The sequence below is a fragment of the Ochotona princeps genome, chromosome 12 (genome assembly GCF_030435755.1).
Source record: "Ochotona princeps isolate mOchPri1 chromosome 12, mOchPri1.hap1, whole genome shotgun sequence".
Lineage (NCBI taxonomy): Eukaryota > Metazoa > Chordata > Mammalia > Lagomorpha > Ochotonidae > Ochotona > Ochotona princeps.
The window spans coordinates 54,467,324-54,611,502 of NC_080843.1; the positions used below are offsets into that span (position 1 = coordinate 54,467,324).

At 42.4% G+C, this 144,179-nt stretch overlaps 3 protein-coding genes and 1 pseudogene across 15 annotated transcripts; 2 read left to right on the plus strand and 2 right to left on the minus strand.

The window, feature by feature from the left end:
- The first annotated feature begins 14,315 nt into the window (after positions 1–14,315).
- SUPT20H (SPT20 homolog, SAGA complex component) lies at positions 14,316–57,800 on the plus strand. Of its 12 annotated transcripts, none has more exons than XM_058670840.1 (25): positions 14,316–14,427; positions 17,119–17,154; positions 17,817–17,875; positions 18,165–18,231; positions 21,396–21,525; positions 22,456–22,559; positions 25,399–25,515; positions 25,635–25,688; positions 31,281–31,420; positions 33,527–33,683; positions 33,776–33,832; positions 35,852–35,923; positions 37,137–37,294; positions 38,699–38,725; positions 39,248–39,280; positions 39,826–39,943; positions 40,351–40,453; positions 40,544–40,705; positions 42,390–42,696; positions 43,125–43,279; positions 46,055–46,110; positions 48,332–48,445; positions 55,242–55,347; positions 56,685–56,786; positions 57,512–57,798. In XM_058670840.1, the coding sequence occupies exons 1-25, from the start codon at positions 14,425–14,427 to the stop codon at positions 57,616–57,618; spliced, it is 2,544 nt and encodes an 847-aa protein (XP_058526823.1). In that variant the 5' UTR covers positions 14,316–14,424; the 3' UTR covers positions 57,619–57,798. The 12 variants fall into 12 exon arrangements, with proteins under 12 accessions (XP_058526823.1, XP_058526824.1, XP_058526829.1 ...); XM_058670841.1 differs by having other exon boundaries at positions 21,399–21,525; positions 57,512–57,797; XM_058670846.1 differs by having other exon boundaries at positions 42,627–42,696; positions 57,512–57,796.
- A 99-nt stretch (positions 57,801–57,899) lies between these two features.
- Positions 57,900–69,937, minus strand: EXOSC8 (exosome component 8). Of its 2 annotated transcripts, none has more exons than XM_058670852.1 (11): positions 69,793–69,937; positions 68,467–68,503; positions 68,021–68,084; positions 67,564–67,637; positions 65,715–65,760; positions 61,893–62,025; positions 61,758–61,803; positions 60,777–60,873; positions 59,266–59,386; positions 58,694–58,800; positions 57,900–58,117 (listed from the first exon to the last, which is right to left on the minus strand). In XM_058670852.1, exons 1-11 carry the CDS (start codon positions 69,807–69,809, stop codon positions 58,002–58,004), a joined length of 858 nt encoding a protein of 285 aa, XP_058526835.1. In that variant the 5' UTR covers positions 69,810–69,937; the 3' UTR covers positions 57,900–58,001. The 2 variants fall into 2 exon arrangements, with proteins under 2 accessions (XP_058526835.1, XP_004577581.2); XM_004577524.4 differs by having other exon boundaries at positions 61,893–61,998; positions 69,793–69,892.
- A 22-nt stretch (positions 69,938–69,959) lies between these two features.
- Positions 69,960–112,865, plus strand: ALG5 (ALG5 dolichyl-phosphate beta-glucosyltransferase). The gene is made up of 10 exons (XM_004577525.4): positions 69,960–70,073; positions 73,311–73,482; positions 73,848–73,894; positions 76,294–76,362; positions 78,567–78,659; positions 81,840–81,953; positions 97,300–97,359; positions 104,405–104,556; positions 110,844–110,929; positions 112,656–112,865. Exons 1-10 carry the CDS (start codon positions 70,008–70,010, stop codon positions 112,769–112,771), a joined length of 975 nt encoding a protein of 324 aa, XP_004577582.2. The 5' UTR covers positions 69,960–70,007; the 3' UTR covers positions 112,772–112,865.
- LOC118758023 (U6 spliceosomal RNA) lies at positions 80,357–80,457 on the minus strand (annotated as a pseudogene).
- Positions 112,866–144,179: the final 31,314 nt, after the last annotated feature.

Consider the following 144,179-nt stretch of genomic DNA (forward strand, 5'->3'; position numbering starts at 1 on the left):
ATTTACAACGCTATGGAGTTAATTGACATGGTATTGAGTAACCAATATGTTAGAAAATGCAAGTTCTGAACCACAGCCTGTGACTGCTTCACTGACATTTCAATTTTAGTTTATACACAACCAGCTGCTATACACCTTAAAATGGCTATAGGGTACTATTCAGCTGTCTCGTGACTATTTTCATGTTAGTACTTAGCAGTTTATAGTGTTGAAGCATAATTTTTACTGAACTTGGCAGATTTTAGGATAGTCCAAACTGGCTTATAACTCTAACAAGGCATATGTCAACAGTTGAGGTGTAGAACAATTTTAGGAGGGGTGTGCAGAGAAATCTCCAATACCTTAGTGAGGAGTAACTAATCTTTGTGTCCTACCTAGTAAGGTATGTGTAAATCCACCCTGACCGTTTCCTGTCTGGTTCTAAGCTTTCCTTGTTGTTCTCTGTCTACCTATTCTAATTTATTTTAGTTAGTTAGTTAGTTTGTTAGTTAGTTTTATTTTGGGGGGGTGGGGCTCCAGGGCGACCCTGACGGTCCTTGCAGGAGAGGGTGGGGTCCCAAAGTTGGAGCTAAATAAGGACCAGAGAAAGCTCCTCTCCCTAGTCCCAAAGGAAGTTGACTGTTCTTCTGTTCCTGAGGACCTGGCTGTTGTTCTGATGACCTTGGATCCTGTAAGGAAGGACTTGGGCTTCTTGCATCCCATGTGGTAGATCCAAATGGGGGTGGGTGACCTCAGAGTTCTCGGCCTCCGAAGCAATAGGCCGATGTTTTAAATAAAAGTTAACATGACAGTTCGATCAGTTTTCCTGAGAAAAGGGGAAAAAGGAGGGGGCGGTGGGAGAGGCAGAATGGAAATCTGCATTGCGGACCCCTACAGATGTAGAGTTGAATTTTTTTTTTAAGATTTACTTCTTTTTATTGGTAACTCAAATATACAGAGAAGAGGCGGTGGCGGGGAAGATGCTCTGTCTGCCGATTCACTCCCCAAGTGGCTGCAGCAGCCGGGGCTGTGCTAATATGAAGCCAGGAGCCTCTTCTGGGTCTCCCACACGGGTGCAGGGTCCCAAGGCTTTGGGCCGTTCTCCACTGCTTTCCCAGGCCACAAGCAGGGAGCTGGATGGAAACAAGGCCACCGGGATTAGAACCAAAGCCCATATGGGATCCCTGTTGGTGCAAGGCAAGAACTTTAACCTCTAGGCTACTGTGCTGGGCCCGTTTTGTTTGCTTGTTTGTTTGTTTATTTGTTTTTTAACACAAGAATAAAACCTTGTCGATTACAGCAACAAGGATGGTGATTGAAAACATCATGCAAAATGAAATAAGCCAAGCATGGAACGGCACATCACTCACATTCTCTTTCATTTGTGGAAGAAAAAAAAATCAGTCTCATAGAAGAATAAAATGAAATCATGATCGTGAGCTCCTGGGAAGGCCAGCGGGTGGAGGAATACGGAAAGAGTGTAACAGGTACTGAACACAGTTAGAAAATAATTCCAGTTCTGAGGCATGGTATGGTAGCTATAGTCTACAACAATTTACATTCCAAAATAAGTAATTAAAAGAGTCCAGAACTTTCTAATAAATGGAAATGATCAATATTTAAGGAAACAGAGATACTAATTATCTTGATTTGATTATCACATTTTTACGCATGTATTGTACTTTCTCCAGTAACTGTAAAAAGATTGTGTATTTTTCATTTAAAAAATGTTGAATACCAAACCAACCAAGTTTTGCTTTGAATACCTCATGAAAACAATAATCCACTAGTTGGCAATTCATTAATTAGGATATTTTTAAACCGCTCTATAAAAGAAGCTCAAAAACTAGGTAAATGTCATACATTCCAGAAAAATGTTTTTCAAACCTCAAGGCACTTGAGAGTTCCCCAAAAAATGTTAGAAAAAGAGACTTTTTTAAAACTGGAACTAAATTTACTTTTCTGATGGATAAATTTATATTAAAGCCTTTAGAGACCTAGATTTTATAATTTCAATAGACTGGGTATCCACTAAAGCACCAACAACTTCAAATCTTTTTTCAGGCTCTGAGTCTTCCCTCATGGAGGAGCAATACAAAAGTGTTTTTCAGGGTTCTTGGGGTGCCCTTGGTCCTTTACAGCCTTCCCACACTTCCTCGGCTCTGCTTCAGCGTCATCTTCATGTCCGTTACGAACAAGTCAATAATGGGGAGCATCTGACTTGGTAGAGGCTGTGCTGACCCAGTCACAAACTGCATCATTAAGCAGTGCCATTCACGTGTCCCCTGCTGATGGCGGCAATTCTTACTTTAGGCAAACTTGAAAGAACATAGGCAGAACCCGGATCTCTAAAAAGAGAACTATTTGAGGCTGGAATCATACGCAGTGGGATAAACCTCCACCTGCCCCACTGGCATCCCACATGGGCACCGGTTCAAGCCCTGGTCGCTCTGCTTCTGCTCCAGCCCCCTAATGCTGCACGTGGGAAAGCAGCAGGCGGCCCAAGCCGCAGGGAGCCTGCACCCACACAAGGAGCCTAGAGGTGGAGTTCCAGGCTCCAGGCTTCAGCCTAGTCCCTCCCGTTGTGGCCATTTGGGAATGACAGCTTCTCTCTGGTTCTCTCTCTGTCTCACTCTGCCATTTGGATGTATAAATAACCTTAAAAAGAGAGAGCTATTTGTTCAAAGAAAATGCCAAATACAAGATCAATGGATATATAGGTAAATAGGTATATGCATATATTCACCTAGAGGAACTCCATATTGGAGACTAGCATACCAAGAAGTTAAGATACATCGCAGTTTGCATCTCTAATCCTGAATAAAATATGAGCTCCCAATGAAACTTATGTATATCTTGACAATGAAATGCCGGACTTTCTATCCACAATGTCATGATACACTTAAACAGCGGAATGATGGACTTGTGGTTGTTGTTGAAGGACGATACTGTTGTAGTAGCATAGGGGGGAGTGGAAGTGGGTAATGGAAGGATGAATTGGGGACTCTCTGAGCCTAATAAAATATATTATATAAAAAAATAATTTAAAGAAAAAAAGACAAATGTTAATATATTTTGACTATTCCACTTACTGCCACAAGGTGGCAGCATTATACAAGTAAATACTCATGATACGGTAGGCCCCATTATAATTGGTCTCAATCTTTTTTGAGGTCCTGGTTTATGAAGACACCCAGTTACACGTTTTGGACAAATATGAAAACAACTTCATTTTCAACATCAAGAGGCTTCAAAGTTCACTGAGAAGCAGATATATGCTCAAATAGCTTAAGACATAGTGTGCTCAAAACAATGAGAAAAGCACTCACAAACAGAAATTGCCTCAAAGTTAAATGAGCAGGACTGCATACACCACCAGGCTTGACGCCTGGGTTTGATGTGACATGCTGGGTTAAAGCACTGAAGGATATGCTGTTGACAGGTGGGGCTGAAACAGGGCCAGGCCATTTCCCTTTCTCTTGGGACATTGCATTCCCAGTCCAGTCTATAGTTATTCTTGATAACCAGACCAAAAAAGGGAGGGGGGGAACTTGGTGAGCCCAAAGTGACCCAGAGAAATGTCCTGTGATAAATGAATATTCATTACTATGAAAATGACTTAAAAGTTAATGGTATACAATAATTTGTGGGTCTGACGTGCTAACCTAGTGGCTAAAGTCTCACCTTGCATGCACCAGGATCCCATATGCGTGCCAGTTCTAATTCTGGTGGGCCCGCTTCGCATCCAGCTCCCTGCTTGTGTCCTGGGAAAGCAGTCCAGGACAGCCCAAAGCTTTGGGATCCTGGACCCACATGGGAGACCCAGAAGAATCTCCTGGCTCCTGGCTTTGGATCAGCTCAGCTCTAGCGCTTGCGGCCAGTTAAGGAATGAATCAGCAAATGGAAAACCTTTCTGTCTCTTCCCCTGTAAATCTGACTTTCCAATAAAAAAAAACAAATGTATCTTTGTGTATGTATGCTAAATGATTTAAGAAGTATTTAATATATGTGTGCATTTCTAATTGTATAAATTTGAGACTAGAATCTTCAAAATAGTGTTTAATGTTTCTGTAACTAGGTTATTGGTAGTAACTTCAGTGTTTTTATTCTGAGATTGTGTCAAATGCTATATGACATAGGGCAAGTGTCATTTTGGCGCCACTGGGTGTCAGGATTTTCAGAATGCAAGAAAAATCACACAGATGTAAGGCCAGGATTTATAAAAATCCTAAAGTACTGAGTTTGAATGATCATAGCTATATAAGGTTTATGAAGCATGTTATTGTCTGTGTTTTACGTTTATTTACACAGCCACGTGTCATTTAACCACATGCATACATTCTGACAAATGCATCATTATGCAAACTTACCATTGTAGGGCTATCAGAGTACACTTGCACAACCCTAAATAGTGTAAGTCAGTGAGTGACTCAATGTGGCCTCTTGACGTGATCAAGAGAGGCAGTTAACACAAGTATACTGTAGGAGGCGCTGCCAGTGTTTAGCAATACAATATACGTGGGAGTGAATTATCAATTAACAGACAGCACAATACAGTAAACACAGACGCCAGTACCACAACCACTCCACTGCCAGTATCAAGTACTAGGCACTGGGCACAACTGCATAGGCTCCACCATTCAATGACTGGCACAACAGGTGTTTTGTCACCAACATCACTACCACACTGAGTAACAAACTACAAGGTGACGTTACAACAGCCACAACAGGCACTGGGAATTCCCCCACTCCATTATAATGCTATGCGACCCGTCATCTGCTGTTGGCACACATGCAATCTGCATTGGGCACGATGCCCTTGTACAGTGTTGGCTATACTTACGTTTGCATCGATTTCCTAACTGTTCACTGAAAATTCCCAAGAACAATGACCAGTGTCCATGTTGTAGTCTACCTTCCCACTGAAATGAACCAGGGCTTAGTCATCTGTCCTGACAGGTGTGGCGCACATCTGTGTGTGTAACAAGCTGTGTTACAGATCCTCATTCCACGTACAGTGCAATTCCTCGCGTATGCAGCCGCTTCATGTCTTACATGTCTTATTCAAATCACCTGCTCATGGAAATTTAGTCTTTTCTAGATTTAAAGTATTATAAGTCATATTACCATGATAAACTTGCTTCTATTGCTCTATATTTTCATTCATGCAGTATTTTTTTTAAAAAATCACTTTTTTTAAAAAAGCATGACTTCTGCAACAATCTCAAGGAAATTAAGAGTGGGAGGTACTGGCTGAGAGAGGAGGCAGGAAGTGCATGTGGCAGGACACTCAGTCATCCAGGTGAGGAGGAGGGAGGCGGAGCAGGAGCCAGGGGCCAGCCTGAGCGGCCCAGCCTGCGTGGGTTCCACAGGCAGGGAAAGGGGGCTCAGAGAGATCTCTGCACCAGACTCCCGTCTGTGGGAAGCTCACAGTTGCCAAAAAGGGAACACAGATACCTGAACAAAAGGAATTTACTGTGAACACTTCACATGTGGAAGGCCTTTGGGGCATCCAGTTAAAAAAAATGTCAAATTCCTAGAAATGGATAAGTCAACCTGCCTCAAAGTTCCTAGCATGAGGCAGTAGATAAATCCATGAGGGTAGATGCAAAACAGAGAGGGAAATCATGTTTGGCATGCGTCAATATATGCTGTGTGTGTGTGTGTGTGTGTGTGTGTGTACTGTCTATTGCACAGATTTTCATGTACAAAGTAAAGATATAGCAAGTCTCGGAAGCCTCTTACTCCAGTTCCAGTACTTACTAACAGGGGCAATGGTTTGCTCCAGTGATGAAGACACCTGCATCCTATAGCCCAGGGTACCTGAGTTCAAGCCGTGGCTCCAGCCTCTGATGTCAGTTTTCTGCCAGTGTCAACTCTGGTGGGCAACAGATGGTGACTCAAGTGATTACTGGTTCTGTGCCGCCACTGTCTGGCGGCAGCCAGTCGGGTCCTCGGCATTACAGGCATTTAGCTGAGCAAACCAGCAGACGGAAACTTCGACGATCTCTCTGCCTCTCTATTGGTTTTCTTTCTCTGCCTGGTGCATAAACCATCATTACCAACAATTTACTATTCTTATTTTATATTGAATCCCCTTATTTTTTCTCTTAGTGGTTTTATTGATGTTGCTCCCTCTCATGTATTAAGTTCCTGGGTAGCCAAAATGCATACTTTTAAAAAATTTGAGTAATTCAGTAAACTGCTAAGTACTAAAGTGAAAATAGTCACGAGACAGCTGAATAGTACCCTATAGCCATTTTAAGGTGTATAGCAGCTGGTTGTGTATAAACTAAAATTGAAATGTCAGTGAAGCAGTCACAGGCTGTGGTTCAGAACTTGCATTATCTAACATACTGGTCACTCAATATCATGTCAATTAACTCCATGATGTTGTAAATTGTTGTTGATGTTATGTTGTGACTTTTCACTGGACAGGACAATATTCAGCCAGCTCTGCTTTCAGACCAGAGATGGTCTCCCCAAGAAACCATTAAATGTATCTGGACAATAAGATGCTGGACTGTATACATGGTACATGCTCGCAGTGAAGGAACCTTGACGGGATTTGAACTGTAATACTGCAACAAGGTGGAGGAATCCACCATGGGGGGAGGGCACGGGGAGGGGCTCGAGGAATCCCAGAGCCTATGAAACTGTGTCACAAAATGAATTGAAATTTAAAAAGAATTAAAATCAAATCAAATCAAATAAATTTTACAGGCCCATGTGAACCACTGATTAAAATGGGGAGAGTCAAGGTATGGGGAAAGTGGATGAGACAATTGTTTTCGATTTTTTTTCCCTTCTGTATCTGCAGTAGGGAAGGGCAGGGGGCCACTCCCAGCAGCCAACCCATATTGGTACTAGGGGATGGGGAGATGGCTGTTGAACGTCATCCTAGGATCCTCAGTGTGGAGATTGCTCTGAGAGTTATTGCTTAGGTGGTCTCAATAGTTCTGAGATACTGTCAGTTCCCTTGCTCCAAGGCTGAGGATATCTTTCCAAGATTTGTGGCTGACACAGTCCACAATCGAGTATCCATTTGCCCAGATACTTGTTGTCAAAGATTGGCCAGTAAATTTGTCCTGTTTAACAAGTTGCCTTGCGTTCTCTTACATGGTACTTGGTGTCCTCTGTAATGGAAAACTCCAAGAGCTGGCTGTCATGTCCCTCATGTGCATGTGGGCATGCTCTCCTCTGTACAGACATCACCAACCAAGAAGGCCCAGTCCCGATACATGCATTCCAAGGTCAGACCATAAATCTTGTGATTTTTGCGTGACCAGGGTTTTGATCCCAGTGGGCTGGCTGGAGTGGTCTCCCAGAAATCTCATCTGAGTTGACTCCAGACCTGACTGCTGTGTGTGCCCCCAGTGCGGGTTCTGGCTCAGTCCATCATCTGTATCAGCCAATAAACATACTGGCGGTTGCCGATTCCCAGACAGTTCTGTCTCCAGCCCTATCTCATACACAAACCAATAGATGCTGTGGCCCAGCTCCACCCCTAGCCCTGTGCATGCTGGTGTGTGCAACAGCAGACTGGTCCAGTCCATCCCAATGCCATCCAACTCTCTTGTACGCATCCATGGGTGTTGTAGCCTAGCTCAGTCCAACTGACCCCACTATCCAGTCCATATGTACATGGTAGGTGCTGCCACATTACCCAGTCATGCCAGCCCCAGCCCTGGTTCTAAAACTCACTGATGGGAGTTGCAACCCATTATATGGGTGCCCACAGTTTCTCTTCAAGGCTCACTCCCAGCCCAGGATCTTACACTTTCCAAGGGGTACTGTGGTCCAGTCTGACACAACTTGCCCCCAGTCCCGGCACTTGCCAGTGCATGCTGTAGTAAAGCCTATTCAGCCTGCACTTATTCAGGTTCATGCAGGAGCCAGTGGATATGGTGTCTTAGCCCAGCCCAGCTCTCATGCAGGATGACAGGAGCTGTAGCACTACCCAGCCTGGTTTGCCCAGTTTCAGCTCTGTTACTCACCCATGTTAGCAGTGGCCTAGCAGGAGTGCCCCCATAGCCGCCCTACCAGGCTCACCCCCAGCCTGGGGTTTTGCGTGTCCAGTGGATGGGTGCTGCAACCAAATCTGGCGTGGCCTGCCTCTCCTCCATGTTCACTGGTGGGTGACAGGTTCTGCAGCCTGGCTCCACCCAGCCTGGCCCTTGTTCCAGCTCTTGCTGGCAGGTGCTGCACCATAGTCCGGCCCAGCCAGCACCCAGTCCCAGCCATAACTTGATTTGGCTGGTGTTATGGCCCATCACGGGTTGTCCTGCACCTTATCCGGTATCTCACACCCGCCAGTGTATGCTGTGAATGGACTCAGCCCAGCCCAAGGTCTGACCCACCCTCAGAGCTAATTCACATGTACGCCAACAGGAACTGTAACCTGGCTTGGTCTTGTGGCTTTTGATGGTGGCTGCTATAGCCCAGCTTTGGTCGGTCCACCCCCAGATGTGGCTCTCAGGTGGGTCAGTGGGTACCATGACCTAGCTCAGCCTGTCTGACATTCACTCTCATGAGTATCAGTGGTGCTGCAGCCTAGCTCAGTCTGACACAGCCCCAGACGCAGCCCACATACATGCTGAAGGATGCTGCAGCCATGTCCAGCCCAGTCTGCCACTCTCATTTCGGCTCTTGCATTCGCCAGTAGGAACCGCAGCCCAGCAATAGAGCCCTTGGCTCCCCTACCTCACCCACTCCCAGCCACAGATCCTGTTCCTGCTGGTGGTTGCTTCGACCCAGCCTAGCATGGCCCACACCCCCATCTTGGTCCTTGCCATTAGATGTTACAACCTGGCTTGGCCCTACCCACCCCCAGTCCCAATTCTTGCTGGTGGGTGCTGCAGCCTAACCCTGTCCAGCTTATCCTATCCCTGACTCTCATGCAAACAGACAGGTACAGAAACACAGCATGGCCCACACCCCATTCTGGCTCCCATCCATGCCAGTATGTACTAACATTGGGCCCCACCTTGCCCACTCTACCCACCTCTCCCCCAGAGCCAGTCCACAGACCTGCTAACAAGTAGAGCAGCCTTGCCTTGCCTGGCCTGGCCTATTTCCAGCCCAAACTGTTGTGCTCATCAGCAGGAGCTACAGCCTAGTAGCGGAGTTCCCCAAGTCCCCCTGGAAACAGGTCCACTCCTGGACCCAGATCTTACACATGCCAGAGGTGCCCCCCACCACTGAGTTCCCCTATGTTATTACTATAGTACAGTTCTCCATAAAAGTCATATGTCCATGATTGCAGGCATGGACAATGGCAGAGAGTCCAGCATCCTATTGTCGAGACATAGTAAACAGTTTCAATGGGAGTCCATCTGTGTCTGGAAGTAAAGATGCATACTACATTGTATCCTCACATCTGGGTATGTTAGTCTCCATTACACAGTTACTGTACATTCCCTTAAATGAAAAACTACAATACAAAATCAACACCAGGAAGAAAAATAGAAATTTACAAAATCATGAAGTTAAATAACATGCTGCTAGATGTGATAGTCTCCATTACACAGTTACTATACATCCCCTTAAATGAAAACCTACAAAGCAAAATCAACAACAGGAAGAAAAACAGAAAGTAACAACACCATGAAATTAAATAACATGGTACTGAATGCCTAATGTGTCGCTGAAGAAATGTAAAAGAAAATCGAGAACCTTCTTGAAGAAAATGATGCTACTGTATGATCTATGAGTCATTGAAGAATTTAATCAGAAGAAAGTGCTTTGAAGAGATGAAATTAACAAAAAAAATCCAAATCCATGAGATATAGTTTCCGTTGATCTTTGTTGGTGAAATTTGTCTCCTGTAGACAACAAACAAATGGGTTTTACTTTTTAATCCTGTCTACTAATCTATGATGTTTGATTGATGAGTTTAAGCCAATTATATTCAGGGTTAATATGAATGGGTGTTAATTTGGTCCTATCATTTTAGCAATGGGCTGTTCATTGATTTAGTCTTCTGTTATTATTTTACTGGGATATTCTTCACATTTGCCTTTGGTTTTGATGGGTGCTATTCCTTTACTCTGTCAAGAGAACATCTTAAGGTATCATTTGTAGGGCAGGTTTAGAAGAGGCATATTCTTTTAATTTTTCTTGGCTGTGGAAGAATTTTATGTCACTAGGCTACCACGCTGGGCCCTATTCTGCTTTTCAAATAAGCCATCTTAAAAAGAATTGAAAACAATGACTGAAACCAGTAGTGGTGCTCTTCACAATAGCTTCAAGGTGCAAACAAATCAGATGTCCACCAACAGATGTGAGGACACAAATATGCAAATATGTATCATATATACATACAAGAAAATCAAACCTGTCATATATGAGTACAAGGAAATGTTAGGCATAAAAAGGAATGAAGTACAGCTACACATTCCAAGTGCACACAATACCACATAGTGTATGTGATGAGCCTGCAATGCCTTATGCCAAGTGGCAGAAGATAGATCACCTACCCCATTTCTGTGAAGCAGCCGCAATCCAATGCCTGAATGCTGGCATGTGCCAGGGGTAGACACAGGAGCAATAGGAAGTAACTGCTTCATGGGGTTCAGGTTTTACTTGGAGAATATGAACATGTTTTGGAAATAGTTGCAGATTGCATAACCTTATGCATGTAAATGTCAATGAGCTGTGTAGTTTTAAAAGCTACTTACTTATCAGAAAGAATGAGAGAAGTGAAAGAGAGCTTCCACTAGCTCTGACCCCATCAGTCTGAATCCCGGATCCAGGAAGCTCAGCGCACGCTTCCCACGTGGGTCCCAGGGACCCAAGCACGTTAGCCATTGCCTTCACGAGCAAAATCGGCTCGGAAGCAAGCATGAGGACGCACGACTCTGGAATGAAGGTCACGTCCCAAGGGCTGGCCTACATGCCCATCCCCACCTACACATGAAGATGGTTTGACGTTCTGTTACTTCCACCTGCATTAAGACATTTTTTAAAAAGAATTATTTATTTAAAAGGCAGAGTTACAAAGAGAGAGACAGATCTTCCACACACTGGCCCACTCCCAAAGGGGCCCCAATGAAGTCAGGAGCCCCATCCCGGCACTCCATGTGGGTGCAGCGGTCCAAGTACTTGGGTGGTTTCCCCTGCCTTCGCATAAAGTGCAGCACCCAGGACCCCACACCCATTTGAGATGCCAGATGGCCGGCCTTGCCCCTACTGGCTGTACCACAATGATGTTTCCAATGGAAACGTTTTTGCCCTCAAGCAAAAATGTGTTTTTAGGTGCTGAATTATTATCAGACATTACACTGCAGTGTCTGAATTTTTAGAAGTTGCCTCTGGGTCTCTGATCTTTTTCTTTGGAAGGCAGAGTTAACAGGGAGCAGAGACCGTCCACCCACTCGTTCACTCCCCAAATAGCTGCAAATGGCTGATCAGGAGCCAGGAGCCTCCTCCTGGTCTCTCACAAGAGTTTAGGGAACCAGAAACCATAATCAGAGAGCTGGATGGGAAGTGGGGCGTTCAGAACTTGAACTGGTACCACATGGGATGCTGGCTCAGCAGGCTGAGGTTTAGCCTACTACACCACAGCGCCAGCCGTTGAAAGTTTCGTTTGTAAACATTAACTCTATTGACATCTGACGTCGTATATGACTGTAGTGCCTGCAGCAGCATATTGCAGCAATGCTGTGGCTCCTTTTCCATTTGGATGAGGCAGGCAGACAGAAGGCCAGTCCCAACTTTCTAGAAATCCAGCAGGATCTCCTGCTCTGGCGGGTAACAGTTACAACTACCCGTTCACCGTGTAGACACGGAGCCGGGCTTGGCGACGACCCGCCAACGCCCCAGCAGCTGGTCCAGCCGGCGCCTACACAGGCCTAAGCCGCCGGGAGCGGCCGCCTCCCGCGTCACTCCAGCCCGTCAGCCCCGCCCCTTCGGGCCAAACCCCACCTCTTCCGCCATCTGGCCCCGCCCCGAAACCCAGCCCGCCAATCGGAAGGGCGGCCGCCGCCGGAACAGGCTTTTGGCGTCGCCCGACGGGCGAGTGGGGCGTTGAGGCGCGGAGCTGGGGATCCGGCCGAGGCCGGGCGAGTCTGGGTCCGCACAGGTGGGATGGGACTCCGTAGGTGGGCCCGGCGGGTCTGGGTCCGCACAGGTGGGCTGTCCGAGGCACGGGGGTCCGCACCGGCGGGCCGGGGGTCCGCACCGGTGGGATGGGAATCCGTAGGTGGGCCCGGCGGGTCTGGGTCCGCACAGGTGGGCTGTCCGAGGCACGGGGGTCCGCACCGGTGGGACGGGAGTCCGTAGGTGGGCCCGGCGGGCGGGGGTCCGCTCAGGTGGGCTGTCCGAGGCACGGGGGTCCGCTCAGGTGGGCCTGGCCTGCAGGCGCGCGAGGTTCGGCGGGCGTCCGAGCAAGCGGTGTCTGTCCTCAGGGGAGCCCTGGGGGGAGCCCGGGACCCTCGGCCGGGCGGGCTGGTTTGTTGCCTGCGGAGTTCCAGCTGTCTTCAACTCACAGGAACGTTGGGTGGCGCTTGTGAGTGGGGCGGTTTCCATGTCGCCCCAGTGGGGAGTTAGTTGACAGCTGACCCAGGGGGAGCCAGGGCAGGGGTTGATGGTTACACTCGCCTTCGATCCTGGCCAGGAAACCATCGGTGCCCGGCGCCCAGAAGTGGACTTGGAAGCAGTATCCCTGGAGGCCGTCTCCCTTGGACTGCCCCTTCTCGGCTTCCCTTGAAAAGCCAAAATTCAGGAGGAAAACGGTGTTAGTCTCTGAGGAGAACCAGGCCTTTGTCTTAAAAATGCTTCGTTTAAGATAAATAAAACTGGTGCTGGTATGAGTGATGGGCAGGTTGTTGTCTGGGCACCGAAGGTTGGGACGAGGGGTCAGTTGCAGTCAAGGTCTGTTCATTGTTGGTGAAGTCGCTGGGCATTGAGCAGGGCCTTATTCTGCAAAGTCAAGGTTGATGACAATGATGACCATGTATTTCTCCTAAGCTCGAGACAATTTAGTAGGCGGAACATTGTGTCAGATGCACAGTTGGTTTTTACCTGTAGACCTTATGAAATTTAAATTTACTTAACCCTGTCTTCTGTTTAGTGACCCCCTTCTTCCCTCTCCCTCCCCCTCCAAAAGAAAACCCCGATAATTTTTGAAGTTGTTACATTTTGTCTGTGGGTAGTGCTGAACCTTCATCTTTAGGTTGGGCGTTCGAAATTTTTTTTCTTCCCTACTATCCCTCAGTCCTGAGAAATTGTTTCACCTAGATGTCATTGAAGTTTGCAGCTTCTGTGAGGGAAGGATTAACTTCGTTAAAACTTTTTTCTTTAAATTTATTGAAGAGGCAGTCCTTCAGTTCCTAACTGCCTGGCAACAGGCAGACATGAGGCGGACCACCTCCTGGAGGAGGAACTGAAATCCAGGGTTCCCATGGAGTTGCAGGGCCAGAACTCTTCGGGTGATTTGCACCAGGAAGTTGGAATCTGACACTGAGTGGAGGCTTTAGACCTAGAACACTCCAGGATGAGGTGCCAGCATCCCGCCTGGCTTCTAATCTGCGCCCAGTCACGGCCTGCCCGCCTCCCCAGATCATGTCTTCTCTTGTTTTCCCTGTGGGCCCAGAACCTGTGCAGTGCCTATGAAGTCCTTAGGTTGTCAAATTTAATCTTGCTGTTGAAACGCAAACTGGCAAAAATCTAAGCGGACTCTCAGAGTAAACATATGCCGTCTCCATGCTAACGATGCAGTGCACATCAACGATGGCCAGGGGTTTGAGTCACCTGGGATCTTCGGCTCGTGTTTCCTGAGCTCTGAGCCAGAGCAGTTAGTTGGCATTTCTGGGAGGTGGCACGTGGGCATCCCACTACTCAGAGCTCTATAGATTGCTCTTAGAGGCTCAGGATGAGGCCCTTGTGCTGGAGGAAAGTTCTGAAACGTGTCTAGTTTCCTTAAGGTGCAGGCACTCCACGACTGGGAAGGAGCTGCATCTGAGAATTGCTAATTCAAGCATTTGGGGAAATGTCGTTAAAGAGGATTGTGTTTTTCAGAATCAGCGTTGAATGCATGTTGATTTAGGCCAGTGGGTCTAGTAGGAAAACCTAAAGCGAGAATGAGAGTGGTAGCAGTGATGGTGGAGATTGTGACACACTTGGCTTGCCTGGAATGCTAAATATTTTTGGAGTAAGAAAAATCAGATTTTATTTGCTTATTAGTTTGCCTTACCTGGTTGAAACTACTTTCAACAATAATGAACAGGCTGTGGTACTTTGCTTTTATTGTTGTAATTATTAAAAAGATACATGAAAAATGTTTGATAATTGCTAGATCATGTGTTTTTTGATAGCCTCATGCTAATGTGAAAGTTTTATTGTTTTTGCTCTTGCAATACTTTTTATCAGATTGAGATGGTCCTCACCGTGTCTCCTCAGTGTCCATAAGTTTCTCTTCTTTTTGGACTCGTAATTTACGCCACAATGGTAAGCTGCAGTTCACCATGTTCAATTATGTTTTGGAATATTGTCTTCATTCATCTCCAGAAAAACTGATAGTATGGATAAAGAGGTAACTCTTGTAAACTGTGAAAGTTACCCTGAGAAATTACTTTGCAGTAAAATAGGTGAGTCATCTCAATTCAGTGTTACAATGATCACATCTAATTTATGCAGTTAATCCATCTATCAGTTCTTACATTTACAGAGTATTGAAAAGACTTTTCTACTGGCAAGAGGATGGGTATAAATGGCGCTCCTTTTTAGGAGCAGAAGTTCCTCATTTTAAGGCTCCTTTCCATTTAGTTATTTCTAGCTGAAAGGCAGGGATCGCCTGTATTGCTGCATGTGTTTTGAGTAGCATTGGTGCTAGCCTTCCAGGAACACATCTCTGTTATTTGACTTATCAGTCAGTCCCTGAGCAGCTTTTGTCATATGCATTTAAGGAACACCATCTTCTATTGTTTTAAAGAAGCAGCAACATTTGACAGAATTAGTACTGACCACCGTATTGAGTAGTACCAGTTAGGTAGACTCATGCTGTAACACAAACCTCAGAAAATCTTCCTTCTCCTTTGAGGATGTGTCCTGTCTGTGCCTTGCCCTATGGAGAAAAGTGGCACTGTCTCCGTAGCCTTCTGACCTCACCTGTTTTTCACCTAGTATAGATAAATTTCCCTCTTAAGTATCTGAAAGGAGTAGGGAGTGGGCGCCCTGCAGGTATTTGTGTACCTTGCTGAGTCCTGGGAATGGATTTCAGGGGGAATCTGTTCCTACTAATATTTTTTTTTTTAAAGTCAATTGTTATAAATTTCTTGTAACTGAACCTTTGGAAGTCACAGAGGCTCCAGGCTTTTCATTTACCACATTGAGATGTTGATACTGTCTGTTGTTTTTGATTGCAGTCTAAAAAAAGGGTCGGTTTCTCTTGTAGTTAGGAATTGTCCGTCTAAAAGCTAGTGTAGACGGTCACTAGGAACTGATTGCGTGGTCTGCTCTTACCCTGCTGGGATTTTGGTAGGTGCTGGTAGTTGTTACTACGTGCAGTGCAGGTTAGATGATTGAAATGTTCTGAATAAAGCACAAAATTAGGTCCTGTTTGTACATAGAAAGTATGCCTCTGAATAAAATTTTAAAAAGACTTTCACTGTGAATTAAAAACCTATAAATTAGCGTGCTCTTACCTCAAAAAAAAAAAACTGTTGGTAGGTATATTAACATTGTTTAGAACCTAGTAATTATTATTTGGTTGTCCTTAGAAAGGAAGTTTCGGGCCCAGCGCTATAGCCTAGCATCCGAAGTCCTCGATTTGAACACACTGGGATCACCTACGGGTGCTGGATCTAATCCTCGCAGCCCTGCTTCCTGTCCAGCTCCCTGCCTTGTGGCTTGGGAAAACAGCCTAGGACGGCCCAAAGCCTTGGGACCCTGCACCCACACGGGAGACCTGGAAGAGGCTCCTGGCTGCTGACTTCAGATTGGCTCAGCTCCAGCCATTGTGGCCGCTTGGGGAGTGAACCATTGGACGGGAGATCATCCTCTCTGTCTTTCTTCCTTTCTGTATATCTGCCTTTCCAATATAAATAAATAAATCTTTTTTAAAAAAAAGTAAGAAAAGGAAGTCTCAGAATTGAGGAAAACGTAGTTTCTTCATATTTCTCCTTCTTGCCTTAAAATAAGTCTGAGAAATGGATGAAGGATGGAGATTTACTAATAGATGTTAAACTTTATATGTTGTAATAATACTGTATTTCATCAGTTATAAAATGCAGTTTCTTTTTATATTTTAATATTAACAACTGAATGATAAGTATGCAGTGACAGTTTAAAATGATCCAGTGTAACCTAGAATACTACTGCCTGCTTGACAGGTGTGTTGTACCTTGTCCGTCATGCTTAAGACCAGAAGTATAATGAGATATATTGGGGATAAGACCCAACTTTAAACTCAGAATTCCTTTATATTTCACACATTTTGTACTCAGCAGTTTGATGATAATTGACTTATTTTTGACAATTTTATACATGCAAGGGTTTTTCGGTACAAAGTTTCTGCCATTTAGGGTAGCGTGTCAGTGCTCAGAACATTTCAGATTTTTAGATTAGTCATCCTGTAACTGTTGGCCTCAGCAGTCCATTGAAACGTGGTAAAGATAGTCCTCCCTAATTGTGTTTCTACCAGACAATGAGTTGGAGATATTGTGAACTACTTTTATTAATGGGCATTTCTCATAGATAAAGTGTCACCACAACCCTACGCTCAGCCCACAGGATTCCTAGTAGATTAGGAGTGTTTAGTTTTTGCTTCACTTCTATTACATATGTATACGTATTTTTCTGAATGGTGCTCTCAGAGTGTTGGAGTGAAGTTGATGTTTGTGAAGTGGTGGTAGCTACTATATCCAGCCCTCACCTAAACTGTGCTCACAAGCACCTGCTGTAGACCCTATTCTGTCAGTTCCTGTCTAGTTTATCGTCATAATCAGAGGTGAAGACTGCTGTATTTTTTTTTTTGTTAAGTGTGTTGATCATAAAATGGGGTGAAGGAGACGAAACTACATCAAACCTGTTCTAGAAAATGAAACACATTTAAACATTTAATTAGAAGTGTGAAATGGTATTAAGTCATCTTTTATGAAAATATTTAACACTACTAAATGCACTGTTTACTTTTTACAGCAGCAAGCTTTGGAACAAGCTTTGGATCGTGCAGAGGTGAGGTGTGACTAGTTACATGTTAAAATAGTGTTATCTTTAGTTGATGAAAGTTACGTTTTGCAGTATTTGGTGTGTAATCTTAAGAGAAGAATTTTAATATTAGGGAAACTATACAAATAATTTTTTTGTGCTTTTGTACAAGTACCTGGTGATGTTTGGATCATCAGTTACTTAGCATCATCAAAAATATTAATGATGTTATTGAGTAAAAATTACTTAAAGAAGGACGTAGAATTTTAAAAAGTGTGTTTTCCAATTTGATAAGTTTTCTGATTACATAATTAATGGGGAAATAGTGAATATGTGTATGTGTATATATTGTCCTTGAAATTAGGTGTACCATTTCAGTCATTATGCATATCTGGTTAATCGTAAAACATATTGAAGAATATTTCTGCTCATGAAATCAGTTGTGAAACTGCTTATATAATAACAATGAAAATACCATGCAAAATCTCAGTTGAGTTGGAATTTCACTTGTTTGTAACATGCAACAGATGTTGCATTATATCTTCCAACAAATTATGATTTTACATGTTTCACAGACATGAGTAACAGAATAGCATGTTTAACCTTGCAGACCTTTTAAATAAGCAGTATTTAAGAGTATTTCATACCCAAGCAAAAAGCAAGCTGTTTTCATAAACTTTTTTTTTCAGTATGTCATTGAAAGTGCCCGACAGAGACCTCCTAAAAGGAAATACCTGTCTAGTGGAAGGTATGAACACTTGATTGGTGACAAACTGGGACTCATTGAAATACAGTGATAGCCATCATTTGCTGTGTGCCTACTAGGCAGTGAGCTATACATGTTATAGGTTCTGTGTATTGAAGAAATTCTAAGTTGGTGTTAGATAGCTACAACTCCACCCACCCAGGTTTGGGGCAATTGAAGAAAACATGGGAAAACTTAAAGGAGGGAAAGTTAACATTTGTTTCATAATGATTACTATATAATTATTACAGTTTTTATCTTTGTATCATCTGTATTTTATTTTTGTTTTTAGAAAATCTATATTTCAAAAGCTTTATGATTTGTATGTTGAAGAATGTGAGAAAGAGCCTGAGGTTAAGGTAAATATACATTTTTTATGGTATTGTAGCCTTTGAAATGTGGAAGAGGGATATTCAGAAGAGTTATTTTGAAATAGTTAATGATTTATGTTTTGGAGAGGAAGCTAATAACTTTTCCAACTAGAATATAGTCACTTCTGCACTGACCGGGATCCTCTGATTATTTTTGCCCTAGACAGGAGTCAGGTGCTAAATAGAGGTAAAGAAACAGTTGTTGTTGAATAACATTGTCTCAGTGAGAGGGTTGAGTAAAACCATTGTGTGTCTTATCTCCTTTCTTCATGAGAAGTCATTTATGAACTTAGGATAGGAGGAAAGTAACCTATTTCTTTGTGATGATTTGTACTGAGAAGTCAAAGCTGGACATATAATAAATTCCATTGTGATAAGAAAGGATGGATTTGGTCACAAAATATGTTCATGGCTAGTTGAGTTTAAAGATATGTTCATTTTTATTTGGAAGGAAGATTTTTACCAAGAGAGAAGGAGAGACAGAGAGAAGGTCTTAGATCTGCTGGTTCACTCCCCAAATCAGAGCTGAGCTGATTGGAAACTGGGAGCCAGGAACCCTTTCTAAGTCTCCCACATGGATGCAGGATCCAAAGGAACTGAGCTATCCTCTGCTGCTTTCCCAGGCCGCAAGCAGAGAGCTGGAAGGGAAGTTGAAAAGCTAGGAGACGAATCAGTGCCCCATTTGGGATACTGGCGCCACAGGGTAGAGGATTAGTATGTAGTGCCACTGTGCCAGCCCCAAAGTTCTAACTTTAAATTTATTCATCTTAAACACAAAGCTATGGGCAGAAATGTGATAGAAATTGATTTCTTGATATCTTCTGAACACTCTTTGGAAGGCCCTTAAAGGACTGCCAGCTTTTCTGTCTTTAATTTTAAAATGTACACCATATTTTTGGGCAGACAGCAATGGAAGTCTCATGGTGTCTACCTTTAAAATCTAAAAATTGGGAAAAAATGTTTGGTAAACTTGTACATAAATCATATGGTATTTATTCTGTAAGTTTTACTCAGGTACATTTAACATAAGGTAAATTATACAAACTTAAAATATGCGTTCTTTTTTTTTTTTTTTAAAGATTTTATTATTATTAGAAAGCCAGATATACAGAGAGGAGGAGAGACAGAGAGGAAGATCTTCCATCGGATGTTTCACTCCCTAAGTGAGCCGCAACGGGCCGGTACACGCCGATCCGATGCTGGGAACCTGGAACCTCTTCCGGGTCTCCCACGCGGGTGCAGGGTCCCAAAGCTTTGGGCCGTTTCCCAGGCCACAAGCAGGGAGCTGGATGGGAAGTGGAGCTACCGGGACTAGAACCAGCGCCCATATGGGATCCCGGGGCTTTCAAGGCGAGGACTTTAGCAGCTAGGCCACGCCGCCGGGCCCAAAATATGCATCCTTTAAGTTTTGTTGCATGCCATGTATGTACCTAGGAAATAATTACCACATTCAACATAATATATGTTGTATCACCTCTGAGACACAGGTGAGATAGGAGAGACACATACATAAAAATTCTAAGCTGTGGTTAGTAAGCTCCTGTACACAAAATATGACCAACTGCATGATTTTGTAAATGAATTTGTATTGAACCCTGCCACACTGGTTTGTCTAGGCCTTTGAGGTACAAAGGTAGAGTTTGTGTAGTTCAGACACAGACCATGTGATCCACAAACGCAGACACTATCTGAAATTTGAAGAAATTTTCAACCTTTTGTTTAGGTTAGATTGGCTTAGTATTAACTTGTTTTCTTGGGGAGGTATACATAAACTGTTAGAATTATTTAATTCTGTCTCAAGTCAAATTATGAGAGTTTTTCTCTGTAATTGAAAAGATTTTCAAGTGTTTGCTCTTGTGTTTTCTTTGTAATGGTTAAAAGTTGTTTGCCATTTTTTTTTTTTTACCATTTTTAAATCGCACAGGGTTTGATATGATTCTAGATCAAGAATTTATAATTCCTCTTTGCAAATACATGTGCATGTGTGTATGTTCAAGTATATGTAAAATATGCAAAGCCGATTTGGTTTTCAGGATGTTGGGATAGTAAGTATTCTGTTGAACCAGATATCTTTCATAAGTAAGATTTTATGGAAAGAATTTCTGTGTCTGTTCAGTGGGTTTGTTTTAAATCATGCATTTCTAGAACCATGGATTTTGTTGTATGTACATTGTTGTTTTTCTGATGTCTTTTTAAACAAAACTGAACTTCTTTTTAAGATGTTTAATTGGATTTACAGAGAATTGTCTACTTTTCTTACTACTTCTTATGAAAGATATTTTTCAATTTAACATGTTCCTGGTTAGAGCTATTAAACTTTTTTGGATCTAATTTAGGTTACTAAATATTTAAGAAATTTGCATTTGCTCCCATACAACCAAAACTGGTGTTCCAAATTCATTTATGTTAGATTTATATGTAGTAGAAAACAATATTTTATCATCTGTGTTTTTGTCTATATCTAATAATTTTAGTGTTTTATATATTTGTATTTTCTAGATAATTAAAAGCATATATTTTAAATCTTAAGAATTATTTTGAAGATCACTAAGTTTTCTGCTTAATGTGAACTAATATGTATAAAACTTAGTAATAGCTCAAAATTAAGTTTATGTGTTACATGCCTAGTGGCTAGTTTTGTATGTATCTGATAATAAAGAGCACCAATTTTATTTATTTTTGTGGTGACATTTTAAATTTACATTGTATTCATATACTTCTTCTGGGTCTCCCACGCGGTTGCAGGGTCCCAAAGCTTTGGGCCATCCTCGACTGCTTTCCCAGGCCACAGGCAGGGAGCTGGATGGGAAGTGGAGCTGCCAGGTGCCGGGATTAGAACCAAGTCCCATATGGGATCCCGGCGCGTTCAAGGCGAGGACTTTAGCCGCTAGACCACGCCGCCGGGCCCTGTATTCATATACTTAATGCTTCTCTAAATCTGGAGTTTGAGCAGGAAAATAGGCAAGGGTATAAATAATTGTCAGATGAAAAGATAGCTCTGTAATGATGGTTTTGTAGATTTTCCCTGTGTATTCAGCATTACAATGTGGCATACAAATTAAAGCTTAATGTAGGTATGATTTTATTCAATCATAGTAGTACTTTTTAAGGTTATACTGGATTGTTTTCATGAGCTTTGCCTCTTTTTAAAGCAGAAAATAAGAAGAAATGTGAACTTGTTGGAGAAGCTTGTTATGCAAGAATCCTTGTCATGCTTAGTGGTCAATCTGTACCCAGGAAACGAAGGATATTCTCTGATGCTCAGGGGAAAAAATGGATCAGGTGAGACCCTCAGGACAAGGCTGCCATAGAAGACTGCCAGGGAGGGCCGTGTGCTGTGGTTTGATTCTTAGCTTTCAACGGATTTTGTCTCTTAAAACAGGGATGACTGAATGATATAAGATTTTGATCTAAAATTTATCTCCTGATGTATTTTTGTGAGAAGATTTAGAAGGCATCTTAACTATGCATGGTTAACTTTACAGAATATGCATTTGAAAGTGTTCTTGTCAATTTGCCTTTGAAATCAAGTTAGAAAATACATATTTTTTTTTTGAATGTTTGCCAAAACTTTTGTTACATTGCTGTTTGTATTTTAAAACAGTCTTAGCTGTTTATGGTATGATTCTTACTTTTGCATTTTAAATATACTGAGCCTGAAACCTTCAAATTTAAGCAGACTCTGCATTTTGACTAATTTCTTTGTACTAAAATAAAGCTATTGTGAATATGAAAGTAGTTTTAAATATAAACATTCCTAGATTTTACTAAGGAGATATTTTGATAGCAATATGAGTTCTACAAAGAGTTTACCTAGTTAAATTTTTCTTGTTAATTAGTTGTGAAACTGATATCAAGCTAGATGAGGAACTAAAGTACCATTAATTTCCAGATTAGGTTGATAAGTGTATTTCCATTTAACTTGGACAGTGGAACTTTCTGATTATTGACTGATTGAGATTGTAACATTATAGGAGGTATTTTTCTACAGTGTACTAGGCATTTTTTTCACTTACTGCTCTTACCATCTTACACAATAATAAACAAGTCTTTAGACATACATAATGTGATTGATTTGTAAGGCTTAAAGAAGGACATCAGAACTTTTTGGCTTTTTGTTGTTTTTAATGAAAGGTCATTTAAAGTTTGTATGTAAGTTTTACAGTTATCCTCGTCATTTTCTGAAATTTTATTTTGTGTTTTAAAATTAAGATTCTGAGACCATTCGACTACCTTATGAAGAAGGGGACTTGCTTGAATACTTGGATGCAGAGGAATTACCTCCCATCTTGGTTGATCTGCTAGAAAAATCTCAGGTACAAAATGTTTGTCTAGAGTGTCCTTTTATTTGTTTCATGTACGTATAGATAAATGTGTTATAGCTATGTAGAGATACGTGCACATAAATGGCTGTCATGTTTTGTGAGAAATGCTGTTTAATCTTACCAGTTTTCCCAACAGTGCTTAGAACATGAAATGAGTATTATACATGGTTATATGGAAAATGGTTTATGGAGGATATTTAACTTTGTACAGCACTAAAATACGTAGAATTAAGTCAGTTCTAAAATGGGTATAATCATTAGTTCACCAGTTGTAACTCTTTATAATGATAACAAAGAAATTATGAAATAAGTTATTTATGAAAATTTTCACTTGACTGTCAGAAACTGGTCTTTACATTTGTATTTTTTTCATGGCCAGTTGAAGTAGTTACTCCCTTGCCCTCTTCTGCTTTTTTACTGCTTTGACTTAGCCACAGCCTTTCTGGGTCCTTCATACAGGAAACAGCCATCAGCTGAGAACTTCTGTTTGCTTCTAGCACCATTTACCCAGCATCACCTTTACCTCACTGCACTTTCTGCTTGCCTTCTTGTTAACAGGAATGGAGTATGGCATTCCTGGGGCATCCTCCAGTTGCTTTCTGGATGGTCCTCTTCTTTCTTAAGGACCTGCAACTGAACATCTCCTATATATATATATATTTTTTTTTTCTATCACCACAAGATACAGAATAAAAGAATACTGTACTGTCTCTTAATTTAAAAAGTAAAATCTCCTGCCTCTGGCACTATGATGAAGCAGGTTAAGCTGTGGCCTGTGACAGTAGTATGCTTTTGGGCACCATGAAGTGCCTGAGCTGCTCCACTGCCACTACAGTTGCCTGCTAACTCCAAGGATGATGCAGAAGATGGCCCAAGATTGCTTGCCCCCTGCCACCCACATGCGAGACCCGGATGAAGCTTCTGGGTTTGGGCTGGCACAGCATCAACTGTTGTGGTCATTTGAAAAGTGACCTAGCTAATAAAAGATTGTCTGCCACTTTGTACTTCAGCTTTTCAGGTAAACACAAAAGAAAATCGTCCCTAACCAATGGTCCTTCTCAGCATCTTCTGTTCCTAATAACGAAACTGTTTGGAAAATTCTCTAATCTTCATCTCCTTTTTTCTTCCATCCACCTCATTTGTCAGTATGACATCCGTTCTACAAAGGCTGCTTCTTCCAGAAGTCATTAGGAATCTCCATGGCACTTTTCTGGTCTGACCCTAATTGTTCTGTTGGAAAACGTCATTGTATGTGGATACTTCCTCCTTGAAGTAACTCTGTTTGGATTCTGAGATATCACATTCCTGGGTTTCTTCTTCCTTCTCTCTCTTTTTTCAGTTTTTTCTGTCATCTCCAGGTTGCTGAATTTCAGGAAGCTGTTCTAGACCCCAAACAAGCAAAGTAACCAAAATGACATTCTTTCTCTGAATAAGATTAACCAATTTTCTGGGGTTTTAGAGTTACATAATCCCTTAGCTTTCTCCAAGCTCCCAATTTACTTACGGAGATATATGCTAGTTTCCTCAAAATTAACATGGAAAAAATAAAACTTTTTCTTTATCTCCCAAATCATTTCCATCACCAGTCATTTCAGTGTTACAGATGATTCTACTTTTAACTTCTACATTCATTACATCAACAAATGTCACCTCCCTTATGTATAGTCATGATATACCATAGTTACCTTGCTGAACTCTCCACTTGCATTCTAGAATCCCACAAATCAGTTCTTATGCAGCCAGCTTAAGTTTATGAAACAAAAATGGAAAAACACAGCAAGCAAACATCCCTGCTTTAAGTTATCCGGTGCCCTCCTAACAGGACAGAGACCCCTGCTTTCCTGTTTGTCTTCTCCTTACCACTTGCGTCCTCAGCCACTGCACCTTCCCTTACTGAAACTCCCCAACTTAAATCCTACTATAAGGTCTTGCATTTGCTCTTTCTCCTATCTAGAATCATTTGTCCAAGATTCCTGGTCCTTTCTTGTGATTCAGGTGTCAGTGGAAACTTAGCATCTCATCTAAATTAGCCTTGTTAGTTTACTTTCTTTAAAGTGTCATAGAAATAATCTTGTGTTGCTTTCATGCTTATTGCCTGTTTACCGCACTGAGTACAAGTGTTGTCTTATTGCTGGGTCTGTGGAGTTTATTGAATGGTACTGGGTGCATGGTACCCATTGTGATTACTCAGTAACTTTTCTGCTGATTGGAAGAGTGTGTACAATGACTGCTAACATGGAGATCACCCTGTGCACTAGAAGTTCTGAATGAGTGAAAAACATGGTAACATCAGTGACTGTGGCAAGTAGTAATTAGCAAGACCTGAATGATACAGTTCCTTGTATTTGGATAAAGGACTAGGAAACATTTTCAATTTGAATTTGTTTCTAGCTTTTATCCTATTAGTAATAAAGGCTTACATTTTATTTTTGGGTATATCAGCATTGCAGACAGAGAGCTTATTTCAGGAAACAGAATCTCTGGCAAGATTGATTGGCAATTTATAACAATGACAAATTTGATAGCAGTGAACCCACTAGCTTCAGAGCCACAGTGATTCCCAGGATCTGTCAAAAGTAATCTACTGACTTTGTAGTGATAATATTGGTCAGTAATTAAAAAAACACTAGTTAGTTTTAAACTGATTCTTGAGTGATAGTGATGGACATAAAATAATTGTTCTTGAATATTTATACAATGAGAAATATACCAAGTAGATCATCCCACAAGTATTGTATGACAATGTAAAGAATGTGAAGCATTTCACACAAGCCCGTTTATTTAGACTTTGGAAAAATGACAGTTACCTAACTATGTTTATCCAAAATAGGTTAACATTTTTCACTGTGGATGTGTCATAGCAGAAATACGTGACTATAGGCAGTCCAGTAACATGAAACCTCCTGGCTACCAAAGTAGGCACATTCTCTTACGTCCAACAATGCAGGTAAGGAATGATCAATTAAGAAATAATTTTTTAGGTTTGAGTTGTTATATTCATTAATTTTTTTGCTGTGTTTTTATGCATACACGTTAATGTGTTTTTAAATTTTTGTTTTCTTTCAGACTTTAATCTGTGATGTGCATTCAATAACAAGTGATAACCATAAATGGACCCAGGTTAGTTGTTTCGGTTTTTAATCCAAAACTGGCAGAACATGGGATGAAGCACTAAGCCAAATCTGTTTTCTGCTCATATTTACACATGATTTGATTTGAAAGGCAGAGTTACAGAGAGACTAAGAGAGAAATCTTTGATCAGCTAGTTCACTCTGTAAATGGCCAGAATGGCCAAGGGTGCGAACTGCTACTCTGGGATGCTGATGTTGCGGGTGATGACTAAAACACAGCACCAATTGCTGGTTTTCTTTATCTATGCAGTAATTCCACAAGGATTCTTAGCAGTTGAATCCTAGTTACTTAAGACCCAGTTACTTAGGCTCTGTAATGGCCAATTTGAAACTTAGTTCTTTAATCTTTATGTCTCAAATAGAAGAAAAATGCTTTTACCATGGATGCAAATAGATCATTGATTTTCAGTTATCCAGAATTCTAAAGCTGGCCAAGCTATCTTTGTTATCCCCCCTCCCCCATTTATAATGCACGCAGTGGCGCTGGGGAGCCTTTGTCATCCCTGAAGATAGCCAGGTCACTCTCCCGTTCTGGTTCAGTGTGTATTATAGTTTCAAAAGAATATTCATTTCTCCACTATCATAGATAGGAAAAATAACTAAATTAAAAGAAAATACCAATAACAAAACGACTCCCTTGATGAAGTCTGGTTATAAAGTCAAATTTCTTTTTAAAGACTTACTTATTTTTATTGGAAAGTCAGATATACAGAGAAGAGAGAGACAGAGAGGGAGATCTTTTATCCACTGATTCACTCTCCAAGTGGTTGCAACGGCTGGAGCTGCATTGATCTAAAGCCAGGAGCCAGGAGCTTCTTTCCAGAGCTGAGCTGCACCGAAGCCAGGAACCAGGAGCCTCTTCCGGGTCTCCCATGCGGGTTCTGGGTCCCAAGGCTTTAGTCATCCTCGACTGCTTTCCTGGACCACGAGCCAGGGAGCTTAGGTGATAAGCTTATGGAAAACTTTGTAATGAAAAGGTCTGAGTTGAAAATGGGACACCTGCTCATCATGTGATGTGTGAGAGGAAGTATGTAGCAGTACCAATAAATAATTTCATTCTGGACAAATGGAGCTTGCAGTCAGTCAAGCTTCACATTTGGATTCATGGAAGAGAAGAGTCCATTAAGTGGTATAAAGTCAGTTCCAGGTGGGAGATTCAGTTAAGCTCCACCACTGTGTCAAGTCAAGTCATTGCCTGTGATGATGGCATCCTATATGGGCCCCTGTTCAAGTTTCAGATATTCTACTTCTTGTTCAGCTCCCTGCTAATGCACCTGGGTGTATGGGCTCAGTACTGTTGCAGCTACCTTTTATCTCTCTCTCCCTCGTTCTGTCTCTCTGTTTTGTGTCTCTCTCTAAATGAATTTTTTTTTTTTTAAAAAAAGGATTCAGTTAAATTCAACAGACACATGGAAAAAGAAAAGGGACAAGATGATCATAGAAGTAGAAAGATGCTTAAAGAGACAAAAAACCCAAATACATTATATGGTATATCTTGTTTGAGCTGAAGTTCAACCAACCAATTGAAAATACACTATTGCAGACAATTTGGGAGAAATTTAAATCTGGACCAGATCTTAGAGGACTTTAACCAACTAACAGTTGATGCTATTGAGTTCCCAAAAGAAATAAGAATAGAGGAGAAGCAAGATGGTGGAATAGGGTAAGGACATGTTTAAACAGATGGAGAATCATTAGCCAGGGTGAAACATAAAGGGCAGATTCGAGGAAGTAGGAGAGGAAACCTGATGCAGAGGGGCACCTCAAGACTGATGGACACAGGGAAGCAGTGGAAACAATGGTGTGGTGCCGCAGTGACCCAGTACCCCAGTGGCATTCAGTGAGTGGTGAGCCAGAGCTCCACCAGCAGCCTGGTGGAAAGCGGAGTTCACCAGGAGCTCAGGAAATGAACACAGGCAAAGAACTGTCCATTATGCTCATGTGTGTGATTGAACCAAGAGCAGAAACAGAGTAGCAGACCCAAACAGGCAGTGTGGGAGCAGAGTGAATTTCAGAGCCCAGGTCCCCACCAGTGCCACACCAGGCACCATTTTGTGTAGTAAGGCAAAGGCTGTGAGACTGGAAGTACAACAGCAAGCTGTGTATGTGCTAAGCCAGGAGTGACCTCATTTCTGACTCAGTGCATTGCACTGTTCCCACAGAAAAAACAATACCAATGTGGCAACCTACAGGCTCCACCTAAAATAGGTCCACGTAGTTCCCAGACAGAATGGCCAGCAGATGCAGAGATTCACCAGTGCCACATGAATCGCCATTGGGTACAGAATGACAAAGGCTATGGGACTGGAGGAACAACAGTGAACTGCATATGCATTAGGTTGGGAACAAATTCACTTCCAGCTCAGTGCATTACACTGGTCTCACAGGGAAAATAGTACTGAGTTTGACATCCTGTGGGTTCCAATCAAAATAGATGCAGGTAGTCCTCAGACCTAACAGCCAGCAGATTCTGGCAAGATCCGCACCACCAGCAACCTGGTTATATAGGACATCTGGTGTCTCCCTAATCCTGGGAACAGCAGGAACTGAAAGGAGGAAAAATTCAGCCATAGCATGGAATCACAGGAAGTAGAGAGTGGCGAGCCAGGGGCTGGGGCCACAAAGACTGGTAGAAGCTAACACAAGAGCTCCGACTTGAAACTCGCTGGAGGGAATGGCACAAGTAACTAAAAGAACCTAATGCCAAATGCAGTCAGTAAAATCTAACTGTATACCTGTGGGTGACACAACTTAGAAACCTGCCCAAAGGAGAAGAATCTGCTAACCAAAAGTGCAGTAACCAAGAGCTAAAGAAGAGACAGAGGTACAATGAGTATTACTGAAGACTCCCCTACAAAGGAGCAAAAGCCTTTGCCAATCTCAGAGTTGGCTGAAGAATACGTTGAGGAACCGGGGAAAAGAACTTAACAAACTTGTTATAAAGCTTCTTAACAAAAGTAAGAAGCACATGCAGAAATTTAAGGAATATGTGACACAGAAAGTAGCAACATTGACATTGAAACAAAATCAAGCAGACTTTTTGGAAATGAAGGACACAATGGAACAAATTAAAAATTCAGTATAAAGTCTCGATAATGGAATGAATGAAGCAGAAGAAAGAATCTCAGAATTGAAAGATGTTTCCTGCCACAGTGGGAAAACAAAAAGCTTGGAGTAGGGCCCAGTGCGGTAGCCTAGTGGCTAAAGTCCTCACCTTACACGTCGGGAGCCCTTATGGGCACCGGTTCTAATCCCAGTGGCCCCACTTCCCATCCAGTTCCCTGCTTGTGGGCTGGGAAAGCAGTAGAGGACAACCCAAAGCCTTGGGACCCTGCATCCGCATGGGAGATAAGGAAGAGGCTCCTGATTCCTGGCACTGGATCCGCTCTGGCTGTTGCAGCCACTTGGGGAGTAAATCAGTGGACATAAGATCTTCCTCTCTGTCTCTCCTCCTCTTTTGTATATCTGACTCTCTAATAAAAATAAATAAATAAAAGCTCAGAGCACAGCTGGGTCAAGCTAAAAAAATATTCAAGAATTAAGAAATACTATTATAAGGCCAAATATAAAAGTCATGGGAGTTTCCGAATGTGCAGAGAGGCTGAGTTTAAAGCTGTATTCAATGAAATAATAAATGAAAACTTCCCTAATCTGGAAAAAGAATTGCGCAATAACATACAGGAGGGGCACAGACCTCCCAGCAGTGTTGACCAAAAGTGATCTTCTCAACACATGATAATCAAGCTCTCTTCAGTCGGACATAAGAAAAAAATCCTTTTATGTGCATATGTAAATAGTCAGTTGACATATAGAAGAACTCCAGTCAGACTCCCAGCTGACCTCTCATAGGAAATTACAGGCCAGAAGAGAATGGGACTTCATATTCTTGATTCTAAAAGTTAAAAAAAAAAAAATTGTCAGACCAGAAAAACATACCCAGCAAAGCTTTCCTTCATCTTTGAAAATGAAAGAAAATTCTTCCACAGTAAAAAAAAGCTCAAAGAATATGCCTCTTCCAGACCTGCCCTACAAAGAATGTTTAAGTTGTTCACTTGACAGAAAAAAGAAAAAGTAAGAATGGAGAACATCCCAGTAAAATGACGAAGACAAAAACAATGAACAACCGATTGAATGACAGGACCAAATTACCACCTATTCATATTAACCCTGGATATAAATAACTTAAACTCATCCATCAGACATTATGGATTAGTGGACTGGATGAAAGTAAAAAGCCCATCTGTCTGTTTCCCGCAGGAGACATGTTTCACCGCAAAGATCAACACAAACTGTAGCTTATGGATTTTCATGTTTCTATTTTCGGTTCTTCAAAACACTTTTTTTTCTCATTAAATTCTTCACTGGCAGTTCATATAGTAGCATCATTTTCTTCAACAAAGTTGATTTTCATTTCTTCAGTGACACATTAGTCACTCAGTAGCATATTAATGAGCTTCATGGTATTGTGAATTTCTGTTTTTCTTCCTGTTGCTGACTTTGTCTTGTGGCTTTTAATTAAAGGCAATTTATAGTAACTGTGTAATGGAGACTGTCATATCCAGATGTGAGGATGCAATGCAGTGTGTATCTCTATTTCCAGATCAAAAAAGGAGTCCTAGTGAAACTGTCAAATATATCTTGACCATAGGGTGCTGGACTCTGTAGCATTGTCCATACCCACCATGTCAGGATACACTTAAATAGCAGAATGATGGACTTATGACTATTTATGAAGAATTATACTATTGCAATAATATAGGGGAGATTGAGGCAGGAGGGATTTTGTGGAGTGGGTATATCCCAGAGTCAATGGCTCTGTATCATAAAATAATAAAAACATGAAAATTAAACAATGATGAATTACATATTTTAATTATAGCAAATCCAACAAAAATGCAAGTGGACTATTGTAAATGAAATTGACTATTGGTACATAGGTTTCATTACACACAGCCTTGAAAATACTGAAAATACTTGAAAATACTGAAAATAATTCTTTTGTAGAAATTCTTAGCATTATTGACTCGACTTCTAAATTAAATTTGAATTATAGCTATTAAGATAATTCAGAGGTTAAGCAAAAATGGTGGAACTCAGTAACATAGCTTATATAAAATACTAGGTGAAAGTCTGTGCTTTGAAAGTGAGCATATACAGTTTGCACAGTTATTCTTGTGATTAAACTGCGTGTAGAATGGGATTATTGTCAGTAACTGGAAGTGTCGTAACCCATTGGGACTGCTGTCTGCAGGAGCGGACGATTTTATCTCTTCTGCTCAGTATTTTATCTTTAACTCCCAGGAGGGAGTAGATACTCAATAAATATTTGTTAAATTAATGAACAGGCATTCTTAAAATATAACCATTTAATACACTCTAAAAACTACTGAATTCTCACTAGAAATTTGTTTATGCTATCAAGGTGTTAAAGATAGTTATACCTTCAATGTGTTTTGTAATACTGGATTTTATACTTCTTACCAAAATTACAGGTAATAGTTCTAGATTTATTTAATAAATGCAAATGATTACGTTTTTTAACACCTTGCATGTGGTTATGCCATATTCTCTTCTGTTTCAGGAAGACAAACTTTTACTTGAGAGCCAGCTGATCCTTGCGACAGCTGAACCACTGTGTCTTGATCCGTCTATAGCTGTAACTTGCACTGCAAATAGACTGCTGTATAACAGACAAAAGATGAACACACGTCCAATGAAACGGTAACTGCCAATGTGTAAGGGTGAACCAAAGACTCTGGTTATTCTGGATATTGTGTTTTGTGCTATCTTTCTCCCTCAGAGTGTGAGTGCCTTGATGGTTTTTTTTTTCTTGTATTACTTTTTTCTATCAAGTTTCTACTACTCTGCTTCCTATTAAAGCATTGACATTTTCTGCAGTTTGCAAAGAACTAACTTCCTATAAGTTTACAATTTATTTATATTGCTACCAAAAAGATACTGAAGATTGAGATATTGAAAGAAGACCAAACATGGGCAGATGCTTTATAACTTCATAGTAACCAGTTTAACTTTTGTTCATCTTTCACAGTTCAGAAAAATATCAAAATTTCAGGAGTTTGTATATTATTTTTTATAACATCATAATTTATCTTAAATATCTTAACCTTTTCTGAATAGGGATGCACTTTAGTTTAGGATACAGTTGTATTTGACTCAGTTATTTGGAACTTCCAGTTTGGAGAGGCTCAAAAACTTAGCTATTTTGTAAGTTCCATGATTTTCTAATAAATAGTATGTTTAGTTGGAAAAGTGAAACCTTGCAGATATGAAACAAGTACAAGTAGGATCCAGTCCAGTGAAGTCTCTGTTTATATCTTTCTTGGTCTGGTACCAATACCTTACTCCAAGCCACTATCATCTTCATCACGATTTCAGTAATAAACTCATGGCTGGCCTTCCACCTTTGTTTCCCTCTGGTCTAGTTATTATTTAAGCAGTGTAATCTTTTTAAAAACCTCAAGCCCCATCACATTACCCCTTGCTTAAATTCCCCCAAAGCATTGTACTTCACTTTAAACCAAACACACTAGACAGACATTTGGTACAGTGTTTAAAATGCTGGTTGACATACCCACATCCCATTATAGTGCCTTGTATTGATGCCTGGTTCTGTTCCCAGTCCAAGCTTCCCTTTGTTATGTGGACCCCAGGAATTAGCAGGTGATGCTAATTAGAACCCTACCACCTGTGAGAGGCTATGATTGAATTCCCAACTCAGAATTCTAGCTTGGATATCACCATTGCAGGAATGTGGGGAGTATACCAACAGTCCCTTATATCTGCCTCTCTAGTTAGTTAGAAAAAAAAAATTTATATCCAAAAATTTGTTGGTCTTCAGAGTCCCCCACTGTCAGAAGTCATCTACTGCTGATACTAGTCATATCAAGCACTTTTTTTTTGGAAGACTTATGTATTTATTTTGAAAATCAAAGCTTGGGAGGTAGAAAGGGAGAGAGAGAGATCTTCCATCTTCTGTTTCGCTCCCCAAGTGGCTACAACAGCTAAACCTGGGCCAAGTTGAAACCAGGAGCCAGAAGCTGTATCTAGGTCTCCCATGTCAGTGGCATGGCCCCAACCCCTTGTCCATCTTCCACTGCTTTACGTAGGCTGTTAGCAGGGGCACAGCCAGTGCACATGTGGAAAGCTGGTGTACGGGGGATGGCTTTACCCCCACACCTGCTGTTTTCTTTGAAAACTGTTCATTTCTTTCTCTGTTCCTTTTCAAATTCTGTTTTTAATACTTACTCCTTCATCTTTCATAATTTCTTTTTCCCTTCCCCCAAGGGAATTTCCCCTCAATGTTAATTTCAAGAATGTTGGAAGAATTAGGATTCCAATGACTGGATCTCCCTGGAGTTTTTAAGCCGTCAGCTTTGTCCACACAGAGGATGCTCGACCGGGATACGTCAGGTTTCTTTAACACAGCTGGCTCCCAAGGAGATTCAGGCTTAGGTGTCACTGCTTCAGCAGCTGGCACGCTCTGCACCTATCTGGTGGTCTTCAATCCAGCAGCACGAATGTGCCCTGAGACTGTCTCTAATATGCTGTACCTCTTGCCTGTCTTTCCAGTTTCTTGTCCAAAGAGTTCTTCCCTTTCCTCCTGTTGCTGATGGTGGCCCCCTCTCCGTCACTTAGCATATTACTGTATGTTTTACCTTCTGCTTACTGCCGTGTGAATTCTGAAATTGCTTATTTGTAAATGTCTTTCTCTTTATGAACTGTCAGCTCCAGAATGTCATGCTGTAGACTTGGGGGTTTCTGTGTTTTTTTTAACTAGCTTTAATTCAGCATCTCTTAATGTTTCAGATGTTTCAAGAGGTATTCCAGGTCCTCTCTGAACCGGCAGCAGGATCTGTCCCATGGTCCTCCACCTCCTCAGCTGAGATTACTTGATTTCTTACAAAAAAGAAAGGAAAGAAAAGCAGGTCAGCACTATGACCTCAAAATTTCAAAAGCAGGAAATGTAAGTATGTAATTTGTAAATAAAACTCATTTTGCCATCGTACCTGCCTCCCTTCGAATTTTCATTGTGTTTATTCTTTTTTAATTTTTCAGTGTGTAGATATGTGGAAACGGAGTCCATGTAACTTGGCCATACCTTCTGAAGTGGATGTAAGTCAGTTTATGGATTGCATATGAATATGTAAGGTTCCATAGGTGGCTTATGCTACTGGAAATCAAAAAAAATCTTATTTTAGAAGCAATTTTGTTTAAAAAAATTTTGTAGCAATTGTTTTTATGACCTACACATTCCTTTTTTTAAAAGACATATTTATGTATGTATTTAAAAGAGAAAGTGCAGAGTAATCCTTGATCTTCTGGTTCACTCCCCGTTGGCCACAGATGCCAAGGCTCAGCCAGACTAAACCTCTGCTCTGTGTTCTTTCACACTATGTCGGAGCGTAACTCTTTGATGTAGTTCTGTGCTTCGAGCAGAAATAATAAAATAACTTCAGAGTGTTGAAAAGTTTGGAATATAATACAAATGAGATGAATTGCTCTGGCTTTTCTCCCTTATAGTGTTTCTTCTCTCAAACTGATTACCTTTAAAGATTGCTAGTAATGGAGCCGGAGCTGACATAGAGGCTTTCAGTAGTTTTCTCTTCTCATCCATGATGTGTCTAAGTCATAAATGATCAAAGTTAAAAGAAAGCTATTTTGATAAAAGGTTGTATATTTTATATTTCTGTTTCCTTCCCCAGTGTTCTTTCTTATTGCTAATCTGACTCTTAGTAATTGTTTCGCTGTTTTCACAGATTTGTTCTTTTGCATTTATCCTAGCCTAGCATTTGCACTGTTTGTAGATTTTTTTTTAAATGTGCAATTAAAACAGGTAAAAATGTCAGCTGACCACATATAGAACTCTAGAATTCAACCACATAAACTTTGGTAGCTTTTGCACTCCTCAGGGAATATAGACTAGAAGTCTGCCTCTAAGGAATTGCCTGGATACCTATAGCAGTGCTTTGCAGATTCCTGTTCGGCAAGTCTTGACTGGGATTGGAAATGCAACAATTCTCACAGTTTCCTAGGTTATATAGCACTAGGCTTCACAGACTGAAAGGTTAGCAGGCTGTCTGAATTGGAAGAATCACCTAGTGTATCAGATAATATTTTGATTTTAAGCCATACTTCAGACCTACTTAGGAATCAGCCTCCAGGAGAGTGACATGAAGATCTGTGCTTTCAGACAATGTGCACATTAACTGAGGTTATTCATAAGCAGGCGTTGTGCCATAATGATTGAGACTGTACTTGGAGCAAAGTTAGAGTGCCTAGATTTGAGTCTCTGTTCCAATTCCAGTATTCCTACTTCCTGTTAATATGTAGGTAGTCTGGTAGTCAGTAGCTGATGGCTTAAGACATTGGTTCCTTGCTGTCCACATGGCAGACACAGATGGAATTCTGGGCTCCTGACTTCGGCCTGGCCCAGTCCCAATGGTTAGGCGCATTTGAGGAGTGAACCGTTAGATGAAAAATTGATAGAGCTCTCTCTCTTTCTCTGTCTCTCTCTCTCTCTACCTTTTCTAGCCACACTTTTACCTCCCTTCTCTACCCTCCCACCCCAGACCCTGTACTCTGTTGTTTAAATAATAAATAAAACTTTAAAATATGAATTACTCATAGGATCATTACCAGGCTATAGAAGGGAAGATTTAACTTAGCATAAATGCTTAAAAGATAGATATACAAGGTATGGGCTCAAGTCTGATGAGAAAGTGAAGCAAGTTCAAAGAATTTTGTCAGCATTTATATTGTATGTTCCCTGGTCTCTTTTAAACTTTGTGTCCATTACTCCATGGCTACTCTTGTTCAATTGAAAACCCTGCCTAAGGAAAATATTCTGAGCATATTTCTAACGTATTTCTGGATATAAAATGTTGATGTCAGCTTGTTGAATAAACAGAGGAGGCATTGCCCAAAAAAGTACCTGTCCTCATTGTGTTTAGTTACTGGAAAACAGATTCTGATTTTGGTTTATTAAAATTGTGTGCTTTGAACAAATCAGGAGACATAAGTAGTTAGTAGCAGTGATTCAGGACTTGCCTGAACAAGTATATTGTTGATTTAGCTTCTTTTTGGTTCATGCTGATGACATTTTATGTGCTGTCTTTTGACTTGGCTTTATAGGTGGAGAAATATGCTAAGGTAGAAAAGTCCATTAAATCTGATGATTCGCAACCAACCGTCTGGCCGGCCCATGTAAGTAAGCGTTTCTTGCTTTCTTTTTCTTTTCTTTTGATTTATTTTTATTGGACAATCAGATATACAGAGAGGAGGAGAGACAGAGAGGAAATTCTTCTGTCCGATGATTCACGCCCCAAGTGGCTGCAATGGCTGGAGCTGAGCCAATCAGAAGCCAGAGCCCAGAGCCTCTTCTGGGTCTCCCACACAGGTGCAGAGTCCCAAACCTTTGGGCTGTCCTCGACTGCCTTCCCAGTCCACAAACGGGGAGCTGGATGGGAAGCGGGCCGCCGGTATTAGAACCAGTGCCCATGTGGGATCCTGCACGTTCAAGGCAAGGACTGTAGGTGCTAGGCTATCATGCCGGGCCCTGTAAACATTTGTAATGAAGCTGTTTCTTATCTGGAATCTGAATTTATTAAATGAAAGTATAATTGCTTCTATGTAGAAACATGTTTTTGAAATTCTTTTCCAGGTGTTTTAAGGAGTTATAAAAAAGACCAACTTCTACATTAAAAAAAAAAATTTCCATTGTAAAGGGACATTTTAATCACAGAAACATTTCTGCTTCTGTGTGCATATTCTGTAGTTCAGATTTGTTTTCTGCTTTAAGTTAATTTTTTTTAAAACTTTCTCAAAATAAAAGTGTTCTTTGTAAATCTTTCTGCTTGTAATAACCTCTCCAAAGCACATATAGGCTCAATATGTTAGGAGAACTCCTGGAGGGCTATGATGACTGATGTTTTATGTGTGTGATAGCAAAAAGAATCCTGAAGTCCAGTGTGTAAGAGTACAGACCTGCTAAGCATGGGGCAGCAGACGCCCGAGTGTGAGAAGTGAACGCTGGAGAGCCCAGCAGGTCACTTGACATTTCCCTGCTCAGTTTTGCCACCTTTACCAAGGAGACAATATACCAGTCGTGGCATTGCTCGGAGGATTATGTGAGGCAGTGTCTGTAGAGTGCTGAGTCAATACTGTTACTGTGATTATTAAGACATTATAATTACCTGTTCACATGTCACCATATATGTTAGTGCTAATAATAAAAGCTTGCTTATTGTATATATATTTTAAATAAAGCTATCTTAAGTTTATTCTTTAGGGCAACTTAAACATACTTAATAAAGTTTCCTGGTAGTACATAGGATCTAATGTTATTGCCAACTTTTGTTAATTCTGATGGCTTACTTTCTTAACGAGGCATTTAATTGGGATGCTATTTCTTTTTCAGGATGTAAAAGATGATTATGTATTTGAATGTGAAGCTGGTAATCAGTATCAGAAAACAAAGCTGACCATCTTGCAGTCGCTTGGTGACCCCCTGTACTATGGTAAAATACAGCCATATAAAACAGATGAAGAAAGTGACAGCCACATGTCTCCCTCCCAGTGAGTTCTGATAGCAAACTCAACAACAGAATTTATATAATATGGTTGATGGACCATTACTGAGTAAATATTTCCCTTTAGGAGCTATTTATTAATTAACTCTACCAGTTAGATTTGGCAATGGACCTGAGTAAACTTAAATTACAGTTGTTGTCCTACCTCAGAATCATTTAAAATAATTTCTTTTGTAAAAACCTTGCTGCAAATTGAGTATCCCTTATCCAAAATGTTTGGGACCTGAAGTGTGCTAATTGTACTTCTTTCTTTCAGCTTTTTGCATGTTTGTATATACCTATTGTAATATTTTGGGTATGTGACCAAATCTAAACATGGAATTGATTTTCTTTTTGCACACCATATATATAAATAGGCTGACCAAAATTTTGTTCAATATATTTAATGTAGCACGTTTTGGCTACAAGCCTTTTCATTGGGCTCATGTGTATAATTTTCCACTTGTGATGGATTGCTCAGAAAGTATGGATTTTGAAACCTTTCAAACTTTTCAGATGAGGGATACTCTGTAATTATTTTTGTGCTTGATTTTAAAGATATGGTTCCCACCCAGTGTATTTTCATGTTGGCACTTATGACTGGTCTCTGAGCATGAAATACTTGGGCAATATTGTGTTTGAGAAGCAAGCTCACTATGAAAGTTAAAGATACATAATATTTTAGCACTGTTTGTAAGGACACAGACTTCATGCTTAATGTAGTCATAGCTCTAGAAATATTTATAGACCTCCTAAAATATAGGCACTAAAGTAGATGCTTAAGCAGGATACCAGGATTTAACTTTTTCTTGTTACTTTCGTTGTTTTACTTTTAAAAATTGTGCCACTTTGAAAAGGCAAAATAGAAAAGCTCTGCAAAAAAAAGGCAGGGCCCGTGTTTGTGTTAAATTGTTTGTCACACCTTTGTTCACACAAGTTATTCATTGAAACTCAAGTACAAAGGTAAATTTTAAAATGTAACTATTAATACTTAAGTAAACCCAGAAAGAGAAATAGCAGCAGTCATGGAGTCCTCAACTAATTTTCTCACATTATGGTTTTAATTGCTATAGATTGGATATAAAGAGCAAATATTTTGATTACTTATAAAAATCTTCCCTTTAAAGATACATGTTAGCTGTTTATGGTTTACTAATCTTTGAGAACACAAGCATTGAATATGTGCTGTGATTAAAGAAAATCAGTCCAATATACCAACTAATTTATTTGACAGGAAGAGAATTGGTTGTTTTGTTTTTTTTTGTCTCTACATTAGGGAGTTGCTGCAAGAAGACTGCATGATTTATTACTTTCCAATTATTCTTCCATATTCATAAATTATTTAATATCTTTGAAGTTAAAAAATTGAGCTGCATTAACCAAGATTTTTTTTTTACATTTTATATTTCAGCTGCTCCACAGATGATCATTCAAATTGGTAATTAAAAAATAAACAAACTCACTGTTGTAATTTATTACAATCATTTAAATGTCAAATTCATTAAAAAAAGACGTGGTAAAGATATTTTATTTGAATTGGCTATAAACTGCCTTCTCTGTCTGAAAAATATTCTGAGGTCCTGCTCTGTAGACATAGTCATTTGCCGTATCAGAAGGAACCCGAGAAGAAGGCCGCAGGTCTGACTCAGTGGGTCAGTGGCTTTGCTTTAGGGCTGACATTTGCAGGGATCTGTGGCACTTGGTAACTCAGTCCAGATTATATTTTGATAAATAAATCGTACACACTATTATTTCATAATGCATGCAAAGTTTGGTCATTGTTTCATAAGTGTAATTTTATTTTTAAATTTTTTTGCATGATATTTTGGTAGATTTAAAATCAGTTCATAAAAATACTGTGACAAAATATGGAAGACTACAAAACTAATCCCAAGACTCCTAACGACAGCTCATATCTAATGCTTTCTCTCCCTTTTTGTTTCTTTTTTTTTAACCTTAGGTTTATTATTGGATCAAAGACAGATGCTGAAAGGTAAATATATTTTTGTCTTCATTCTTTGTCAAGATAGCTGTAAAAAACAACCTTGTAGGATAGGGAATATTAGAAATTTCTGTGTTAGAAATAAGATTGTTGGCTAGTGTTACAGCGTACCAGTGAGATCACTGCTGCCTGCGACACCAAAACCCCATACAGGCACTGGTTCAAGGCCTGGCTGTACCACTTACCATCCAGCTCCCAATTAATGCTCTTGGGAAGGCAGCAGAAAATGGCCCAAGTTCTTGGGCCCCTGCACCTATCAAAGAGAACCAGAAGCTCCTGACTTTTTAAAAAGAGAAATAAAATACTGAAAACATATGTTTAGATTATTGATTAGCAAAATATTGTAAGCATTAACTAGTCATTAGTTTTACCAGCAAGGTGAAGAGCCTGGTTTAATTTTTGTATTAAATTTAATGAAACATTTTTTTTACCATTAATTATTATTAATCATTTCCAATGTAATATGTTTGTGGGTATGTATGAATTTGCTAATGTAAGGCTATCTAGTCATTACCAGTTTTTCCCTGTTATTTTAGGGTGGTCAATCAGTACCAGGAATTGATCCAGAATGAAGCCAAATGTCCAGTCAAGATGTCTCACAGTTCCAGTGGCTCAGCCAGTCTGAGTCAGCTTTCTCCGGGGAAAGAAACAGAAGTGCGTATCATCTTATTGTTTCTCAAGGAACCTGAGAATTCTTGAGGATCAAGTTTTGAGTGGTCCTGGCATTGTTTAATTTTATTTTTAATTTTAACTTTTAACATTATTTAACTTTTTATAGTAGAAGTGTTCAGTAACCGAAGGTTAGACAACTGTGCAATGAACTGTGCCCTTCTTCTTGAAAGTGTTTCTCTTCCCCCTGGTGCTCAGAAATGGTTCCTACATCCTGTAGGTGTACTAGACTATATTTCATGGGTCTCATATGAGATTATGTTCCTCTCTACCGTCTACAATAATCAGTCTGCCCACTTAAGAGTATTTTATAGCATTGTAAATTTGCCTTCATTCTGGGGCTTGCGGTATTAATTTTAATTTACCAAGTGTGTTTTATGTGTTTGTTTTAGCAACCCGAGACCGTGTCAGTTCAGTCTTCAGTACTGGGCAAAGGGGTAAAACATCGACCTCCACCCATAAAACTTCCTTCAAGCTCAGGAAATAGTTCCTCAGGTATTCTAATCTTTCGTTTTTAAATTTTATTAATGTTTTGATTTCTACAGTTTTGATTTGTCTGTCTGAGACATAACTTCTGTATTCTAGGTAACTATTTTACACCACAGCAGGCAAGCAGTTTTCTTAAATCTCCAACTCCTCCTCCTCCTTCTTCTAAGCCACGAAGTCTTTCTCGCAAGTCTTCTGTGGACCTCAGCCAAGTTAACATGCTTTCTCCAGCTGCCCTGTCACCTGCCAGCTCGTCACAAAGTGAGTCATGATAAGCTCTTCATTAAGTCTCCGTAAGCTTTTGCAGTAATGTTCTTAAAACAGCTTTTTATTTTTTTTCAACCTGTGAAATAGGCAAATCTTAATGTACTACATGATCACAAATGTATTGTTACAAGAGATTTCAGGCAGAGCTCTTATTGGTTGTATGTATTATGTGTTGATTATAATTGTAATTGTTTTTCTGTATCTGTATGCACTCTGTGTACACCTTTCTTGCAACCTACACATATCCTTAAAAAAATAACCTGGCAGTTCCATGTGGCAATAAGATTCCAAAATATTATTCCACTGTAAGCTAGGATCATTGTACATTTATGTAAACTATGAAGTTAATACCAAAAAATGTCATTAAGAGTTATTGTTGCAGGTTTTATCATATGTGTAAGAAGCAAACTAGTTCCAATGTGGTGATATAATAAATTGAAAACCATTATTTCAAAAAAACACTCTTTTCTAAATTATTACTAGTTGCTGAACTGTGATGATGATCATAAAGCATTTGGAAAATATTAAAATATAATTTTTCCTATTGTGAATACTTTTTTAACATCAAGAAGAGTTAGACATGAATACTTGGCATTAGTTTGGGAGGACTTCTTCAAACTAGTAAATATCTGGATATTTTACATAATGATTTGGGGGAAAAAAATGCCTGTTTTTTAGAATTTTTTTATGGCTAACTAATTTGTGCTCAAAGCTTTAGGTACACCGCACAGTGATAGGGTGGTCTTTGCAGTAGATGTAAACCTCTTCATATTGATAGCTCAAAAGGTGTAATTTTTCTGCCTTCTTGTTTTGCACAAAGAAAAAGATGAATTTTCTGAAGTCTTATTCACACGTCTTATGTTGTGGGTATGGATTGTGGTGATCTGCACACAGTTGTTACTTTAAGGAAGGGTTGAGTGACAGCTTCTGGACATTCACATTTCTTTCCTTTCTTTCTGCAGGACATGAAAGCTAAAAAAGAAAACACCTCAAGAGCTTTTGGTTTTACTTTTTTGATTTTTGTTTTTTTTGTTTGTGTTTTTGTTTTTAATGATAAACTGTGCATACTTCATTCACAACAGATTTTTATACATTCTACATTTGAAACAGAAGTACACAGTTACTGTTAAAGATGCAGTATTATCTGTCAAATACTTGCTTTATTGTTTTGTTGTAAAGTTGTTTGTCAGGATAAATGATGTGGTAGGAATTAACCTCGTATATTTAGGTACCAAATATAATTGTTAACCATGTGTAATTTATTAAATATTATCACGGTTTATCTCAGACTATTGCAAGTAAACAACATTTTTAAATGAAATCATGAGCTAGTGAAATTGTAAATAGTGACAATTTGACTTGCTTTTGAACTTTTTAGGCCAAAGGCAGCATGTAGGAAACTAACTTAAGTGATTATTGTGATAGAATACAAATGTATATTTTTGCTGTTACCTGAATAGCATCTTTGTTGGAATTTTTAGGGGATATACTGCATCCTTAATTGTAATTGAGTGTAGCAACACTTATGTATCATGTGTAGAAATTAACACTTGCAGTTAACTGCTTTAATCAAAACTGGAACAAATTGTCAATATTAAGTAAGATTCCATTGATCTTATTTGAAGAAGGACTGGCCATTTATAACAAACTAGCAATTTTTATTTTTCTCAATGAGCAGGATCTGGAACTCCTAAGCCATCTACTCCTACACCAACCCCTTCATCGGCCCCACACCCTCCTGATGCTCAGAGTTCAACTCCTAGTGCCCCTTCAACCACCCCTACTCCCCAAGATTCAGGCTTCACCCCTCAGCCCACTTTGTTAACTCAGTTTGCTCAGCAGCAAAGGTCTCTGAGCCAGGCGATGCCTGTAACGACCACTCCTCTCTCCACCATGGTAACCTCTATAACTCCAGGAGCCACAGCCACCCAGGTCACGGCAAACTCTGCTGCACTTAACTTCATCAACGTAGTGGGCTCTGTTTGGTAAGTCTGCACTATTGTCCTTGTCCTACTTTGTGTTCTAAAAATAATTTCACCAATATACATAATTTTGTGAAATTAAGAACAAACTATATATTACTCAGATTGAAGAACAGATTTGATAAGACAGAAGCTGCCTTACCCGTGTGTTTCCGTTTTAGGTAATGCATTTATTATCTGCAGCTTGTATTGTTGATCGTCTGTGTTATTTTGGTGAAGAGTTTCATAAACTGTTTTAAACCTTTTTAAATTCATGGTGTTTAGTTTTAGTCAAGCTTGCAATCATTTTCTGGCTTTGAATTGCAAGTGAGACTAGAAATTGATGTTTAAGATGGAGAAATAACTATATGTATGTATTTTTAATCTGAGGGATTATGACTGATTTTTTCTTTTATCATCCAAGTTTAATGCTTTGTCTTATTCTTCTACAGTGGGGCTCAGACTTTGATGAGTGGTTCAAACTCCATGCTGGGCTGTAGTGCTGGTGCCATAACTCCTGCAGGAATCAACTTGAGTGGCCTTCTCCCATCAGCAGGTCTGCTACCAAATGCATTGCCCACTGCAGTGCCCACAGCTTCTCAAGCAGGTCCGAATGTTAACAAATTACACTCCAAAGTACAAATGTTACTCATTCGAAGGGTCTACTGAAGATACTTAACATCATTGCTTCAAGAAATATTATTTGGCCAGTATTTTGACTGAAAAGATTTTAACACTTTGCTATTTGAGTTAAAGTCATGATGAAATTTAACAAGAGTATGTGATTGGGAAATTCTGTCTTTTCCTTTCCAAACATTCTAGTAAATTTGGAGTTGACTCACTATTGATAATGTAATCATATTCCCGTGAAACAGTGCCTGGACTTTGAAAGTGTATGTTGTGCGAGAGAGGGAGTGGCAGTCCCACAAAGTAGCAGTGAGCCTTTGACTTCCTGTCATCCAGCTCACTCTTTATTTAGTCGTGGCAAAATAACTTTTGTGCCAAGTTGTCCTCATGATAAAATGGGGATAACTGTGGGCCCGGCGGCGTGGCCTACTGGCTAAAGTCCTCACCTTGAATGCGCCAGGATCCCATATGGGCGCTGGTTCTAATCCCGACAGCTCCACTTCCCATCCAGCTCCCTGCTTGTGGCCTGGGAAAGCAGTTGAGGACGGTCCAAAGCTTTGGGACCCTGTACCCGCATGGGAGACCTGGAAGAGGTTCCTGGTTCCCGGCATCGGATTGGCGCGTACCGGCCCGTTGTGGCTCACTTGGGGAGTGAATCATCAGACGAAGATCTTCCTCTCTGTCTCTCCTCCTCTCTCTGTATATCTGACTTTGTAATAAAAATAAATCATTTAAAAAAAAAATGGGGATAACTGTATAACTTATCTCAGAGGTTTTAACATCAATGGACTAAGTACGATGGAATGCTTCAAACTTATGGAGACATAATCATACAAAATATTTGATGTCATTATCATTTTGTAAGAGCAATTTTATTGTAGTATTGTTTTTAAACATGCATTTATTTTTACTTGAAAGTCAGATTTGTAGAGAGAGCAGAGATAGAGAAAAGGTTTTCCATCTGCTGGTTCACTCCCCAAATGGCCACCGTAGCCAGCGCAGAGCTGATCCGACACTGGGAGCCAGGAGCTCCTTCTGGGTGCCTAAGGACTTGGGCCATTGCCCACTGCGTCTGTTCATCCAGGCTCGTAAGCAGAGAGCTGGGACACGAATGTGCACATTTGCAATGCCAGCACCATAAGGCAGAGGATTAGGCTACTGTGCCACTATTACAGTGGCCTCAACCAGGTGTTTTTTTTGTTTGTTTTTAAGATTTATTTATTGGAAAAATGTATTTACAAAGAGAAGGAGATACAGGCAGAAAGAGTTTCTGTCCGCTGGTTCACTCCCCAAGTGGCCACAGCAGCTGGAGCAGTGCCGATTTGAAGCCAGGAGCCAGGAGCCAGGTCTCCCATGTGGGTGCAGGGTCCCAAGGCTTTGGGCCATCCTCGACTGCTTTCCCAGGCCACAGGCAGGGAGCTGGATGGGAAGAGGAACAGCCAGGACACGCACCAGCGCCCATGTGGGATCCCAGCATGTACAGGCGAGGATTTATTCACTGAACCGTCACTCCAGGCCCCAAGCCAATTCTTTCAGTGAGATTTTTTTCCTGCAAGCAGCAGCATTATGTTATATTCTAATTTTGATTATACTGTTCAGTTTTTTCTGCAAGGCTTCTCACTAGTGTCATGAGTTTTTGATCTATCTTTTTTCGACAAAATTTTCAAATAGAGAAATTAATAGCTTTGCAATTAGTATTCACATTTGTATATTAATTAGCAAAATATATTCATACTTTGAGGATAGCGTTAGCAGACTGTATCTACCAGACAAGATAAGACTTGTAAAATCCTGAAATGTTTGCTTAGAATTTTCATTTACTTGAAAGATTGAGCTACAGAGACAGAGAGAGAAAAGTATTTTCTATCCCCTGGTTCACTCCCCAGGTACTTGTCAAGGCTCGGGCTGGCCTCTGCTAAAGTCAGGAGACAGAAAGTCTGTCTCGCTCTCCCATATGGGTGGCTGGGTCCCAAGCATCAAAGCAAATATCTGTCGCTCTCCAGGGTGAACATTAACAGGAAACAAGAAACAGGGTGATCAAAAACCAGGACTCAGGCCTGCTCTCCAGTATCACACATAGATATCCTTAGCAGTGGCTTAACCCTCTGTGTGACAACCATGCCTGGTTTTTATATGGTACAAGGGTTTTAGAAAAAGACTAGAAATGTGTGACATCTACTGGGAAAAAAAAAAAAAACCCACAGACCCAGCTTTAAGATGCTTCTGTGTCACATCACAGATACTTAGGAGTATGTTCAAAATTAACATCATTTGTTTTATTTCTTACACCCTGAATTTTAGCATCTTTAGTATTGTAAATATATGTACTTAAGAAGTGGCATGGAGCACTCCAGTTCTCAGAGTTTGGTTATTATGGTATATACTAGGTAACACTAAGCAATGTAAATAGCTGTAACTTCCAGATATGTATTTGAAAATAGTTTGTTATATGAAGGGTTTTCACAAAGTTTGTGAAAAAATATAATTAAAGGGTAATTGAAAATGTCCATGAGCTTTGTGAAGGCCCCTTGAGTACCTGGTATCCACATAATTCTAGTGTGCTCTTTGTCCTGCCAAGCTAACAGAGCAGTTAAAGTGTTTTTAGGTTGTTTTGAAGATATTTTGATACTATATAAGGTATAAGTGCATCAGTGCACAGAATATACAAAATACATTTTACTTATATTAAAATATAAATTATGTTCATGTGATATAACATCTTAGTTCTGTGGTAACCGTGGATTTTATTTAATAGGTGTTCCATTTGGTTTAAAAAATACGTCAAATCTCAGGCCCTTAAATCTACTCCAGGTAAATGTAAAGTTTTAAAATTTTTATGATTTTTTAATTAAAAAATTGCATGTATTTGTACATATTTGAAATTTTGAGTTGTATTCAGACTCTTCTAAGGGTGTGATTGCTGTTGGTTTCTTTGTGTGGTCAGTTGGATCAGGAGAAAGCATTGTTATCTTCTCTAGACATGAGACATGTCTGACCTGCAGATTATATTAGGCCCACGATATGTTTTAATCCAGGCCTGCCAAGACAACCATGCACTGTTAATTCAGTAAACCCGTAGCAGGCTTTTAATTATTATTATTATTATTATTATTATTCATTTTTTAAAAGATGTATTTGTTATTTGAAAGGCAGAGTGATAGGGGGATAGAAGGAGGCTGGAGAGTTGGGGACAGAGATATTTCATCTGCTGGTTCTCTCCCCAGCACTGGGTGGAGCAGGCCAAAGCAAGGAGCACAGAACTTTAAGTTGACAATTTTGTTTGGCTTTTGAGTGATGCTATAAATATCAAAATAGCTCCTGGCAGATAAAAGGTGCCAGCTCTCGGCCCACCACAGACCGTTCTTTAATTGGCTCAGAGGTCTTGGCTGGTCATAAAGTAGCTTTTCCTGTGGAAAGAGTTGAAATCTCCCAAGAGGAATACTTGCCAGGAGAATATAAATAAATTCCTCCCTAAACTGATATTGACAATGTTACTTGCTTACAAAAATGCATGGAGATTTTAAAAGCTGGGGTGTGTGTGTGTTCCCTAAGGAGAGTCTGATTTCCTAATGCCATGGCAGGAACCTATTAGTCATTACATAATTAATTGCTCCAGCATATATGTAACAATGAAGCTTTCCTTTCTTATACATCTTATCAGTATCAACATGTTTATGAAGAAATAGAGGAAGGATTTAGTGAACATTGGGAACTCACAGTATTCTGTGTCTTGTGCTAGGTCCTTTAATTCAAAGAGAGTGTCAGATATTAAGCTAATGTTATCTGCAGAGAACTTAAAGACAGATGTGAATATAACAGTATGAAATAGTAGAGCTGTGGATTGTGGGAAAGCAGCAAGAGCGAATCAACCACCCGGTGTTCAGGAATAATTAATTGAGAAAACTAGAACTAAAACCTAAAACATTTAATTTATTTTTAAATAGAAACATATATGTGTGTGTGTAATTTATCTGAAACACAGGGAGACACACAGAGGTCTTCCATCCAGCAGTTCGTTCCCCAGATGCCTGTGACATCTGGGACTGGGGCAGGTCAAAGCCAGAGCCAGGAACTGCATCCAGGTCTCACACTTGCGTGACAGGGACTCATGCAATTGGGCCATCATCTGTGCAGCAGATGGACTGGCAAAAAAATGAGTCAGAAACATTGTCAGGAGTCAAGTCCAGACACTATAATGTAGGGTGCAGGCATCCCAAGCTGCAACTCCTGAGCCACAGTTCTCACCTCTATTTCTTATACAAGATGCGAACAGTATCAGTATTTGCAGACTGTTAATGTAGAATGATATGATTGGAGTAAAAGCAAGATTACATGGGTTTGTTTAAACTGTTTTCCTGATCGTTGCTGTTGGAATTTCTCTCAGTTTTCAGAGCTGTGGAAGGCTCTTGGAGCACTATAATGAGGAGGAAGTCTGAAACCATTATGCATTCTTAATAATTTTGTGCACAGACTATATATGATTGAGGATGGAACATTGAATATGAAATAGTGCTGCTTCCGAGTTGCCCTCACAGAGAGTTGTGCTGAATGTATTTAGCCCTTTCTTTGATTTTTGTGGGTCATAGCTGCTTAGACTTCATCTTCAGGAACTCCAGGTGTTTATATTGCAAACTGCTGTAGTTTAAAATAGAAAAGCTCTATTTTGTGTTGTGTTTGGAAATAATTGTCTTAATTTTTAGCCTAGAGGTTTCTGGATGTTTATTTCTTTAAATTTTTTGTTTTAATTTGAATTGGTTTGTAGATTTGAGTAGCTATTAGCTTGAAGTAGGAAAATTTATGTTTTAGAATACTAACGTTGGGAACTGAAAGGAATAGCAGCTAACTTCTTTTTCTGGATAGATCTTAAGAGCAGGCAGCGTGTTTTCCTTTGTTGCTCAGTGCTGATTCCTTAGTCTTGAAAAGAGTGCCTGATTCATACAAAATATTCTTAAAATATTTGTGGAATCAGAAATGTAAATATTTTAAGTGAAGGGAATGAGGAATTAGCTAACTGGTGTTTCAATTCTGATAGCTTCCGGGTGGGTCGCTCATCTTCAACACCCAGCAGCAGCAGCAGCTGTCGCCCTTTCCACCGCAGATCCCTCCGCAGCCCACCGCTGCCAGTCCACAGCAGCCCGGGGAGCAGGTATGGCTGGTCTAGCTCCCATGTGCTTTTCTCATAGAACTTTAATATTTTGCATTTTTCAATGGTTTTAATTTGTTGGAATGAATATTTCCTGTGTTATTTTTCTTACTGACAACAGTATCAGTTATTGGTATGATAATTGATGCTACTTCCATCTTGCCTAGTAGAAATCATAGTTAGGAATGAGTCACAACCAACCAAAGAACTGCAAAGCCAGTAGCCCAGACTCGGGTTTTTCTCCCCATGTATTTTCTACCCAGTCCTCATTGCTGTTTATGATTTGCTACTCGGAAAGAGATGTTCCTATTACAAAATGTAAGGCAGTGATAACATGGACAAAACAAACAACCAAAACAGATGTAAGCTGTCAAACAAATGAAAGTGAGTAAAAACTGTAATAAAGTAAAAGAAACTTGCAGATCCTTCTGAAGCTTGGCTGTGCTATGAATCAATCACTTGGGGAACTTGGAAAACATACTCATTGCCAGGATCCACATGCACTGTTTCTCTTAACTCACAAATACGTGAAATGTTCACCACCAGTCCTTTTGCTTTGCTTGCTTGTGTAAAGCTCATCTTTTAGTAAACGGTAGTGGTAATAATAGAAGAACACTTTCAGAATTGTTTTTAATCTATTTTTAAGAGAATTTTTGATCAAGTGTAAAATTCTTGATTTGCTGTCATAAATTTCTTTATAAAATTTTAATTGTGGCAAAACACATATGACATTTTAGTTTCCTATCTTAACCATTATTACATATGCAGTTTAGTAATGTTAAGTATACTCACATTGTTGTGCAACAGATTTCTAGTAATATTTTCATCTTGTAAAACGGACATTCTGCATCCAGAAAGTAACATCTCTCTTCCTTCTCTCAGCTCCTGACAACCACTCCTCTATTGTGTTTCTATGAGTTTGTGTTTCTATGCGTTTGACTACTCCATATACTTCTTATAAGAGAAATCACACACCGCTCTTTTGTCTGTGATGTATTCCATTTCGCGTGAAGTTATCCATATTCCGTCATGTGTCAGCATGTTCTCAAGGCTGAATAATAATTGTATATGCCGTTTTTCTTTCATCTGTCAGTGGACGCTTGCATTGCCTCTACTTTTTGTGAATAATGTTCATAAATTGTAGCTACTGTAAGTAATGTGATTGTGTATGTACCCCTTATCTCTTTAAGATCCATGTTCAGTTCTTTTGGGGATACCAAAAGTTAGATTGCTAGATCTTACGGTAGTTCTGTTTGCGAATTTGGAGACACTGTTTTCAATAGTGGCTGTACTGTTACATTCCCACTGAAAAGGCACAGCACTTCCAGGTTTTCTAAATCCTTGTCAACACTTAATTTTCTGATTTTTATGGTTCTTAAATTTATAGCAATGATCTACTTTGTGTTTTTTATTTATATTTCTCTATTGATTCATAATACAAAGCATTGTCATTTTCTTGATGACCATTTTTATATATTTGGAGAAATATGTACTCAAGTATTTTGTACACTTTTGAAGCTGAACTGTTTTTTGTGGTTGAATTATCGGAGTTATTTATATATTGTGTACATGCATGTGCCAGATGGATACATGATTTGCCAATTCTTCCATTTTTAAATTACCTTCTTATTTTGATTATATGTTTCACACAGAAATTTATAACTATGACATAATCCAATTTTCCATTTTATTTTCATTGACTGTGCTTTTGCAGTCATATTGAAGAAATAATTGTAAAATCTGAGCCATGGAGCTTTTTCATAGGTTTTCTTCTTCTAAGGGTCCTATACTCTTAGGTCTCTTTCTTTGAATTGAACACAAATGCTTCCTTATGTTGCTTTCCTTTGTATTAAGTTTATTAATCATTGTCTGAAGAGCCTAAAGATTTTTATCTTTAAAGTCTAATATTATATATTACCTATATGTATCAGAATTCTTTTTTTCTGTTCCATTTAATGTATGGATTCAATTTTTTTTCCTAGAACATTTTCTTAGATAATGGTCCAGGTGCTTAAAGTGGAAGCCGCAGTTTTGGGTTTTTTTTCTAAAATATATATTTAATATTATGTGTTTCCTTCTTAAAATTTTTTTCTGATGTGTGTCATGAATTCTTCCTAGCCAGGCTAACTTATGTGTGTGTTCTAGTGGAGGTCAGTCCAGACATCTTCTGTAACTGATTTCTAGTTTAAATTCATTGTGATCTAGGAACATTTGCAGGTCTTTTACGTTTTTTAAACAATTGTTCCAGAAATTATTTGTTGAAAAACTGTCCATCAGCTGACTTACCCTCGCATCTTTGTCAGAAGTCAGTTGCCTGTCTTTGCATGGGTCTGTTTGTTGATTTCTGTTCTGTTGTTGAATGTCAGTCCCCTTCTGTCTTCATCACTGTAAACTCTGGTAAGTCTTAAAACTGGGCAGAGGGTTTCCTTTCACTTTTTCTTCTTTTTTCAAAATTGTTACAGCTAGACTAAATCCCTTGCCTATTCTTACAAATCTGGAGTCATTGTGTTTATACGTCTACATAAAATCTTGCTCAAATTTTCGAAAGAATTGACTTTAATCTGTTTATCATCTTGATCATGTGAGTCTAGTCTGTGAATACAGTGTGTCTCTAGGTCAAAATCAACAATTACTGTGGAGCAGTTGGATATTCATAACCAAACCAGCTTGGATCTAATCAGGCATCTCATATAAAAAATGAACTGCAAATAAACCACAGACTTAAAACAGAAAAAGTATTGAAAGCACATGAGGCAATTTTGAGGCTTAAGGCTAGATGAGTTTTGTTTTGTTTTAATTTTGATAAACTTTACATAGTTTATTAGGGAACAAAGGGTTACAGAAAAGTGGGTAAGACTGTTGTTTCCACATTCTGTTTTTTAACTTCCTGTATCTGGGGGAGGGGGAGACAAAAGGGAGAAGCCACACCCTTCCTCCCAACCATCCCAGGGTCCCCAACAAGGAACATGTTCTGAGGGCACTGCTCAAGTGGTTTCAATAGTTGAACAGTTCTGAATTGCTGCCAGTCTCGCCATTCCAAGCATGATGAAATCTCTCCAGAATCCACTGGCTGACATAGACCACCTTAGGGTACTGTTGTAGTACCCGGTGTCCTCCGTAGGCTCCGATAGACCGCCATTTCCTCCATGTGCGCTTGGATATACCGTCCACTGTTCCATCTGAGCCTCCAAGGAGACTCAGCTCCGACACCTGCCCTCCATGGTTGGACCACTGAACCTGCAATTGTCTTCATGATTGGGGTTCTGGGATCAGCAGTTCAGTTGGAGGAATCCCCAAAGAAACTTTGAGGTGATCCCAGACCTGATTCTTATGCGTGAATGCCAGTACAGGGTGAAGCACAGTCCATCACCCCAAACAGTTTATGCCTATGCTGGTGGTTGCAATTGCTGGGTCAGTTCTGTTTCCACCCCTGTCTTCCAATGGAACCAGTGGTGTTGCAGTCAAGCCAAATTCTTCCCACCACACACTCGGCTCTCACACAAACCAGTGGGAGCTGCAGCCTAGTCAGAGTGACTCCCAATAACCCCTACCATGCCTGCCCCCTACCCTGGTTCCCGTGCTTGCCGGTATGTACAGCCAACTTGTTCAGTCTGTCCCACATCCCATTCAGCTCAATGAGCTTTGAAGCCTTGTTCAACCCAAGCAGCCCCACTATCCAGCCCCACACATGCCAGTGGGTGCCACTCTGTCTAGCCACCTCTGCCCAAGTCCTGGTTTTCATGCTCTGCAGTTGGAGTGGTTAACCAAGAGGGAGGTGCCCACTGTTTCCCTACTAGGTCACTCCCAGTCTCAGATCATGCACTCTCCAGGTGGTTCTGCGGTTTAACTTGACGGAACTAGTCCCCAGTGCCAGCATCTGCCAGTTGATGCTGCAGCAAAGCCCAACCAGCCCTCACCCACGCTGATTATGCTTGTACCGGTAGGAACGGTCAACCCAGCCTGGTTTTTACTTGATCTAGCTCAAATGAGACTCGAAGGTGTTGTATCCCTTCCTGGTCTGCCCTGCCCTGTCCCAACTCATGCTTTCTAATGGGAGTGGTGGTCTAGCAGCGGAGTCTTCCACATTCCGCCGATCAGCTTTGCCACTCACCCTCTAGTTCTCACATGTGCTGGTTGGGTGCTGCAGCCCAGTCTGGTATGGTCCACTTTGCCTCAGCATTTTCCAGTGGGTGCTGTGGCTTGACCCGGCCCACTCCTGAGTCCAGCTGCTGCTGATGGGGCTTAGAGCCTAGCCCAGCCTATCAGGCCCCCTGTCCCAGCTGGATTGTGTGCTGGTATGTGTTGCGACCAAACCTGGCCCGACCCACACTCTGCTCTGGTGCTTGGATTGGCAGCAGATGATGTGAACTGGTCAGCCTGGTCCACACCCAAACTATGCCCAATATATACCAGTGGGTACCTTTCCCTGGCCTGGATTGGGTTGCTCCCTGTAGTGATGCTTGTACTTACCTGCATAGACTGTGTCCCGACACAGGGGTTGCCCAAGCTCCTCCATCAGAATCTCTCCCTATGCCAGATCTTTTTTTTTTTTAAGATTTATTTATTTTTATTTGAAAGGTGGAAATACAGAGAGGAGGAGAGATAGGAAGATCTTCCGTCCAATGATTCACTCCCCAAGTAACCACAACGGTTGGTACTACGCCAATCCGAAGCCGGGAGCCAGGAGCTCTTCCAGGTCTCCCATGCGGGTGCAGGGTCCCAAGACTTTGGGCCCTCTTTGACTGCTTTCCCAGGCCACAAGCAGGGAGCTGGATGGAAAGTGGGGTCGCCGGGATTAGACCCAGTGCCCATATGGGATCCTGGCGTGTTCAAGGCAAGGACTTTAACCACTACGCTATCATGCCAGGCCCCTTATGCCAGATTTCATGCATTTCGGTGGGTCCATGGGCCCATTCTACTTAGTCCACCTCCTGTCCTGGCAGTAACAGTGGCTTTTCCTGACCGGCATTCAACCCATTCCGGTTCTTACTATTGGATGTTTCAGCCCAGCCAAGGCTTGTTCATACCCAGACATAGCTTACACATGGTTCAGTAGGGACAGAGACCTGGCCTAGTCTGTCCTACATCTACCCTGGTCCTCCAGAGCACCAGATGGTGCTGGAGTCTCGTCCGGCTTGGTTTGCCCAGCCCCAATTCACACTTGTGCCAAGGGAGACTGCAGCCATATCCAGACCCGAATGTAGCCCCCACTCCGACCACCACACTCAACAGTGGGAACCTCAACCCAGCTAGGGTGTCCTCTTGGCTCCTCAGCTCTCATACATGCCAGTGGGTGTTAGGCCAGTGCCTGGCATAGTCTGCCCTTCCATTTTGGTCTTATATGAGCTGGTGAACATTGCAGCCCGGCCCACCCCACACCCTTTTTTAGGATGCACATTCGGGTGCTGCTGCCTTGACCTGCCCAGACTGTTGTCGGTTCCTTTACCCGTGAGTGATGGCAAGTTCCATGGTCACACTTAGCTTAGCCCATCACCACCCCAACTCTTGAGCTAACCAGCAGGACTTGTATTTTGACAGGGTTTGGCCCACACCTCCCCCATAGACTCTACCTCTGGACCTAGTTCTTTCACTTGCGGCTTAGTGTCATGACCCTGCCTAATGTGACCTGTCCTCTGTTCCAACACTCAGTCAGGTATGGGCACCTAGTGCTGCCAGACAGGCCTCCAGCCACAGCTTTGGTGTGGACTGGCATGTGGCAGTCAGTGATGGTTTATGCTAACAGCCCATCTCAGGACTCCCATGTGGGCTGGTGAATCAGTCTTGCCCAAATAGATCTTCTGGACTCTCCCCTCCAAACCACCAGCTCTCAGTCCCTACACTTGCCAGCATGTTTCCGTGACCCCGTCACTGGGAGTCACACAGGATTCATCCCTCACCTACATTCACATTGGCCTTATCCATGGATGTCCCCAGGCAGCAATTACCCAAAAACCCCAGAGCTCGCCACCAGGCAACCAGCAGGCAGAGCCTGCTGCCCAAAGCCTAGAGCTCACTCACTGCGTAGCGGCAGTGACCATGGCCTGAGTCCCCAGCATTGAGTCCTACCTGGCTCAGACACCCCCCCCCCCCCCGCAGCCGCCACGTCATGGGGGCTCCTTTTGCCCCAACCCCATGGCTGAATGCTGCCCCGACTCTTCCTGCCACAAGCTGGTGGTGGCAGGGTGGACTACTTAAGTTCTTTAGACATGACCTGAAGCAACAGCCTGAGTGTAAACTTGGATTTCATCAAATTTCTCCACAATTGCTCTGCAAAGATAACCTTTGCTTTCACCAAGAATTAGTGTCTTCAACAAAGTTTTATAGTTGTTGGTGTTCACATTCTGTGCAAGTTTTATTAGATATATATACCTTAAGTTTTTTTTTTCCCTTAGCAATTTCGAATAAAATTTTTTGTTGCCACATTAGTTATTAGGACTGGGTTTTAGATGTTCATATTCTGCATACTGCAATTCTAGTGAACTCACTCTAGATTTTTTTTTAAATAGATTTCTTGAGATTTTGTACTTTGAGGCAGTTCAGACATCTTCAAATTGACATTTTTCATTTTGCCTTTACTGTTTATCTGTGCTTTTTCTCTGCTAGCTTCAAACAGTAAACAGACATTCTAAGTTTTCTGAGTTCATGCTAATTCCAAATACTTTGGAAATGTTTTTTACTGTTTTTCTTTTTTACAAGTTCTAGTGCAATGTTCGGGTATTTTCTCATACAGAAAATAAACTATCTCTTCACTAGATCCAGATCATTCCATTTTTGTACAAGTCTGTGTTTTTTTATTCAGGGTTCTGAACAGGGCTCAGCCAGTCAAGAACAGGCCTTATCTGCTCAGCAGGCTGCTGTTATTAACCTTACTGGAGTAGGAAACTTCATGCAGTCCCAGGCAGCTGGTAGGTATCTTCCTAACTTCATCTGCTGGATTTACTAAAATTATCTAATGAATTGGTCATCTCTTGCTTCTCCTCCTCTTGGAACTAAAGTTGTACTTAATGTGTGACCCACTTATTAACTGACACTTAGGGGTTTGTTTGCTAATATGAAAATTGAGCTTGGACTTAGGTTTTGAGAACAGTTGTGTTTTCCTTGTGGTAACACTTTATTGGCACAACAGCTGTAAATTACCAAGAAGCTAAAATTTGTTTTGTTTGCCAGAAATCATAACTCTGCAGTTTTGAGATAGCATTTTCCTAGATTGCATATCTCTTGCCTCATCCTGATGGGTTCTAGTTGTTTGACATAATTGGTAATTGCCAGTAACATAGCATCCATGGTAGCCTCAAATAATTATTCATTTTTTTCAGCAATAGTGAACTAAGATTTTTATTATTTTGACATTGATATCCAATAATTCTAACATACTAATTAAAATCAGCAAGCCACATGCATTAGATTTTGGTAGTTGAGCAATTAGTGAACATACTGTCAACATTCTGAGTTATCACTGTAGGCGTACTGTGATGTGTCCAGATCCTATTTGTGTGCCCCTTTGTCTAAATTTTTTTAAACCTTTTAGGATAATCAAGGTCTTTGTCTTAGAAATAAGTAATTCTAACAAAGTTTTAATTTAGACAGTGAATTTCCAAATTGTAACTTTGTATGTCTTGACCACACAAGCCGTAAGAAACCTCAGTATGTGAAGTTCAGACTGAAATCACAAGAATGTTCTTCATTCCAGATTTGCCATGAGTTACTTGAATTAGTCATTTATGCCATATGGGCCTCAACCTTCCTCATCTATACAGTGAGAAGGTTGAAGTTTAGTAGGATCCCACTCAGCATGAAAAATAATGTATCTTAACTTGCTTTGTTGTTAAATTTGCTATTCATTGCAAAAAGCATGTTAGCTTTGTTATTCTGACAGTATGGATTTTCTTCCATTCCCCCTCTTCCTACTTTATTGGTAATATTTAAAAAATAATGTTCCTTATTTTCTGTTGTACTCAAAAATCAAAACAAACAAAAAACAAAGAGTGCAAAAATAAAATACAGTGTCACTGCTGCTCGGGTCAGGGAGGGGATGGCACGCATTTCCGTCCCTCTGTATGGAGTGCCTTAGTCCCTCAACTAGCAAGAGATTACACTAAATGAACTCTGAAATGTCCATGCTTTGACACTTACAATTAACCAAACTGCTAACTTTTCGATTTCATTTTCTGTGTTGTCCTCTTCTAACCCTGGTAGCCTTCAAGCCTTTGACTGGCCTGCTTTCCGCTTCTCCTCTCTGTAGTGTTGTCTCAGCTTGGCTCTGCCGGGAACAGCCCTGAGCAGAGCCTTCCTGAGCAGATTCCAGCTCTCCTCTGCCTTTCAGCAGCAGCAACATCAGATACAAGTAATCCAGCAACTTCACTCTGATCAGACCTTAAAGATACTCAGCTCCAAAAGTACCTCGAAATCTTTTGGTTTAGTTTTTATTTGTTTAAGACCACAATAATTGATATAAATCACAGAAATTTGTTGTAAGTCTGACATTTTAGCCAGTCAGCTTGGAGCACTGAATATGTTTTGTACGTTTAAGCAACATCCTTCTCATAATTTGAAAACTTATGAAGTCTGGTGGCACATTTAACACACACGTTTCTAGCTTGCGGTGTATTTTGAAATAGCTTTAAGTGCCAATTGTCAGCTTTTCAGTTGTGCTGCAGAGAAAGTGTTCCTGTTAGTAAGTGTCAAACTTGCTGATGTAGAAAAATGTTAGGCCATTATTTTAGGAAGAAAAGTCAGCATATTATAGTTGACTATATTGATACTCATGTTGGTTTTACATTGCTATATACAACAAAATGGTAACTGAAGTTGCTGAGTTACTGCAATATGCAGATTGGCAGGGTAAAGTACCAGAGATGATTTTGACTTTGGCAAAGAGTCCCTTTGAAGCCCTCAGCAGGCGACTGTGCCACTCGTGCTGTTTGTGTGTGGTCTTGGTGTAGTGTCGTCCCTTCGTGATCTCGGGGCTTTCTCCCTTCCAGTGCCGTCGTTTTCGTCTCACAACTCAAACATCTTCCCACATCTGCCCACGTTAATATGACTTGGTATTTATTTCTCTTCTTTTTGCAGCAGTTGCGATTCTTGCAGCATCAAATGGCTATGGCAGCGGCAGCAGCACCAGCACAAACAGCTCAGCTACATCAGCAGCAGCACACAGGCAGCCAGTCAAAAAGTAACATGAAGAGAGGCACGCTTACCACTCCAAAATTCTGAGTCTTTTTTTTTCCCTAAAAATAAGAGCATTGAAGCAAAAGGATTGCGTTTCTACTTTTTTATGTGTATTTTACCCTGCTAGATGTACAAACTTTATACAAAAGCACAACCCTATGATTTTTTAAAAATAAAAACAAGGAAATGGTTTAACATTAAAATTGGTTTGCCTGAGTCATTGTTATACAAAAATTGTTTCATTGTGCATAAAATATGTGGAAGTAACCCAAGAAGTACTAGAAACATCTTTCACAAGTTTAATTTGATATTTGTTCAGTATAAAAGGCTCGTGCATGGCACAGTATAACAAATACAATTTTTACAAATCTTTTGAAAATGTTATAGCTGTTTATTTGGGTTTGATACTCTGAATTACTTCATCCATTAGTTTCTTTACTTCTTTATGTCTTGTAACTGCTCGGCTCATACAGTCCTGAAGTTTAGCTCCAGTCAGTCCACTTCCACCTGAAAAATTACTGTGTTACCACTTTTGTATTTAAACAAAATCAGTTTTCAAAAACAGCTATATGTAGTTAAAAACAAAACGTTGAATAATGCTAACCTGTGGCCTTGCCTCAAGTTATGTAATTCTTTTGTTGTTACATGCTAATAATGTACTCCACCCCTCAACTCCTGCTAGAGCTCAGGAACCAGAAACTGCAGGTCTCCCACATGGGTGGCAGTAAGTCTTCGCTGCTGCCTTCCACGGTCTGCATTAGCAGAAAGCTGGAAACAGGAGCTGGAGCCAGAGAAGCCTGGCATTTCCACATGGCACGCAGGCATTCTAACTAGTGTCTGCATGCAAGGCAAAATGCCAAAGCCCCACATACTGGATTTTCATAAGACATTCAAGTGATTCTGATGTATACCAAGTTAAGAACTACTGATACACAGTAGGAAAATGTAAGCAATTTAAAGTAGCAAAGCTAGAGTAAATTAACTGCAGGAAAACAGTACAACATTCCACACTGCACTCTGCCTCCCTCCCTTACTAAAGCTCATAGTGAGTTTCCAATTAAGACTGGAGTGGCCAAAACATGCCTGGTTTGTGAAGACAACAGAGTTTGCCATCCTCATCCATTACAACTGTTAAGGATCCTGTTGCCAGATGCTCCTCCTCTCCGGTAGGGTCAACTATCAGCAAAGTGCTAATAAAACAAAAAGAGGAAGTTACTAATTTATTGGGGAAAAATTAAGAATAGTAAGTCACATTCCACCTGAACTTTAAGAGTAGACTGGAGAGAAGCTAGAAAAGTGGGAAAAAAAACCCTGATTTCATACTTTTATGAAGTTGTTCTTTAATTTGTGAATAAGTTAACTTCTCTAGCAGCTATTAGAAATTAGCTTCAGGAAAATCTTCAGTGAAAGAACTGAAAATTAACATTACGTACAATGTGTAAACCAAGGACCAGGCAAGGTTAGCACAGAATTAATCATCCAAAGCAGAATGTTTAGAAATGTGAGAGCTGACAATTGTGCAGGGACAAAAGGTATAAATCAAAGTCCCAGAGGAAAGCTGGAAAGCCAACAGTTGTTTCTTACTGAGTTAGGAAGCCAAATAATGATCCATTCACTTTATAGACAGAAACATTTTAGTAGTCTGATTAACTTACTCATCAAACACAGCAAAGGAAGTTGCAACTGGGTGAGTTCTGATATTCAAGAAACTTCTTTTCTGTAAGTTAACTTCTGCTAAACCAGTTTCTTCATTAATAGTAACTTCAGGCAACTGTACTAGAAAAAGGCATTCAAAAAGTCACTTTGTAGTGCTAAGTAACACACAGTTTGGCTTATTCATTTCTTTGTCTGCAATTTAACTTACCTAAAGCATTCTTTTAAAAACAGCATTTTAGAATCCATAAGGCTAATAAAACCAATATAAACATTGTTTTTCACACTTGACATTCATGCCCAGTGGTTTTTTTTTATTAGAGCTTAAGAAATCAAAATGAGTAGTGATAGATGACACTCCTAGTCACTTTCTGTATGCCAGATAGTTTTAAGCATTTTCACATTTTCATTAATTCATTTAATCATTGACACCCTTGTCTACAAATATTGTTATTCCCAATTTTATTAAAAATACAGAAACAAAAGCCAGATTGGTACAGACATGATTTGGACTTAGGTCATCACTACATTAATTACATCTTCTTCCTTCACTTTGTACCTCAATTCAGCAAAGTAATGATGGAGAACAGAACAAGTCACTGAAACAATCAGTCTACTTGTTCTGCCATGTCTCACTACTACTGGTGGCTTACATGCGTTAAAAGTAAAATCAAGAGAATCCATTCTACTCCTCTTTGGCAATATCTGTCACATAAGGAACTTACAGAATACCTGCAGATCTTCACCAACCGCCTAGAGTAGTTAAAACTCTGTTGATGCTCCTACCAGTGTTACTGGGGAAGGATTGTAGTCCTAAGCTCAGATGGGAGTAGTTAGGGCAACACTCAAAAAGGCATTTAGTTTGAGAGCAGAAAACTTCTCAGTGTATTTGGGAAGTCATTGTCAGTAACGTTCATTAATTAGATTTCATCTGAAATGCAGGCATTCCGTCCTGGTCTCCCATGTATGCAGGAGTCCAAATACTTGGGTCATCATTTACTGGTCTACCAGGCACAGTGAAACTCCAATATGGGCTGCTGAGCAGTTGAAACTCCAATATAGGCTGCGAACATCTCAAGCAGTAGCTTAACTCATGGTGCCACAATGTCAACTTCATTTTCATTAGTTTACAAATACATGAATGGTGGCTAACCCTTTAGAAAACCCTTTAAAAACTTTACTGAGCCAATGATACACAGAGGTTTCACGGGCTGGCGCAGTAGCTCAGTTGGCTAATCTACCACCTCCAAGTGCTGGGATCCCACATGGGCGTCAGTTCGTGTCCTGACTGCTCCACTTCCCATCCAGCTCCCTGCTTGCAGCCTGGGAAAGCAGCAGAAGATGGCCCAATGCTTTGTGATTATTTGGAGTGTGAACCAGTGGATTGAAGATCTTTCTATTCTCTGTAAATCTGCCTTTCCAATAAAAACAAATCTTAAAAAAAAAAAAAAAAGTTTCACAAAACAGAATGTTCTAACCCTTTAGGAAAACTGCCTTTCATCAGGCTTCTTACCATTTTTTAACGCCGCTAACAAAGCAAACGTACAGGCATCCAAAATGTTTCCATCATAATCAAGGCAAATGAGATCACAGTATAGAACCCAGGCAAGCTGAAATAGTATACACAAAAAGAAATTAAAGCCTTTTGGGAAGCTAAAGTTTAGACTTAAGAAACAGAATCCTTGGATAGATATGCAAGATATGACTTTCATAGTTAAAAATATATATATATATTTTGCCTTTAAAGTAGCAAGCCAGTCCCCAGGTTTGGTGACAGCTGGTTTTTGACAAATGAGCTGACAAGTGACAAACATCTCTTATTTTACTCAAGGTAGCTAAAAGTGTAGAAGGAATTTCCCTTGGTGGTAAGTTACCAGATAAAAGCAGTTTTCTTGTTTTTTGATAGAAGCAGTTTTTAAAAGCCACACCTGAAATTTAAAATGTAAACTTGGCCACAGAAACCCTACTCTGAGGGTACCTCAAAAAGTTCATGGAAAATGGAATTGAGAGTTTATGCTTTGATACAAAACATTCTTAAATCCCTTTCCCATACTAAGTATTTAACATGAACTTCTTGAAAACTTCTTTTACGTAAAAAGTTTAGGCTTTGTGGTGTTTAGTGCGTATCTCCTAACAGGAAAAGCTTTTCTGTGTTCTAGTGAACCTAGTTCTAAAGTACCAGACAGACTTGGGACCTACCTCATGGACGTGCCTTAAATACAGGTTAGCAGGATCAGAAGTTAATTAAAAATCACTGCAGTTTTCTTTAATAAGTAACCCCTCTACAGGCAATACGTTAAATCAAAATTATTGGTTCTTAATTTAGATAATTATGAAGACAGTTTCTAATCAAATTTTTTTCAGAATCTTGTCTCTTATCTATAAGCCATTGATATTTAAAATTGCAATGGTTTGCTGTTTTAATTTTCCTGACCACTTTTCCCCAAGAAAAAAAATCCTTACTAAAAGCACAAATTGTTTCTGTTCCTCTTACCTTTCCAGGGGAAATACATAAGTCTTCTTTCTGAATTATCTGTGAACTTGATTTAATGACAAAAGAGGATACATTAAACAAAAGGCCAAATTATGTGAACATGAATGACAATAATATTTGATCATGAGGTCTTACTTTTCAACAACATCGGCAATGAACTGGCTGGCCACTTGGGCCTCTTCTCCAGGAGGGCCAGACCGAAATCTCGACGAACACAGGGGTGGTAGATCCACATTAGGAACTGAAAGAAACACTCTGTAGCTATGAGCTAAACTTGGGGTTTATTCAAGGGTTAAAGGTATTATCAATCCACCAAGAGACTGTGGTCATGTAGTTTCCAAGTAGGAAGCACTGTTTTATCAAGTGGAGGAACTTGGGATAATTCACCTGGTTGGTCATAGCTACCACTGGTGAACACATGGTCCAGACCTGGGGGTTGGACAAGCTGGGCAAAGTAGCTTCAATGGCTGGCTAATGTGTGGGTTGGTAATGGAACGGGGTGGACCAGGCAGGACTGAGCAAACCTTAGCTCAGAAGCAAAAATAGAAATCAGGATGGAGCACAGGTCATGCTGAGCTAGGCTCTTACACCAACTGGCCTGCATGACCCAGGGACTCTAAGCCACAGAATCTAAAGCAAAGGCCAAGACAGGTGAGGGGCTATGCCAAGCTGGGTCAGAACAACCACTGGTATGTATGTGAGCTAAGGAGACACCCTAGTTGGTTGAGGTTCCCACCAAGGAGCGCAGGTGCTGGAATAGGGGCTGCATTCGGGTCTGGATATGGCTGCAGTCTCCCTTGGCACACGTGTGGACTGGGACTGGATGCACAAGCCTGGCTAAACTCTAACACCATCTGGTGCTCTGGAGGACCAGGGTAGATGTAGGACAGACTAGGCTATGTCTCCGCCCCTACTGAACCATGTGTGAGTTGTGTTTGGGTATGGACGAGCCTTGGCTGGGCTGAAACATCCAACAGTAAGAACCAGATTGGGTTGAAAGCCCGTCAGGAAAGGCCACTGTTCCTACTAGGACATGAGGCGAACTTAGTAGGGATCATGGACCCACCAATATGCGTGAAATCTTGCATTGGGAGAAGTTCTGATGGAGGAGCCTGGGCAACTCCTCTGTCAGGACACAGTCCCTGCAGTTAAGTGCAAAAAGCACGATAAGGAGCAGCCCAGAACAGGCCAGGGAAAGGTACCCACTGACATACATTTGGCACAGGTCGGGGGCAGACCAGGCTGAACCAGTTCACGTCACCCAATGGCGAATCCGAGCACCAGAACAGAGTGTGGGTCAGGCCAGGTTTGGTCGCAACAAAAACCAATGCACATTATGGAAACCTAGGGTGGGGTTACCTGTAGCAGATGTGGTTGCAGCACCCAAACAGCACATGAGAACCAGGGAAGGAGGGGGTAAAGCCGGCAGGGGGGATGTGGGCTCCCCTGCTAGACAACCACTCCCATTGGAAAGCGTGAGTTGGGATGGGGGCAGGCCAGGCAGGGCTACACCACCTGTGGGCCTCATGTGAACGAGATGAGGGAAAAGCCAGGTTGGGATGACTGTTCTGACTTGTGCAAGCAAAAATTAGAGTGGGTGAGGGTTGGTTGGGCTTTGCTGCAGCATCAACTGGCAGATGCTGGCACTGGGGGCTAAATCTGTCAAGTTAAACCACAGAACCACCTGGAGAGTGCATGATCTGAGATTGGGAGTGGCCTAGTAGGGAAATAGGGGGCACTTCCCTCTGCACTCCAACTGCAGCGCACGAAAACCAAGACTTGGGGCAGAGGTGGCTAGACAGAGAGTGGCACCCGCCAGCAAGTGTGGGGCTGGATAGTGGGGCTGCTTGGGTTGAACAAGGCTTCAAAGCTCATTGACATGTATGAGCTGAATGAGCTGTGGATAGTCTGCTGCATATACTGGCAAGCATGGGAACCAGGGTAGGGTGCTGGCCTGGTAGGGGTTATTATGGGTTCCTCTGACTAGGCTGCAGCTCCCACTGGGTTTGTGAGGGCCAAGTGTGTGCTGGGCAGAATCAGGCTGGACTGAAACACCCACTGGTTCCAGTGGAAGACGGGGCTGGAAACACAACCAACCCGGCAATTGCAACCACCAGCTGATTTGGGCAACGGGCTATACCGGGCCCTATACTTGCAAGTACACACAAGAATCTGGTCTGGAATCACCTCAGACAAAGTTTCTTTTGGGATCTCCCCAAACTGAACTGCCAGACTCATAACCTTAACCATGAAGAGAAGTGCAGATTCCATGGTCTGCCATGGAGTGCAAGTGCCAGAGCTGAGCCTCCTCAGAGGCTCAGACGGAGCAGTGGAGAGCATAACCAGCTGCACATGGAGGATATGGCAGTCCATCAGAACCTGCAGATGACACCTGGCACCACAACAGAGGACAGAACCAATCAATCAACTACCCCAGCCATATGTTGGCAGTGAAAAACTGGGCAAACGGAGACTCTAAGGTGGACTATATCAATCAGTGGATTCTGCAGCAACCTCATCATGCTTGGAATGGTGAGACTGGCAGCAATTCGCAACTGTTGAACTATCACAGCCACTTGAGCAAGACCCCCGGAGCATGCCCTACATCGGGGAACTGGGATGGGTGGGAGACTGGGTGGGGCTTCTTCTTTACCTCCCTCTTTACCCCAGATACAGGAAAAATATGTGGAAATAATAGTCTTACCCACTTTCTTGTAGCCCTTGAACCTTTGTGCCCTAATTAACTATGTAAAGATGTCAAAAATAAAGAAAAAATTTCAAAAAAAAATTTTTTTAAAAAAGAATACATAAAGACCAATGCTTCTATCCCGGCATGGTAGCCTAGTGGTTAAAGTCCTTGCTTTGCATGCCCGGGATCCCATATGGTCTCTGGTTCATATCCCAGCTGCTCCATTTCCCATCCAGCTCCCTGCTTGTGGTCTGGGAAATCAATAGATGAAGGCTTAAGGACTTGGGACCCTGCACCTGTGTGGGAGACCCAGAAGAAGCTCCTGGCTTCTGATCGGCTCAGCTCTGGCCATTATGGCCACTTGGGGCGTGAATCAGTGGATGGAAGATCTTTCTGTCTCTCCTTCACGCTGTATATCTGACTTTCCAATAAAAATAAATAAATCTAAAAAAAAAAAAAACCAGTTTTATAAACTTGCTTTGATCACTGTAAGACTACAGCCTTATATGAAATGTAAACATTCAGATTCTGACCTTTTTTTTTTTTTAACATGAGTTAGGCTAAAGTCCTTCATAAAAGCTTTCTTGATTTCTTTTAAAATACTTCTTCAGTCTGCAGTCAGATAGCCCCTCTTGCTCACACTCATTTTTTTTGCATTTAAAAAACACTGATTCTGCGGCAGGTAACTGGCATAGCTATGAAGGCGTTTACACCATAACTGGAGTAATGAGTTCCATATCCAACTCTGGCTCCTGCATCCAACTTCCTGCTAACACAGACCCTGGAAAGCAGTAGGAATGTCAAGTGACTGCATCCCTGCACCCTCAGCACCTGGCTCCCAAGTTCAAATCTGTCCCAGCCATTATGGGCATTTGGGGTGTGAACCAGTGGACAGACATGCGCAGTCTGAAAAAAAAGTTGATTTGACCATTAAGAACTGATGGTCCACAAGGAAAAACTGCAATAGGATAAAATGAAGAATATGGAAACTGAAAAGTGTCTGACAATTTTTTTGACTTAAAATTATTTTCCATAATTGATGACATCTGGCTTTATAAAAACTTTTCTCAAACGTCTGATAAGTCTAAATGTATGAATTTCTGTATCCTGCTGTCACACTGTCTTCTGCTTACACACCAGTAAAGTTTCTGGAGAAAATGCTTCATTCCTATGTTAGCAACAATTTTCTTCAATTCCTAGGAATTAAATATAATTATCTGCTTTAAATTCTGTATTTGTTTTTAAAATTATAAAATCATTTAACTTACCAACATATCCTTTATCAGGGGAATCTGTTGGTGGTGCTGCAAATTCCTATGGAGGCAACAAATGTTTCTTAGTGAAGGCGAATATTAAAAAACTGAAGACACGGGACCAATATGATGGTGCAATTGGCTAATCCTGAGCCTCTAAGCACCAGCATCCCATATGGGTGCCAGTTCATGTCCCAGCTGCTCAATTTCAGATCCAGCTCCCCGCTTGTGGCCTGGGAAAGCAGTCGAGGACGTCCCAAAGCCTTGAGACCCTGCACTTGTGACAGAACTGGAAGAAGCTCCTGGCTCCTGAATGGCTCAGCTGTGGCCACTGTAATTAGCCACTTGGGGAGTGAAACAGCAGAAGGTAAATCTATGTAAACTTGCTTTCCAAATAAAATAAATCTTAAAACAAAACAAAACAAAACAAAACAAAAAACACCTGTGAAGACAGTTTAGCCTTAGCTGTAGAAAGTGCTGCTAAAGAGCATCTGGGTTAATGAAGTACGACAACCTGGGTGTCCACTTAGCCTGGGGCTGTTAGACATAGGTATTGATCCTCCCAGGACCTCTGCAAGGACAGGCAGTGCACTGCGGCAGACTACACCACATGTCGGCTCACCCGATTATACAGGCAATCTTCGAAAAGAATAGGAACTGAGTTTCTGCCTCGCACTCCCTTCCACTCATGAAGTGGCCAAGACCCTGAATTGAAGCCCCAGGTGACAGCGACACAGGCAGTGCACTGGTTAAGGACAAAAAGCTCAGCAAACCCAGTCTGAAAGGCTCTGGGCAGGTTATTTAATCTCTCAATTTCAACTTTCTCATCTTTCAAATGGAAAGAATAACAGTACCCATTCCTACAATCTGCTATTGAGGATTCAATAACTGTTGTTAAATCCCTAGCATAAAGGGGTAAGTGCTCAAATCTTAATTTTAGATACCAACGCAGCTGAGGGAAGAACCCTAGGGTGTAGTGTAGTCAAAACGGCAGGTGTTAGGGTTAGATTTTTGTCTAAGACCTTCTGGGATTGGGGAGGTTATCTGGACAAGTTATTGACCCTCATCTGTAAAATAGAAGAGGGAGAAAAATGGCTATTCAAAAGATTAAACTGAGTAACTGAGTAACTCTAAAATACACCTTGGGCCCAGCGGCGTGGCCTAGCGGCTACAGTCCTCACCTTGAACGCCCCGGGATCCCATATGGGCGCCGGTTCTTATCCCGACAGCTTACTTCCCATCCAGCTCCCTGCTTGTGGCCTGGGAAAGCAGTAGAGGACGGCCCAAACCTTTGGGACCCTGCACCCACATGGGAGACCCGGAAGAGGTTCCTGGTTCCCGGCTTCGGATTGACGCGCACCAGCTGTTGCAGCTCACTTGGGGAGTGAATCATAGGACGGAAGATCTTCCTCTCTGTCTCTCCTCCTCTCTGTATATCTGACTTTGTAATAAAAATAAAATCTTAAAAAAAAAAACAAAAATACAATAAAATACACCTTGCTGTTTTCCGCCAACGCCAGCTAATGCTTCACTGAGCAATCTCAAGTTTAGACACATTTACGCAAGTTAAATACCAACACTGGCTTTTAAAGCATGTCACCAGAAATCTCTCTCAACTTCTTAACTAATAATAACAATGGGGGGGGGGGGTTGAAACAGTTACTTCATTTTTGATAAGTTTGACAAATGCTCATAAATTAAGTAATTAAACTTAGGTCATATGATGTAGTGCTCACAGGCAAAAGCTCAGAGAAACTGACACCTGTTTAATCCCAGAATTAAAGGTGTATGTAAGTTACCATCTAACGAATGAATGAAGCCAACTTGGTCATGCAAATCCCCGTGGCACACAGGTTAAACTTACTGCTTTCACTCCACAAATGACCGTGGTGTTTCCCAGCTTCACCAGAGCAGAACCATCTGCAGTACTAATGGAGCCTGAAAAGTAACCAGAACCAAAGGATCACAACAGAAAAGTCACAGAAGTAACTACATGACAATTAAAACTGCCTGTCTCCAGCTAGCGACATGTGATTATTTTGTTATACATCTGTGGTTTATTAAATCTCATCCAAGTTTGAGCCACTGATTTTAAAATGGTATAACTAAGTCAGTGTTTTGAGAATTATCCAACTATCCCTGAAATTGAATCAGTGATTTTTGTCACAGGAATTGTAGTACAGATAAAAGTCTCTTGACACAAAACCATCGAATCACTAACACAGTCAATTTGGCCAAAAAACAAAAAAAAAACCATGTCTGCGGTTCAGAAGACTAAGACTTGGAAATGTCATACAGCTGAAACTGGAACACATCCTCACCTATATTGACAGTCGTGGTTCTGAATTCACCAAGCTCTCTTCCATCAGGGCGACAGTTCTCTTTCTAAATCGAGGTTAAAAAAAAAAAAAGGTGGGTTATATCTAAATGTGTATGTGACTCACACCAGAGAAAATACGTTAAACACTTACACACATGAATTTAACTCGACATGTGTCTTTGACAGAAGCATGGTCTCCAAAGGCACAGCCTGGAGCTACAGCACCAGGGCCATGGCACACTAGGGAAAGCCACCGCTGGCATCCTGCACGGGCACTGGCTCAAGTCCCAAGTGGCCCAGGTGCTCAGACATCTGCACCCATGGGAGGTCGAGAGAAAGGTCCTAGCTCCCGGCTGGGGTCTCCCCACCTCTGGCGATCTAACTTTGCTTTTCAAGTAAAAAATAAGTAAATAAGAAGCACAGCACGTACATACCCACATTACTCACCAGAAATCTTCTGTAATACTCCAGCGGTTCCACTGTTCTGAAACACACATAAATATCACGGTAAATAAATGAATCTTAACTGGCAAAAAATTTAAGAATATGGTGATCCACCATATACGTTCACAGTTTCTAAGTGTCTTTTCGTACATGTTGATGGTTATCTTGCTGCATGCAAACATGTGGAATCTAAAAAGTTCAAAGCAACTGTGTCTTTTGGAAAAGCGGTACATGAATTTCAAGGTTTGGAGCATCAAAATTTATCTCTATATAATCTTTTGAAATAACTTTGTAACTGTAGAAAGTATCTACTCTTCTAAGTAACCTTCCAGGGCTGCTTTAAACTGTCTTCAGTATTGGCATCTTTAGAAGTGGGCTTTTAGTCATCAATTCTGAGGCAGGGATTTTTAACCTAGTAATCATGAGGAAAAAAAAAGTCATTTTTTTCATTGTAATTGAACTTTAGCATATACTTTTGGCACATCCTTCAATTACGACTGCAAGCAGGTAACAGACCATTAGAACATTAGCAGAATCAACAGGTTTGAGAACACGTTTTGCTTTTTACCTTTCTACACATGTGAACTGCGTTGAGGTTCATCCTTTAATTCTACGAGTTGCAGGGTCTCCCTCACTACTACTTTAAGAAACTTAATTTCACAACATGAAGAGTTTAGACACAATAACTACTTCAATTACAATTTGTTTCCTTTAGGATTCTGTTCACTTTCACCCGTTTTAAAAACGTTTGACTCTGGGGGACGAGGTTTGAAAGGCTCACCCCGAATGCCCCGGATTGCACACTGGCTCTGGTGCTGACCCCAGTTCCCTGCAAACTCCGGGGAGGAAGCGGGCGATGGCTCGAGTGCCTGGATTCCTGCCACCCACGTGGGACCTCTGGAGGACTGTCCAGCTTCCAGCTACGGACACACGAGGACTGTCCAGCGGACGGGTCTCTTAAGGACGTAAGCTAAAAAGCAAGCCACGACGGAGAGAATCCACACGCTTCGACAGAATGGCACCCAACAAGGCTTCCCCAGTCAGAGGGAGCACGGCCCAGCAGGACCACACCAGGGTCTGCACCCCAGTCCCGCGCGCCCCGGAGCGCACGCGGCGCTGCAGCCCCCCATCGCCCGTCCACTCTCCCTACGACCACCGGCAGGTCCTCCCGCCCGTCGCCTGCTTCGGCGGGGAAAAGATAACGAGACCTTGACGGGGTCGACTTCCCCATGAGAAAAATGTCAGCTGAGGGTTCCGGGAAGCCTTCATGCGCCAAGATCCTCCGCTCGGGCCCGCCAGAAACCAGAAACGCCACCCGGCGACACTCACTTGAACCCGGCCGCCATCTTCGCGCGCTCGCGCCTGCGCCGTGGCCGTGGCCGCGCGTCCCGTCGTGGCGCGTCACGGCCGCGCGGGGGCGCTGCGGGCGGAGGGCGCCCTGGCCGGCCCGGCTTCTCTGGCGCTGGAGGCGGGGCGGTGCGGGCGCACTTCCGCGTGTGTGTAGGTGCGGGATAGGGCGGGAGGTGACGGTCCCGGCATGGAGAATGGCTGCGCTCCTGTTGCAGCTGGCGGTGCTCGGCGCGGCGCTGGCTGCCGCAGCCCTTCTACTGGTGAGGACAGAGGTGGGGGTGGCGTGGGCCTGGGTGACTCTGCTTCCTGGACCCGGGGCCCCCGACAGCGTCCCCCTCCTGGTGCTGCGGAGCTGGGATGCGTCCTTTTTTTTTTTTCTTCGCTTCCCCTGAATTCTGGAATTCAGTTTCCTCTCCTGGAATTTCCTTCCCCTTTCTTGGGACTCTGTTCCCAGGGCCCTGCAAACGTCTTTGCATGGGTGTCCCCACCCACGCCTTCCTCGCCCCCTAGCCCGGGACCCCCTGCCCTCCCAGCCTGTCAGCTTCCACCTGCAGTCTTTGCGTTTCTGCCTCTTAGCCCCTCCCCAGGAACGTCTTCACCCCTCAGCTATTCAGTGTTTTAGAAGTTAATAGGTCGTGAAGATCCTAGGATGCGGTAGAGCTGCAAGGCCCAGGCCTCGTCATGTTATCTAGGGGTCGTGATGTCCCAGAATAAATCGCCAGAATCGCAGAGTCCACACTGGAGTTTGCTTTGCCATAACTTCAAATATAGAAACATCAAAACAAAAAGCCACCAGAAAAAAACGGTGCCCCTGTAACTGTTACAAAAGTTACCAAGTGAACTGTGCTCCTGCATAACTTGGAGTGAGTCTGCCCTCTGGGTAGTAAGTGGACCCTGGCTATTCCGATTGGCATCCCTGGAAGACGAGGGGGGCTGTTCTCCGGGGTGTCCATTTGCACCTTATGAGCAGTGTGGGTAAAGGAAAGGGGACAATGCTGTCTGACCTGTGCCTGGGTGCTAGAGTGAGAGGAGCCCTTCTGTGAGTTTAGGGTCTCCCCTCCCCGTTTGGGGGCAGATAAGGTTTTGATGGGGTGTTTCCCCAATTGGAGCTGCCTTACTTTTACTCCATTGCACAGATTGAAACGTGTGTGTTACGGGGTAGTGGTGACAGTCTTTGAACTGATCATCATTAGAGCTGTCTTGTTAAACACAGTGCTTGGGTATGGACTACTTCAGTAGAGGTTGTATCATGGTTATGGTGGAACTATTGGCTTCCTTGTGCTCTGGGGAACAGGTTGGAGCCATTGCCTGCATGTGCTCAGGTGTGGAATGTTTTGTTTGTAAGCCCTCAGCATCGTTTGGGAAAGGACCTTCTGTTCGGGCTGTAAGCACTAAGTAGGGCTTGTGATTGCTGTTTCTGACGGTTCCCCTGGGATCCGGTTCCGGGCCCTCAGCTGGCTGCAGTTGGGATCCTAGAGGTTACCGTGCTGATGGGTCTGAGTTCCCCAGGATCCCCTAACTCCTGCCTTTGTTGTCCCTTCCTTGTCTTTGGTGGAGGCCTGTCCTGCCCATTCCCCACTGGCTGGATTTCACTGATCCCCCTCTTGGTGCCTCACATGTCTTCCTCCGACCCCTGGATTTCCTGGAAACTGAGGATCTAGAGATTTGTTCAAGTACATGTTTAAGGTGGTAGGTTTTTTCAAGATTTACTTATGTCTTTGAAACAGCTACACAGAGAGAGGAAGAGCCAATATTTTAAAAAAGAAAAAAAAGGGCCCGGCGGCGTGGCCTAGCGGCTAAAGTCCTCGCCTTGAACGCCCCGGGATCCCATATGGGCGCCGGTTCTGATCCCGGCAGCTCCACTTCCCATCCAGCTCCCTGCTTGTGGCCTGGAAAAGCAGTCGAGGACGGCCCAATGCATTGGGACCCTGCACCCGCGTGGGAGACCTGGAAGAGGTTCCTGGTTCCCGGCATCGGATCTGCGCGTACTGGCCCGTTGCGGCTCACTTGGGGAGTGAAACATCGGATGGAAGATCTTTCTCTCTGTCTCTCCTTCTCTCTGTATATCCAGCTTTCCAATAATAATAAATCGTTTAAAAAAAAAAGAAAAAAAAAAGGAAAGATTTTTCATGCATTGGTTTGCTCCTTAAATGACCACAGCGGCCGGGGCTAGCCCAGGCCTAAGCCGGGAATTTGGAGCTGCTCCCACCTGGGTGCAGGGGCGCACGCTCTTGACCATCCTCCACTGCTTTCCCAGCTGCATTAGCAGGGAGCTGTGTTGAAAGTGGAGCAGCCTCGTTTCCCACTGGCTTTCAGGGGAAGCTTTACTTACTGTACCACGGTGCCAGCCCCAAGTTTAAGGGTTTGTTTTTATACACATATTTATTATTTTCTGTGGTGCGGATTTACAGGTATAGGTGCGGATTTTCCCCCCGAACTTCCCCTTCCCCACCTAGGTATCCTCCCCCCGCTGTTTTCCCCCATGTTATTACAATCATACAGTCCTTCAGCAGCAGTCACAAGGCCAACATGCTGCTGGTGTGTCATGGCGTGGTAGGTACAGGCAGTGCTAGAACACCTGTTATTGTGTCATCAAGGTATATTGGACTGTTCCACTGGGAGTCCTCCTTCTATTCTGTAGTAGAGGTATCTTTACTTCCCAGTTAAGGATCTCTTCAAGAAGGAAGCTCTGAGTGTTTTTTTCTGTTTTCTCTCAGATGTTACCAGGAGGCGGGGTTCAGCCCACAATCACCAGTTGAAAAGTTTGCCATCAAACAAAAGATTGTAGTGACATTCATGGTCTTTATCAAAATGCTTTATTTACTGTGGGTTACAAAGTAGAACATTCTAATTATATTTATTATCTAGAGTTGTATAATAGAAAGAATATTGTCCTCGGCTATTCATTTACCTTGAAATACCTTTCATACATAAAAGGAAAAATAAAAGTCAGTTCTTCAGACTGTGAAATGGTTCTCTGAAGTAAAGGCACAAGTTTTCTCTTTCAGCACTATGAATTCACGATTTAAAGATGTTCATGGGTTTCAGTACATTGCGATCTATGATTATTTTCAACACTCAACTCCTCCCGTCCTGGGCCAATGGAAAAGCCTTCCAGGATCTACGTTTTCCTTCTCAGTTACTGATGCTGCCTTTGCCCCCGGGCTCGGCGTGCTGGTCCACCACCTCTTGCTCCAGCCCCAGATCTGAATGGACCCCCCCTGAGGAGCACTCGCTGCTCTCAGGGCCAAGGTGGATTTAAAGCAAACTCCCTGTTCTTCACACTAGGTGCAGAGCAGGAATGTAGAGAGAAAAAGGGAATAGGGTACAGACTAGGGGCTGCCCATACCTTGTGCAGTCTTCTCCAGACTTTATTAATGAATTAAAAGCCGGAAGTGAATATTTCCCCCAAAGAAAAATAATCAGACACATGATGTATTCGAACATAAATACAAAAATGACTTAGGATAACAATTTTTCTCCATGTCTACTTTTAGATTTCCATCGTTGCATTTGTAACTGCTACAAGAATGTCCCCGCTTTATCAACATGAAGAAGAAAAGTTCTTTTTAACTGCCAAAGGCCAAAAGGAAGCTTTGCCCAGCATATGGGACTCCCCTACCAAGCAGCTCTCCGTCGTCGTGCCTTCATATAATGAAGAAGAACGGTGTAAGCCCTGTTGGATTTTTTTCGGAGGAGGGAGTGGTATAGGAGACTTGGGAAGAAAAAGAGATTAGAAGTGTTTGACCTCCCTGTGTTAGCCAGAGCATTGCTAGTTGCTAGCTGTGAAGAGTGCATGGCTGGTAGCGGGAGCCGAGAAGGGGGGTCGTGGATATCCCTGTGTTACATAGGAGCCGCTGCAGTCAAGCCAGACGTGAGCAGGAGGCAGGTATTCCAGGTGGGAATGGCCACGGGGGAAAGGCTATAAGAGGACGCTTGAATTAACGGGTCTTATTCTATATGTAGCTGAGCCTATGAGGGGTGGGGACATCATTTTCACAAATGATTTTTACTATCTCTTTTTTGTCTTGAAGTGCCTGTGATGATGGATGAAGCCCTGGCCTATCTAGAGAAGCGACAGGTATCACATTTCCTCTTTCAACATTAAGTGTCCAGTTAAAACTACAGGGGGTCACCTACTTGAGGACCCTAATCTAGCATCACGGTGAGAACAGAACTGTCTGAACCCCTCTCTCCAGGCCACTCTTGCTCTGAGCCCCTTGTTGGTCCTCAGTGCTTAATGGGCAAGTCCAGCATATAGCATGCCACTTCTGGAGACAGGTGGGTGACCCAGAAGAAACCAGGAGTTGGGTACTTTCCTTGATGCACCGTACAACCCACTTTTTATCCTCTCTTACATGATGCTAGTGGCAGTATATGCTCTGCAGACTTTGATTACAGTGAAATACAGGTTTTACTTTGGTGACATTTTTTATGGTTAAAATTTTATTTAATTTTTTTTTCTGGGCTTATTTATTTTTCTTGAATAGGTAGATTTACAGAGAGAAGGAGATACAGCGAGAAAAATCTTCCATCCACTGATTTACTCCCCAAGTGGCCACAACAGGAGAAGCTGAGCCAATCCGAAGCCAGGAGTCAGGAGTTTTCTTCTGGGTCTCCCGTGCAGGTTCAGGGTCCCAAGGTTTTGGGCCATTCTCAACTGCTTTCCCAGGCTACAAGCAAGGAGCTGAATGGGAAGTGGAGCAGCCGGGATTCGAACCAGCTGCCATAGGGGATCCCGGAGCATGTAAGGCAAGAATTTAGTCACTAGGCTATTGCACTGGCCCACTTTGATAACTTTTTGAGAAAAGTTTGTTTTTGAAGAAGTTTTATACCCAGGTTGATAATACTTTGTATTTCTTATTTTCTCTTTTTAATACTTATTTTTTTATTTGCCTGAGAGGCAGGGTGAAGGAAACGAGGGGAACGGAGAGAGAGGCTGGTCTTCCGTCGCTGGTGTACCCTTTCAGATGGCCACTAGAGCAAGGGCTAGAGCAGGCCCGAACCAGAAACCAGGAACTCCATCCAGCTCTGCCATGTGGCTTCCTGGCTGTGACAGTTGAACCATCTTCCACTGCTTCCCAAGGCCCCTTAGCAAAGAGCCCAGTTGGAAGCAAAGCAGCCAGGACTTTGGTCTGGGATGCTGTGACCACAGCATCGTCCTAACCCACTGTATTACAGCAGCATCCCGTTTCTGTTTCTTTATTCTCAAGAGTTCCATTCCTACGTAAGGAGATTTAAAAGTCCTCCACACCTCTGTCCTGGCATCAGCCATTGGTGGAATCTCCTAGGAGAGGCAAAGAATTAAATGAGCTTTATGGCTTATTTTTTTTTTAAATTCCTTGCTTGATTTCCTCATGTATTTTTTTTATATACAAAGGGAAAGTTTACTGAAAGAAAAGGGACCATGTCCCCTGTGCAAATACTAACTTTAAAGAGAAACGCAGAGTTGAGCCCTTACACGTGAGGGTCTTACTTCTTTCGTTACATGTGATCTTTACACCAGCCACATAGTCTGCCCTGCTTTGTTCTGTGGCGTTCTCATCTTGTTTGCTCTAAAGCGTTTGTTTGTTTGAGAAGAGCAAGTCCTCCTCTGCTGGCTCCCTTCCCACATGCCCGCAGCATCTGGGTCTGAGGCATGTCCAAGTCGGGAACTCTGGGTCTTCTGCGTGGGTGGCCACAACCCAGCTACCTAAGCCACCCGATGTGGCCTCGCGGTATCTGCATCAGCAGGGATTTGGAGTCAGGAGCCAAACCCAAACCCAAACACTCTGATGGAGGACACAGGTGTCTTAACTGCCAGCCTAAATACCCACCTCTCTTGGGTATTTCTTTTAAATAAGAAAACAAGCCCAGAAAAGTAGAGCACTCCAAGCCATAAGGCATGAACAGTGATGCAGAGGCACGTTAGGATGTGTTCTTCCTGGGTTGAACCCGTGGATTCCCTTCTCGTAGGCTTCAGGCCATCCCGGGTGCACCGAGGCACCAGCAGCCCCACTTCCTCCACCTCTGGTGCAGGTGGGAGGGGAGAACAGGAGGTCAGCAGTCTGTCTGCATTCTGCTTAGTCTTTTTATTTCATATTTATATGCGTTGACACTGAAACAGTTTTTTAGTTTTACTCATTTATTTGAAAAACGTAGTAATAGTGAGGGGGAAGTGGAGGAGGTCTTCTGTTTACTGGTTCATTCTTCACTGCCCACAGCAGCTGGCACTGGTCCAGGAACTCCGTTCAGCTCTTCCCTGTAGGTGGCAGAAACGCGTGTGTGTTTGGACCACCTGCTGCTACTTGCCAGGTGCATGCTAAGTAGATCAGAAACAGAGGCAGAACTCCAAGCATTCTGACAGGATAGGGAACGGAGGTGTCCCAAGCAGTGGCTGAACCCACTGTGCTGTGACTCTTTCCCCATTTTTGAAATTACAGTTGTGTAAGAAATCTGGATAGCATTTCTGCCAAATTGTCTTATTTTTGCTTCTTGTAGAAACAAGATCCTGCGTTCAGTTATGAGGTGATAGTAGTTGATGACGGCAGTAGAGACCAGACATCACAGGTAAAGACACTCAAATTTAGAACTCCCAGGTAATAGGAAATATTGAATAGCAATGTTGGATCCTGGGCTGTGCCCAAGACTCTGCATTGTCCAAAGGTGGGTAGTAGAAAAAAAAATCAGATTTGCTTCTCCTAAATGTGGATATTCCCTGTTATTCCATGACTCTGTAAGTCAGGGGCGCTTTGAATGTCACCAGGGAAGAGAAAATACCTCGCACCGCTCACACAGTCCGCCAGGAATGACTCTCTCCAGAAGCATAGTTTGTCCTCAGTTTCTGAAGCAACCATGTACTGGGGGGCAGCCCTCACGTGTCTGTCGGGTACATCCTTTGGTGCGCCCCATCTGGTTTACAATGGATAGATAAGGCCAATACTGTGACTCCTTCCACCAAAACATTGCTGGGTCTGTGACTGGCAGGCTTCTATGCTTATCTTCATGGTACATTCAGTCAGTCCTGCCTTTGTCCCTGGTAAATCAATCTCCAAACCTTTTTATAATAAAATATACCTCACAGTTTCTTCTTTATGTTTCTTGGAATATAGGACCAATTTGTAATATTCTTGTTAAATTTCAGCGTAATGGAACTTGAAGTCATTGTACAAGGATGGGCTGTGACCCTGGTGACTGCAGGACCGACAGTTGTGACTGTTGCCACAGCCCAGTTTCCAAGAGAGGATCAGTCTGTTGTTCGCTGGCCCGGGACATTATTAGAATTATGGGGGAAAGTTAGGGAGCTTGCAGAAGCTAGGAAAAAAAGAGTTAACTTTTATGATAAGATGACTAAGGATTAAGTATTCTGGTGGAAGGAATGGCGTATGGTCCGAAGTTCTCAAATACAGCTGATGTGCAAGCTACTGACAAGGCAGTCACAAGAGTTGAAGCTGAAAAAGTTAGGTGAGGACCAAGGCACAGAGACTCCTTTGCTTTGGGAAGGGACCTATGTCTTTGGAAAGCTCTGAGTTGGCGCTGAGGGTGATCGCACAAAGAGGTGTGGAGACGGGCAACAGTCATAGCTCAGGCTGAGCTCCATCCACACGTAGTGTTAAGGAGGGCTCAGAGTTGTGGAATGAACTGGCATTTAAAAAATCAGTGTGATGAGTTTTAGTAGCCAGCCCGTTGTAATGGATAATAGAGGTGGAAGGTGTCCTTGGCCACTTGGTAGAAAATGATGCCTTTTGCTGCAATGAGGAAAAGCTTAAAATGCATAGGGTGGGGAGGAATTGGTGAATGAAATTCTGGCTCTTTGTTTCTGATATGCAACTAGGAAATGTAGAAAAGATGTGGGCTATTGACAGATATGTGGCTTCCACCAACATCTAAACAGTAATTAAGCCCATGCAGTGGCTCCCATTAAGCTTGTATGTTGAGAAGGTGACCAATTGCTGCCCCTAAGCTGTGCAGTTATACAATCCTTGTAGGAATGGGAGTGAATTGTGGATGAGACAATTGAGTGGGAAAAGGAGAAGGAGAACAAACGTCAGGTGAGAATAACCCCCCAGCTAGCCACAGAAATGATCGTCAAAAGGGAAGGTGCCACTGTGGAGTAAAGTCAGGGAGAAAGGGGAAAGCAAAGGACATGAGCCTCACTTGTATGGAAAAGAAGTGGAAGATGAAACAGTGCAGATAGCAAATGTAGATCAGCTGTGCTTTGAGAATGAATCAGAATAGTGGCAGTTGCTTTCAAGGACAATAAAGTCAAACTTTTGGGGGCTTAAAGGGTCTTGTGGAGAAGAGATTGAGAAGACTAGGTCAAGTTAGGCCACGGTGACTGCTGAGAAAAGATGATGTCAAAGAAAAGGTTTAAAGGAAGTATCCTGGACCCAGCCATCCTCCTTGCAAGGTGGGATCCCTTGCTGAGTAAACGAGTCACGCCCGGAATGGAGGGCCTCATCACAAGTGTGTTCTGTCAGTTGGCACACGGCTTTTCATTTTCTGAGTAGCTGGGTAGCTTCAGTAGAGGGTTCAAGGAAGGACAAGACAGTTGCTGCCTATTCCGGTGGCCCCTCTGCAGGAGACTGAGCTGCAGATCAGGGGGTTCCCTGGCAGCAGGACACCACAGTCTCCCCAGGCTGTGCAGTGGGTTTAATCTCCTCACAGGAAGAGGTTGACTGGAATAGCACTGTTTGCGCCACAGTGAGACACTTGGGACATGACTCTCCTGGAATCCAAGGTAATTTTATTCTGATTTTTGTGTGACTTAACAGGTGGCTTTTAAATATTGCCAGAAGTATGGAAGTGACAAAGTACGAGTGATAAAACTGGTGAAAAATCGTGGGAAAGGCGGAGCTGTAAGAATGGTAATCATTTTCAACCTTTCTATCTAAAATGCAAAAATGTTTTGAATAACCTTTTTGCAGTCTTTAGTGTATGTATGTTCTACAACTAAATAATTAAACACAGGTGCCAATGACATTTTAATAAGTTCATGTATGTTTTAATCTAATCTAAATATGCCATTTAGATTAAGTGCCAGATGATTCACAAAAGTATACTTCTGTCTATCTTAAAGTTGAAAATGGTGTTTTCATCTGTTTTCTTAATGGTCACTTTTTTTTTTCAATTCACAAAATATTTTTCTAAAAAAGATTTATTTGATTTTATTGGAAAGGCAGATGTACAGAGAGAAGGAGATACAGAGAGAAAGATCTTGCATCCACTGGTTGACTGCCCAAGCGGCCACAACGGCCGAACCTGAGCCAATCCAAAGCCAAGAGCCCAGAGCTTCTTCTGAGTCTCCCACGCGGTTGCAGGATATGAACTGGCATCCATATGGGATCCTGGCCATGCAAGGCAAGAACTTTAGCCACTAGGCTACGACACGGGGCCCTACAAAACACTTTTTTTGTGTTCAGTTTTATCTATCTAAACCTTTAGCCCTCTGTTAAACATGGTTGTATGAGCCAACTTGGGTCTGTCCTGATGAAATGTGCCCTGTCATGGAAAAGACAAGCATTTGCATAAATAAAACATAAAGTGATAATACTTAAGAGACAGGTACAAAGTGCTAAGAAATTCAAAGTAAAAGGAATTTACTAAGATGTGTCAGGTAGGAATCAAGATAATGCTAAAAGAAAGATCAAAAATTGGTCCTGGCATGGTAGCCTAGTGGCTAAGGTCCTCTCCTTGCATGTGCCAGGATCCCATTTAGGCACTAGTTCTAATCCCAGCAGCCCTGCTTCCCATCCAGCTCCCTGCTTGTGGCCTGGGAAAGCAGTTGAGGACAGCCCAAAGCCTTGGGATCCTGCACCCGCGTGGGAGACCTGGAGGTGGCTTTGAGCTCCTGGCTTCAGATTGGTCATTGAGGCTGCTGGGATTGAATCATCAGACGGAGGATCTTTCTCTGTCTCTCCTCTCTGTATATCTGACGTTCCAATGAAAATAAGATGAATCTTTTTAAAAATGATCAAAAATTAAAACATGTGAAAGAAAACTCGCGCATAATGTTTGGGCACAGGTGGGGGCAGTGTTGTGTCACAGAGGGTTAAGGCACTGACTTCAGTAGTATCCTGTGTCACAGTGCTGACTCAAGTTCCAGCTGCGCCACTTGCAGTCCAACTCCCAGATAATGTGCCTGGGAAACAGCAGAGGATGCCCCAAGTGTATGAGCCCCTGCCACCTACATCAGAGACCCTGATTAAGTTCCAGGTTGGTGGTTTCAGTGTGCCCCAGGCATTGCAGCTGTTTAGGAAGAAAACCAGTGGATGGAAGGTTTCTCGCCCTGTCATTCTGCTCTCAAGAGTTTATCTGAAGTGGAAGAAGACTGACAGACCTTCTGTCTTTTAGTTCATTCCTCAAAATGGTTATAAAAACCAGGTCTGAGCCAGGCCCAAGTGATGAGTCAGGAACTCTCTCTCGGCCCCCATATGGGTGGCCGGAGTCCTTGGGACATGCTTCCCTGCCTTCCCAGGTGCGGTGGCAGGAAGCTGGATTGGAAGCAGAGCACCTGGACTTCAGCCAGCGCTCACCAATGGGATGCCAGCTTTGCAAGTGGCAGCTTAATTTGCTGCACCACAGTGCTGACTTCCTTGCGCAGGGGCCATGCTAATCTTCTCTGTATCGTTCCAATTTTAATATATGTGCTGCCGAAGCGAGCAGACTTCCAAAGTTATGTTTTACATGACTTAGAAATTTGTTTTTTCATAAAAAAAAAGTCTAGAGTTGAGCAGTCTAGGAGTTATCCAACAGCTTAATGATGTCATCACCAGCCTAAGGTCCAGTTTTCAGCCCTTGCCCGTCCACGATGTGACCCTGGGGTGCTGCTTGCACAGTCCACCCCAGGAAAGAGAATGACGGAGACAAGGTGCATTCCAGTTGGTTTGTCCCTTTTAAGGGCATTTCTCTGAATCTCCACTTGATATTAGCTTTGCTATGTCAGATGTCTCAAATCATATAAAACAGCATTTGGATACATCTAAACATATGTAGACACTGAATATTAGTGATGTTCATATTTCTTTATTCATCAGTTAATTTAAAATACTGGGACAAGGTGAGAATTTGGCACAACACTTAGGTTACCTCTTGGGATGCCCACATCCCATATCAGAGTGCCTGGTGGAGTCCCAGCTCTGCACCTGCAATCCAGTCACTTGCTAGTGTGCGCTCTGGGGACACGTGATAGTTCAAATACGTGGGTCTCTGTTACCCACTCAGGAGTGATAGTTGAAGTAGTTTGGTTTCTCCTATCCTCGTTTAAAGAGACCCAGTTTATAAGATGTTTGGCCTGTCCCAGTCCTAGCTGTTGTGGGCATTTTAAGAATGAACAAGAAAGGTTTGTCTGTTTCTGTCTAGCTGCCTTTCACATGAAAAGGTGCTAAGGTGAACGTGTGGCACAGCGGTTAAGATGCCTCTTAGCACACACCTCTGATGATCCTAATTATCTCTGATTATCCTGGGAGGCAGCAGGTAGTGGTCCCAGCGCTGGCCTGCTCCCAGCAGCTGCGGATGGTTGGGCGAACCACAGATTGTCTGGCCTTCTCCGTGGTCCACCTTTCTGTCCCTCATTCCCTCCCTGTGTTTTCTCTCTGTATCGCAGTAAAAATCATTTTCAGAAACAATACTGAACATCTATATTTTGCAGTATATTTCACAAGAGATCTGTATTACTTATGTTCATTCAGTGTGTCTGTGTTTATGTCCTTCGCTAGGGCTTCCCTCATGTCATACACATGTAACACCTATGATGGGTATTGTACTTCTTTATCCTTACTGATGCAGCATACATTTTGTCAATCCCACCTGTTCCATTGTGCTTATGTCTGCCAAGGTATTGAGAGTGTGACACTACAAGCTTTAAAAATGAATAGGCGACAGATGTATTTTGGAAAATCTTATCAGTGCCAACAATGAGCTTTGGCTGCCTCGTCATTTTCTACCTAATATTTTATGCTTAGGTGTTTTAAGTAAAATAAAACAAACTGGATGTTATTGACTTCAATTTTAAGCAACTTTCTTATACTTGAAATTTTTAAATACAGGGTGTTTTCAGCTCTCGAGGCGAGAAGATCCTCATGGCGGATGCCGATGGTGCCACAAAGTTTCCAGATGTAGAGAAATTAGAAAAAGGACTAAATGACCTACGGCCCTGGCCTGTGAGTACAGCAGTGGATAGGAACTTTCGAAAGGAATTTATCTGTAATTTTCAAAGTCAGGGTTTTTCCTAAGAAACATCAGTTAATGAATGGCTCGTTTGTAATACAGTCCTGCCATCCACATGAGAGACCCAGATGGAGACTCTGAGCTTCAGCCTGGCGCAGGCCTGGCTGTTATAGGCATTTGGGGAATGAACCAGCAGATAGAAACTGTTTCTCTCTCTTTCTCTCTCTCTCTGAATTCCAAGTAAAATAAAATATATTTAAAAAAACTTAAAACCCCAGTTTTCTGACGTGAAATTCCCATGTAGATGTTCCAGTGCTGTGGGACATCTAGTCACTGTGTTAGAAACATTAACGAATTATCTGATTACTGATTTTAATATTCTGATGATGTTTCTCGATTTCTAGTTACTTCCACCAAAGGTTCGAGACATATTGTTCATATTGTAACAAGGCTTTTATTTAAAAAGTGTAACTCACCTGGTATTTGAAAGTGTAGCTTTTTAGGTAAAGGTGTAAAAGGAAACTGGATTACAGAATGTTGGTTTTTGATGGAACAAAAATAATCACAGAGCCTGGCTTTGGGCATAACAAATAGAGTCATCACGTACAATAGTAGCATCCCATGTTGGTGCCAGTTCAGTGTCCCATCTGCTCCTTTTCTAGTCCTGCTCCGTTAATGACCTGGCAGTAGAAGGCCCAAATGTTTGGTCCCCTGAGATGTGAATTACTTTCCAGTGTCCATCACCCTCTCTTATTACCATCCCACACCTCCTTATTTCTGGCAGATATTTTGGATAGTTTTTAATATACTAAATAAATTAACTGATTTTTTTTTTAAAAATCAGCTGTTAAAATTATGTCCATATCTGTGATATCCACAGTAGTAAATTCCTCAGTCTCATTGGCCATATTTTTTTTTAAAGATTTATTTATTTTATTACAAAGTCAGATATACAGAGAGGAGGAGAGACAGAGAGGAAGATCTTCCATCCAGTGGTTCACTCCCCAAGTGATCACAACGGCCGGTGCTGTGCCGATCCGAAGCCAGGAACCAGGAACCTCTTCCGGGTCTCCCACGCGGGTGCAGTGTCCCAGTGCATTGGGCCGTCCTCAACTGCTTTCCCAGGCCACAAGCAGGGAGCTGGATGGGAAGTGGAGCTGTTGGGATTAGAACCCGTGCCCATATGGGATCCTGGGGCGTTCAAGGCAAGGACTTTAGCCAGTAGGCCACGCCGCCAGGCCCCTCATTGGCCACATTTTAAATCCTTGTGGCTCATAGCTATATGCTTGTTGGGTAGCAGTTCCATCATGTTAGGTGTTTAGGCGTTATTCCATGTGGTAGGAGATTATTATTGGAAATGTCACATTTCATTTATTTTTTTTTTAAAGTCTTTCTTCCTCTTTATCCATGTTGCTATCCTAAAAGGGGGGGGGGGGGGCGGGGAGAGATTGAGCAGAAAGTTAGTAGCTGATTGTACCATTCTACAATAGGACAAAGAAAAATTCATTAGGAAAGTTTAAGGCGCTAACAGTATAATTTATGAACTTACCTTTTGTAAATCCAGTTTCCATCATACTACTTTGAAAAGGAAAGAAATTCTGATGATGTCTTTTTTCCTTATAATACTGCATCTTACTGCATTGTTACTATCACTAAAATCGTGAAAGAATTAAAGCATACCAGTATAATTAAACTGTCAGTTCACAGTGTTAATAACTGTCATACCTCTCAGAGGACTTACCTCCTGAAGCTAATATGCATAGGGAAATTATTTTAATTATCTAATTCAGCTATCCCCAACTTTTCTCTGTGAAGAGCCACATAATGTACTTTTAGCTTTAAAGCCGTGGTCTGTGGCAGCTGCTCTGTGCTCATAACATGAAAGTAAGCATCGACAGCCCGTAAGCAAATGACCGTGACTGCGTCCGGTAACTGCACAAGTACACGGCCCGCCAGACGTGGCTGACCTGTGAACTAATTCAGTCGCAGATCAATTGAAGAATCTCTGGACTAGCAAGTGATCTCTCAGTCTCTGCTTGGGTGAGCCTGTGATGCCTGAGCAGCCCCTTTTATCCTCTCAGCAGCCAGGTTCCTCTTTGCATCACCCAGGTAAAGCTGCCTCTAGAATAACCCTCTCGTAGTTCGGTCTATCTGCTGGAACTGCATAATCGCCCCTGTTTTTATGACAACCCTTTAGAGAGAGTTGTTTTCCTGTTTCTTCTCTATTTTGGCTATTACTAACACTGAATTTTAAAACCTAGCAGTTTTTTGGGGGGGGGGGGGTTTGGTTTTTTTTTTTTTTGGTTTTTTTCCTGGTGACTTTCCTCAGTTTTTTTGATTTTATGCATTGCATTGAACCCAGCCTCCTAATTATTTTACTGATATATTTGGGAGAGGTTGTATTTCTTTTGATTTGCTTTGTTTGGAAATGGAAATGTGGCTGTTTATCCCTGTTAAATATCAGCTTGTTAGACTGTGGTGTCTGAAGTTGGAGATTCTTACTCTGTCTTTAGTGCAGTTTGCTTTTCCCTTCTCAATACACTTCAGCCACAAAATAGATAAGAATTTCTTGCTGATATTCTGACCCTTAAAATTTAGTGACTGAGGGCCCTGCGGCGTGGCCTAGCAGCTAAAGTCCTCGCCTTGAAAGCCCCGGGATCCCATATGGGCGCCGGTTCTAATCCTGGCAGCTCCACTTCCCATCCAGCTCCCTGCTTGTGGCCTGGGAAAGCAGTCGAGGACGGCCCAAAACTTTGGGACCCTGCACCCGCATGGGAGACCCGGAAGAGGTTCCAGGTTCCCGGCTTCGGATTGGCGCGCACCGGCCCGTTGTGGCTCACTTGGGGAGTGAAACATCGGATGGAAGATCTTCCTCTCTGTCTCTCCTCCTCTCTGTATATCTGGCTTTCCAATAATAAATCTTTAAAAAAAAATGTAGTGACTGAAATATTAGAATAATGTTAAGTTTGAAAATTGTAAAATTATGCAGCTGACTCACTAGATGGCAGCAGTTAGCTTCTGTGCCTTTTATAATATTGTTTTGATTTAATTGGTTTCTGCAGTAAATTTTTCAGTGACTTCTAATGTTTTCAGCTAATTTTAATTATTTTTTTATTGCAACAAAAAAAGGAAATAGATACTACTTAACATGTAACCAGGTCATATGTGTTTCAGATGAGTCTGACAAGGTCACCTTAGAAAAGTTGCCTATAGTTCTTTCTTTGGATACAGCTGAACTTTTAAAGTTTTAGACTAAATATATATAATTTAAACAGAGGAATTTTTTTTTGAAGATTTGTTTATTTAAAAGGTAGAATTTCACAGAGACAAGAAGAGACAAAGAGAGAGGCACTTCCATTTGCTAGTTCACTCCCTAGGTGGCCTTGACAGCTAGACCTGAGCTAAGCTGATTCAGAGCTGAAATCCTGGAGCTGCTTCTGGGCCTCCCTCACAGGCCTGGGGCCTCTGGCCGTCCTCGGCCTGCTTCCCCAGACAGTAAGCAGAGGGCTGGATGGGAACAGGAGCAGGGTACCCTTGTGGGATGCCATTGCCTAAGGCACCAGACCCTAAGTAAGCTTTGTAAGATACATTAGACTTAGGCTGTTTCTATTTCATTCCCAAATAATTGGTTAGTATACTGTTTTCCCATGTTGCCTTTTAAAAAAAAAAAAAAGATTTGTTTTTCTATGTATTTGAAAGGCAGAGAGTTTTCCTTTTGGGGAGGGGGATTGTGGGTTATTTTTTATTTTCTTTGAAAGACAGAGAGAGATCTTGCATCTGCTGATCCATTCCCCAAATGACTGCAAGTTCAGGGTTGGGAACTCCACCCTGGCCTCCCACGCAGGCGGCAGGGGCCCCAGTATTCGGGGTGTCTTCTGCCTTGCTAGGTGAGTTAGCAGGAAGCTGCATCTAAGACAGAACAGTCAGGAAGGTGCCAGTGCGAGCAGGGCTTAACCCGCCGCGTCACACCTCTGTGCCCTTGCCTTCTTTTTACTGTAGAGAGCCTTTCCGTTAGGCGTTTTTGTTTCTTTACCAGTGTGTATTCTACCTATTTTAGAAAAAGTAAAATATGCTTGACTTTGCAGTAATTTTTGTAAGCAATACCTATGATAATCACTTTAGTATCTTAACTGTTAAAAAGGAATTCAGTATCCCCAAATGTACAAGATAGATGGCAGAAACTCAGCGCTGCAGTAATTCTTATAAGCTAAGGCTTCAGGTCATTTCAGCTGCTTGCTGCTTTCCAGGGTGTGCTTTGGCAGGAAACTGGATTGCCAGTAGAGCAAGGACTTGAATGTAGGCATCCTGTTTGAGATGCAAGCATCCCAAGATGCCTGTTAACCCCTGAACCAGACACCTGCTCTGCATTCTGAAAAGCTCAATGAATGATTTCAGAATCTGTTGTGCAGAACTACATCTTTTGATCCCATTTTTCCATGAAGTTCTTGTAGTACACTTGCTGATATTTCCTAGACTAGAGAATAAGAAACCTCTGTAAGAATGAGAACAAAAATCATAGGGCATTGGGCCCGGCATGGTAGCCTAGCAGCTAGGGTGCTCGCATGAGTGCAACACAATCCCATTTGGGCACCAGTTCTGATCCTGGTGGCCCCGCTTCCCATCCAGCTCTCTACTTGTGGCCAGGGAAAGCAGTCGAGGATGGCCCAAAGCCTTGGGATCCTATTCCCTCATGGGAGACCAGGAAGAAGCTCCTGGCTTCTGGCTCCTGGGTTCGGATCGGCTCAGCTCCAACTGTTTTGGGCACTTGGGGAGTGAATCAACAGATGGATAATATTCCTCTCTATCTCTTCTTCTCTCTGATTATCTGACTTTCCATTAGAAATAAATTAAAAATTTTAAAATATCATAGGGTATATGAGCCATATATAATCTCTATTGCAGTATTTGTTGTTTGATGCTCCAGTTTTTTTTTAAACAACCATTTTACCAGTCAGAAACCTTCCGTATTTCATGGGCCATTCAAAAATAGATAGCAGGCTGCATTTGACCCAACTCTATAGAAGATTACAACTTTGATCTTCACAACTGTAATTTTTGCTAACCACAGAAATGCCTCTGAATTCAAGAGAAAATGCCTTCAATGTGAAATACTAGATAATGTGTAAGATTTTGAATCACTATATGTGAGAAGATTAAAATTTTGATATTTCAAAAGATTGTGGTATGTAAGGGGGAAATCTGGTTCTTGTGAGAACTGAGCAGTTAAATCACTATTGCCTGCGGTCAGCACTGCCCTCTCTGCTTCGGTACGCAGCAAGCCGGGTTAGATCAGTGGCCGTGTTACCTCACCGTCATCACCTGGAGTAGCGCACAGCGCAGGTGCTCAGTAGATAACTGTGGAACAAATGACTGCCACTTCATGGCATTTCTAAAGTAAAAATGTTATGATCTATTAAGAATTAAAAGCCATGTGTGCATGTTGGAGTATCTAGAGAAGTGCCTAATTGGTATACTTTCTCATTTGGATGTTAAGTAAACTCTGTGAAGAAGCAGATGAACAACTGATTTTAAAATGCCAGTGTAGGGGGCCCGGCGGCGTGGCCTAGTGGCTAAAGTCCTCACCTTGAATGCGCCCCAGGATCCCATATGGGCGCCGGTTCTAATCCCGACAGCTCCACTTCCCATCCAGCTCCCTGCTTGTGGCCTGGGAAAGCAGTCGAGGACGGCCCAAAGCTTTGGGACCCTGCACCCGCGTGGGAGACCCGGAAGAGGTTCCCAGCTTCAGATTGGCACAGCACCGGCCGCTGCAGCTCACTTGGGAAGTGAGCCATTGGATGGAAGATCTTCCTCTCTGTCTCTCCTCCTCTCTGTATATCTGGCTTTCCAATAATAATAAATCTTTAAAAAAATAAAAATAAAAAAAATAAAATGCCAGTGTGACAAATGGAAGAAATGGTGTAACATCTCTTGTGCAGAACTGCATCTTCTGATCCCATTTCTCCATGAAGTTCTTGTAGTACACTTGCTGATATTTCCTAGACTGGATAGCATTTATGATAGCATTTTATTATCTTTAAGTATTATTGCTGTGTAAGCCTCACTATGGCTTTGTGACTAGATTAGCAACAACAGCAAGAAAGTAAGAAACCACATCGTATAAACCAGAAATAACCAGTGTTAATACTTTTCTTTTTTCTTTTTTTTTTTTTTTAAGATTTATTTTTTTTTTTTTTAATTTTTATTACAAAGTCAGATATACTGAGAGGAGGAGAGATAGAGAGGAAGTGGAGCTGCCGGGATTAGAACCAGCGGCCATATGGGATCAAGGCGAAGACCTTAGCCACCAGGCCACGCTGCCGAGCCCACTTTTATTTTTTCAAAGATGTGATTATTTTTATTGTAAAGTCAGTTATATAGAGAGGAGAGACAGAGGATCTTTCAGCCATTGATTCACTCCGCAAGTGGCCGCAGCGGTCGGAGCTGAGCTGATTCAAAGCCAGGAGCTGCTTCTGCATATCCCATGAGGGTGCAGGGTCCCAAGGCTTTGGGCCGTCCTCGACAGCTTTCCCAGGCCACAAGCAGGGATCTGGATGGGGAAGCAGGGCCACTGGGATTAGAACTGGTGCCCATATGGAATCCAGGTGTGTGCAAGGCGATGACTTTAGCTGCTAGGCTACCTCATCAGGCCCTGTTAATACTTTTTTTAAAGATTTATTTATTTTTATTGCAAAGTCAGATATATATAGAGAGAGGAGGAGAGACACAGAGGAAAATCTTCCGTCTGATGATTCACTCCCCAAATGGCCGCAACAGCTGGAGCTGAGCCGATCTGAAGCCAGGAACAAGGAACCTCTTCCAGGTCTCCCACGCAGGTGCAGGGTCCCTAGGCTTTGGGCTGTCCTCGACTGCTTTCCCAGGCCACAAACAGGGAGCTGGACGGGAGGCAGGGCTGCCGGAATTAGAACTGGTGCCGTATGGGATCCCTGTGCATTCAAGGCGAGGACTTTAACCATTACACTATTGCGCTGGGCCCTGTTAATACTTTTTGAATGGGCCATTTCCTCTTGAGGATTTATATTTCAATAGATTTATAATAGGGTTTTGAGCATGATATAAAGACTTACCATGGTTGTAAATAATGAAAAACATGGAGAAGTTATTTCAATCATGCCCTTATCTGTAAAAACAGATTTTAAGATGTGTCACCATATTATAATGTTAATTTGCCTTTTATGTTTCTTTTGACTTTTTACTGTGCATGTTGAGGATCCTCAGAGTGAATAGTGTAGTGAATCTGAGTGTTTTCATCAGCCAGTTTAAAGATGCCCACGTTCTGACGTACTTTTAAAGGATGAAAATTCTGTTGTTTCCTGTGTTGAGAATATTTTGAAAATTTTAACAGTTGTAATAGTTTAAATATTTGCAAAGTTAGACTTTTCAAACTATGGACAGCTTTGGGGACATACTGGATATTTTTTTAAATTGTTTTTCAATTTATATTGACCTAGTTTGTGTTCAGATTTAGTTGTAATTGCTACTTGAGAGATTCTTTTATGCCGTATGGAGGAGAGATATAATTTTAAACATAACTTCATTCAAGTGAGTTTTCTGATGACAATAGCTTTTTCTGTTATAATAACTTGAACAAATAAAAAATGAATATTGCCAAATATATCTATTGAATCTATATAAATGAATATATTTTGATAGAATAAATTGCAACAATCGACACAAGCAGATTATTAATCAGTAATATAAACAAGTTGATCTAGCTTTGAGAAATTTACCTTAAGGAGCTAGTTAAAAATTATAAAAACTAAGAAACTCAAAAGTAAATTTTCAAGGATTTTTGCTTATTTGGTTTTAAGAAAAATGTAGTGTGATTTTTTTAAAGTTAATTTGCTGTTACTTATTTGAAAAACATAATCTTGTACAAGCTCAGTCCTGAATTGCTTGCAACAGCTAGGGCTGGGCCAGGACGCGGCCAGGAGCCAGAGCTCTGTCCCAGGCTTCCGCCTGGCCTCTGGGACAGAGGTAGTTAAGCCATCACCTGCTGGCTCCCAAGATGTACGTTGACAGGAAGCTGAGTCTAAAGCAAAGGTGGGGTTCAGCCTGCTTTGGGAGGCTGAAGTCAGAGGCAGCACCTTTCGCCACTGAGCCACAGTGTTCACCCCACCCCTGTAAGGATATTTTAATAGGAGAAACATTGGAAGCCATTTTAAATGTCCAATATTAAGTTATGCTGGTGCACTGATTCTGTTGAGTGACTATCACTATACATAATTAAGTGAAAAAAAGCAAAGTTTAAACATCTGATGCATTTAGAAAGATGTGCGAATATGTTAACACATTCCAAGTAATATTTGTGTTTCTAGGAGGGCAGGCATTTTGGTGCAGTGGCTTAGGCTGCCGCCACTTGTGATGTCAGCATCCCTTACAGGAGTGCTAGTTCAGGTCCCAGCTACTCCTCTCCGATCCCTGTTAAAACACCTGTGGAAGTAGCTGATGCTGGTCTGAGTACTTTGGCCCCTACGATGGCCCCTAGGACCGATGCAAAGGACCCACTGCACTTACCTGTGACGTGCAATAATGAGTCCTCATTCATAATCCTGAGGTGGTGTTTAAAGTAGGAAAATGGGTGTCCAATGTGAGCTTGTGTTCAGAACCTCTGCTTGTTAACCCCAGCCTAGCTGCTTGATTTTTTATAACAGCCATTCCAGTATCAGCTGTGACTGTCAGTGTAAACTGGATTGTCTGCTATTCTGTTCTTTTAAAATTAAACTGTCACAGTTAAATATTGATTTAAAAGATCATAGGAAAGCCAGCTGTGCTCCCAAAGAGGCTTAAAAGAAACAGACTCCAGGCAGGGCGGTTGACTTACAGGGGAAGCAGCAGGGTGAGGGTGTGTGTGCTGAGTGTCAGTATGCGCCCCCCACACTTGTGTTGTGGATCCCATCACTTGGATTCAATGCCTGACCCTGACTCCTCCCTCCGGCTTCCTGCTAATACCCACCTGAGAAAACTCAGGTAATTGAGTTCCCACCCTACCCACGTAGGAGTCAGGAGCTCCTAGCTTGGTGGAGAGTGGGGTGTGTTATGGCTGTTTCTATTTGGGAAGTAAACCAATGGGGTTGGGAAATCTCCCTGTCCCCCCCCAGAAGTAAGTAATTTTAAAAGCGGTAAAAAAAAGAGAGAGAAACTTCATCTGTCTACCAAGGGCAGGTTTTGAAAAACAAGAATGTCCTTGATTCTTGGAGAACAGCTAAATTTTTGAAAAGCTGCTTAGATTATGAGATCATTATCAGGGATTCAGTTCTTACATCAGAATTCTTAAGGTGTACAAAGCTGTCTTAAAAACTTTTACAGACTTACGCCAGGTAAAAACTAGATTTTAAAGGAAAATATTTGGTTTGGCTTAATCTTTTAACTCCACATATAATCTCGGATATAGAGATGTCCTTTTTAAATCTGTTGCTCACTAATATTGCTCTTGAATTCAAGCTAAAGGTTTCTTTGTTATATACTATCTGAATTTTTTAAATGGTTCTTTAAGAAATTGTCTTCCAGGAAGTGAACCCGAATTACATTGATTCGTTCTTTTGGCACAGATAGGGAAATCTGGAAAACCATGTTGGGCTTATGCTTCTACAGAGTGAGAAAAGGTCATGAAAACCTCTCTGATGCTGATCCCGCCACAGTCACACGCCCTCTGCAGCTGTGGTCTGAGATGTCACAGAGGATTGCTGGTTGTCACCTCGCCCCTCCAGGCACAGTAGTAAATTTATCAGTGTTGACTGAATAGGTGCATGAGGAACAACTGGGGATTTCTAGCAGCTCTCACTTGGAGGGTCAGAGACCAGAGCAGTTGAGAAAAGAAGACAGAGCATGGAAGAATGAGCCAGGAAGCAGAGGGAGTCTTAGGGGAGAATCACTTAGAAGGAGGAAAGTTGATAAGGTTTTATACAGGAGACTGGGGTGGGGGCGTATTCTGCTGCAGCAGTACTTGGAATTGTATTGTTTGAACATCTGTACACAGCATTTCCATATGAACAATTCCTAACAAAGATACTGAAAATATTAAAAACCACTTATTTTGATTCTTTCATTGACAATTATTCCAGTGCCTTTCCAGCTTCAAATTTGCAGGCACATTTTCCTTAAGAGGCTATACAATGCAAATATCCCAAAATGTAATAAGCTGTTAATTAAGTCACACCAATTGACAATGTTATGTCATATGCAGTACAGCTCAATTTTTCAATCTTTCATAAAACATTGAAAAAAATTGATAGGAAAAAAAAAGTTGGCTTCCTTCATGAACATAATTCTTAATTCCAGAAAAGGAAGGAAAGAAATTACTTACACTGCTAAAAATAATGGGTGAAACATGTAAAAGATAATTTCCAAAGAAAAATATAAATGGTTAATAAATATTCCAGCAGAGTTTACTATTTTTTTTTTTTTCATTTTAACACTTTAAAAAAAATTTTTTCTTTAATTTTTAGTTGATGTTTACATAGTCAAGCAGGGTGGGAAGGATCTAAGGTTTAGGGAGAAGTAGGTGTGATCATTGTTTCCAAGCTTTCTATTTCTTCCCATTTCTGGGGGGTAGGGGGAAATTAGGGAATAGGTCATTCCCAGCCTCCCAACTATGCTTGTTTTATTTTATTTATTTAATTTAATTAATTTATTTATTTTGGAAAGGCAGATATACAGAGAAAAGGAAACAGGAAGATCTTTGTCCACTGATTCACACCGCAAGTGGCCACAACAGCCAGAGCTGCGCTGATCCAAAGCCAAGAGCCCAGAGCTTATTCCAGGTCTCTCATGTGGGTGCAGGGTCTCAGGGCTTTGGGCCATTCTCGACTGGTTTCCCAGGCCATGAGCAGGGAGCTGGATGGGAAGCCGGGTTGGTGGGATTAGAACTGGTACCTATGTGGGGTCCTGGTTCATGCAAGGCGAAGACTTTATCCATCAGGCTACCATGGCAGGCCCTATTTTATTTTTAAAGGCAAACTAAATCACATGGGCAGTTACATTTTCACCTTATCAAATTAGCAAATTTAGGGGCTGGTGCAATAGCTCAGCTGGCTGAAAATCCAGCTCAAGTGCCTGAATCCCATATGGGTATAGGTTTGTGTCCTGGCTGCTTCACTTCCATTCCCTTCCAGCTCCCTGTTTATGGCCTGGGAAAGGATGACCAAAAGCCTTGGAATCCTGCACTCATGTGGTAGACCCAGAAACAGCACCTGGCTCCTGACTGGATTGGCTCAGCTCCAGCCTTTGCAGCCATTTGGGGAATAAAGACCTTTCCAGATATAAGATCTTTCCCTCTTTGTCTCCTTCTCTCTGTAAATCTGCCTTTCCAATAAAAATAAACAAACCTTAAAAAAAAAAGGAAAGAAAGTTCCACTAAAAAATAAGCAAATTCAAAACTAGAATAATTGGAATTGACAAGGATTTATGAAAATCATTTTTCATACCTAGTTCATGGGGATGTTAAGAGCCTTTAAAGAGTGATTTGGCTCATATACATTTTAAAAATTCACTTTTATGATTTTCTCCAAAAAAGAAGAAACCCAAATTACTAGTACATTTCAGCAAGTTTATGTTTATGGAAATTGGAACTAGAATAGACATTTATTTTAGCAAAAAAATAATTATTTTCGTAATTTTTGTGAACTCTTTTTTGGAACCCCTTATCTAAGTAGAGTCTTATATTCAAAGTTGTTCTTTGTTTTTCTGGTCAGGAGCTGGGAACTCAGTTAGTGTCCCACATGGAAGACAGAGATCCATTGATCTGAGCCGCCACCTGCCGCCTGCCAGTGTATATGGTGGCAGAAAACTGGACTCAGGAGGTACAGCCAGAAACTGAACTTAGGGTATCCCGTGTGAAATTTGGATGTCTTATGTGTCATGGTAACCAGTAGAACAGATGCCTGCCTCTAGAGATAGATAAGGCACTTAACAATAACATAAAGTCAGAAATGGTCGGTAAACGGGCAAATAATACAAGTACAGTGAATCATTCAGAATGAAATGTATTGCCCTCACAGTGACCACAGAAGGAACTAGTGTGCACACTGCTGTATGTTGTTAAGAGTTCATCAGATCTCAGTGTTCTGATGCCTTCACATCTAACTGCAAGTCAGACAGAGGGGGACATAAAGGACAGATGGACAAGTTAAATGTCATGGCAGTGGGAGGTGAGGTCACATAAGCAAAACCCAAAGCCTAGGAACTCAGGGCAAATGATTCTTTTTTTTTCCTTCAACAAATAAATTATGGGAATGAAATGAATAAACTGAAAAGTAAATGTTAGGAGAAATTGCGTAGGAGGAATGCATGGATAAGACTGGATCAAGGAAATACCAGCCTGTTAGCATGGGTTAGTTTGGGGGCTCTGGTTTCCAGCAAATAAATTATTTATGGGATAATTGAGCAAATTTGAAAACTGTCTGATGCCAGCATTACGGAATTGTGCCAGGTGTTTGAAGTATTGTAGCAGTGTTGTGATGGTGATATGTATCAGTTTGCAATACATGATACCTAGGATTTGTTTCGGAATAACACCGTTTGGGTGAGATGTGATGGGTACCTTAACGAAATAGCCAAGCATGGAGTGTTTTAAGGCCGATCGTGGGACTGTGGGGCTTCATCTTTTTTCTCTCTCCACTTCTGTATTTGTTTGACCATATTTATAGCAAAAAGTTCAAAAATGACTTAAATGTGAGGAACTTTAATGAAATGAAGCAGAATAGATATCAGTAGATTTCAACCATGTTTAAAACGTTGCACAGTGTAATTAACTTCGCCTCTCATTTCTTAGTCACTCCCATAAGTAACTAGTGTTATCTCTTTTATCAGGAAGATACATACATAAAATTTTTTTAGTTACAAATTTTTTAAAACATGTTTGTTTTTATTGGAAATTCAGATTTACCAAGTGAAGGAGAGACAAAGAGAGAGATTTTGCATCTGCTGGTTCACTCCCCAAGTAGCGGCAATGGCCAGAGCTGAACTGATAATCCAAAAGCCAGGAGCTTCTTCCTGGTTTTCCACACGGGTTCAGGGTCTCAAGTCTTTGGGCTGTCCTCTGCTGCTTTCCCAGGCAACACGCAGGGAGCTGGAAGGGAAGCAGAGCAGCCCGGATATGAACCGGTGTCCATATTGGTATCCTAGGTGTGCAAGGTGAGACTTTAGCTGCTAGGCTACTACACTGGACACAATGCTTTTGTGTCTTAGTATGTCTTAGAGCTGTATTTATACATAACAATGCTTTTTCACAGCTACACACCCAGTCACTCTGAATGAATGTGCTTCTTCAAACAATACTGAAATGATAAGCTGCCTGAAAGTCATTTTTATGCATATGCAGGTATGCTTACAGCAAAAATTATGGGAGCTTCAGGGTCAAGCAATATTTTGTTGTTTTTAAATCTGTTGTCCATAGAATGTTCAGGTAGAAAGTCATCAAAACAGAAAAATTTTATTTGCATTCTTAGCGTGCATGCGATCCCGGATCTTTTCAGTTTGTTATTTCCATTCTTTTGTGAACTCTCTTCAGAGGCTTTGCCTGTTTTCGAATTGGGTACTTTTCTTGGTAACTGATTAGAAGCACTTTACACATTTTGGAAACTAATCTTAGACCTGTAATAGTCATTGAACCAACAGACAGAAATCTCTCTCTTGTTTCTTTTTCCTCTCTCGCTGCCTTTCAAATAAATCTTTTCCAAAGAAACATATTATCAAGTTTTTCTTTCTGTTGATATTAGAATCACTTTTTTTCATTGTACCTTCTGACCATTGTTTACATGGAAGTTATAAAGTATTTCAATACATTCATTGTGTGTACACTCAGCTTTTTAAATTTTTTGTTCAGTAGTAGTTTTTCAGTTGCTCTTCTCAATTTTCTCTCGGGGCTGTTCTGTCCAGCAGGCCCTGAGACCTGGTGGACAGGTCCAGGGGTGTCAGGGGAGGCAATAGTGTTCTGCAACAGAAACGCTGGACACAAACTGGTGGTAAGGGATGTCCGTTTATTTGAGAGAAGTCACAAGCTTATCTAGGGTTGGAAAAGAGGCCAGGCAGAAGGGCGGTCCCAACAGTGCTTCCACCAGTCAATGACATTGTGACAGGCTAGTAGATGTGTCTATCTCTCTGGACCCTCCAATGAAGTTAAAGGTCATGAAGCATAGGAAACACAGGAAGCTGTGTCCAGGGCAAACATGTTACCTGCTGAAAAGCAGGATGAATATAACATTTTACCAAAGAACTCCTAACACAGTTTGCTAAAGAGGCAGGGAAGAGATTGGGGTGCAGCCCCGTTGCTCTGCTGCATACCCAGTGAACAAACCATGCTGGGGTTTCAGTTAGCTGAGACTCTTGTCAGGGGTTCTGTTTGGGGATACTGTGTGCCATGTGCCTACAGCCTCCCACATAGGCTAGGCACGCAGAGATACAGGGGTAATCTTCCACATTTTCTGGATATATAATTATGCTTTCCGTAGAGAACCCTTAGTAGTACATTCTTTTCTCCCTAATAATATTGATGTAACATTTTTAATTAGAAAAGTATTACTTAAAAATATGAAAAAAATATGAATTTAGGGAAGAGGCCAGGCACTTGGTGTGCAGGTTGACTCCTATATCCTGTATCAGAGTGCCTGGATTTGGTGTCCACTCTGACCCCTGAGTCCAGCTTTCTGCTAATGTAGACCCTAGGAGACAGCTGTGATGGCTCGGTCCCTGCCATCAACACGTTAAGTTTCTGCCTGCTAATCAGCCCAGCCTAGCCAAACCCATCACAGATATTTGGGAAATGAACTGAGAGATGAAGTCTCTCCCTCCCCAACTCAGTGTGTGTATCTGCTTTTCACATAGATAAAATATGAATTCTTAAGCCACTTACATTTAGCCCTATTCATATTAAATTCAATCTCTGTGGAATAATTAAGTTTCTAAAGATATCCATATTCTGAACTTTCCAATCTATAATTTCTTTGTTAATTTTTTTAAATGTTATTTTATTTGAAAGAAAGAAATCTCCCATCTAATGAGTCACTCCCCAAATGCCTGTTGGTAGCCAAGGCTGAAGCAAGGTGAAGCCAGGAGCACGAAACTCACTCCACGTCTTCTCCACGAGTGATGAAAACCCAAACACTGAAGCCGCTCCCTCCGCCTCCCAAAGTGTGCCTTAATGGGAATCTGGAATTGACAGCAGAGCCAGTGGACATAGGCACAAGTCCTGGGCAGCAGCTTAGCTCCTCTGCTATGCCTGCTGTTAAACAATTGTTTTTTAATTTTCTAAAAAGGAGACAGAAATTATTTTTTAATGAAAGATTTGCATATTGAAACTCTATTCACTGCTTTTCTCTTCAGGATCAAATGGCTATTGCATGTGGATCTCGGGCTCATTTGGAAAAAGATTCAATTGCTCAGGTAAATATTTACTTAACTACATAAAACAGATTTTTCTTTTCCTGTTTTTACATATACATTTGCCAAGATATAAATTTTGTTGTTCAATGTCTTAAAAATGGTGTTCCTTTCTACCTCATTTAAACCTTCATGAAGTTCACGAAACAGTGCCACATTGCCAAGTTTTTTTTTTTTTTTTTTTTTTAAAGATTTATTATTATTGGAAAGCCGGATATACAGAGAGGAGGAGAGACAGAGAGGAAGATCCTCCATCCGATGGTTCACTCCCCAAGTGAGCCGCAACAGGCCGGTACATGCCGATCCGAAGCCGGGAATCAGGAACCTCCTCCGGGTCTCTCAAGCGGGTGCAGGGTCCCAAAGCTTTGGGCCGTCCTTGACAGCTTTCCCAGGCCACAAGCAGGGAGCTGGATGGGAAGTGGAGCTGCTGGGATCAGAACCGGCGCCCATATGGGATCCCGGGGCGTTCAAGGCGAGGACTTTAGCCGCTAGGCCACGCCGCCGGGCCCCCAAGTTGTTTTTTTTAAGTGTATACAGAAAAGAAGCAGATTTGCATGTAGACATAAGCAGTTACCCTAGGATTTTTGTTTGTTTGTTTGTTTTAAACAAAAGACTTATGCAATTGTAATAGAAGGGAAACTTTTCTATGTGATTTATTTGAGGACCAGCCACCCCGCCTCTGGCTTTTCTCATATTGATGCAATTAGGTGCTTCATGGATTGAGCATCCCATATCCAAAATTCCAAGAAAAATGTCGTTCTGTCTTCTCATCTTTCTGCCCACTGGGGTAGCTGAACTATGGAAAAAGTAATGAACAGTCACTGGGATTGAAAGGATTAAAATAAAATTTTATGGAACGTATTCCATAATAGCATATTTCTTCCTTTAAATTACTCTTGTTATTCTAGCACAATCTACAAAAGAAAGAATTTAACATCTTGTAATAATCTTTTTTTATGTATTTATTTTTATTAGAAAGTCAGATATACAGAGAGGAGGAGAGACAGAGAGGAAGATCTTCCATTGATTTGTCACTCCCCAAGGCAGCCACGACGGCCAGAGCTGTGCCGATTTGAAGCCAGGAGCCAGGATCCTCTTCCAGGTCTCCCACGAGGTTGCAGGGTCCCAAGGCTTTGAGCCGTCCTCAACTGCTTTCCCAGGCCATAAGCAGGGAGCTGGATGGGAAGTAGGGCCACTGGGATTAGAACCAGAGCCAATATGAGATCCCAGTGTGCAAGGCGAGGACTTCAACCACTAGACTACCGCGCCAGGCCCATAGTATTGTTTTTTTTTTTTTTTTTTTTAAAGATTTATTCATTTTATTATAGCCAGATATACACAGAGGAGGAGAGACAGAGAGGAAGATCTTCCGTCCGATGATTCACTCCCCAAGTGAGCCGCAACGGACCGATGCGCGCCGATCCGAAGCCGGGAACCTGGAACCTCTTCCGGGTCTCCCACGCGGGTGCAGTGTCCCAATGCATTGGGCCGTCCTCAACTGCTTTCCCAGGCCACAAGCAGGGAGCTGGATGGGAAGTGGAGCTGCCGGGATTAGAACCGGCGCCCATATGGGATCCCGGGGCTTTCAAGGCGAGGACTTTAGCCGCTAGACCACGCCGCCGGGCCCCCATAGTATTGTTTTAAAGACCTTTCTAAACCAGGCTGTTTCAAATCAGTCATACTTTAACGCATGGTCCTTTTCTACAAGGAACAAAACTAAAACTGAGTTTGAATGCAACTCTATATATGGTTGAGTATCCCTTGATCCAAATGTCTGGGGCCAGAAATGTTTTAGATCATTTGTGTCAGAATTATCTAGGGAGGTGCCTTTTTACCTTTCTTCTTCTTTTCCTGTCTTTCTTTTTCTTTAATTTATAATAGGTCTTCAAAAAGTAAATACAAAATGAGTATGATGAAAAAGGTATGTATGGATTTTTAAAAAATTGTGCACCAAAATTATCTTTTAATTATATTTTCTCATGAACTTTTGAAATCCAAGTCAGATTCTAGGAGGACCAGGAGTCTACATTTTAAATTTTTTAAAAAGTTTATTTATTTTTTTTACTTAATTATGGAGCGAGGGAGAGATGGAGAGAAATGTCTGAATTTCTGGTTCACTCCCAGATGGCCACTAAGGCTAAAGCTAGGCAGGGCTAAGGGGGTCAGTCTAAACCCAGGAGTCAGGAGCTTTTCCCAGGTATCCCATGAGGGTACAGAGTCCTAAGGACTTGAGCCATCCGCTACTGCTTTCCCATGCTGTTGGCAGGGAGCTGGATCAGAATTGGAGCAGCCAGAACATGAACTGGCCCATATGGAAAGCTGGCACTACAGATGGATGCTTATGCCGCTGTGCCACTGCGCTGACTGAGTCTGCATTTTTAATAGTTTCCCTGATTACCGTATGCGCCTCAGAGTTGGACAGCCAGTGGGATGATAGATTGGACTTCTCCCTGATGATCCTGAAAGAAGACGTTATAATTCCTTCTCAAGGGATACTGATGGCAGACTCACCAAAAATCTTGGGATTTTGCTTAACTATGGAAACCTACATTCTACTCTTCTTTTATTATTATTATTTTAAGATTTATTTATTCTTTTTGGAAAGGCAGATTCACAGGAGAAATAGATCTTCCATCCACTAGTTCAGTCCTGTTCAAATAGCCACAGTAGCCAAAACTGTGCTGATTCAAAGTCAGAAGACAGGAGCTTCTTCCAAGTCTCTCACATGTGTGTTCAGGTTCCCAAAGACCTCTGCTTTCTCGGGCCACAGAGAGCTGGATCTGAAGTAGAGCAGCTGGGACACAAACCGATGCCCGTTTGGGATGCTAGCATGTGCAGGTAGAGGATTAGTCAATTGAGCCACCGTGTCGGCTCCCACTCTGCTGTTTTAAAGATAAGTTATTTTAACATCCTCAGCATTAGTCTAGTATCCTGCATAGCATGTGGAGTCTGACTGGGGTTTACAAAAGGCTTTGATTTTTTTTTAAGGTTTATTTTTTATTGGAAAGGCAGATATATAGAGAGTAGGAGAGACAAAGAAGAAGATCTTCCATCTGCTGAATCAATCCCCAAATGGCTGCAACAGCTGAAGTTGAGCCGATCTGAAGCTAGGAACAAGGAACCTCTTCCGGGTGTTGCACACGGGTGCAGGGTTCCTAAGCGTGGGCTGTCCTCAGCTGCTTTCCCAGGCCACAAGCAGGGAGCTGGATGGGAAGCGGGGTGGCTGGGACACACTCCGGCACCCATATGGGAACCCGGCACATGCAAGGCAAGGAGTTTAGCCACTAGGCTACCGCACCAGGTCTAAGGCTTTGTTATTAACTGTAGAGAATATAGCATGTCCAGTAATTCAAAATGCAAATAGAGCTTAAAATAAACTAACTGAACTTTGTCAGATTGGTAATGCACAGGATGAAGAAAAGGGAGGAAATTCATATCCAAGGTGTTCAGCACATTAATTACAAAGTACTGAAAACTAAAATACTAAATTCCAACAATAGGAAATATTAGCATATCACCTATAAAATATATAAATGATGAATCAGATGATAATAGAGACTTCATAAAGGGGATATTGCTTAAACTGTTAAGTAGTATGAAATATACAAAAGTAAGATTGTAAAAACAGTCTGGAAATAAGTAAAGATTCATTTTTTGCAGGGATAACTAAAATAGACTATTTAAATTAATTTTATGTATCACTTTAAGTTTCCTTTTTTTTCCCCTAGAAATAGTATTTGAATGAGACTGTGTTTTCTCCTAAATCTACTTAGCACAGCGATAGCCAGATATGAAAGGCTATCCTGAGGTCGACATATGTTTACAATTTGTGCTGTCTCCAGCCATTCAGTTCTTGTGATTGGTTAGTATTGGGTCCCCAGAGAGTTACCGCGGATCTCTGTAAGGATGGCCTAACCCCTGACGAGAGATGAGTGGTTGTTACGGATGGTCTGACTGCGGCTCAGTGTGCTTGTGGGTCAGTCTCTGCCTGTCTTACAGTCAGTCATTTCACAGACAGGATTGACATCTGCCATGAGTTCAGGCAACCATAGCCTGGATTCCTTTCTCATAATTTAATATCTTATAATTAAAATAAACGCTCACCTGATGATCTGCCTATGGGTAGAAAGAAAATTACAAAAGAATTGATCCAGATAGCAGACGGCAAATTCAATGGCCAGTTGCCTAATTTTCACACATAGCTTTCGTAAATATGATTCTACATATTCTCAGGTGATCTCACCAAGTGTTTTACTGCTGTCTGGGAGACAAATATGACATGGCACTGATGGAGTCCTTTAGTACCGTTAAAGGCTTCTATATGGCACATACCAGTGATGGTTTTATTCACTAGGTATTCTTGACTTTCTCGTTTTAAAGGGATGGAAAAATAGAACACATTAATAGTTTTTTGTTGTTGTCTTTGCTTAACTCCTAGGATTTCTTTGAATTTACTTAAGATAATGAAGTTGCCAGCTAGCATTAAATTTCACCTGAATTCCTGTTTGCATTTCATAAACTTTGGAGATATCATTGTTCCTATTCAAACAATGAGCTTTTTTTCTTTGTTTTTAAATGGCCATTTCAAAAGTGTATGGAATGATACTCTATGAGTATGTTGGCTCAATTTAACTAAGTAAGTCTACCCTACATTCTAAATATCTTCTGAGTTTTAAAATGTTTTAACACATTTAAAAAATTAAAACAAAATCCTCTTATGTTTTATTATTTCATATAATGTTAGAAATCAGGCAAGTTAAATTCTTTATGTGAGCTCTAAACATTTCTGCTTCTTAAAGAGCCATTATCCTTAAACAAAGCAAGATTAGCATCCAAGCAAAAACAGTTATGACTGCTGTAATTTGCAAACAAAAAAACTCAACCAAATGACATTTCTTAAATCAGCCAAGGAGAATAGTTAATACATATTGTTTTCTACCTTAAATTTTTCTTAAAGATTTATTTTATTTTATTGGAAAAACAGATTTTCAGAGAGAGAAACACAGAGAGAAGACAGATTTGCCATGCGTTGGTTCACTCCCCAAATGGCCTCAATGACCGAGGTTGAGCCAGAAGCTTCTTCCAGATCTCTCATGTCAGTGTAGGGTCCCAAGGCTTTGGGCCATTCTCTGCTGTTTTCCTAGGCTGCAAGCAGTGTGCTGCACTGGAGGTGAAGCAGCGGGGCTCGAATTGGTGCCATTTAGAATGCTAGTGCCTTAGGCGGAGGCTTAATCCTCTGTATCACAGTTCCAGCCTCTAATTTTTTTTTTTATCTTTCAGTTTCTATTTGTTCCTTTCCTAAGCATAAATGCTCTATTGGAGGTTATTATCGGTCAACCTGTGTTTATTGGAAGTGTTTTATATGGAAGGCAGTGAGCAAGCTGTTCAGAGTACCAAGATATATTTTTTAAGATTTTATTTTATTTTTACTGGAAAGGCAGACCAGATTTATAGAGACAAGGAGAAACAAAGATCTGCTGGCTACACTGATCTTTGAAATGGCTTCATTGGCTGGAGCTAAGCCAGTCCGAAGCCAGGACCAAGAGCTTCTTCTGGGTCTCCATGTGGGTACAAGGTCCCAAGGCTTTGGACCATTCTCTGCTGCCTTCCCAGGCCACAAACAGAGAGCAGGATGGGAAGTGGAGCAGCCAGAGCACGAACCGGATCCCACATGGGCTCCCGGCACTTACAAGGTGAGGATGAACCTGATGAGCCGTGACATCGGGCCCAAGGGTACCAAGGAATTTTCAGATGAGGTTTCTGCCCTATATTCGTAAGCAGGCAAGACATACATATTTACATCAAAATGTTTAATTGTTCAAGATCATATATGAGAAGTGCTCAGTAGTCTTTCTTAAAAAGATATTGTCTTACATACCATATTTTATGCTTCCTTTCCTTGCTGTCCTGTTTCATACACATGTGGAATTGTTCTCAGAAGGATAATCCTTTAAGCTTTCTTCCTTCCAAAAAAACATGGAGTTCCTGTTAGTTTCTGTGCAAAGGCACAAGACTACAGTTTTAATATATTTTCATTGAATTTGTATTAGTAACTTTTGTGAGGTAGACATTTTCATTCCCATTTTATAGATGAGAAAACTAGAATTAAGGCTGTAACACTTAGTTAGAATTCACATGTACCTACTCAGTTGTTTGCTTTTTCTACTGTTGTATTGTCATGTTACAGTCCAGTTTGATAATGATAGAAAAAAACTTTTGAGTGATGAATAATACTGAAGGTTGTCATTTTGAAAAGCAGACGGCAGAAGGGCATATTATGGTATGAGATAAGAGATGAGATATCCCTCGTAGATTTTTTTTTAATAGGCTACTTATATGCACATGTGTCATCCAGGATAGTTGAAGATACCTTTTTTTTTTTTATCTTGAATAAGAAAGTGTTGAGTACAATGGTAATTAATATTCAGTTATGGTTTAAGGTTTGTAGTGTTTCTGATGAATGTCACCCATAACAGTAGGAAGTGCTCAGGTAGAATTTAAAACTATTTGAAGTTTACTATTCAAGGCATTAAAGAACTCAGTCATGGTAAGATATATATTTAGCTATCTGGCATTTGTAATTAGAGACTAGGTTTTTGTTCCAACTCCTTCCTAATCTGTCACTTCTGTGATATTCTCCCATACCCCTTCAATCAGTATTCTCTAGCTGGGTATCAAACTGCAGATTCACATCTTAGTGTTTGCTTTGCCTGTGATAACTTGCTCTTTTGGTAACTGAAATCTGTGTGGAACAGAGGCATAAAATAAGAATATAAGAAGGTCTGCTTGCTCACCGCAGCCCCGCAGCTCTTTCTCCTGGCCGATTGGAGTCCTGAACCTTTTCTTGTCTCATTAGACCTCCGGGAAATCAGTAGATTTCTCAGTCATTTCTCCAGCACCCTTGCTTTGCTGATGGAGCATGGGTTTTCATATGTAGGATCTGCCCAGCCAATTAAATATTAAAATATTGTTATCTGCCGCCAGGTGTTTTCAATATCTCTGTTACAAATCAATGGAAAAGTTATTTCTCTTTTGTCTTTGTTTCCAGCGTTCTTACTTCCGTACTCTTCTCATGTATGGATTCCACTTTCTGGTGTGGTTCCTTTGTGTCAAAGGAATCCGGGACACACAGTGTGGGTTCAAATTATTAACTCGAGAAGCAGCTTCACGGACGTTTTCATCTCTGCACATTGAGCGATGGTAGGTTTCTAATTGCAGTGTGTCTTGTGTATGTTACTACCCAGCAGTGTTCTCTTAATGAAAACCCAGATTTAAATAGAATTGACAATTAGGCACATATAATCTGTGCCTTTTTACTTTTGCTGAATTAGATCTTATCTTCAAATGTTCCAACCCTATCATATGCTGTAAAGTCGTGTAATCATGCTAATGTGGATAGTGTAGATTGAAAAGCCTGGAAACAGCCTGTTTGCTTCTGCTGCCCCCACCCAACTTTTTCTCTTTTTTTCTCCAAAGAAGGAAGCTCAGAAATGGCAAGCAGAGTAGGATACCCATTTTTTCTTCTTTTTACAGATGAAAGTTCTCTCCTAAGACCATTTCTCTGAACCTTGCATTCCCCTCTTTCTCGAAACACTAACCCTGCACATTTCTCTCTTGTGTATTATCTCTTGTCACCCACACTCCAACCTTTTAGGCTCTTGTCTCATCTCTGTCCCTTCACAGCCAACGTTTTCTTGAGACAGTGCTCTACTGTTCACTGACGTCATTGGCTTGCTTCCTATTTGCTCCTCACATCACCTTCAACCGGATGTTTCCCGTCCCTCCATGTAATTTTCTGCTTACCTCCAGTTGGACCTAGTAGTACTATTGAAGTATCCTACAAACCTGACCATCAACAGCACGCTATCCATCTATGCTGTCTCTTAAAATACACCGCTTCTTTGATGTAGACCCACCCTGGCCTTGAGCTTGGAGCCCAGCCTGTGGTCACTGAACAGCACTATCACACAAAAGCTGGAAAACTTGATGTCAACCCTGCCCACCTCACTTCCCCTGTTAATTCTTAACTTACGGCCATGACTTACTGATTTTAGCCTTTATATCCCTCTGTCTTGTTCCATCTTCATCACTGCCACATAAGATATCCTTCTTTTCCAGAATACCAGGCTGCAGCCCCAAGGGTCTCTTCAAAAATTGAAATTGATCAGGCATATATGCTCTTCTTAAAATCCTTGCATGACTCCTCATAAGTGTCAGAGATGCTGCATGATCTGGCCAGTCCGCAGGTGCATGACTCCTCATAAGTGTCAGAGATGCTGCATGATCTGGCCAGTCTGCAGGTGCAGACTTCCCTTCTCAGCTTCTTCAGATCTGCCTTCACGCACCTGGCCCTCGCCACACCGGGTCAGATGTCCCCAGTTGTAATGCTGTGGCAGTACCAACTGTTTCACTCATTTACCTATCACATCCACAGTTGATTCTTATTTCTGCAATGATTAATGTTCTCTATAAAAAGTGTGTACTTAACAAGAGCAAAAAACCCTATTTGTTTGTGCTTCTCAGTAGATTCTCTTGTAGTAGAATGTCTAGCACATAGTAGGTGCCTGAAGGAGTTTACCGTTAATGTTGGTCATGACTTTCTATGTGGATCCTGTTCAGGGTGGGTGTCTGTGTTCAGTAGTACATGTCCCTTTGTGTATTCTCCACCAGTTTGGTGCATCTGTTTACAAAGATCTATTGTTTCCCTAGAAACATGTCAGCATAACTCCTAAAAAATTATTTTAAGAAAATTGTGCTTTCAAAATTTAAATAATTCATACATGTTTTTTAAACTTTTTGCCTAGATTAAAAAAAACTGAGTCATAAATTTAGTTTTCAAATTTAGATACATAAATTTATTTTGTTGAAGAATAAAGTAAACTAGAAGTTAATGGACTCCAAAATTAGAAAATCTAATTTAAGAAGCAACTTTGGGAGTAGAGCCCTCTGTCTGCATTAAATGTCTTCCTGTCTTCTGTTAGATCCCGAACTAGCCTCCAGAACTAGCTTCTTTGTATTCTGAAAATTCTCCATTTACAAATAGAGAAGAGTGATTTTCATTGTTGGAGGTCTTTTATTTTCCCTGAAATACAATAACCTAAGATTGATGAAGCTTCTTTGTTAGAATTGTGTTAGGGCAGAATTGTCTGATAGAAATATATGACATAGAAGCCATTAATTTAAAATTTTCTAATAACCACTTTAAGTAAAGAAGAACTTGATTAAATGTATTTTAATAATTTTCCTTAATATGGTAATTATTGTCATTTGAGTATGGAACCAGCATGGAGTGAACAGTGAAGATGTTTTATACTTTTGTTGTACTATGTCTTCACATGCTAGAGTATCTTAATTCAGACATTTCAAGTGCTAGTGGCGACTACATTAGCACAGTAAAAGAATATTACTGAATTTTTTTTTTCTTTTAGATGATGAATTCTTAGCCTCTCACATCTTTCTAGAGGTTCCAGTTATGTTTATTTTGTGGCCATAGATGAGAACCACAAAATATTCATGTTTCTACTCATTTAGCAATATAGCCTTTGCCACATTGAGACTGCAGTGATTGTTTTTATTAGAGCAGTGCTGGTTCTGCACTGTTTGAGTCCTCACTGCTGCCTTATGGGGAAGGAGGAAATTAGCAGTGGAACACAGACACTCTAGTGTGTCTTAACCGCCACCCCAAACATGCACCCCCTCTTCTGGCATTTAAAGTCAGGGAATAATGAAAAACAACACTAAAAAAAAAAGACATAATTGTTTCCTATAATCTTTGTAAATAGTTTTACATCTCATTTTGCAGTGCAAGTGTCACCTTTGATTATTTTTATAAAATGGGAGGCAGCAGTCTCCTCATTCCAAGTAGGTTTCAGGAGCCCGATTACAAGCCATCAACACTTCCTCCCAGGGTCTGCACTGACAGGAAGTTGGAGAGGGCCAAGGTACATTCACTCATTTAATGTACAGTTGAAGTGTTTGTGATACAATTTTTAAGATTTTTTTTTAACTGTAATTTGTTTGGTAAAATGTTTTATTGCCACATTTTTTTTTGGATATATTTTTGGGACCAGAGTGGTGTTATAATCTACAAAAACAATACAGAATAAGCAGATAAAGCTGGTTAACATACCTGTCAGCCCAAATAACATTTTTTTGTCATGACAACATTTAAAACCTACCCTTAATAACTTTGAAATGTACATCATATTATTATTAAATGTATTCATCAAGCAGCTATACAGTAGATCTCAAGAAAGGACCCTGAATCCTGCCAAGGTTTTGTGCCCTGGGCAATCATCTTCCCACTGCCTCCACTCCTACCCTTGGTACCCACCCTTTTCTTTTCTGCATCTATGAATGTGGCGCTATTAAATTTTCCCAATGAATGAGATCACTACGGTACTTATCTTTCTTTGCCTTGCTTAGTTTTCTTGGAATAATGTTTCCCAATTTTTTAAAACAGATTAATTCTCTAACTTTACTATTATGAATAGAAGTACAAGGAGTGGGCCTGGCACAATAGTGTAGCAGCTAAAGTCCTCTCCTTGAATGCACAGGGATCCCGTATGGGTACCGATTTTAATCCCAGCAGGCCAGCTTCCCATCCAGCTCCCTGCCTGTGGCTTGGGAAAGCAGTTAAGGATGGCCCAAAGCCTTGGGACCCTGCACCCATGTGGCAGAACTGGAGAAAGCTCCTGGCTCCTGGCTCCTGGCTTCGGATTGGCTCAGCTCCAGCTGTTACGGCCACTTGGGGAATGAACCATCAGATGGAAGATCTTCCTCTCTGTCTCTCCTCCTCTCTGTATATCTGCCTTTCCAATAAAAATAAATAAATCTTCAGAAAGAAGAAGAAAGCAGCAGCAGCAGCAAAATACAACCTCTCTTTTGGCGTACTGATATCAAATCTTTTGGATTACCCTGAAGTAGGATTGCTGGATCAATCTGTTTTTTCCCCTAGGAACCTCCGTACAGTTTGATTTATTTATTTGAAAGGCAGAGTTAGAGAGAAGGAGATATTGCATCTGCTGGTTCACTCCCCAAATGGTGGCAATGACTTGGGACTGTATGCTTCTGAACCCAGGAGCAGGCATAAACAGGGAGCCGAATTGGAGTGGAACAGTCAGGTCATGTGCTAGTACCACAGGCGTAAATTTTTAATTCTACTATCATTTTAATTTCCTAGAAATATTTGTTTTCTGTCATTTTTAAAAATGTGTCTCTGTTAATGATTACCGTATCTTGCACTATCTTTTTCACTTTTTGCAACTTTGACATTGACATTTTCTTCCTTCCTTGCATTGTTTCTGTTGCCTCCAGCTTTTATCATATTCCTTTTCATCCCTAAAACTTTTCTTCACATCTTTAATGTACTACTAAAATTCGTATCGGAAACTGTGTGCTTAGGCAATACAGATTTCACTACAGGTTAAACTGTCAGAGCCATGTCTGAGAAAGTCCCAGTTACCATTGTCCTTTGTGCTGGCCAGTTGGCCCAGCTGGATCCTGCAGTCCCACCTGTGAGCCGTGACCACACACAGTGGGGGAGGGGAGATCCAGCACAGATGTTCAGTGAGTCCGGTGAGTGAGTGGTCCAGCTTGCAGCCCTGTCTGCACTTGCCCTCAGCCATCAGTTGAGCCTTCCACAGCACCCTGAGCCTGCCCCTGCACTGCATTCACTGCTGTTGTCCACTTCCCCTAGTGACAGCTTACAGAAGCACTTTCTGTTTTTACTTTCTCCTTTCATCCCCCTCTTTGTTCTCAGGAATTTAATCCAGTCTTGCTGCACTTGTTCTGGTGGCATGTCAGGAAAGAACAGTAGGGTGCATGCGTGTCTGCTTTGTGTAACAGCGTCTGAGCACACTATTTGTTTTTCAGAATATTATCTGTCAGGGAACAGCTGCACCAGGAACTGAGTAATGAAAGGAAACATGGGGGGCTCTGCCCCTCCCACACTAGCAAGAATCAATGAAAATGGCTTCGTTGGAGGATAACCCTTACCCTCTTTTGTGATAGTATAAGGCTGTGTTCAGAGAACTTGGTATGTTAGTGAAAATATTTGCTTTAGTTATAGATTGGGCTTGCTCTAACAACACGGTAAGGTTAGCTGCATTTTTGTTGTTATAGTAAATACCTTTAAGTCTTACAGAATCTGAGTAGAAAGATTTAATAAGAAATCTTTTCAAGCTACAGGGGTTTTTTTTGTATCTATATAAAGTGATTTTAATTAACCAGTGCTTTTTTCCTCTACTCCTTTTTATTCATTCTCCCATTGTTTTGTGACTTTTGATATCCTTAGAGACATTTAATAATGTGATGCAGGTTACTGAGTATCATTAGAACTGGCTTATCTCACAAGCTAATACTTGCTCTTTATGCTAAAAGAGAAAGTTAAAGTATTTACTTCTTTCATGAGTATCAATCACACTGTTAAGTAACAGAAGTTTTATATGCACAAAGAGCCCACTTTTGTAATGGTTTAGCATCATAACATTAAGAGAAGGCAATAAACTATTTTTAAAAAATAATTTTCTTTCAATAGAACTGTCCGAATACTTGGAATTAGTTTCATCAGATATCAAATATAAGTGAGTTGTAAGCATTGTCTCTCTGTTAATTACTGGTTTAAAACAAAGCACTTGAAGGCTGAGCTGTACTCCCTGCAGTCCAGCAAAGGGAGGCTTTATGATTCAGATAAAAGGAACATGGAGTGTAAGTGTCTTCCTGGACATAGCGCCAGTGAAAAGAAGCAGTGAGTTCAGAGAAATCTTCTAAGCAGAGTCCAAAAACACTCCTGAATCAGGATTCTAGCCTTCAGGAAAAGCACATTGGACTGAGCAGGACTGACTGAAAGGATGAACTGGAGTTTCACACTAGAAATAGGCTTAACAACACGCATGAGGACAAGTAGGAAAGTGATATTTCTAAATCTCCGTAAATGCTTAGAACCAAAGAACATTTCAGATGAAAGCAGCTCTTCCCCTTCAGTAGCTGCAAGTGCTGCGTGGACCGCATGCGAAAGGGAAGGAACAGACTGTTCCACAAGAAACTGATCCCTTGGTGGTGGAAAACGATGATCAAGCAACTCTAAAGTGATTAAGAACATTCTTTTCTAGAGATTTTCAGAGTTCTGGTTTATGAGTTATGAATCAATTGCAGACATTAATCAGTTCTATATCTTGAGCTAATGTAAGGTTGAACGTGAAATCTGTCAATTTTGAACATTTCTAAAATGAATTTTTGTTGAAGCCCCCTATCCTGCTTTTATCCCTGAGGGTTTCTGAGTTGTGACAGATACAGTTTTTCCCATCTAGATATTATGCAGTGCCATAATACTAAGTTGTCTTGTTTTCCTTGAAGCTTCTAGATTACTCAGCTTTGAATTATTTGACTCCTGTGAATACTGCTTTCAGTATAAGCTTGACATCCACTGCATTGGCCTCTTCGAAACAATCCGAAGTAGTTTTTAATAATATTATCTTCTGTTTTAGGGCATTTGATGTGGAATTACTCTACATAGCACAGTTCTTTAAAATTCCCATAGCAGAAGTTGCTGTCAATTGGACTGAAATTGAAGGTGAGTCTGTTGTGTATTTATTTTACCCTGCTCTTCACTGGTCACAGGAGAAAGTGTCACGGGTCATCTGTGGTTCCTGTCTCCCCACGCCTCCCCAGGGCCTTCTGAGCATGGCTCCGGCGGTTCCTTGGAAGGCATCCCCTTCCCCCCGCCGGGGGCCTGCTGCCCTGCGAGATTCCTCAGTAGGCCTACCATCCTGGCCAAGACTCTTCAGTACTGCTCAGAGTGGGAAGGGTCACGGTGCTCTGAGACGCAAGCAGAGTTGCTAGGCCTTCAGCATAAACTGTATTGTTTCATCACATTTTTAAAGTGTCCTGTGTTTTCGATCACTTGTGGATATTGAGTCCCTACCTACAAAGTATCATGCAACACTAAACAAGAAAAAAATTTTTTTTACTCCAAATCTCCACAATACCTCCAAACCCAGTTTGCTTTAAACTGCTACCTGTTTCTGTACATGTATCTAAAAAATGTATGATCTCTGAAACTTAGAACTTGAAATTCATCACAAATCTTAATTCCTATTCAGGAAAACATGAACAACTGTGGATGTGGATCATTTAAAATATGTTCTAGGCTTCTCCTTTGTGTACCTTAGAATGACCCTAAAGCTGTCATTAGGGTCAGTTAACGTGATCAGTGGCAACTCTCTCAAAGCCCTCCCTCCCCTGAGGGAGCATGGTCCTTTTTAGGAGTCCCTGGGGCAGGAAGCCATTGCCTGGTAGCCTCAGATGCTGAGGGACAGAAAGGGGTTAAGAACCAGTGAATCCAGTCCTCTTGGTGTCTTGCTGAATCAAAGTGCACTTACAGAAGCTGAATCCATCAGCAGGGGTTTGGGAGCAGATTGGATTACTCTGTTGTTAATGATCACCTCTGGCCAGTCTGTTGGTTGCCGCACACCACACTCTGGAGAGGTGAAGTAGGGAGAGAGAAACTTGTCCCATGCTTATGTTTATTTGCATTATAGGGATAGTTGTGTTACTATATTAACTATGGAGCACAAAGTACTCTGATGGACATGTTTTTAGAAGAAAGATTTTGTGATTTCAGAGGAGCAAAAAAAAAATATTTAAGACTCATATATAATTAAACTGAAAGTGAAATTGTTCATGTGTCTGCAGGATACCTGTGTGAGTAGCAGTTGTAAGGATCCTCTGTGATACTGCATGAGACATTTAATTCAGCTGCTGTTCTGTGTAGCCCAAGGAGTCTGAAGAAAATTGCTTTATGTCTGAATCTTCACAGTTCAGATGGTGCCAGGTGTCATTTTATTTTTTAGAACAAAACACTTCAGCTTTGTAATTTTTGTTCATGATTATTAAAAACAAAGTGCTTTTTAATATCTGTGAATTTTTTATTGTTATTATTTTCCATGATACAGTTTTGTAGATATTGAGATTCTCCCCCCAACCTTCCATTCCTCCCTCCCCGTTCCCCACCCTCCCCATTTTCCCCCTTACTGCCGTAGTATTCTGATAGCGTAGTCCTCGGGCAGCAGTCACAAGTCCGACATTCTGCTATTTAAGTGTATCACGGCATTGTAGGTTCAGGCAGTAGTAGGAAATCTAGTATCCAGTTGTCAAGGTATATGTTTCATTGGGAATCCTGCTTTTAAAACAAAGTGCTAAAAGCTTACTAAGATCACATAGACTGAATTCTAAAATGCATTTTAAACTGATATCTTTTCTCATGAGCTTATGTAAGTTCATTTATTTTTAAATCACAGGTTCTAAATTAGTTCCATTTTGGAGCTGGCTACAGATGGGCAAGGACCTACTTTTTATACGACTTCGATACCTGATTGGTGCCTGGAAACTTGAGGAATCCAGGAAAAGGAATTAGGTTGTTACTAGTCTTTGATTGTATTCTTATGCATCAATGTCACATTTCACTTGAAATTAAACTTTTAAATAAAGCTGGAATATGCCTATGTTCATTATCTGCCTTCTGATAATTATCATAAGTAAAATATTTTTATTTGGGGCCAGAAATTCGTAGCAAAAGCCAGATTTCCTTTTTTTTGCATTAGCAGTTTTACTTATTTGTGTTAATTATGTATAAATCTGGGAAATATGTTTAGACCAGAGTCAGAAGCAGTGAATATTCAAGTGTCTGCATACTCATGACTTTAAATGTAATCCACAACTGTGGGTTAAGGGGCTGGTGCTCTGGCATGGGGAGTTAGGCTTCCGTATGTGGCTCCAGGATCCTGCCTGGGTGCCAGTTCAGTGCTGGCTGCTCCACTTCTGATTTTGCTCCTTACTTGTGACCTGTGGAAGCAGCAGAGGATGCCCAAAGTCTTGGATCCCTGCACCCACGTGAGAGAACAGGAGGGTGCTCCTGACTCCTGGCTTTGGATCAGCTCAGCCCTAGCCATTGCAACCATTTGCAGAGTGAACCATTGGCTAGATCTCTCTTTCTCTCCTTCTGTCTACAACTCTACCTTTCAAATAAAAATAATTTTTTTAAAAAAATTACAAGTTTGAATATATACAAAATTCATTGAAACTCTAGGAAGTTTGTATGTTAGAAGCAAGAACAAGGCTGAGTTGCCAAATACCTGTTTTTGGGTTCAGCATTGCGACAGAGTGAGTAAAGCCAGTGCCTACACTGCCGCCATCCCACATGGGCACTGCTTCCAGCCCTGCCTGTGCCATCTCTGGTCCAGCACCTTGCTTACTACCTGGGAAAAGAAGCAGAAGATGGCCCAAGTACTTGGCCCCTTGTCACCCACTTAGGAGATCCTGATGAGGCTGCTGTCTCCTCGCTTCACTCTGAAACAGAGTGACCCAGCGGATGGAAGATCTGTCTGTAACTCGCCAGATGCCCACAGTAGCCCGAACTGCCACACAAAAAGCAGGAGCCAGGAACTCAGTCTGGGTTCCCAAGTGGATGGCAGGACCCAGCCATCCAACCCATCCCCACTGTCTCACAGAGTGGGCATGAGCAGAAGGCTGCTGGAGTCTAGAGGGAGAGACTGGGATTCAAAGCCAGGCATGCCAACATGGGATGCCAGCATCCCAAGCAGCATCTTAACCCTGGTGCCAACTGCTTGTCCTTTTAGAAGTAAAACAAGTATTAGAACATTTGGCCCTTTCAACTGATGCTCATAACATCCCAGAATTAAGCCAATCATGTCTTCAAAAATGATTATTTTTCTGTAACTATAGGCTGATTATGTAAAAAATGACTTGAGATTTTAAATTTGAAGCCCTGTTTAAGTTCCATTTAATTTTTTTTTTAATTTTCTGTAATACGGGTCTGCTCATCTTTTGATTTTTAACAGTACATTATAGTAAAGTTTAGCTGCAACCACATCACATTCATTCTTCATTTTTTAAATGTTCATTTCATGAAAGATGTTTCAGAAATAGGATTACTTATAGGAAATTGTCTTAGAAAATTTAATTTTTAAAAAAGATTTATTTTTGGGCCTGGTGGCATGGCCTAGTGGCTAAAGTCCTCGCCTTGAACGTGCCAGGATCCCATATGGTTGCCGGTTCTAATCCCAGCAGCTCCACTTCCTCTCTGTCTCTCCTCCTCTCTGTATATCTGACTTTGTAATAAAAATTAAAAATAAATCTAAAAAAAAAATTATTTTTATTGGAAAGGCAGATTCACAGAGAAACATCTTCCAGTTGCTGTTTCATTCCCCAGGTGGCCACAATGGTTGGAGCTGAGCCAATCTGAAGCTAAGAGCATCCTGTAGATCTCCCACACGGGTGCAGGGTCCCAAGGCTTTGACCATCCTCGACTGCTTTCCCAGGCCACAGTCAGGGAGCTGGATGGGAAGCAGGGACACTGGGATTAGAACTGGCGAGCTTATGGGATCCTAGTGTATTCAAGGCAAGGCATTTAGTTATTGAGCTGTTATACCAGGCCCAGAAAATAATTTACGTTTTTTCTAGGCATCACTTTTTCTCTCTAGGCAAGCAACTAGTGTTGTGTGTGGATAGAATGTTGTATTTATGATTTACCATATCCTAAAAATAACTAAGCTAAAAGACTAGTTTTTTTCTACTCAAACTTCCCGCCTCAAAAACTAAGAAAATTAAGTGTAAGGAACTGTTTTCTCTTTGCTTGTAATGTATGTATGTTTTCATTTTATTTGAAAGGAAAGCAAACAAGAGAGATCCCCCACCCAATGGTTCACTCCTCAAATGCCTGCCAACAGCCAGGGGTGGCCAAGGCTGAAGCTGGGAGCCAGAAGCTCAATCCAGATTCTCACATGGGTGTCAGACACCCAGGTACTTGCCATCTGCTGCTTTCCAGGGTGCATACAGCAGAAAGCTGGAATTGGAAGTGGAGTATAAATTCAGTCCCAGGCACTGCAGTATGGAATAACGGGCATCCCAAGCACTGTCTTCACTGCTGCATCCAATGCCCTCCCTCTGTTTTTAGTAAGTAAATATTGTATATGTTTATGAGGTACAGCATGATGTCTTAAAATGTGTGTATTGTGAAATAGCTAGGTCAGTCCAAGCAACATGCATATTACCTCACAAGTTTAACATTTGTAATAACACTAAATCTACTCAGCAAATTCTGAAGTGTGTGATTATTATTATTTGTGGGCACCATGCTGCACAAAAGGCTGTCCATCTTATTCCTCCTGCCTGAGATTTTATATTCCTGCCATTGTTGATAGACCTGACAAGCAAATGTAGGAGTCATTCAATGATAGAAACACATTTTAAAGGATGAAAGTGATTAAGTTTGTTGGTCAGACAGTCTCAGACATTTTAATTAGAGATATTATCATCTAAACAGTTCTAATACCTCTTTTATTTTTCCTACAATTATTCAAATTGAAGAGTAATACGTGGGTGGGAGAGAGCCAGTTTTTGGTTTTTTCTCTTTTTTTTTTAAGATTGATTTCTTTTTATTGGAAAGGCAGATATACAGAGAGCAGGAGAGACAGAGAGAAAGAACTTCCATCCACTGATTCACTCCCCAAGAGGCCATCACGGGTGGAGCTGAGCTGATCCAAAACTGGGAGCTTCTTCCAGGTCTTCCACACAGGTCCCAAGGACCTGGGCCATCCTCTGCTGCTTTCCCAGGCCACAAACAGGGAGCTGAATGGGGAGTGGAGGAGCTGGGATATGAACTGGTACCCATATGGGATCCCAGCATTTGCAAGGCAAGGATTTAGCCACTGAGCCATTGCTCCAGGCCCAAGAATCATCTTTATTCCCCTTTACAGACAGTGGCCTACAGAAGATGGCCAAAAACAGCAGTTACTGGGCAAGAACTGGCATGCTACAGCTGGGCGGCACAGAGGCAGGGTCTCACAGCTCTAATGGCTCTGCCTGTCCATTAATGAAAAAAGAAATTTTCCTAATGAATTGCAGTCAACGATAAACACTTGATTTTAAACTAACGACTATGTTTTCCATTATTAGTCGTAAACGCCAACTATAATCCCATGAGACCCTAGAATGTTGCCTTTTATTTCAGAGAGTATCATACAGTTCCCAAATTACTTTAAAAAATGTCTGCTATCCAAAAAGTTGGGAATTCATTTAGTCCTGTGAGGACTAGATAACCCAAAATTAGCTTTCCCAGTTCTTCAACATGTGTGTGTTGTGTGTGTGTGTGTGTGTGTGTGTGTGCTTTAATACATATTTTTAAAAGCCATTTTAACTGGACTAGAGTTGTGCCACATAAACCACTGAAGAATTAAATTCCACACAATAAGAATACATCTTTTTTTTTTTTTTTTTAAGATTTGTTTTGCAGTTTAGCATTACAAAGAGCGATGCTGCATCCACTGGTTCGTTCCTGAGACAGCTCCAACAGCCAGCCATGGCCAGGCTGGGCCCCGGAGTCAGGAGCTTCAGCTGGATCTCCCATGTGGATGGCCAGGGCCTAAGCATCTGGACCATGTTCCACTGCACTTCCCAGGTCATTGGCAGGGAGCTGGACCAGAAGCAGAGCAGCCAGGTCATAAAGGGCTGCCCATATGGGAAACTGGCATCACAGACTTTTTACTCACTTTACCACAAAACCAGCCCTGTAAATCTTTGTCCCATCTCTATTGTAGGAGTAAATTCTGTGGATGTTTTCTCTGTGCTCTGTCCACTCCTTGAACATGCCTGACTCTTCCTAATATGAACATAAATCTGAATCTCCTTCAGCTCCACTCTCACCTCTCTAGTTTAAAAAAATTAAAAAGGCCATTGCTTTCTTAATACAGTTGCACACTTGAGGTTGCCAAAGCCTAGTATGAATCCAAGCTACCTTGAAGAACCTTCATGCTATTTTCCATGTGGCTGCCCCTTTGTTTACATTCCTCCCACCGTTACACAATGGTTTCAATTACTGCACATCATTTTTAACACTTGTTATATCTTTGTTGTATTGGTAATGGCTGCCCAACCGGTTGTGAGGCTGTATCTCTTCTTGGAGTTGATTTTCCTTTCTTTTATGAGTAGTGGTATTAAGAATTGTTTCAAGGGCCAGCACAATACAGGCTAATCCTCCACCTGCAGCACCAAAATCCCATGTGGGTGCTGGTTCAAGGCCTGGCTGCTCTTTGCTAATGACCTGGGACAGCAGTGGAAGATGGCATAAGTGCCCCTGAAACCACATGGAAGACCAGGAAGAAGCTCCTGGCTCCTGGCTTTGAACTGGCCCAATTCTGGCTGTTGTGACCATTTGGGAATTGTACCAGCAGATAGAAGACTTCTGTTTCTCCCTCTCTAACTCTTTCAGGTAAAAATAGATAAAACTTTCAAAAAGTCATTTCATATGGTTGTTGGCATTTGTTATGTCTTAGGAAAATATAGGATGTGTGTGTGTGTGTGTGTGTGTGTGTGTGTGTGTGTGTGTGTAGGACATCTTACCCAAATCTTGACTCAGTTTTTAATCTAGTTATCTGTAGGGATATGAAGTGTCTAATAAGCTTTTACCATCTGGTGGCACTGAGGTAGGCATTAGAAACAAACGAGAGGAAAAAACCAGACACACTTCTCACTGTTTTCAGTATTAGTTAATTAAAGGACTTAAACGAGTAAAATTATTCAGTATAAACCAACATGAAAGCATGGTGTTGGTTATGAAGGAGAGAGAGATGACCCAAAAGGTTAGAAAACAGATGTTCCAACCAAGTTGGAGAAGGCAAAAGACTTTATAGGATGTGACTTTCCAACCCTGGTATGTGGACAGGGGATTGGCACAGATGACCACATCCCAAAACAGTGCTTGAGAGCAATTCCTGGTGAGACTTGCACATCCTAGAAGGTACAAGTGATGACCCAAGTACTTGAGTCCCTGCCACTCACAAGGAGACCTCGACGGAGCTCCAGGCTCTCGGCTTAAGGTTGGCCCACCTTGGCTATTCCAGGTGTTCAGGGGTGTGAACCAGTAACTGGAAGATTTCTGTATTTTGTCTCTTGTCTTTCAAATAAAGAGTAAATAGACACAATTCTGCTTTGCATCCTTTGAGACACACATCTGAAAGTTGAACTGCTAGATCAAATATGAGTTCTATTTTTAATTGTTTCAGGAATCTCCATACTGGTGTCCATATGGCTGCCCCATTTTATATTCCCACCAACAATGCACAGAGGGTTCCCATTTCTCTACATGCTTTCCAACACTTACCTTCCATTCTCTTGATAGAGGCCATCCTACTGGATGTGGTAATATTTCATCGAGGTTTTAATTTACATTTCTAATGAATCATCTTTTCATATGCCTATTGGCACCTGTGTATCTTTGGAAAGTTGTCTATTCAAGTCCTTTGCCTGTATTTTAGTCTGGTTATTTGTATTTTTCATTACTACTCTATGTATTCTGCATATTAACCCTTGCCATATATGTGATTTACAAGTATTTTGTCCCATTCTCCTTTTTTTTAGGTATAAAATATTTATTTTAAAATGCAGAGGGATAACAGTGGGGACCAAGGAGAGATCTTCCTTCTTCTGGCCCACTCCCCAAATAGTAGCACAGCAGGTCTGAGCCAGGACAAAGCCAGGAGCCTAGAACTCCATTCAGGTCTATGGGGCCAGTCACTTGAGGCCTTCCTTCCCAGGCACACTAGCTGGATAGGAAGCAGAGTAGCCAGGGCTCAAACCTGTGTTCTAGTGTAAGATGTCACCATCGTAAGCAGAGCTTAACCCACTGCTCCACAACACTAGCCCACTGTTTCTCCCTTTGACTACTGTCACCTTTGATGTACAGTGTTTCAGACTAACGCCAACGAGCATGGCACGGTAACCTAGTGGCTTAAGTCTTCACCTTGCATGTGTCAGGATCCCATATGGGTACCGGTTCTTCTCCTGGATGCTCTACTTCCCATCCAGCTCCCTGCTTGTACCCTAGGAAGGCAGGTGGAAGATGACCCAAAGCCTTGGAATCCTGCACCTGCGTAGGAGATTAAGAAGAAGCTCCTGGCTCCTGGCTTCAGATCAGCTCGGCACCAGCTGTTACAGCCATTTGGGGAATGGAACAACAGACAGAAGATCTTTCTGTCTCACCTTCTCTCAGTAAATCTGCCTTTCCAATCAAATAAATGTTTAAAAGTGTCCCATTTGTGTACCTTTGCTTTTTTTTTTTTCTTTTTGCTCTCTGAGCATTTTGGCATCATAATCAGTACTCACTCTTGATGCCTCTGCTGCTGCTTTTAATTATTCAGTTTCTAGATAAATCACATCAATGAGTGTAGTATAAATATAATTAAATGGCAAGAATTACTCAGCCCTCATTAACCACCAACTGAGATTTTACTTGGGCTTCATCAGTGTGCTCCTCCCCTTAGCATCTCATCAGCACCTTCTGTTCACATCTCAGGGAGGTTTTGTTTTAATTTGAAAGAGAGAGAAGAATCTTCCATCTGCTGGCTCACTCCCCAAACACCTGCAACAGCTAGGCCAGCCAGGTTGCACTCAAGCTCTATGTGTGGCAGGGACCTGAGTATTTGATCTGTCACCTGCATGTTCCCTGGGTGCACAGTAGCAGGAAGCTGGAATGAGAAGCACTGTGATGTGGGATGGAAGCTCCCATGTGGCGTTTCACTGCCTTGCCAAACACCAGCCCTGCAAAGCAAAAAACATGGAGAGATTTTGCACACCCACACTCATTACAGCTGTGTTCACAATAGATACATAGTAAAAGCAAAGCAAGTATGTGAAAGGAATATATAAAGAAAATGTGGCATATGGAATATTATGCAGCCTTAAAGGAGATCTTGTTACATGAATGAACTTTAAGGATATTATAAGTAAGACAATATGTCATACATACTGTGTGATTCCATGTGGAATATTTAGTCAAAATCATAAAAACAAAGTAAGTGATTCTTAAGGACTTAGGTCAGAGAGGAGAGGAGGAACTTAATAGACACAGAGTTTGGGTTTTTTTTTTCCCCAAGATAGCAAAGCTCTAGAGATCTATTGCTGCAGAATGATGTTAATAAGATGATTGAATTGTGTACTTGAGGAAAGATGGTAAATATATATGTCATAGCTTCTACTGTGATTTCCAAATACTATATTTCTAATCAATAATTCACATGAATGAATTTAATAAAATAGCTAAGATATATTTTAATTAAACCAGAATTAAGGAAACTCATTCAACTATTTACTTACTAAAGGGAGTAGGACAGAGCAGACATTTGGCCTTGGTAGTCATGATGTCTGCTTCACATATCGCAGTGTCCAGGAGGGAGTCCTAGCTTCACTGTGACTTCAACACCCTGCCCATGCAGCAAGTGATGGCACCCATGCTTGGTCCCTGCCAACTGGATCTGACACCTTTACTGAGTTCCAAGATCTTGACTTTGGCCCATGGGGAGTGAACGAGGTGATGAGAATGTCCACTCTTTCCACTCCTGTTGTCAACCCTTTCTCAAAAATAAAGATAGATAGGTAGATAAAATGAAAAGCAATGATTCCCTAATGACCACTAAAATTAGGAGAGCAATGATATCAGATAGTGGGTATGGAAAGCAGAAGATGGCTTTGGGGAACTTAAGAAAGATGAGTAGTAACAAATGACAAACCAAGGTCATCAATTACTGTGAACTCTGGAGAAAGAGGAAAAGGTAAAAAAGGTGTTACAGGTTTGAAGTGTTTCCATACCCCCAAATAGGAAAGCTCTGATTTGGCTGAAGGTATGGCCTTAGTTACTGATTCTCTCTTGAAAGAGAGAGATGCCGAGCAGGGTAGAGAGTGGGTAAAACTCAGAGGTTGCAAATTGCTAGTCTGATTTGGTTCACAAATGTTTTCTTTGGCTTGTGCCTTGAAAATCAAAACAAAGTCTGGGTTGGTTGGCAGCGTTTTTTAAATTGTAAGATTTTCCCTAAGATCGTGGATGTCTGTTATCTCTGGAAGCTGTGCCCCCTCTCTCATGGCGACAGCGAGCTGGCTGGAGCTGCATGCCAGCAGCTCCTTAAAACTGGACATCTACACTCTAGCGCCCCTTCTTCCTTATTGTGTGTACCTGAACAGCCCCCTGTATTGCCGTTCCATGTCTGGTCCTGGCCAGCAGTGATTTGCTGATTTACAGTGTTGATTTTACAGAGGAAGTTATTGAAGAACTTGTATCTTTCTGTGAAGCAAAAAGATAAGCAATCAAAAGCAATAGAATTGAGTCATCTTTTTACTTCTGAGACTATTTGGTCTTTTTTAAAGGCGTTATTACTTTTCCTTCCCATTCTCTTTATGTGACTTTATTCTTCTTATTTCCCTGTATCCTTTTTAATTTGTATTTATTTTTGCTTTATTTGAAATGCGAAGGGATAGGAGAGAGAGAGAACTGATCTTGCAACTACTGGTTCGCTCCCCAAATGCCCACATCAGCCAGGCCTGGACCAGGATGAAGCCAGGAGCCCTGAAATCAATCTGAGGCTGTCATGTGAATGGCGGTGACAGCAGCACTTAAGCCATCATTAGCTTTCCGGGATAAGCATTAGCAGGAAGCTGGATCAGAAATGAGGGGGCTGGGTCTTGAACCAGCCTCTGATATGGGATTCTGGTGTTACAAGTGGGAACTTCTCCCACCATGCCACAGGGGCTGTCCCAAGAGGTTGATCTTGTCTCATGTTGCTTCCCCCAGAGCAATTTCTGGAGTCCTGAAATGTTTCTCCTCCCCATTGCTCTAGCTGTTCTCGTGTTGCCAAAGCTGATCGTCTCTTCCTGGGTGATTGCACTGGTTTCCCAACGGGAACTGCACTGGTTTCCTAATACGTCTCCTTCCCTGCTGCCTTCTCTCTATTGCTTCTGCTTCTTACCTAGAGCCTACTCTCCCCAGAGCGTCCTCACGTGCTGCTCAAATGTCTGTCAGCTCCACGAGGGGTCTAGACGTCACTGAGCTAGAGAAGACAAATGCCTGCTCTTTGAACTGGGGTAGACTGGACTTTGAATTTTGACCCAACCAAATGGGGTAGGTGGTTGTTAGCCCTTGACATGCTGTGAGGGTGGGATGAGAGAGTGAGTGAAGTACCAGCCCAGTTCCCTATAGGGGCATCTCACAGTAGCAGATGTCTTCTCTTCATGGCTAAATCAAGATAATCTTCCAGGTTCTAATCTCAAACCCTTAGCATTATTACTGTTTTTTTTTTTTTTTTTACTTTTAAAAATTTTTATTGGAAAGTCATATATACAGAGAGGAGGAGTGACAGAGAGGAAGATCTTCCAACTGTTGATTCACTCCCCCAGCGGCCACAACGGCCAGAGCTAAGCCGATTCGAAGCCAGGAGCCCAGAGCCTCTTCCGGGTCTCCCACACAGGTGCAGGGTCCCAAGGCTTTGGGCTGTCCTCAACTGCTTTTCCAGGCCACAGGCAGTGAGCTGGATGGGAAGTAGAGCTGCCGGGATTAGAACCAGCACCCATATGGGAGCCCGGCATGTGCAAGGTGAGGACTTTAGCCGCTAGGCTTCCGCACCGGGCCCTATTGTTTTAAATAATGCCAACTAGCTGACAGTTCTCTAAGGAAAACTAAGGTTTGTTTCCTGGTTTGTTTTTACTTCAATTCTTAGGGAGTAGTGCACATGGTGGGTATTCTGCCTCCTTTGTGACTGTGCACATTGTATTTGTATCACAGTGCCTGGCCCAGGGGCAAATAGGCACTGACACCCAGCCCACACTACGGCAGAGTTAGCACCCACTGAAGCCACAGGAGTAGAAGGACAAGACAACAGGAATTTGGGCCCGGCGGCGTGGCCTAGCGGCTAAAGTCCTCGCCTTGAACGCCCCGGGATCCCATATGGGCGCCGGTTCTGATCCCGGCAGCTCCACTTCCCATCCAGCTCCCTGCTTGTGGCCTGGGAAAGTGGTTGAGGATGGCCCAAAGCCTTGGAACCCTGAACCCACGTGGGAGACCTGGAAGAGGTTCCAGGTTCCCGGCTTCGGATCGGCGCGCATCAGCCCGTTGCGGCTCACTTGGGGAGTGAACCATCGGATGGAGGATCTTCCTCTCTGTCTCTCCTCCTCTCTGTATATCTGACTTTGTAATAAAAATAAATCTTAAAAAAAAAAAAGACAACAGGAATTCATACTGTTCGATTTCTGCTTCAAACTTCCTCTGAGGAGGACTTCCCTACACGTCCCCTGCGACATGTGCAGCTGTGTAATAACTGTTGGGATGTGTGTTTCCCTCCAAGTCAGACTCCGTTTACCAAGGATCAGGGCTCTGAGCCCTGGCTCAAGAAAATGTGCAATAATAATTATGGCATGAATGATGACTTTGAAGGGAAGTTCCAGGAGAGGACAGTGCAAGCTCAGTGTTAGAACAGTTCCAGTGAACAAACAGGGGGGACAATGGAGCGGGCGGGGTGTGCAGGCTGCATTTCCTGGCACTGGCCCTAAGTGGAACCACTGTAATGTTTAATCAAATGTAAGGATGGCGTCTGCACCAAGCAGAGTGGCTACATCTCTGGATGACTACAGACTTGGACATAGAATTCTTCGAGGAGCATATGGCAAATGCACAGATCCGACACGTCACCAGGTGAAGGAGCTCACGATCCGCTTAGTCTTTATAATTTCTCAGAAAAGGGAGATCTTAGTTTTGCTATGGTTTTGAGGTCTTGAAGCAAAATTTAAATTAAAAAAAATCTGAAAAGAAGAGCGATAGAGAGAGAGAGAGAGACAGACAGAGAGAAACACTTCCATTTGCTGGTTCCTTGCCCAGATGCCTGCCAGAGCTGGGGTTAGGTTAGGCCAAAACCTGGAGTCTGGAACTCCATCAGGGCCTTCCATGTGGATGACAGGGCCCCAATTATTTATCTCCTGCTGACACCCAGAATGTGTGTTAACAAGAAGCCAGAACGAGAGGAAACTCAATGCAAGCCTCCCACATGGGTAGCAGGAACCCAGCGCCTGGTGCATCACGGGATGGATTAGCAGGAGCTGGAGTTGGTAGTTGGCATCAGGGGCAAACCCCAACTCTGGCAGCAACCTCCCAACTTATACTGGCTTAACTGCTTGGCAAAGTACCCCATCCTGACCCAAACTTTCACTGCCATTTGCACTGTGTCACAACCTCTGACTGACTCTTATCTCTTGTATGATTTCATAATGTTTTGATGAAAGTTTTATTAAGCAATAAAACTGCAGCTATCAAGAAACTGGAAGGAAAGACAGTCTAGAGCTCCTATAACCAGGACTTTTGAAAAATTGTCAATCTGCAGGCTTTTTTTTTTTTTTTTTTTTTTTTTGAGCCTGCATTTTCTCCTCTGAATTCACCAGATCTTGGCAGTTCTCAAACAGAATGGATTCATTTTCTACACTTGGAGAAATCCATGCCAGGAACTTGTATCAGTGACAGGCCAATGTTAAGCAGGAAACGTCATCCTAGTGCAAAAATGTCGTGGTATGTAAATGAAAATACACAGAGAACAGACTACACACACTCTCAGGGCCTGCAAAACCAAAGCTCCACCAAGAGCTGGGAGAATTCAGCCAAAGCAGGGGGATCACTCCCTTCTCTGCACTGTGTCCTCTGCATGGTTTTTGATTTAAGACAAGGACACTGAGATCGTTATCATGATGCAGTTATTTATTTATTTTTTCAAAGCTGAGCCACAAGACACCAGTTCTGAGGCCCTAGTTGGTTTACTTGCAATGAAAAGCAGGTAGAGCACAACCCTTAGGTTACATTGTGTAGCTTTTTGCAGTCCCAACGTTTTCCCATGGGCTTCTCACCTAGAGCAACTGCACACCTCACACCTAGCCTGCGACACAGGGATAGATGAACCAAGTGTAGAAAGATTCTTCAAATGCTGTTTAAACGAAGTCGGCATTCAACTACAACAGTACCATGGGGCAAGAGGCACATCTGCTGCAGAAGAAAGTCCAGCGCTCTGAGAATGAGAAGAGGTGGGCCTCGATGCATTTCATCCTGGGCCCAGGAGTATTTCAGAGGCACCAGGAACTCGTGTAAGACTTCTTTCTCCACACCCAGGAGCCAGGTGAAGGTCGCTTCCGGTGTTTTCCTTCCACCTGCATCCCTGCAGGAGCAAACACCTTTTCTACCAAGGGCTGAGGGCTGGAACCAAGGGCCACCGGTGGCATTTCCTAATTGGCCTTTCTGAGCCGGCTCTGGGAGCCCTCAGTGACGTCAAGAGTCAGGCTGCCTGCCTAGGGGGCAGCCAGGTTGAGACCAGAAGGTTGTATATTAACATCACTGTGTACCCATAAAGTTTTATCTTTATTAGATTAGATAATATAAAGCACTATATGCCAGGTTGTTAAACCAATAAATAGGGCTAAGGAAATTACAATCCCCATAATTACTGGGCTAGTTTTCACCACTACTCACCACTCAGGGTGATTAGATTTTCTTCTGCCCCTGTTAGTTGGCTCTGGTACTACAGAAGGGGGGTGTCAGGCATGTCCCTCCAGCCCCACTGCTTTTACTCCAAAAAGCAAACAAGGGACACATGCCAAGTGGCAGCAACCACCAGGCGGGGTTCACAGAGACTTTTTAGCAACGCTCTTTTCACCTCAGCCCACGTGGAGGCCAGAAGTCTTGGCCGGGGTGACAAAGCCGCGCACTAACCCAGGCTGGCAGGAGACTCACCCCACCTCCCCTCTGCCCCGGGGCAGGGGAGGGTCGCAGAGCCGCACCGAGGAGGCCAGCCCCGGGGCGGGGTGGCTGAGGGGTCACTGCGCGCCGGGAGGCCGTGACCCCCTCCCCGCGCCAGCAGCCGCCGCCCGTGGCCGTGGGGCGGGCTGCGTTCCCTCCCCGCCGCCTCCCGGAGCGGCCGGCGCGCGCGGCGGCGGGCGGGGGCGGGCGGGGAGCTGGGCTCCCTGGCCGCTTTCCAGGTCGGCGCACTAATACGGGCGATGAGGCTTCGCGGCTCCAGTCTGACTGACGCCGGCTGGGGCCGCCGCCGCCGCAGCCGCTGTCTCGGTCCCCGCCGCCGCCGGGCCCTGCAGCCACCGGCCGCGCGCAGCCAGCCAGTGAGTGCGCGGCGCTCGGACGGGCGGACTGGGGACCCCGGCGGGGGCGGGGGACAGCCAGACCCGGGCGGGGGGGAGGGATGCGTGGCACGGCGGGCACAGGTAAGCCATGCCCTCCCTGGCCGCGCGCTGGGTGTGTGTGCGGGCGGGCGTGTGTGCGCGCGAGGACGGCGAAGTTTTTGCTTGCACAGGGAAGTCTTGGAGGTCCTTTGGCGTGTGGCTTGGCTCTTTGTCACCTTCATCCCTGCATTTCTCGAGGGGTGGGCTGGGGGGTGAGGGAGGCCGGGTAGCCGTTGAGTCCGGGGTACCGCGCGGTGGGGTGGGCGAGGACCGGAGGAGACGGCTCGGGGTATTTGGCCGCACGGCTCGTCCGGGTGGCGCGCAAGCTTCGCGCCTACTGCCTCTCCAGCCGCCAGAACCTGGGACCTGTCGGGGAATGCTTGCTGGGCGACTGCTGGGCTGGGACAGGTCCGGGGCCCCCAGGCATCTGCGAGGATGTGCGCTCGCCTGGGCGCTGAGCAGGGGCCGAGTGCGGCGGAGCCATGCTGCGGAGACCCCTCCTCCCCCCCCCCCCCAGTGTGGGGCCCAGCCTCTCTCCCCCCACCGCCCCCGGCTTGCTGGGGATGGAAAGCGGGAAAGGAGATGAAGGGGGTCGTGCTGGGGGGTGGTCAGGTGGGGTGAGGTGTAGCCATTGTGATTCTTTGGGAACGACGCGTCCAATCGGCAGAGTTTGGGTGGTTCCGGAGGCTTCAGTTTCATAGACTTTTGATTTTGCTTACCTTTAAGGCACGCGAGAGGAGCGAACAAAAGTTAGGGGTGTTATGAAAGCGTTGGATAGCGCTGAGATTGCGCTGGGAGGGTTGTCTTGCCTTGCGCCTGCCATTCGGGGCCGGCTCCGCGCCGAGGGGAGGGGGGCGCGGTGGGGAACAGATGCAGGAGACGAGCTGACGCCAGCTTGGTGATGGGAAGAACATTTTTATGGATGGCTGATCGCCGGACGAGTCTTCCCGTCAGGATTGCTTCCTCCTCCTCCTCCTCCCGGCCCTGACCCTGGAAATTGGAAATGAGACTCGGGAATGACTCCTTTGACTGGTTTTGGGGTTGGGGTTGGTACACCCGAGAAAGAACCGACCGTGAACAGAGATCTAGTTTTGGAATAACACGCGTCAGTTCCTGGCCCAGTAATTCACAGCCGTGTGCGCCCAAAAGACCGGTGGATGTAGTTGTTACAGGACCATTTCGGAGGCTTGTTCTAGTTAGAACGGTGGGCGCTGAGTGTGAAGTCCTAAGGCGTTGGGCTGTGAGTGCTTCCGCTAGGCAGTAACTTAGGGGCACTTGCACGTCTGCCAGGGCTGAGTGAAGTGTGACTAGAATGGTGCAGGCGTGTCTCCTGCTTCAGAATCGCAGTCCTGAGCGAGGCAATGCTGCTGGGTGTTTACATTTTAAAAATACTGATCTATATTTAAAATCCCAACACACTCTGAATTCCAAACACGATTCAGTAAATGAGTTTTCCTATGCTTGTTGGAAACCGTGACCGTAATGTTGGACCCGTGTCAAATTTGTGGTTATCCAAGGACGCTGCAGATAAGAAAGCGATGCGATCGTTTATATAAATAAGGAACACTGGAAGCGCAATAAGATGACAAGTTTCAAATGATATAGTAGAAAAGCAACATTTAATGGTAATATTCACCATTACGTCTTGAACCCGGCAGCGTTCAGCCCCCTAATGTATTCTGACACAACCACCTCGCATTTGTAAGCTTGACTGGCTGTCTTTGCCCAGTCATGTTACGCTGTGAGCTCTGTGGTTGCAAGATGTGCTTACCAGAATGCCAACATACTCTTCAGCAGAGCAAACCCAGAATTTACCAAAAAATTAAAGCCATAAACGACTGAAGGTTACTCCTTATGTATTTTACCATTGTCAAATCTTTGTCATCTGTCTTTCAAAGTCATCATAAACTATCTGGCTTTTTTTTTTTCTTAAACCATCTTTTACTTAAACATTCATAGTTAATGTGTAATCAGAAAACATGCGCAGGTATCACCCATTTCCACATGTGTGGCTTTCCAAGACTTCAGAGAGTTTTTTTAATGAAATGTTAGTAAAAATATCTATAAGTAATAAATAACCTGGGAAATGTGTTTATCCTTTCCGGTGATACAGTCAGCTGGAAGGCAGATAGTTTGTCAAGAAATTATTTCACAAAGATGAAAATATCCAATTTCAGTGTTGCAAATAATTTAATCCTGATTCACTAGTTTGCAATATTCTTCACCAAACTGAGGAGATAGTATTTCGTCAGTGGTCACCATAACAACGTAGCAAAGTAGTTTGTATCTGTCATTCTCTCTATAATCAATGAAGCAGCAGTTTCATTGGAGTCAGCTTTAATTTGTGGGAAATAATACTTTTCTACTGAGTATGCTTTGATTTAAAGGAAGGTAAAGGGCTTTTTTACATTTGCAAAACATACTACATCAAGTTTTCCTGCTTTTTGAAAAGATGTATCTGTTTTCTTGGATGGCACTGGGCCAGGTCCAAGCGAAAACTCAGTGGGTGCAGGGGCCCAAGCACTTGGGCCATCCTCCACTGCTTTCCCAGGTGCGTTAGCACGGAGCTGGATGGGCAGTGAAGCAGCACCCACAGCAGATGCCAGAAGCACGGCAGCGGCTTTACCTGCTTGGCCTCATGGTCGGCCCCACTACATTAAATTTTAAACTTCAATGAAGCGCTGTTCGTGCAGACTTTCTGTTTCTTGCTGTTATTTGAAGAGGAATTTGAAAAGAAGACCATGTCCAAGATAAAACAATAAATATAACAGGACACTGAGAGTATGACTCTCTTCAAATAGTTGTAATCCTAGGCTGTTGAACTTCTACTTCCTTGGTCACTGTTGCTACTCAATTGAAAACTTACTCTAAGGCAAAAAAAAAAAAAGCAAATAGTAAAATCAGAAGACTTTCAATACGAGTTCTTTGGTGTTGCTCTGTGTTATTTTGAGGAAGATCCATATCTTCAGTACGGCACAAGAAAAATAAACAAATAGCCATTGACAGTAAACTAACCCCCCCAAATTATTTATTTAAAAGAAGCAGAGCAGCTGGTTCTGAACTAACGTCCGTGTAAGGCGTTGGCTGAACTTTTTGTGCCGAGATGCTAGCTTTGATAAATTGACCTTTTACAGCGAATATCCCTGTACATAATGCCTCTTAAGAAACGTGTGTCAACTAAAGTTATTAAGATTCCAAGACATTTGTTGGCACTAGAAATCATCGACCATGGGTCTGACACAGTGGCTTATCAGGCTAATCCTCTGCATGTGGTGCTGTCCTCCACATGGATGCCTGTTGATGCTCTGCTCCACTTCCACTCCAGTTCCCTGCTTATACAGCAGGAAAGCGCCAGAGGCTGGCTCAAGTCTCTGCAACCATGTGCCAGACACAGAGGAAGTTCCTGGTCCCTGTGCTCGAATCAGCTCAGCTCTAACTATTGTGGCCAGATGGAAGAGTTTCTCTCTCTCTCTCTCTCTGCTTCATTTCTGTAAGTCTGCCTTTTCAAATAAAAATAAATAAATCTTTTAACAAAAAAGTCATCAATTCCAGGAAAACCATTCGTCTTGCCCGGTGATGTACATCCTGACACCACCCACCCCATGGTCATACCTGACACCACCAAGCTGCACCCCATGGTCATACCTGCGTGCCTTGATTAGTGTCTGCCTCAGGCTGCCTCCAGATCACAGTCCCCACCCTGCCTTGTTGTATCCTGCCATCAGAAGAGTGAATTACAACTTCCTAGCGTAGGTAGTCTTCCTCCCCATACACCTTTATTCACACCTAGCCTAGAATGCCTTCCCCTGAGTCCTCACTTCCCACCAAATCCCTAAAACCGTCAGGCACTTTCTCCTTTTTTAGGTTCTGATTGAGTGCCACCCTCATGGTGCCTGCCGTGATGACCCTGGTCCCAGGTGTGTCCTCCTGGGGTGTGTGTGGCTCTGTGTTTTCCACTCTTGCCATTGCCTGTCAGATCCTCATTGGTGTCTTGCCCCGAGATGACCAAGGTCTGTGTTCGACCAAGTCACATTTCTCCACCTTTTTCATCCCCTTAGTGTTGGGCACAGTGCCCGCTCACGTCCTCAGTCAGTAAACACCAATTCAATGGTATGTGTTTCCACGAACCCCCGAACCCTCCCGAAAGTGAAATCTCTAAAAGCATTTACCTGTGGACTCAGTCTTACATATGCATCTGTGAAACAGCCAGGTGTTGAACTTGGGCTGAACTTGTTAAGAGGCTGTGAGAGCAAACCCTGAAGTCACCCCTTGCCAGTTGAGCCTTCCTCCTCAATATTGTGGCTGAGCATTACAGTTAGAGAGCCTCTATGATACTCTTACTGCATTAGCAATTTTCCATATCAGATTTGCTAAATACACAATGGAAGCCATTTAGCAAAGAAACAGATTTTAATGTGATATGGCTCCCATAATGAGACTCTAATGTGATTCTACAGCAAATTGCTAACACGATATGTTCGTTCCCCCTGCCCCTCCTGTTAGTAACCATATAAAAATTGCTGGTGTTTTTTGTGTATTCATTTCAAGCTCTGGCTAGAAACAGGACAAGCAGACGGCTCGTGAGATGAGCTTCAGCATTGTTCGGGTCGGATGGGAAGGTCCCCCGGCAGCCTCCTTGTGGGAGAGCTCCGTCTCCTGGCACGCCTGGCTTGTCACAGCACCGAACAGTGCTAAATCCCATCCCCACCCAAACTCCTGTTTAATGATTCAGCGTTAACAGAGCCGATACAGGAATGCACAAAATAGAATCTGTGTGTAAATACCGTGACTGTGGAGCACATTCACTCGAACAATGTTTGTTTGGGAACCTCTAGTCAACTCTAAACCAGTGTTTCAAGAATCAATTTTATATGCAAATCTTGAAATGAAATGCAGGCAGTGGGCCTTGTGGCGCAGCAGCAGCTAACTGCTTGGAAGGTCCGCATTGTGTAGGAGTGGCCTGCTCGCCTGTTGCTGCTCCCACTGAGTGGCTTCCTGCCACTGCACCCTCTAGAAGGCAGCAGAGGATGGCTCAGACATGGGATCTGCCACCCATTGGGAGAGACCTGGCTGCTGTGGGCCTTTGGAGAGTGAACAAGTGGAAGGAAAAAATTTTTTTCTCTCTCTCTCTCATCGTCAGTTGTTCTGTCTCCTGAATAAAGTTAAAAAAAAAAAATAAGAGCTTAAAAAATAGAAAGAAATACGAGATACTTCAAAGAGTCAAGGAAAATGGAATTAAAAAAACAGGTTTATTTTGCCACACACACAAAAATAAACCTTGAAATTCATGTGAATGTGGGAGCTTCTTTATGGAGAATGCGTATTTTAAAAAACTGTGGATGGATTTCAGGTTTTTGCACCAAAAAAAGTGTCTTAACTCCATTTGCATGAGCTTTTTGAAGTTCCCTCAAACATGAATATTAGAAAATGGATTGTAAATGCTGAAGTTTTTGCTTCATGCCCCAGTCCATATTTAATTCAAACAAAAGGATTAAGCCCACCAAGTCAGTGTGAAGCCCTAAGTTTTTCTGTAGTGTAATGTAATGGACTGCCATGTGAAGTCCTGAGCTTTCCCATAGTGGCTCCCTGTCTTTGGGTCTGCGGTTGATGTCACTGACAGAGGTAATTTCTATAAGGATGTCCTCTTGGAGAACTGTGATATTTACTGCCTCATGATTTCCTTTGCATGCTTTTTGAATCTTATTTGGAAGGGCTTTAAATAGGAAACATGTATTCCTCTGTCATGAAATGGGTTTATGTGTGGCTGTGAAAAGCAGTAAAAACCTTTGACCGATAAGCACTGGCATTCCCAGGGATGCCTGTTCATTCTAGGTCTCCAGGTCCTAGTCTCGCCTCATTAGACAAAGGAGCCTGATAGTGCAGGCGTGCCTTGGGGGCCACCCAGATGTGCCGGGGGCCTTTGGAACTTCCTAGAAAGGTCAACAGGGGGTCAGCACAATGGCTCAATTGGTTAATCCTTCACGTGCAAGCGGCGGCATGCGCTGCATGCTGGTTTGTGTCCCAGCTGCTCCACTTCCAATCCAGCTTTCCGATTGCTGTCTGGGAAAGCAGTAGAGGATTGCCCAAAGCCTTAGGACCCTGTACCCACCTCGGAGACCCACAGGAGGTTCCTGGCTTGGGTTTGGCTCAGCTCCAGCCATGGTGGCCACTTGGAGAGTGAACCAGCAGATGGAAGATCTTCCTCTCTGTAAATATGCCTTCACAATAAAAATAAAACAAAAATAAAATAAAATAGTGGCAGTATGCCAGCCAGGGACTGGAGCCTACACTGCTTTGGGGAGAGCATCCCTGTTGATAGCTTCCTCTTGTTTGCTGCTAACCCTGCTTGGATCCATGCAACGTCTTCCACACAGTATGTGTGTGTCTCTCTCTATATATATTAATTCTTAAATCTGTTAAACTACTCAGGCGTTTATTAAGTACAGATGTGCCTTGCCCAGTTGGGTGTGAATATAGGAGGGTGGATGAGTGGGTTTTGATTTATTTGTGCAAAATGTTATAATTGAGAAATAGTTAATGTCGTCCTTGGAGGATTTTGTTTTGAATCTCCATGGGCTTTGGTAGATGTGGAGCGGGGAGCTTGATAGACGGTAGTGTTGAACTGAGGGGCCAGGAGTCGTTTCTGAATTCTTGTATTTAAGTTTAACTGGTTGGGTAGCACCACATTTCAGGAAATGGAGTCTCAAGAAAGGATGTAGAGGTTGCTCCTGTCTTGTACCTTGCGGTAGAATATTTGGCTTCTGCTGTCACTCATGCGGAGTTTGTAAGTCCACATCCCTTTTGTTTCTCGTTTTTTTGTTTGTTTTCCCCTGAGACTCATGTATCAGAGGATTGGAGTTTGGCTGGGAGAAGGCGGAGGGAGTAGAGAACTGCATAGCTTGGGCCTGATTCCATTTGGGAATGTTCAAGTGGAGGGAGGAAGGTAGTGCAGAATGAAAGACGAACATCACGTCTGGGGCCTCATTCAGCAGTACTGAAGGCCACATGCATTAGGAGGTCAGAAGGTCCTGGTAGGCTGGCCACTCCTGGTTTTGTTTCTGTGGGAAAATGAATTCCAGTTTTCAGTTGACCATATAAACATGGGTGTGGCTGTGCATAAAGAGGGACCATCAAATGGTTAATCATATGTATAATTATTAGAAGCCAGAAAGGGTGGAAATGAAGATAGAGGACAAGAATATATGTTGAGGGCCCGGCATGGTAGCCTAGCAGCTAATGTCCTCACCTCATATACCCCGAGTTCCCATATGAGCGCAGGTTCCAATCAAGGATGGTCCAAAGCCTTGAGACCCTGCACCCATGTGGAAGACCCGGAAGAAACTCCGGGCTTCAGATTGGCTCAGCTTCGGCCCATTGCGGATGCTAGGGGAGTGAATCAGAGGACAGATTCACTCTGTCTCCTCCTCTATTTATCTGACTTTCAAAAAAAAAAAAAAAAAGAATATGTGTTGAGCTGGGGCAGGTGTTTGGCACAATGATTGCAGCCCATATCATAGTGGCTGGTTTGAGTCCTGGCTCTTCCCGTGCGGCTTCCTGCTAAAGCATGGTCCCAGGAGGCTGCAGATGATGGTCTAGATGTTCGCTCTCCCGATTGAGTTCCAGGATCCTGACTTCTTCAGCCTGTCCCAGGCCTATCTCTTGCAGGCCTTTAGGGAATGAATCGGTTGTGGACAAATCCCTTCCCTTCCCTTCCTCTTGATCTACTTTTCCTCTTATTCTTCCTCTTCCCCCTCTCTCATTCGAATGAAATGAAAAAAAAAAGGCCAATAAACGATCTATGTTAAAAAATGGAGTATGCATTAAGCTAAACAGATTTAGGCCTGAGGTGTTTTTGTTCTTTTTCTCATTGGTGCATCTGTATCATTCTTTGTTTCCTGGTGACTGTAGGATTTCTTTTTTTTAGAAAGAGAAGCTAGCTGAGACGTCTGTCAAATGCAAACCTTTGTGGACAGAAATGCCTCCTTTAGAGCTTGTTGACTAATGATGTGTTTACACACAGTGGTCGTTGAATGTTCGCTGTGCTTGCAGATCATGGCAAATTAGTGGCTTGGAGTTGTTATCTTTGCTTTCCGTTGTCATCTAAATTTCTTGCAAGATACTTACCTACACTTTCTTGTCTTTTCTAAATAGTGCATTGATTATATTACAGAGCTCTAGAATGTTGGGGTGTTGGGGATGTAGCAGTTTCTCTGGAATGTGGGACTTGTATATTTATGCACATAGGTAGTTCACTCAGCTGCTATTTTTCCTGTGCCTGCTGTATCTATACTGCTTATGAAGCCTCGGAACGTGCCCTAATGACTACACACAAAATATAGTAGCAAAACAGTTATAAAATCCTGATCTTCAGGATTGCCTAGCTTTGCAAGAGGGTAGGAGAAGTCAAGAAAAGTAAGTATGAAATTGTTGGCCCAATAGCAAGAACCTCCCCGCAGTAATCTACTTGGATTTATTTCTCTATGCTTTTGCTAGTTAAAATGCTGCTTTTACTCTGTGCAGATTTTAAATCTCTCTTGACAAGGATAATGATGACAATGATCCCACTAGAGGTTTGGGGATAGAAGCAGAGGTAAAATAGAAGGCATAAAAGGAACGAAGATCTCTTGCAGAGTCCTGGTCAGAGAACTCAAGGATGCTGAAGCCATCCCTGGGTGGCAGGATCACAAGCTGCTTGCTGTCTGTGAGGGAGCAAGCTGGCCTTTACATAATGCCAGTGGCAGAGTTAACAGTCCACCCACCACCCAGCTGGCAATAATGTGCATGGGTCCCTGTCACTCAGGAGATTTCATTCCTCCTTCAGCCATCTCCTTTTCTCTTCCCTAGATAGGTCAGGGTTTTGCAGGGTAAGGTGAGGGAGGGGTGAGAAATGACTATTTTAATCGGTAATCAAAGAGGTGCTATTCGGTTGTAACCTGTGATCAAAAAAAAAAAGTGCACTTTAATGGTCTAAACAGAGCTTCCTATGCCAGGGTGGTTGGAGGGGAGTGAGGAGGCACTGAGGGAGTGTGTGCTGCCTCCTGCTAGGTGGCTGCCATCACCGTCACCCCAGCAGAACCAATGAGAGCGCTTGCCATACCACGTCTGCTTCCTCAAGCATGTCTTGGGCAATTAGAAACCGGAGCTTCCCCAAACCGCAATCCATAACTCAGCTATTAGTAATCCTTGTCCTTCACTTTGTAAACATCACCCTCACACAGCCTTTGGCCAGGAAACTCCACCTCCCTCAACACACCCATCTTATAAAACTTGCTAAATTGCCCACACAAGGTTTTGAAAACCATTTACAATGTTATTTGTAGCCATTGAATGCTCCGCAGGTATTCACGTCCAGGTTGGTGTTCTGTATAACCTCCCGTTTCAATGGACAAGCTATTAAATGCTCAGGAAGTAGGGAAGGCATTATACAGTTCTGCCTTATAAAGGAGTGTATTGTGTTATGTTAGTAACATAAAGCAGTAGGCTTTGGACCAGAGGTTAGACTAATTCCATAGAGTTTCATAATGTGAAGGGGCTTAAAAAATTATGGAAGATTAAAGTAAAAGATAATGGACCTCTGTCACATTTCAGATGTCCTCTCCTACACAATAATTTATGTTACTGGTAAAGCTAGATTTTGTTTTCTTCTGCTTAATACGTGTTAATGGCTTCCTGCGTGCACAGTGATATTAATGGGGAGGGGGACACAGACTGTCACGTGACAGGGACTGTGGACTTCAGAAGAAGACAGGAGACATGTGAGGGGTCCAGTGGGAGCATTGCTGCTATGAAGTATGCACGTGGTGCTGTGGATGCCAGAGGAGGCTGGGCATGTGGTCTGGAGAGTCCTTGCTAAAAGCTAAATTCACAGCCACCGTCCTTCCATCCTAGTTACTGTGCTTTTCAAGATGTAAAATATATAAATCCGGTCTGTAAGCATAGTGAAAGTTTGGGGAGAAACAGTTTTAAAGCACAAATAAAGCATTTTTCATCCCAACTCATAGTTAAGAATGGTTCTCTCGCTTAGGCGCTGTGCTGTCACTAGGCAAGAAGGGTCACATGGGGGAGGGGAGGCACATAGGAGACAGTGGCCTGAGGTCTAACACACTGAGACACAACCAGGAACCGTGCCCCAGGGCCCATGCGCCGCATTTGGGAATGTAGGCTTGGGGAAAAGGAAAGTGCGAGGAGTGGGTGAGCATACTCTGGCATAAACATAACATGGGATATTCTTCAGTCCAAAAGGAAGACATGTTGACACACATCACAATCTGTATAATCCTTGAACACATGGTGCTCAGTGAAATTAGCCAGACACAGTGTCCGTGAGTGACTTTGGCGTTTCTGGCTTGGCCATGTAGTCGAAGAGTGACTGGCTTAGACTTTGCTGTCTTGCATCTGCCCGTAGAAGCTCGGCTGCTCTCTCTGTTTGCTGCCGTCATTTCTATTAAGTTTGGAAACCATCTGAATGAAGTTGTTTAACTTGACTTCAAAATAATTTCAGTTAAGGGCTGGTGCTGTGACGTAGTATGTTACGCTTCTATTGCAACTCTGGTATCTCATGTGGGTGCTGATTTGGGTCCTGGATAGCCACTTGAAACAGCTGCATGCTAAAGAGCTGGGAAAGCAGCAGAAGAGAGCCTAAGTGCTTCGGGTCCTGCATCCATGTGGGAGACCTGGAAGAACTTGGTGCTCCTGGGTTCAGGCCGAGCCAGCACTGGCTACTTGGGCCAGTTTGTGAACCAGCAGATGGCAACTTTGCCTTTAAATAAATAAGTCTTTAAAAATCGTTTCAGTTGGTCCTTCATGGTCTTCTCATTGGGACTTAGTAACGTCTGTCTTGGCAGGCATAACTCATTTTTGCTTGACGCTTCTCTATTGTGTTTTTTTGAAGGTGACATTGTTGGATAGTCAGTATTGCTTCCATTTGTCAATATCCATTTTGTCTTCTTGTCTTTCTCGTCCTCCTGATCTTGGAATTGTATATTTTGGACTTAGGAATTTCTTTCCAGCTACTCTACTGAAAATGTAATAACAGTTAATGATGTGATGTCAAGATGTTGAGATGCTTGACATACACTTTTTAGGGTAGGAAGAATTATTATAATTTTTGTTTGCTTCTTATCTGTTATTGAAACAATTCTTCATTCTTCAGTGTGTTTCTATTCTTACAGCAAAGGATGTAGAAGGAGTAGCATGTACTTGTACTTGTTCATGGTGGTAAGTACCACCTGGTCCGGTGTGCCAGTTTCAAAGCCCGCTGGCACCCATCCTGTCACATTGCCTTACCGTTTGTACTTCACACAAGGATGGGCAGCAGGTAGTGCTGAGGCAAGTGGCTCCGTTTGGAATGGAATTTATCCTTATTGTGTTAGAAATACATGGAGGCTAACGGCACGGTAGCCTAGTGACCAAAGTCCTCACCTTGCATGCTCTGGGATTGCATATGGGCACTGGTTCTTATAACAACTGCTCCACTTCCCTTCCAGCTCCCTGCCTTTGGCCTGGAAAAGCAGTCGAGGCTGGCCAGAAGTCTTGGGACCCTGCACCTGCGTGGGAGACACTGAGGAGGCTCCTGGCTCCTGGCTTCAGATTGGCTCAGTTCCAGCTGTTGCAGGCACTTTGGGGACTGAACAAGTAGATGGAAAATCTTTCTGTCTCTTCTTCTTTCTGTAAATCTGACTTCCCAGTAAAAATAAATAAATGTTTAAAAAGAAGAGAGAGAGAGAAATATACATAGAAGATTTTCCGTTTGGAAGGGTGCAGGCAGTGGCATGAAGCACGTCCATGTTGTGCAGTTCCTGCCTTTGCAGACCTTCTTCATTTTCCGTCACTGAAAACCCCTGTGCCGCGGCGGGCTGTGCCCTCCCCCAGCCTCTGCTAACCACCATTGCTCTTCCTGTGTCCAATTTCTCTATTCACACTACTTCCTCTCCACAGAATCATATCATGGGGCCTTTTGTGCCTGGCTAACGTCCCTGAGCGTAATGGGTTCAGGATTTCTCCAAGTTGTGATGTGTGTCAAAAGGTCTCTGCCTTCGATGACGGGATGATTTTTCACTGTCTGTAGCTCCGTGTGCTCACCCAGGCATTGCAGGCCCAGAGGGACTCCACCTCTGATCTTGGCAGAGTCTTGCGTGGGAAGCTCATCTAGTGACACAGCGTTTATTCTTCAAATTACGTAAAAGGGTGGTGGCCTTTGGGAGGGAAGAGATTTGCATCACTGAGGAGAAGATAGCTGCTTTTTTTTTTTCCACTCCTTGGTTTCCTTTCAGTTAAAAGAGTTGCTTTCCCTCTGGTTTCATTTGTGTTGAGGGAATTGTTAGAAAAAAAGAACTTTTAAAAGTTCTGCTTTTGGCCTGTTGATCTGATAGTTGCAATTTGGGGAAATCTAGCAGTAATTCTTTGTTAAATTTTTATTTGAAAGGCAGAAAAAGACACACAGAAAGAGATAGGCTACTTGCTGGTTCACTGCCCTAATGCCAGGTACAGTCCAGGCTGAACCAGGATGAAGGAAGGAGCTAGAAGCCTGGAACCCAAATCTGCATCCCCCTTGCTAGTGTCAGGGACTCAAGTCCCTAAGCTGCCACCTGCTGCCTACCAGGATGTACAGTAGCAAGAAGCTAGAACCGGGAGCCGAGCAGGTACTGGAACCCAGGTTCTCTGGGACAGATGCTGGCTTTCCGAGTGGTGGCTTACATCCGGGCCTTATGTCCACCCTTCCAGCTAATTCTAACTACAAAACAGCTGTAGGAAGACTGAGTTAGAACGTGGAAAGACTGGACATAATGTAGGACCACAATGGGCAGATTTCTTTCTTTGTTTTCTTTTTTCTTTTTAATGTTTATTTTTATGGGAAAGGCAGATTTACACAGAGAAGGAGAGACAGAGAGGAAGATCTTCCAGGAGCTTCTTCCAAGTCTCTCATGTATGTGTAGGGTCCCAAGGCTTTGAGTCATCTTCTACTGCTTTCCCAGGCCACAAGCTGGAAGATGCAAAGTAAGTGGAGCAGCCAGGACACGAACCAGTGCCCATATGGGATCACGGCATTGCAAGGTGAGAATTTAGCCAGTAAGCCATCGTGCTTAAACTTCAAGTCAGGAAAATCTAAATGAGGGTTGCCCTACCTGAGCCCTGTCGCCACTTGGGCCAGATAATTCCCACGGCAGTAGGGTCCTCTGGGGTGACGAATGTTTAACAGCATCTTTGGTCTCAACCCCAGATACCAGTGGTGTCTCGCTCCCTTGGTGTAGCAACCAAACATGTGTCCAGGCACTGCCAGATGTCCCTTTGTGGGCAAAACTACCCCCTCCCCCTCTCCCCCTGAGAACCACGGTCACCTGCAGTAAGTGCCTGAGCTGAGCTTTAACAGCAAAATGATGGAAAAAGGGTGAAAGCAGCATTGTGAGTAAAGGAGAGGAAGACAAGGATCTGTGATTACTGTGTATTAAGCAGCTTCTTTACTCTGGGTCCCAGCTTTAGGAGCTGTAGTCCTTTTGCGTAAACAGTAAAACCTGTTTGCTGAATGCCTGTTTTTTTTTTTAATTTTATTTATTTTTTATTGGAAAGTCAGATTACAGAGAGAAGGAGAGACAATAGAGAAAGATCTTCCATTCGCTGGTTTATTCCCCAAACAGCCACAACAGCCAGAGCTGAGTCGACCCAGAGCCAGGAGCTTCTTCCAGGTCTCCCACGCAGGTGCAGGGTCCCAAGGCTTTGGGCCGTCCTCTACTGCTTTCCAAGGCCACAGGTAGAAAGTTGTATGGGAAGCGTGGCCGCCAGGCTACAAACTGTACCCCATATGGGAATCACAGTGGTTGCAAGGCAAGGACCATAGCAACCTAGCTACTGCGCCAGGCCCCTGAATGCCTATTTTATGTAAAAAGTTGAACTTGCAGAAAGGAATGAGGCAGTCACTTTCTTTACAATGTAGTCTGAATTTGCACAAATAAATCATAGCCCAGTGTAAAACTGGAAATGGGTAGAAGGTTCTGAGTCAGAATACAACCCAGATCTTTGGAAGTGGCCGAGATCTGGTATGTCTGAGCAGGGTTCGGAGGATGAGCCGTAGTGTTGCCTGTCTGTGTGAGTTTGCACGTGAGTTGCCTGTAGTCATTTGAAGACAAAGCTGTCTCCAGGTTGCTACCTCTGTCCAGGAAATAAAAGTGGGACCCTCAGTAAAGTAGAGATGGCTGCATAGAGCAATTATACATTTTCCCTGAGGTTCGAGTACAGAGGTTAGCATCTGGCACATCCCAGAGTTATGCAATTTTCATGACCGTTCATATACTTTACATGTTGTTTAAAGTCATCATGGGGGTGGGGAGGAGCAGGAACAACAAAGCTAGCTCCTTCCCTAAATTGGATTCCTTGCCGATGTGTGTGGTCAACACAATGTTGATCTGAAGAAGTTAGGAAGCACATTTGCATTGTCTGGTTAACAAGTCCTTGATTAACCAGCAGAAAGTGTGCTGTAATGGAACCTAGAGACAGATGGTACCATGGGGCTTAATTTATGGAGTGACAATATATTGCTTCATCCCATGGTAGCAGTATTTGCTGTTATCTAAGACAAATGCAATTAGTCAGTGACAGTTTACATAACATATAGTATCAACAGTCATGGTGCTCTTTCATCCTTATTTACAGCTGAAATATTTTACATTGAGCAAGAGAGTGTGGGGTAGCCGGAGCTACTGCTGATGAATTTCGTAAACTGCATCACACAGATCCTATAGCTCTGCTGTGTCTTCACTGGCTTCTGTCGCGTTCGCAACAATAGCGTTCAGACTTGTTGATGTCACTGCCCAGTGATTTCATTTTACTGAAAATGATAAATGTGTTTATTTAGGATTGTGTTCAGATTTTTTCTTAAAGGTCAGTGTAATGCTTTTGAATTGTATACTATGGTTTCTGATGTGATTATAAAATTACATTAACTTATCAAGAAGAATTATTTATAGACTCTAAAAGCTATGAAGACCTGAGAAGCATAAGCTGTGTGTCCTCTCGGTTCAGAGAGAACAGCTCATTGTGATTTTATTTTACCTTTCCTGGTGTTTTTGAAAAAAAGGAAATGTTTGCTGTGACGGTTGTTGGTTTCAGGGCATTTGAATGAAGACTGCACGGAGGGATAGCTACTGCTGTTTGCTCCCACTGGCACTCAGACTGGGGTGGCATCATCTGGAACAGTGGTTTCATTCCCTGTGCCACAGGACCTGACCCCAACATTATAGATTTGGCATTGTATTCGTAGATACGACAGCAAAAACATGAGTAACAACAAGAATTAAATAGGACATTATCAACGTTTGTAAATTTTTTTTTTTTGCATCAAAGAGTATTATGAAAACTGAATGATTACATATAAGGGGCTGGCGTGACACAGTGAGTTAAGCTGCTGTCTGTGGTGCGTGCATCCCATATGGGTGCTGGTTCAAGTCCTTGCTGCTCTACTACTGATCCAGTTTCTTGCTAATGCGCCTGGGAAAGCAGCAGAAAGCAGCCTAGTTCTTGGGTCCCTGCATCCCACTGGGATACCCACATGGAGTTCCAGGCGCCTGGCTGTGGCCTGGCTCAGCCCTGGCTACTGTGGCCATTTGAGGTGTGAAGCATCAGACGGAAGAGGCTGTCTCTGTCTCTGCCTCTCTCAAATCCCTTTCTTGTGTTTGTTTTTTAAGAGCCACGCATGGAAAGAAAACAATACTTGCAAATCATGTATTTTAAGGTCTATGTATACAAAGTGTATAAAACTCTTAAAACTGAATAATAGCAACAAAAACGCTTTTAAGTGGAAAAAAGATTCAAATAGATTCTGAGACACAAGTAGTTAACAAACACGTGGTAGATGCTCAAGATAGATAATCATCTGTGAAATGCAAATCAAACAATAGTGAAATACCACCTGATGCCTACTAGAGGAGCTAGAATAAAAATACTGGGTGAGCCAGTGTTGTGGCATTGGTGGGTTAAGCCACCACCTGCAATGTTGGCATCTCATATGGGTGCTGATTTTTTTCCTGGATGCTCCACTGCCAGTTCAGTTTCTTGCTAATATGCCTGGGAAAGCAGCAGAAGATGACCAAGCGCTTGGCACCTACCACCCATGTGGAGGACCTGGAGGAAACTCCTGGCTCTTAGCTCCTGGCTTCAGCCTGGCCCAGCCTGGGCTAATGGGGCCAGTTGGGTTTGAAAAGCTAATGGAAAACCTCTCTCTCTCTGTCCCTCTCACCCATCTCTATATCTGGTTTTCAAATAAAAGTAAATACGTCTTTTAATAAATGAAAAATAGGTATTGGTGAAGGGGTGGAGAAATTGAAACTCATATTTCTGGTGGGAATGATAAATGGCTTAATTGTGAAAAATGGTTGTGCAGTTTTTCAAAAAGTTCTAAGTGAACAATAATAAGATCCAGAAATTCTCTTGCTGGGTATGCGCTCCAAATAATTAACAACAAGTATTGAAACACTAGTGTTCTTGGGAACCCAGGTTACAGTACTCTGCAGGCAGAACTAATCTGGATGTGGTTGAATAAGCAAGTGTGTACGTGTGTGTATGTATACTAGACCCAAAGAGGAATGGTATGCTATGATGTGAATAAGCCTTGAGAACATGTTGAAAGAAGCCAACTCTAAGACGTCACATACTGTATGACCTCATTTGCTTGAAGTATCCGGGATAGGTAAATCTATAGTTATAGAATTCATATCAGTGGAATGATGGAGCAGGAAAGCAGAGGATGAAGCTGAGAAAGTTTTATTTCGTGCTAAGAAAAATGGTTTAGGACCAGGTGACGGTAGTGGTTGCACTACATAATATATGTGCAGAGTTGTTCACTTTAAAATGGGTGACTGAAGAAGCTTTTTATAAATACCTAGAATATATAGCGTATTAGTGAGAAGTTCTCTGGGAAAAAACAAATCAGGAAAAGAGTGACGGTGATGTGTGTGTGGCTGGCTGGGCGCGGGCTGGTCTGCGGTTTAAGGTAAGACAGGAAAGCTTCACTGGAATATTTGAGTAGGGGCAGGCACATGCCAAGGCTTTGGGCCGTCCTGCACTGCTTTCCCAGGCCACAAACAGGGAGCTGGATGGGAAGCAGGGCTGCCGGGATTAGAAATGGCACCCATATGGGATCCCGGCACATTCAAGACCAGGACTTTAGCCACTAGGCCACTGCTCCAGGCCCCCTGGCTTAGATTTTAATAGAATCAAGTTGTCTATTGTGTGAAAGACAGACAAGTTAAGAAGGGGAAGTGGAAAACATGGCTTGTTTAGAGGGCTACTTTGCTACTTGCATAAGTCATTGTTTTGCTTTGACTTTATACATATCATACAATCTCATCTAAACAATAGCGTCCTTCTCACCTGACTTGATGATGAGTTCAGTCCTGTGCCTTGATCAGCCTGGCTTACCATGTCAGGCTCAGTAAATTCAAGTAAAACTTCATTACCTCTGTGTTACCACCAACTGCCGCACTTGCAAGTTCAAGAAATGTGGACTCTTCTTAGCCTTATGAACCTTATAGTCAGTATTTTGTGATATTCTGACTCTTTGACATTGTTATATAACTTTTCTTTATTATTATCTTATGATACAGTTCCATAGGCTCTGAGATTTCCCTTTCCCAAACCCCTCACCCTTCCATTGATTTCCCCTATATTATTACAATAGTATAATTCTTCATAAACTGCCATAAGTCCATCATTGTGGGCGTGAACAGTGGCAGAGATCCAGCATCCTACTGTTAACATATATTCAACACACTCACTGGGAGTCCATC

Coding starts and splice junctions, on each gene's coding strand:
- SUPT20H (XM_058670840.1), top strand. Junction 37,295..38,698: donor AGCCACATGTCTCCCTCCCA/GTGAGTTCTGAT, acceptor TTTATATTTCAG/CTGCTCCACAGATGATCATT. Junction 39,944..40,350: donor CTCCGGGGAAAGAAACAGAA/GTGCGTATCATC, acceptor TGTTTGTTTTAG/CAACCCGAGACCGTGTCAGT.
- EXOSC8 (XM_058670852.1), bottom strand. Junction 60,874..61,757: donor TATGTATTTCCCCTGGAAAG/GTAAGAGGAACA, acceptor ATACTATTTCAG/CTTGCCTGGGTTCTATACTG. Junction 59,387..60,776: donor GTTAGCGGCGTTAAAAAATG/GTAAGAAGCCTG, acceptor GCCTTTTTCTAG/TACAGTTGCCTGAAGTTACT.
- ALG5 (XM_004577525.4), top strand. CDS start 70,008: ATGGCTGCGCTCCTGTTGCAGCTGGCGGTGCTCGGCGCGGCGCTGGCT. Junction 73,895..76,293: donor CCTATCTAGAGAAGCGACAG/GTATCACATTTC, acceptor TGCTTCTTGTAG/AAACAAGATCCTGCGTTCAG. Junction 104,557..110,843: donor TCTCTGCACATTGAGCGATG/GTAGGTTTCTAA, acceptor CTTCTGTTTTAG/GGCATTTGATGTGGAATTAC.